We start from the raw sequence: 144,179 nt of genomic DNA on the forward strand, positions 1-144,179 counted from the left end.
ATGAGTTTGAGGGGAGATAATAGACCTGATGCGACTACTTGATCTAGAAGTAACCATAGTAGAATCAGTTAGGACCAGCTATATTTTGTTAAGAGTTTGTTACATAGTTATACAAGGCTAAGCCTCATTGCACCACACAAGAAAATAAATCATAATTCTCACTTTTACCGTTTTGATGATGGCCTGGTATATTAGAATATAAAAATATATCTAGACTAGACATGTTTTTATATTTGATTATATATTAATTTAATTTGTTAACGTATAAAAAAAATTAAAGTAAAATAGAGGGGATACTTGTCAAACCATTTAGATGAAGGCGTGTATATCGTGTTTAGTGATGAATTTAAAAAATTTTAGTAATGGGACAAAATTTATATAACATGATAATAATTTTTATAATAAAAATAATATGTGTATATAAAAAATTAAATATTAAATTATTTATTAATCACTATATATCTATGTACAAATACGTATATTGTTTAACTTATTTTCAATGTGTTTTTTATATTTTAATATATATTTTATACAAATAATTATTTTTTATGTACATATAGCATGATTATTGTTATGATTATATTTTGTTATTGTAAAATACGATTAGCTTTCAAAATATCTAATATACAAATTAAAACACTAAAATAGTAATTTAAATAATAATATATAATTTAAAATTTTATTCTTTTAGGTTTTATATTTTTAAAAAATTAAGTAATTTTTCTGTTAACACTACCATCAAAATTTTTCTCTTTCTATATATATTACTAAACAATTATTTAAAAATTCACTTCCTAACACAATTAGAAGCCGACTCTTATTGATATTCATAGTTAAAAATTTTTTTTCAATTAATATAGTTGTTACGCAAAAATTAAAGCTAATTTAAAAAGAAGATAAATAATATTTTTTTGAGTTGATTTTTAAAAAAGAACATTAATTTCGTTTAAATATGAGAATTAATCATTCTAACGAATATCTAATATAAAATTTTTAAATTGACGATTAAGTACCAAAAATTGAGTAAAAAATTATTGTGAGATCAAATTTAATAATCTAATAGAGACAAATAAATATTATTATCATATACTACTCAAAAAAATTTCAAATTATAGTGGGCGCTTGTTGCCCCACACCAATACACTTGTAACCGTCCCTGATCGTGTTGCCCAAGAAAAATGAGTATACGATACGGTTTATACTTTATAGTATAACATTCCAATCTTATAGCGTTGTAAACTGAATGAATTCATAGCAACCTGTCTTGTTTCTAATTTGGGGCTTGGATTGACCCGTAGTATTTCAAATATGGTTTTTGCTTCATACCAAGGTTGGCAAATTATATACGTAAGCAATATTTAGGTAGTGTTTCAAACCTAAGTGCTTCAAAAATGAATTTCTATTATTAGCTCACTTTTACTCATCAGACAAAATAGTTTTTCATTTGGATTAACCTTATTTCCAAAACTATTTAAAGTAAATATAAGTCTATTTGAATAATAAATAGCCAAAAAAAGAAATAACATATATACAATCGAACTCTACAATTACTATTTTTAGAAATGTGTTTCCATATATATATTAACAAAATATATTAAGATTTTATTTACTTATGTAAAATCTCTGCGTGTATGTATCTAACATATACTTTTAATTTTCCTACAGATTTTAACTACATATATTTTTCATTAGAAAACCCAATGAAATATAGTATAGTATAGTTGTATGTATATGCATGTAGCAAACTAAAGAGAGGAGGCCAATGAGTTATAGTTCAAATGGCATAGTCTTTCCATACTCATTTAAGAGGTTGCGAGTTCGAGTCTCCTATCTTTGGTAAAAAAAAAAAAAAAAAACTAAAGAGAGGAGTATTGTGGAACACGTGGATGGAACGGAAAAAATGAATAGTCAAAGACTCAAAGTAAGGGTGGTGAATAATTCAAAGGGAAATGGGCGTTAAGAAAAAATTCCTTGGATTGAATTCAAAAATTTGAAGGGATATGCATAACAAGGAAGGAAGATAGAAAAAGGATGGAAAAGTATAGGTAGAAATAAAAATACTAAATAATGTGAATAATAAATATATCGGATGTTTATTTTATTAGGTATACAGATGGTTATTTTAATATTAAAATTTAGATGATTAATTTGGAGGTGTAATGTGTTTTTATCTGATTGGTAGTTGTTTATGTTGTTCAAGATGATCATTATTTACCTAGCATTTCCCAAAAAGAATAAACAACTGAGTTCATCATCTTTTTTTCAGAACCGCTTCGTCTTAGCGAAAACTTATTAATAACAAGAGAAAGTATAAAATAATTTTAAATAATTTATTACAAATAGGTACAAGACTTAATATGTGGTTGGATTAAAATTTGTAGATAGTAGTTTGTATAAAATTAAATTTGCAAAAATAATTTCGATTAAAAGTTAGTTGATATTAAAATTTTGCTCGAATTTTATTTTTATATATATTTTTTAAATAGTTATCTAAATATTTTTATAATTATTCAGATAAAATATATAATTTTTTTCTCAAATTTTTTACATGCAGCTTTTAAATAATTATCAAAACGTTTTCACAAATATTCAAGTCAAATACCAAATAGTTTGTTCATTATAAAAGATATAATTATTTTTAAAATCATTTGAGGCCATATTTGTTATTTATATCTTTTAAAATTAATTTTATTGGCAATATAAACTTTTAAATAGTATTTTGATAATTTACCTAGAATACATATTCTACGAATTTTTTACGTGAATCTTGAATAGAAAAAAGTTAAACTATTAAATAAAACTGCAAAAAAAATATTATATAAAGAGAAAACAGAAACACTCTGCTTTTGATATTTTTAATTTTTTCTAAAATTTAAAAAAAAAATATTAAAAATAAAGCCATTAGTCCTAGCCATGTTTTTATTATTTTATTCTCTTATTTTTATTTATATTAATGTTATTCTATAAAACATGCGCACTTTATTGAGTTGTTATATTTTTATATCGGATACATTTTAGATATGATATTCTTACGATATATGTGTTTTTTTATCTAATCATATTTTAATAAAAAAAATAAAAAATATTTTTTCGAATATATTTAAATATTATTACGTGTTAAATTTTATTCTTAACTTATATATTTTTAAAATGAGTTTGTTAACCTATATATTCTTAAAGAAAAATGCTATTTGTACATCAAAATCAACCACTAAAATCAGTCATTAATGTATTTATGTATAAATACATGTGTGGTTTAATTTATTTTCAATGTATATTTATATTTCAACATGTATTTTATACTGATGGCTGACTTTGGTGACTAATTTTAATGTACACATAGCATAACATATTCTTAAACAAATAAAGTTGTACGTAATTAACAGAAGCTCTTTGATGAACATGTTCACGGTAAAATTCCTCAAAATAAATTAATTAAATATCATTTTGCACCTGAAGCTACATGCAATGAAACCTGAATCGACAATCGATCATGATGTAAGAAAAGAAAATCACCAGCCATAATCGTTCAGCTTGACTGCCATGCATGCTTTTCAAATTGAAAAAATATAGATAGACAATGAGAATATTAAACAATGTGAACAATAGATATGTCGAACGTTCAATTCAATAGATATGCACAGTTAACAATGGTTGAATGTTCAATTCATTAAGTGTGTAGATGGTTATCCTAATGTTAAATTTTAGGAAGTAATTTGGGAATAGAGTATTTTTTTATTTTATTGGATTAATTTTAGAACTCATTGTTCACGATTATTTACAAAAATCATTGTCTAGTTAACAAAATAATAACAAAGTAAAAGCTTCACAAAAATATATATTTCTAAAAGTTTATATCACATAAATAGTTTCAAAAAATTTAACAACATAACAAAAGTATTTTCAGAATAACTAAGATTATACTCATTTTACACACGTTTTTTATGTCATAAAATAACTGAATACACTCAGAAAGGTATTGAGAGAGAGAAAAAAAAATCAGAATAATATATAGAGGATAAGATAGTAAAAACCAAAAAGAGAGAAATAAAAGAAGAGAAGAAGGTAAAAAAAAATTGAGAAGCATACTGTATTTTTACAAACAGTATTCGGAAAAACAATTTTCTAAATTTGATTATCTTGTTAAGTCTTTATAATTTCATTAGATTATCAATTAAATTCATATAGATTAAAAATTTGTAATTAAAAATCTGTATTATTGAATTAAAACTTTTAATTAGCTAGGTCTTTCTTAACTAATTTTTGTTAAAAATATCTTTTTTTAAATATTTATTTTTGTATCTGATGTATGAAAATTTATAAAATATTTTAAAGATAAATATTCTAGGATTATTATTCTTTTAAATAATAACCAATAAAATTTTAATTAGAATATATCTAGACATATTTTTATATCTGATTATATATTAATTTAATTTGTTAACGTATAAAAAAAATTAAAGTAAAACAGAGGGGATACTCGTCAAAACATTTAGATGAAAGCGTGTATCGTGTTGCGCAAGAAAAATGAGTATACGATACGGTTTATACTTTATAGTATAACATTCCAATGTTACAGCGTTGTAAACTGCATGAACTGCATATATCAAATAAATGAATTCATAGCTAGGCATAGCAACCTGTCTTGTTTCTACTCTTTAGCGGATTCTCTCGAGTGAAAAAAAAATTGGATGGTGTTTAGTGTTTAATCATACTTTTTATTATTGTTCGCTCTTCTATTTATTTTTGATCCTACTTATAAAATAAAAAATAAAAAATCACACTTTATTTTTTCAAGTGTTAAAAAAAATAGAAAAAAATTTAATAATCGGAGTCTGACTAATAATAAGATAACTTTAGATTATTTTCTTAATAGTACATATAGTAAATGTAAAATTAAGAAGCTTGTACATTCACCACAGCATGCGTGCATAATATTGAAACAATACAGCAGGATAAGGAAACATTTTAAGGGCATTGAAAAGTATCGGTGTACCAATTGTTTTAACCATTAATTTTAATTAATATATATTATATATATTTTTAAAATATATATTATATATTTTTTATAATTCAATAATTAAATTAAAATAACTGGAGCACCCATACTCTTGGTGCACTTGAAATATTTCCATTACTATATATGATCTATAGGATGAAACTAATGATTGAACTAAAAATAAAATAAATAAAATAATATGTAGAGCCTTTGGTGGAGCAGTTGAAGATGGGGTTATTAATTAGCGGCCATGAGTTGGATCTGGGCTGCTTGGTGGAGAAGGACCATTTGGGAGTGACTGGAAAAGCAGAGCCACTTCCCTGGACCCCTGTGACTGCAGCGATAGCGGTCTGCACTCGACTCCTGATTCAGGAGTTGCAACAATAAATATTGCCACCATTATCATCACAATTTGCAGGGCCATCAACACCATCTTCCTGTAAGACAAACCCATATTATTATTATTATAATGCTCAATTAATATATCACTATGTATGTATGTGTATATGTTCTTCTCAGGCTAAGTGCGTTGTGTATGTTGGGGAGATACAAACTGTGTTTATATAGAGGAATTCAAGTTAGTAGTAGTAAAATCTATGTTCAGATTTGGGGCTTGGAATTGACCTCTTAGTATTTTATTTCAAATATGGTTTTTGCTTGACTAGGTTGGCAAATTAGATACGTAATATTTAAGTAGTGTTTCAAAACCTAATAAATAATTAAGTACTTCAAAAAATGAATTTCTATTATTAGCTCACTTTTACTCATTAGATAAAATAGTTTTTCATTTCGATCAATTATATTTCCAAAACTATTTAAAGTAAATATAAGTCTCTTTGGTTAATAAATAGCCAAAAAAAAGGAATAACTTATACAATCAAGTTTTATATACTATTTTCCGAAATTTGTTACCATATATGGATTAACAAAATATATTAAGATTTTATCTATTTATGTAAAATCTATGCGTGTATGTATCTAACATAAATTTTAAATTTCCTACGGATTTTAACTACTTGTATTTCATTAGAAAACCATTGCAAATTTGAAAGATATATAGTATAGTTATACAAGTGTCTTTGTAGATGTGTCTAATAAAAATATTTTGTAGATGTGTCTAATAAAAATATTTTTTTATAACTGTGTTTAATGAAAATGTCTTTATAAAAATATTTTTTAAATGTGTCTTTTCATATATGTATTTAAAATATAATAATTAATTATTATTAACAATAAATTGATAGATAATATGTTAGTATCGTATACTTTTCCATAGTTATATGTATGCATGTAGCAAATTAAAGGGACGGGTATTGTGGAACACGTGGATGGAACGGCAAAAATGAATAGTCAAAGACTCAAAGTAAGGGGTGGTGAATAATTCAAAGGAAAATGGCCGTAAAGAAGAATTTCATTGAATTGAATTCAAAAATTTGAAGGGATATGCATAATAAGGAAAGAGCACAGGAAAGGATAAGCAACTCACTTCATTATCTTTTTTTGGGGCCATTCAACCTTATCAAAAATTTATTTATAATTGTTTTATTTAATTTTTAATTTATTATATATAGATAGTTAATTTATTGAATTTATTATTTTTTTTAGAATTATTTTATCTTAACAAAATTTATTTATAATTTTTTATTTCAACGTCTAATTGACCACAGATAAATAATTAATTTATTCTAATTTTATATATATTTAATAAAATTATAATAAATTTACTAACACCTAATAAATTAATACATAAAAAATTAAAGATGAAACAAATAGATAATTTAAAAGAAAATAAGCATAAAGAAGAAATTCCTTGGATTGCATTAAAAATTTTGAAGATTATGCATCACAAAGAAAGAACAAAAAAATGATAAGAAATGAATTCACCATCTTCTTTTTAGGATCACTTAATTTTATTAAAAATTTATTTATAATTTTTTATTTAATTCGTGATCCGTTACAAATAGATAACCGACTTATTGAGTTTATCCTCTTCTTTTTAAAATTATTTTATCTTTGCAAAATTTATTCATAATTTTTTATTTTAACATATGATTCACTAGAGATAAATAATTAACTTATTCTAATTCTACATATATCTAATAAAATTTTGACAAATCTACTAACACTTAATAAATCAATATTAAAATAATCAATAAAAAATATAAAATAATACTTTGTACTTTCCAATAATCACAGTAATAATAATTATCAACATCAATAATAAAAAATAAAAGAGTATTGATAAACTATAAAAAAAAATAATAAAAAAATGAAACAATAGCAGAGAGTATTACGCTGGCTAACAATTCTTTTTGGACCATCCAGCTTTATCAAAAATTTATTTATAATTTTTATTAATCTTTGATTATTACATATAGATAACTAATTTATTGAGTTTATCATCTTCTTTCTAGAATTATTTTGTTTTAACAAAATTTATTCATAATTTTTTTAATTCAACAACTGATTCACCACAGATAGATAATTAACTTATTCTAATTTTGTATAAATCTAATAAAATTGTGACAAATCTACTACCATCTAATAAACTAATATTAAAATAATCAATAAAAATTAAAAATAAAACAGATAGATAATTCCAAGAAAAATGGACGTAAAGAAGGAATTCTTTTCATTGAATTAAAAATTTTGAAAACATATGCATCACACGAAAAGAGCATAAGAAATGATAAGTAACTGTATTTACCGTCTTATCTTTGGGACTACTTAGCTTTATTACAAATTTATTTATAGTTTTTTATTTAATTCACGATCCATCAAATATACATAACCGATTTTTGTTGAGTTTATCATCTTCTTTTTAAAATTATTTTATCTGGCAAAATTTATTCATAATTTTTTATTTCAACGTCTACTTCACTACGAATAAATAATTAACTTATTCTAACTCTACATATATCTAATAAAATTGTGATAAATCCACTAACACTTAATAAATCAATATTAAAATAATCAATAAAAAAATATAAAACAATACTTTGTACTTCCCAATAATTACAGTAATGGCAATTATCAACATCAATAATAAAAAATGAAAGAGTAGTGATAAACTATAGAAAGAAAATAATATAAAAAAATAAAATAATCCTGTATACTCTAGAGAGTATTATACTAACAATTCATTTTTATTAAAAATTTATTTATAATTTTTTATTTCAACGTCTGATTCACCACAGATAGATAATCAACTTATTCTAATTCGGTATATATTTAATAAAATTGTGACAAATCTTTTAATATCTAGTAAACTAATATTAAAATAATCAATAAAAAATTAAAGATGAAATAGATAGAAAATTAAAAAAAAATGGGCATAAATAAAGGAATTATTTAGATTGAATTAAAAATTTTGAAGGCATATGCATCACAAAAAAAGAGCATAAGAAATGATATGCAAATAAATTCTCCATCTTCTCTTTGAGGCCACTTAACTTTATTAAAAATTTATTTATAGTTTTTTATTTAATTCTTGATCCATCAAAAATAGATAACCGACTTATTGAGTTTATCATCTTTTTTCTGAAATTATTGAATCTTAGCAAAATTTATTCATAAATTTTCATTTTAACATCTGATTCACTATAAATAAATAATTAACTTATTCTAACTCTACATATATCTAATAAAATTTTGACAAATCTACTAACACTTAATAAATCAATATTAAAATAATCAATAAAAATATAAAATAATATTTTGTATTTTCCAATAATTACAGTAATGATAATTATCAACATCAGTAATAAAAAATAAAAGAGTATTGATAAACTATAGAAAGAAAATAATAAAAAAAATGAAACAATAACAGAGAATACTACGCTGGCTAACCATTCTTTTTAGGGCGATTCAGCTTTATCAAAAATTTATTTATAATTTTTTATTTAATCTTTGATTTATTACATATAGATAACTAATTTATTGAGTTTATCATCTTCTTTCTAAAATTATTTTGGCTTAACAAAATTTATTCATAATTTTTTATTTCAACAACTAATTCAACATAGATAAATAATCAACTTATTCTAATTCTGTATATATCTATTAAAATTGTGACAAATCTACTAACACCTAATAAACTAATATTAAAATAATCAATAAAAAAATTAAAAATAAAACAGATAGATAATTCAGAGAAACATAGACGTAAAGAAGAAATTCTTTTCATTGAATTAAAAATTTTGAAGACAGATGCATCACAAGAAAAGAGCATAAGAAATGATAAGTAACTGTATTCACCGTCTTATTTTTGGGACTATTTAGCTTTATTACAAATTTATTTATAGTTTTTTATTTAATTTGTGATCCATCAAATATACATAACCGACTTATGTTGAGTTTATCATCTTCTTTTTAAAATTATTTTATTTAGCAAAATTTATTTATAATTTTTTATTTCAACATCTGGTTCGCTACGAATCAACTTATTCTAACTCTACATATATAATAAAATTGTGATAAATCTACTAACACTTAATAAATCAATATTAAAATAATCAATAAGAAATATAAAACAATACTTTGTACTTCTTAATAATTACAGTAATGACAATTATCAACATCAATAATAAAAAATGAAAGAGTATTGATAAACTATAGAAAGAAAACAATATAAAAAGATAAAATAATACTGTATACTCCATATAGTACTATACTAATAATTCATTTTTTATCAAAAATTTATTTATAATTTTGTATTTAATATTTTATTTATTACATATACATAACTAATTTATTGAGTTTATCATCTTCTTTTTAAAATTATTTTATCTTAACAAAATTTATTCATAATTTTTTATTTCAACGTCTGATTCACCATAAATAGATAATCAACTTATTTTAATTCGGTATATATCTAATAAAATTATGACAAATCTATTAATATCTAGTAAATTAATATTAAAATAATCAATAAAAAATTAAAGATGGAATAGATAGAAAATAAAAAAAAATGGGCATAAGAAAAAGGAATTCTTTGGATTGAATTAAAAATTTTGAAGGCATATGCATCACAAGAAAAGAGTATAAAAAATGATATACAACTGAATTCACCATCTTCTCTTTGGGACCACTTAACTTTATTAAAAATTTATTTATAGTTTTTTATTTAATTCTTGACCCATCAAAAATAGATAACCGACTTATTGAGTTTATCATCTTCTTTCTGAAATTATTTTATCTTAGCAAAATTTATTCATAATTTTTTATTTTAACATCTGATTCACTAGAGATAAATAATTAACTTATTCTAACTCTACATATATCAAATAAAATTTTGACAAATCTACTAACACTTAATAAATCAATTTTAAAATAATCAATAAAAAATATAAAATAATACTTTGTACTTTTCAATAATTACAGTAATGATAATTATCAACATCAATAATAAAAAATAAAAGAGTATTGATAAATCATACAAAAAAATAAAAAAAAAAATGAAACAATAGTAGAGAGTATTATGCTAGCTAACCATTCTTTTTGGGGCCATTCAGCTTTATCAAAAATTTATTTATAATTTTTTATTTAATCTTTGATTTATTACACATAGATAACTAATTTATTGAGTTTATCATTTTTTTTTGTAGAATTATTTTGTCTTAACAAAATTTATTCATATTTTTTTTATTTCAACAATTAATTCACCACAGATAAATAATCAACTTATTCTAATTTTGTATATATCTAATAAAATTGTGACAAATCTACTAACACCTAATAAACTAATATTAAAATAATAAATAAAAAATTAAAAATAAAACAGATAGATAATTCAAAAAAAATGGACGTAAAGAAAGAATTCTTTTCATTGAATTAAAAATTTTGAAGACATATACATCACAAAAAAAGAGCTTAAGAAATGATAAGTAACTGTATTCATCGTCTTATCTTTGGGACCACTTAACTTTATTACAAATTTATTTATAGTTTTTTATTTAATTCGTGATCCATCAAATATACATAACCGACTTATATTGAGTTTATCATCTTCTTTTTAACATTATTTTATCTGACAAAATTTATTCATAATTTTTCATTTCAACGTCTGATTCACTACGAATAAATAATTAACTTATTCTAACTCTACATGTATCTAATAAAATTGTGATAAATCTACTAACACTTAATAAATTAATATTAAAATAATCAATAAGAAAATATAAAACAATACTTTGTACTTTCCAATAATTACAGTAATGACAATTACCAACATCAATAATAAAAAAATGAAAGAGTATTGATAAACTATAAAAAGAAAACAATATAAAAAGATAAAATAATACTTTATACTCCAGAGATTACTATACTAACAATTCATTTTTTATCAAAAATTTATTTATAATTTTGTATTTAATATTTAATATATTACATATAGATAACTAATTTATTGAGTCTATCATCTTCTTTTTAAAATTATTTTATCTTAACAAAATTTATTCATAATTTTTTATTTCAACGTTTGATTCACCACAGATAGATAATCAACTTATTTTAATTCGGTATATATCTAATAAAATTGTGACAAATCTATTAACATCTAGTAAACTAATATTAAAATAATCAATAAAAAATTAAAGATGAAATAGATAGAAAATAAAAAAATAAGCATAAAAAAGGAATTCTTTAAAATGAATTAAAAATTTTGAAGGCATATGCATCACAAGAAAAGAGCATAAGAAATGATATGCAACTGAATTCACCATCTTCTCTTTGGGACCACTTAACCTTATTAAAAATTTATTTATATTTTTTTATTTAATTCTTGATTCATCACAAATAGATAATAGACTTATTGAGTTTATCATCTTCTTTCTGAAATTATTTTATCTTAATAAAATTTATTCATAATTTTTCATTTTAACATCTAATTCACTATAGATAAATAATTAATTCATTCCAACTGTACATATATCTAATAAAATTATGAGAAATCTACAAACATTTAATAAATTAATATTAAATTAAAATAATCAATAAGAAAATATAAAACAACACTTTGTACTTTTTAATGATAGTAATGATAATTATCAACATCAATAATAAAAAATAAAAAAGTGTTGATAAACTTTAGAAAAAAAATAAAAAAAATAAAACAATACTGTATACTCCAGACTCCAGAAAGTATTATACTAACAATTCTTTTTGGGCCATTTAGTTTTATCAAAAATTTATTTATAATTTTTTATTCAATCTTTGATTTATTACATATAAATAACTAATTTATTGAATTTATCATTTCTTTTTAAAACTAGTTTGTCTTGGCAAAATTTATTCAAAATTTTTTATTTCAACGTCTAATTCATAGATAATCAATTTATTCTAATCCTATATATATCGCTAATAAAATTATGACGAATTTACTAATACGTAATAAACTAATAATAAAATAATCAATAAAAAATTAAAGACGAAACAGATAGATAATTCAAAGAGATAATTCAAAGGAACATGGACTTAAAGAATAAATTATTTGGATTAAATTAAAAATTTTGAAGGCATATGCATCACAAGCAAAGAACATAAAAAATGATAAGCAATTGAATTTATCATCTTTTCTTTAAAGACCACTTAGTCTTATTAAAAATTTATTTATAGTTTTTTATTTAATTCGTGATTCATCATAGATAGATAACTGATTTATTGAATTCATCGTCTTCTTTCTAAAATTATTTTATCTTAATAAAATTTATTCATAATTTTTTATTTTAACATCTGATTCACTATAGATAAACAATTAACGTATTCTAACTATACATATATCTAATAAAATTATGACAAATCTATAAATATTTAATAAATCAATATTAAATTAAAATAATCAATAAGAAAATATAAAACAACACTTTGTACTTCCCAGTAATGATAGTAATGACAATTATCAACATCAATAATAAAAAATAAAAAAGTGTTGATAAACTCTAGAAAAAAAATAATAAAAAAAATAAAACAATACTGTATACTCCAGACTCCAAAAAATATTATACTAACAATTCTTTTTGGGCCATTCAGTTTTATCAAAAATTTATTTATACTTTTTTATTTAATTTTTGATTTATTACATATAGATAACTAATTTATTGAATTTATCATTTCTTTTTAAAACTAGTTTGTCTTAGCAAAATTTATTTATAATTTTTTATTTCAACGTCTAATTCACCATTGATAGATAATCAATTTATTCTAATCCTATATATATCTAAAAAAATTATGACGAATTTACTAATACGTAATAAACTAATAATAAAATAATCAATAAAAAATTAAAGATGAAACAAATAGATAATTCAAAGGAACATGGACTTAAAAGAAGAAATTATTTGGACTGAATTAAAAATTTTGAAGGCATATGCATCGCAAGAAAAGAACATAAAAAATAATAAGCAATTGAATTCATCATCTTCTCTTTAAAGACCACTTAGTTTTATCAAAAATTTATTTATAGTTTTTTATTTAATTCGTGATTCATCATAGATAGATAACTGACTTATTGAGTTTATTATCTTCTTTCTGAAATTATTTTATCTTAATAAATTTTATTCATAATTTTTCATTTTAACGTCTGATTCACTATAGATAAATAATTAACTTATTCTAACTCTACATATATCTAATAAAATTGTGATAAATCTATACAAATATTTAATAAATCAATATTATATTAAAATAATCAATAAAAAAATAAAACAACACTTTGTACTTCCAAATAATAATAGTAATGACAATTATCAACATCAATAATAAAAACTAAAGACGTGTTGATAAACCATAGAAAAAAATAATAAAAAAATAAAACAATACTGTATACTCCGGACTCCAGAGAGTATTATACTAACAATTTTTTTTGGGCCATTCAGCTTTATCAAAAATTTATTTATAATTTTTTATTTAATCTTTGATTTATTACATATAGATAACTAATTTATTAAATTTATCATTTTTTTTAGAATTAGTTTGTCTTAGCAAAATTTATTCATAATTTTTTATTTTAATGTCTAATTCACCACAGATAGATAATCAATTTATTCTAATCCTATATATATTTAATAGAATTATGACAAATCTACTAAGACCTAATAAACTACTAATAAAATAATCAATAAAAAATTAAAGATGAAACTGATAGATAATTAAAAAAAATGGAATTAAAGAAAAATTTTTTTGGATTGAATTAAAATTTTGAAGGCATATGCATCATAAGAAAAGAGCATAAAAAATGATAAATAATTGAATTCATCATCTCCTCTCTAGGACCACTTCATTTTATTAAAAATTTATTTATAATTTTTTAATTAATTGGTAATTCATCATAGATAAATAAACAATTTATTGAGTTCATCATTTTCTTTCTGAAATTACTTTATCTTAATAAAATTTATTTATAATTTTTTATTTTAACGTCTGATTCACTATAGATAAATAATTAACTTATTTTAATACTATATATATATAAAATTGTGACAAATCTACAGGTATTTAATAAATTAATATTATATTAAAATAATCAATAAAAAAATATAAAACAACACTTTGTACTTTTCAATAATGATAGTAATGATAATTATCAACATCAATAATAAAAAATGAAAAAGTGTTGATAAATTATAGAAAGAAAATAATAATAAAAAAAGAAACAATATTATATACTTCAGACTCTAAAGAGTATTATACTAACAATTTTTTTTTAAGATCATTCAGCTTTATCAAAAATTTATTTATAATTTTTTATTTAATCTTTGATTTATTACATATAGATAACTAATTTATTAAATTTATCATTTTTTTTAGAATTAGTTTGTCTTAGTAAAATTTATTCATAATTTTTTTATTTTTAACGTCTAATCACCACAGATAGATAATCAATTTATTCTAATCCTATATGTATCTAATAGAATTATGACAAATCTACTAATACCTAATAAACTAATAATAAAATAATCAATAAAAAATTAAAGATGAAACAGATAGATAATTCAAAGGAACATGGACTTAAAGAAGAAATTATTTGGATTGAATTAAAAATTTTGAAGGCATATGCATCACAAGGAAAGAACATAAAAAATGATAAGTAATTGAATTTATCATCTTCTCTTTAAAGACCACTTAGTTTTATTAAAAATTTATTTATAGTTTTTTATTTAATTCGTGATTCATCATAGATAGATAACTGACTTATTGAATTTATCGTCTTCTTTCTGAAATTATTTTATCTTAATAAAATTTATGCATAATTTTTCATTTTAACATCTGATTCACTATAGATAAACAATTAACTTATTCTAACTGTACATATATCTAATAAAATTATGACGAATCTATAAATATTTAATAAATCAATATTAAATTAAAATAATCAATAAGAAAATATAAAACAACACTTTGTACTTCCCAGTAATGATAGTAATGACAATTATCAATATCAATAATAAAAAATAAAAAAGTGTTGATAAACTCTAGAAAGAAAATAAAAAAAAAAGAAATAATACTGTATATTCCAGACTTCAGAGAATATTATACTAACAATTCTTTTTAGGCCATTCAGCTTTATCAAAAATTTATTTATACTTTTTTATTTAATCTTTGATTTATTACATATAGATAACTAATTTATTGAATTTATCATTTCTTTTTAAAACTAGTTTGTCTTAGCAAAATTTATTTATAATTTTTTATTTCAATGTCTAATTCACCATCGATAGATAATTAATTTATTCTAATCCTATATATATCTAAAAAAAATTATGACGAATTTACTAATACGTAATAAACTAATAATAAAATAATCAATAAAAAATAAAAGATGAAACAAATAGATAATTCAAAAGAACATGAACTTAAAGAAAAAATTATTTGGACTGAATTAAAAATTTTGAAGGCATATGCATCACAAGAAAAGAATATAAAAAATAATAAGCAATTGAATTCATCATCTTCTTTTTAAAGATCACTTAGCTTTATTAAAAATTTATTTATAGTTTTTTATTCAATTCGTGATCCATCGTAGATAAATAACTAACCTATTGAGTTCATCATCTTCTTTTTTTAAATTATTTTATCTTAACAAAATTTATTCATAATTTTTCATTTCAACGTCTGATTCACTACAGATAAATAATTAACTTATTCTAACTCTACATATATCTAATAAAATGGTGACAAATCTACTAATACTTAATAAATTAATATTAAAATAATCAATAAAAAAATATAAAACAATACTTTATACTTTCCAATAATTACATTAATGACCACTATCAACATCAATAATAAAAAAATAAAAGAGTATTGATAAACTATAAAAAGAAAACAATAAAAAAAATAATACTGTATACTGCAGAGAATACTACGCTAACAATTCTTTTTGGGACCATTCACCTTTATAAAATATTTATTTATAATTTTTTATTTAATCTTTGATTTATTGTATATAAATAATTAATTTATAGAGTTTATATCTTCTTTCTAGGACTACTTTATCTTGGCAAAATTTATTTATAATTTTTTATTTCAATGTCTGATTCACTACAGATAAATAATCAATTTATTCTAATTCTGTATATATCTAATAAAATTGTGACAAATCTACTAACACCTAATAAACTAATGTTAAAATAATTAATAAAAAATTAAAGATGAAATAGATATATAATTCAAAGAAAAATGGACGTAAAGAATAAATTTTTTTGATTGAATTAAAAATTTTGAAGGCCTATGTATCATAAGAAAAGAGCATAAGAAAGGATAAACAACTGAATTTACCATCTTCTTTTTGGGACCATTTAGCTGTATTATAAATTTATTTATAATTTTTTATTCAATTCATGATCCACCATAGATAGATAATCGAGTTATCGAGTTCATAATCTTCTTTTTAAAATTATTTCATATTAGCAAAATTTATTCATAATTTTTTATTTCAACGTCTGATTCACCACAAATAGATAATCAACTTATTCTAATTCTGTATATATCTAATACAATTGTGACAAATCTACTCACACCTGAAAAACTAATATTAAAATAATGAATAAAAATTAAAAATAATTGAAAGAAAAATGAGCGTAAAAAAAATTCTTTGGATTGAATTAAAAATTTTGAAAGCATATTCATCATAAAAAAAGAACATAAGAAAAAATAAGCAACTGAATTTATCATCTTCTCTTTAGGATCACTTAGCTTTATTAAAAATTTATTTATAGTTTTTTATTTAATTCGTAATCCATTACAGATAGATAACCGATTTATTGAATTCATCATCGGCTTTTTAAAATTATTTTATCTTAGTAAAATTTATTCATAATTTTTCATTTCAACGTCTAATTCACTACAGATAAATAATTAATTTATTCTAACTCTATATATTTAATAAAATTATGAAAAATCTACCAACACTTAATAAATTAATATTAAAATAATCAATAAAAAATATAAAATAATACTTTATACTTCCCCATCATTACAATAATAATAATGATCAACATCAATAATAAAACGTGAAGGAGTATTGATAAATTATAAAAAGAAAACAATAAAAAAAGATAAAATAATACTGTCTACTCCAGAGAATACTACACTAATAATTCTACACTCCTATTTTTTCTTTAACCATGTATTTTCTATTATGTTATAACTAACTCACACTTCCACAATAGCAATAAAAAAAATATAAGTAACTAATAATATTTTTAAACAATATATGAATAATATAAATTAATAGAGTTAAAAGAGTAATTAATCTTAAATTTAATTAATAACATTAAATTAAAATGTAATATATTCTTATTTGATTGGTGGTTATTTATATTGTTCAAAATAGTCATCGTTTACCTAACAATAATAATCTGTGATGCACTACTCTTACACCTCATAATCTTTTATCCACAAGGTACTTTTTCTACCTTTTTACTAAATGAATTACTCTTTTTAATGAGTTCATTCAGTCCACCATCTTCTTTACCATCTTGGGCTTTTATATTGCCATTGTTAGTGTTTGTTTTTTATGTCATTAAATTGATAGAAAACTATAATTTTTTGTGGAGTTAGTGTTTGTGGAATGTTCATTTTTTTTAGAAGGACGAATGTAAAATTTCTCATAGTTAGTGTTTGTGGAATGTTCATTTTTTTTTTTGTGATTATTATTTATCAAAATTATTTTGAAGTGGAGCTGTGGCTTGTTTTGTTTTTGCTCAGTAAATTTTAGAATTTATATTCTGATTCATTAATTGAAAGTGTTAAAATATATATATATATATATATATATATATATATATATAAAAGTATTTATTCAAATTGATCCTCAACGAATTTTAAAGTGAACATTTTAGTTTTTAATAAAAATTAATTATTCAATGAGTAATACTTTAAATAGGTCCCTAAAAATTTGACAGTTCGATAAATTTGTCTCCCAAAAAAATTAATTAGGTTCTAGGTCCCAAGATTACTAGATATATACCATATAAATTTCTAAGTCAGATTGAACCGGTTAACATGACACTATCTCTCCTAAATAGAGGTTGTAAGTATGACGTGTCAGGTAAAGCAACACGTGTCGCAGGACACATTATTTCTGGGACATGTGACTAAAATGACGTCGTTTTGGGACAACGCCAAACGATGCTGTTTTGAGGGGACAGATTCGTCCCCACCTTTGTTTCCTGATTCTCGAAACTTCAATGTTCTAAAGTCAAATAGGTCCCCTAAAATTTTTGTTATAAGTCAAAAAGGTCCCTGAATTTAAGTGGATACCTTGTATAAAAAAAACGCATCCTCTTCCTTTTTCTTTATAAAAATACAAGTATCACAAACCCTCACCTAAGTTTACGACCTAACCCTTCATATTCTTCACCCCATTAACGTTTATCCAAGTTCATAATGGTGCTTTAACAGTGTGTACAGAGACTGTTTGGTGGTGGTGTGTCGTGCATATCGCCATTATTCGATATAAGTAAAGTTAGTTTTTGCTGTATTAAATTAGCAGTAAAAAGTGAAATATGATGAATGTGCATGTGATGTATATTTATAATAGATCAAAGACAGTATGTTGTAAGTGTAACTTAAGTGAGAGTTATGAAGTGGTTACAGATAGATATTTGATAATAAAAAAAAATATAAATATTTAAAATTTTTATTCTATTTTTTTTTTGAATTAAAGGGAGCTCAACACAATAGAGTGGAGCAAGTACAAAGCCACATGGTTCATGAAAACATAAATTAAACAACGCCTTATTAAATTCGATATTGTGTCAACAACCAAAGGGGGCACCGCCAATCCATTCCTCTGCATGCGCAAATGACTTGTTTATAATTTCCCGCATACTGGAACTGTGATTTCGAAACAGCCTGCTATTCCTTTCTAACCAGATTGTCCAGATAACAGCAAAGAACCCAAGGAACCACCTCTTTCTCTCCACCTTCCAGATTGCCATGTTTATCCAGCTTTCGAAGTGTTCCTTGAGATTACCGGGAGGGCACCAACTCCTACCAAACGCCTGCAGCCAAGCACACCACACCTGCCAGGTGATATCACAACCAAGAAACAAATGGAACACAGTTTCCTCAGACTTAGAGCATAGCACACACAGCGTATCATGCTGATCAATAACACGTAGTCTACACAACCGGTCCTTAGTATTCACCCTTCCAATAAGCACAAACCAAGACAAGAGCTCAATCCTTGGAGGGACAAACCCTTTCCAAATGGCCCGCGTGAAACTATAACTTGTAACTTCAGCCGGAAGGGCTTCCGCTTGCATCATCTGAGTGAAAGAGTTCGTTGAATAAGCACCTGTGTTATCAAATTTCCAAGTCACCGTATCCTCTCTTTCATTTGTAGGCTTGGCTGACTGTAGTGTCTCATGAAGCTGTCCTACCAAATCCAACTCCCACTGAAACAATTCCCTCCTCCACTGGAAGCTCCAAATCCAATCCAAGCCGTCCCAAAACCCACAATCTCCTACGCAGGCGCCGGTAAGGGCTGAAACCGAGTAGAGTCTAGGAAACTTATCTTTCAACGTCCCGTTAGGCAGCCAGCTATCCTCCCAAAAGCGGATCGTTCTGCCATTTCCGAGCACCCTGGACAAGCCACTTATCATCTTTTCTCGCAGTCGCGGCTCGCAGACCTGAAGCTGACATATATCCCTCCAAGGACCTCCTCGGGTGGGGACAGGCTGGTCACGTAGCATTACCGCAGGATCCATATTGGTACATGAGCAGACTACCTTCTTCCAAAGTGGGCAGTCTTCTCTTGAGAACCTCCACCACCACTTAAATAGCAGCGCAGAGTTTCGAATAACTGCATCTCCAACCCCCAGTCCTCCTGCTTTCTTTGGAGCCATAATAACTTCCCATTTTACAAGGGGTAACCCTTGCCTCCCCCCATCTGAGCTCCATAAGAACTGTCGTTTGTAAAGAGATCAGCTTCTCAGCCACTGCCTTTGGCATCTTGTATAAACTGAGGTAGTAAACAGGGAGGCTGCTAAGCACCGACTTAATTAGGACCAACTTGCCTGCCTTGTTCAGAGTCTTCGCTTTCCACAAACTCAGCTTCCCCTCAACCTTGTCAATTACTGGTTTCCACGTCTTCAACCTTTTCGGATTTGCACCCAAGGGAATGCCCAGATATCTGATCGGTAGAGACGCCTCTGTACATCCTAGTAACCGACACATCCTGCTGACCCACAGCCTATCACAGTTGACAGGGATAATGTTGGACTTCTCAAAATTTATGCTCAGGCCAGACATCAGTTCAAAACATCGCAGCAGTCGCTGATAATTTCTTATGGTTCCTTCTTCAGGTGGGCAGAATAGGATAGTATCATCTGCAAACTGCAGGTGAGACAACTCAATACGATCCTTCCCAACCAACAACGGAGAGATGCGTCCATTCCTTACTGCCTCGCCAATCATCCTATGCAGGACATCCACGACTAGAACAAACAGGAAAGGTGATAGCGGATCTCCCTGTCTCAACCCCCTCTCCATTTTAAATGGCTTCGACGGTGATCCATTGATAAGAACCGACATAGAGGCAGAGCAAACACATTCCCTGACCCAGCCCCTCCATCTCTGACCAAATCCCATCTTCTGTAACACAATATCCACAAAGACCCACTTGACCCTATCGTAAGCCTTTTGGAAATCTAGCTTAATTATCGCGGAACTCCTTTTCCTTGAAATAAAAAGACTATATTATTCGATGCCAAAAAATGTTGAAGATCAATTGAATAATTAATTTTTGTTAAAGACCAAAACATTTATTTTAAAATTTGTTGGGTACCAATTTAAATAAATACTCTATATATAAATATCCAGATAATAGAGGGCAATGATTTTTGCTCGAGTTGGAAGTTGTTTAATGTCTTACTAACCCCACACTCATTGTTTTTGTGATATAAAAAAAATTAAAACGGAAAAAATTAATATTTAAATAATTTTATTTATTTTAATTTTTATATTTTTTTAAAATTAAATATAATATTTAAATATAACTCAATTTTATATATTTTATGTTAAATATAATACAAAAATTTAATATAATTTCTATTTTTTTATCTTTATTTTTCGATCTCAATCTTTTTTTGAATTGCAATCATTAATGTCGTCGTTTTTGGTAATGGTGGTAGTGTTGTTGCTTTGCAAAACAGACCAATATTAATTACATCCTACATAATTGTTTTATTTTTATTTTTAAAATTCGCTAATAAATATCCACCTGTTACGGATTAAAAACTTTTAACTAGCTAAGCTAGTGCATTGACAAACTCAGATTTGTTCCATCAATCTTTCAAATTGCACTAAAAATACGAGGCTCCTTACTAATCTTGGGTCGTCGTTGAGTGGCAGGCGGCAGCCACAGCCGCAGCCGCAGCCATGAGGCGGCCGGTTCCACTAATATCCTTCATCAATGATGTCATGAAATGAATTGTCCTTCTCAACTCTCAACCAGCCACTATCCTCCTCATTAAATGAATTGCCTTCCCATCTAACATTTCACTATCATAAAAATGCTATATGTCATAAAGATTATTGTCATATATCGATTTAGGATTTGGATCCTCTAAAATTTGAATTTTACTTTAGAAAGTAAAGTATAATTTCTCACTATTAATTTCATAATAAGTGAGACTAATAATAAATATAAAAGAGAAACTATTCAAGGATAGAAGATCACACTTTATTTTTTAAAATGAAATTCAAATTTTAAAGAATCTAAATCCATCCATTTAGAAATGTCATGTGTTATCTATATAACTACGTATCTCCGATCCACCAGGTCTTGGAGATTCCAATTTTGATGTGTTTCTTCTTTCTGTGCGTATAAAACATGGTATATTTTTATTTTTAATAAAACTTGTTAAATTTACATAGGCCAATAAAAAAATAAAGAAATTTGTGCCACAAATTAACACAAGTTAAAAGAGAGATTTTTGCACGAAAAAAATTATTAAAGATATAATTATTTGTGTATTTTTTAATATTAATTTAAATTTTTAAGATAAATAATTTCATAACATAAATATTATTCATGTATTTTTTAATATCAATTTAATTTTTTAAGATAAATAATTTTATAACATAGATATTAAATTTTTATATATAAGTTTCAAATAGTTATCTAGATTTTTTTATAATTATTCAAATCAAATGCATAAATTTTTGCTCAAATTTTTTACATGTAGCTTTTAGATAATTATCATATATTTTTACAAATATTTAGATCAAATACAAAAATTATTTGTCAAATATAAAATATTGTCAATTATAAAAAAATCTAATTATCTTTAATCTTTGTCAATTTTAAAATTATTTAAGGATATATTTATTATTTATATCTTTTAAAATTAATTTGATCGGTAATATAAACTTTCAAATGATATTTTGATAATTTACCTAAAATATATATTGCACGAGTTTTTGCCGTGAATCTCAAGTAAAAAAAATTAAATTATTAAATAAAACTGCAAAAAAAATAAAAATAAAATTCTGCTTTTAATATTTTTAATTTTTTTTAAATATTAAAAATAAAAAATAAAGCCATCGTCCCTAGCCATGTTTTCATTATTTTATTCTCTTACCCTTTGTTTATCTCAATTTTATTCTATAAAAGTACGAATATTTTGTTAAATTGTCGTATTTATATATTGAATACATTTTAGATATAACACTCGTTTAACATGTATTTTTCGTATCCAACTGTATCTCAATAAAAAATAATTTTATAGATATATTTAAACACATTTAAATATATCATCACATATCAACCTTATTCTTAATCCGTATATTTTTAAGATGAATTTAAAAATACTACATATTATTTATTAACACGAAATATACTTGAATAAAATACTATTTTAGTCTCTAACGTCTTGGTCAAATTCTAATTTGATTTCTAAAATTTTAAACATCTTATTTCAGTCCTAAAAAATGTTAAACGGATTAAATGTTATCCACAGTTAAATTTGACACAAATAATTAATATATTTAAACATCAATATAATGTTTAATTTTTGTACGTAAATAATATCGATCCACTAATAATCACTAATATAACAAATTTTTCACTAATTATTTTAGTCAAATTTAATGGTAAAATATTGAATCCCAAAATTCTTAAAACTAAAATAAAACATCTAAATTGTTAAAGATCAAATTATAATTTTACCTAAATATATTTTATAACTAAAAAATACATTAAAAATGGTTAAAATATTTTTCTTCCTTCTTCATCATCATTAAATTAACATTAACATATTAATAATAGGAAAGATAAACTACGAATTCAAGTTATATATATTTCTAATAGGAGCCACTAAGATAAAAACGTTTAAAATGTATTTTTTTTTAAATATATTTTTTAGTAATTAAAATTCAATACATATAATTGATTAAATTATGTTATTTTTGTCAAAATTAGATCAAATAAATTAATTTAATCGAAAAATCGGTAAACCAAATCTTAAAACGATCTAAATTAATATTTTTTTAATAAAAAATGACTACAATAACGTAACCTTATTATAGAAAATGACTAAAATATTTTTATTATATATATATATATATATTTTTTTTTTTTTTTTAATTTTAAAAATCTTAAACCCTAACTCTACGATGGTACAAAAAAAAGAGAAAAGTTAGGATTTAAAATTCTCAAATAATAATAATAATAATAATAATAATAATAATAATAATAATAATAATAATAATAATAATAATAATATTTTAGTTATTTTTTATAATAAAAATATTATAGTTATTTTTATAAAAAATATTAATTTAGATCGATTCAAAGTGTAATTTACTTTTTTTAGCCAAATTAATTTATCTAATTTAATTTTAACAAAAATAACATAATTTAATTTATTATATATATTTTAATTATTAAAAAATATTTTTAAAAATATTTTAAATATCTTTATTTGAATAGCTTCTATTTCTAACTTAACTATGGGAGGAGTTGAAGACCACGATTTGACCCCCTGTGTGTGAACTTGATGATGGTAATGGCATCATTCTTCACGCTAATTGCCCAATTGAGTCAGCACCATGCATGGACTTATTTTTCAAAGTATATCATTCAAATTCAAAGCAAAGGGATACTTCTCCCAGAAACTTCCTACACACTGACATTGGATTTCTTTTTTTCATTATATTAAGAACTAAATACTAAAAGACCTTTAATTGTTTTCATTAAAAAACCTGCATCCAATTTTCTCACCGAAATTATTTATCAAAATAACGTGGCATTTATATTGAACACTAGTAAGTGTCTATTTTATATATATATATATATATATATATATATATATATATATATATATATATATATATATATATATATATAAAGCTCAATTCGATATTATTTTTCACATAATATCACTTCAAAAAAATATTTTATTTTCTAAACACTCAACCGATTCAAATTACTTTTTCATGTTTTAACAATAAATAAAATACTTCCTTTTTTGGAAAGCAACATCAAAGTTTTATTCATTACTATAATTTCATAATATTTTTTGTTATTTGAGTTGGACAACTTTAAACTCTAGATATCATAACCTCATAAACTCACATACATTATACATTCACATACATGTACACATACACAACAACCTTTTAGGAGTTTCTTTCTACTATTTGGTTTTAACCAAATTTTAAATCCAGATATAATTGCTCACGAGACAAATAAATTACTAATACGTCAACAGTTCGACCACTCAATTTCATAAATATTTATGTGTAGGTTTTTTTTTTTTGTTCAGGTGGACTGAATAACCTTAATTTTAGGCATCATGCACAAATTTACATACATATTTAAAAGTTTTATCCATGATTCGGCCATTGCTAAAATTCAAATTCAAATACAATATACTAAAAGGAAAAAAGTTTGGTAACCAAAAAATTTTGACCATAATTAGCCAAAATTTTTTATAATATACTTCATTTACATCATTTAACATCAGTTTTATCTTTTAGCCCACTCTTTTTTTTTTTTTGGTCGGTGGATTGGACAACCCCCAATTTTAGGTACAAAACACACCTACACACTCCTCACATATTTTAACACATATTTTCTCAATTGTATTGTAAGACTTCAGTTATTTTTGTTCTTGGGCTTCAGATTATTGACAGCCCTAACCCAAAACAAAAAATAAACTAACTAACTAACTGTGCCTAAAAAATTTGTAGATTGACAAGCGTTTCCAAAGGGAACTTATTTTGTTTCTGTGCTGCACGTGAAACTATTATTGTTTAGACTGGGTAATTATGTTAACATGTTGATGGACCTTAATGTGCTCAATGTTTTTATTTTTGGACAAAAGTAGGTACTTTGGGTTTGGACCAATTTTATTTGGTTTTGGTCCACAAACCTTAGAAAAAAAGTTCTGTTTTTGTTGGCCTTTATCAAATCCAAATGCCTAAGTGAATAAAATAAAAAAAAGTACCATATTCTTATGACATATTGAATGTTTGTTCAGGAAGCATAGACCATTCAAATACCAAAAGAAAAAAAAAAGAAGCATAGACCTTTAAGAACTACTGTTTGATGTTGTAGACTTGTAGTCTCTTTAATGAAATGTCTAGATTTATTTATTGATTACACTCTTGGTCTTGGCAATAAGAAAATGATGATACTTCATACCCAAAAAAATAAAAATAAAAATAATGATGATACTTTCATTCACTTACAAAGATTATGACATTTATGTTGAGAGTTTAATTTTAATGTACTGACAGTGTAAAATATTTTACACAGTCGTATAATTATATTTGTTTTTTTGAATGACCATTTACGTAATCAATGTAAAAGGTAATTATTTTTACTGATGTGGTGTTACATAATAATTGAATATATATGTAAAACTACTTTATACTAACAGTACATTAAAAATTAATTTTTATATTAATTTTTTCATTTATTTCTTCACGCTATTGATTTTGTGTTGATGCAATTATTTTTTACTGTCATTTTTGGCCTTTCTTTTTCTTTTTTTGGACCATTAATGTTGATATTGACGATTTTATTATTATTTTTAAAATTGTTCTTCTTTTTCTTCTTTTTCTTTAAACAAATGATTCCGGATGGATGAACTGTATTGAAAAAGATAACCTTATTAGTTCTTTGTAATTTATATTATTTGGTAGTCGAAAATAAAAGTTTGGTCAGATTGAATATTGATTAATTTGTTAATTGTCCCCAATTAAAAGTAGTTAGTGATAGTCTATTATTTGTATCTTTGCTTTCAAGATTTGTAGTGTCATACAATAGTATTGTTATGTTTATATTTATCCTGCAAGGCTTTATTCTCGATTATTTCACAGTAGAAATTGCTTTACTTTTGGCTTCATATGAAAGTTTTTTCTACCTTTGATAGGCTCAACATTATATAGGAAGTTGGAAGTTGGGTATAAATTGGTGTGTTCCTTCAGATAAGTTTATTGTTCACAATAATCATTTGTGTGTATGTCTTATAATTTCTGATAGACTCTGATAGAAAAAATATATAGGGATAATATTTATACTAAACAACTTAAATAATAGATTAAAAAATATAGAAAGATAATATTTATACTAAACAACGTAAATAATCATAATCAAAACTTAACCTAATTCTATTTTCATTCTCACTCATTCTACAAACATTAATTTTTCTCAACGCCGTTTGTTGCGTCTGCAATCTAATTTCTTCTTCTTCTTTTTCTTTCCTCCTCAGTGCCAGCGTCGCTTCTTCTTCCCTCGCGTCGCCGTCCTCCATTACACTGCGTCTCCGCCCTCGCGTCGCCCTCTTCAAGAAAACATCATTTTTAAAAGAAAGAATATTCCACCTAAAATCAAATAAACATTCATCTAAAACAAAATAACATCTACCTAAAATAAAAGAAACATCCAATCCATCATTAAAGAAACATTCGAAAACATGAAAAGAAACATTCTTTAACACCACGGAACAGACGAGTGGTTGCGTTGATTCTTTAAAAATGGTGTGATGCAGGGAGGGTTCAGGACGATCGGTGGCGTTGTTTCTAGGGAAGCCAGACGTGACCGAATGCAACGGAGAAGAGGACCAGCATCTTTGTCCGGAACGCACGGTGCGATGCAGGATAGAAGAGGACGAACGGCGGCGTTGCTTGGGGGAGCACGGTCGCAGTGCGACGCAGGGGGGAAGAAGGCGCATAGTAGCAGCGTCGCTTGAGGGGAATACAGGAGCAGCGTGACTCATGGGAGAAGAAGGTGCAGCGGCAGGGACGGCGCGACACAGGGAAGAAGAAGGTGCAGTGGCAACATCGGTTGCAAGGAGCACAGGGACGGCACGACGCATGGAAGAAAAAGGTGTAACGACTGCAGCGCGTTGCTTCTTCAGACGGCGACGGTGGTGATGAGGTGCGTTTTTGACAGCACGATAGAAAAAGAAAAATGAAGCAGCTGTACTAAAAGGAGAGAAAGATAAAACCGTTGAAGGTGAAAGATTAAGGTTGTAATAAGTGTAAATAAAGTGAGATATTTTTTATTTTAATAAACTTAAAGTATAGCTCATTATTTACGTTGTTTATACTTTCATTGTTTACCTAACATAATCTTAATTCCACTTTTATACATGGAACCAAGGTTTTTAAAGCTTCACAGCAAATTAAAAAGGACAAGATTCTCCTTCCAAAAGAAGTGTGTTACAACTTACAACCCAAGTTGGCAATGAGCATACAGCATAGTAATGCTACTCACATTACTTGACCTTTTTTTTTTATCATTTTATTTGTAATAAAAAAGCAGATAGATGAATGTACCATACAAGTAACTCAGATTTGATCGTACAAATTAAAATGGTAAACGATGTGAATTTAAAAGGCCACTTTAAGAATGAAATAAATATAGAATAAAAAATTCCCAATTAAAAACCAATAAAAAATAGAAAGAGTATAGAGAATCCCAATTAGAAAAAAAAAAAATCTATCAATAAAATTATTCATTAAATCAATTAGATCGTGGACTATGTTTTTTACTCCTTACATTTAATCCCCTACTTGGATACAGAAGAATCTAGCCTTTACAACAAATATAGGAAAGATACTGCATAATAATTAATAACTAAACAAAAACCTTTTATTGAGTATATACTATACGAAAAAATTTTAAGATATCGTGAAATATAGGTATTTCAGTTGTTTTAATAATTAATTTCAATTAATATATATTATATATATTTTTTATAATTTAGATCAACGATTAAAACAACTGAAACATCAATATTTTGAGTCACCAAAAAAAAGAAATATCAATATTTTTGATATACTTATATAGAGTAAATTTAACCATAAACAAAAAAAAATATAAATGAATAAAAAGTCTAGGAAAAATTTAGAGATCAGTAATTATATTAAATTTTGGCCAAGATGTAATCAATAAAAAAAAAGTGAGTTATTAAATAAAATTTCACGTCAATCTCACGCCATTAAAATTATCATTAATAATTATTTAATGGTACAAATCACAAAAATTAATGATGCTTAGTACTCCTCAAAAGTCTAAGGATGCAAGCACGTGGCCGCCGTGAGTGAGAAAGTGATCCGTGAATCAAACTTTTCTTTGAAGAATCTTAACAGGAAAACCACCTTTCATCTGAGAGGTCAAGAACGAAATGAACTCCGGTTCAACACCGTCGGCCGCCGTGGGAACCACCCTAAAGCTCCTCAGAACTCCAGCCACCACCCTCTTCATCTGCAAAAATGCCATTTCCTTCCCCAAGCAAATCCTGGGACCCGCTTGAAACACCGGATAGCTGAAAGAATCCCTCGCCACGAACCGCCACTTGTCGCCTTCAACTCTCTCCAACCACCTCTCCGGCCTAAACTCCGCCCAGTCACCACCCCAAAGGCTTTCCATCCTGCCCATGGCGTAAACATGATACGTCACCACCGTTCCCTTCTTCACCGCCGTCCCGTCCGGCAAAACGTCGTCGTTCACCGCCTCCTTGCTGTCCGTCGGAACCGGAGGGTACAGCCTCATGCTCTCACACAAGGCAGCGTGCGTGTACACCATCTCCTTCACTTCATCGTAAACCGGAGCTTCTGATTTCTCGTTTATCTCTTTCAGAATCTCCTTCTCAACGCGAGGGTTCTTCGATAACAGCCAGAAGAACCACGTCAGCGCCGCAGAGGTAGTGTCCTTTCCGGCGAGTATGAAGCTTATCACTATGTCCGTCACGAAGTCCTCGTCGGAGTGACCGGAACTCAAGAACCGCGAGAGCATGTCGACGGATCCAAGCGATGAGTTGTCCTGGAGCTCCTTTTTCTTCTCTCTGACGAGTTTATTGGCAGAGTCGCGCACTTTAGATACAGAAATTCGCAATCGCTTCTCAGATCCGATGTTGAGGGCTCTCTTAAGCTTCCATACGAAGTGTAAGGGTTCGCGAAACCGTAAACTGCTGATCTCGGTTGCTTCTTGGAATGCCTCGGCGAAGTCGCTTCTCTCAAATGATAAGTTCAAGTACTGAGGATCGTACCCGAACGCGATTCTGCAGATGTTGTCAAACGCGAATCTCTGAAGGATATCTTGCAAATCCAGGGTTTCTTCCTGCCTTGCGGCGGCGCCGGACAGGATGGGGACCAGCCGATCGGAGAGTTCGCTGTCGACTACGTTCTCCACGAAATTGCGGAGCGATTTGGTGTTGAACTCGTGGCTGGCAACTTGTCTCTGGAACTTCCAGTCCTCGCCGTTGGTGTTGAAGATTCCGTTTCCGAGGAGATCGGAGAGGGTTCCGACGACGATATCGCCTTTTCGGTAATTGGGGAAGTTGTTCTTCAGGATATGCTGCACGGTGGCGGGGTTGGCGGTGAAGATGGATTGGATGCCGAAAAGGCGGCGGAGGGTGAAGGTGGCAGCAGGGGAGGCAAGGACGATGTCGGAGAGCCACTGGATGCGGCGGTGGGAGTTGGCCTTGAGTGCTAAGTAACTGCCAATGATTGGGTATGATTTTGGGATGACACTGGTTTTGCTCTTTTTTGAATATGGTTTGATTAAGAAGAAAACGAGAAAGGGAAGGAACATTAACAGGAACAAGATGATGTTTTGAATCATTTTCGTTGTTTTGGTTTATTGCTGAATGGATATTGAGTCTTCTGCTTTTTATAATGTCTTTTCACTCTTTTGGATTTTGAACTGCTGCTGTTCATGACGTATGTAAACTCGTCGCTCACAACAATTTATGGCCAAAACTTTCAATCTAATTTTTTATGTTCATACTTTAAATTATTATCTTTATATAAGAATATCTTTGAGGTCACAATAATCTTTTATGTTCATAAACAGAATCTATCTAATAATTTTAAATTATTTTCTTTATATAAGAATATCTTCATGTCAATAGTTGTCGGAGTTAAATCTCAATTTGTCCCCTGAAATTTGGCCTGATACACAAAATGACCCTCACAATTTCGTTGGTCCCAATTAAAACCCTCAAATTTGTAATTGTGGCTCTAGCTTATCCTTGCGATCATTTCCGTCACCAGAATGCTGATCTAGCGCAATTGCATGACATGGTGGACACTACTTAAACGACGGCGCATTGGTTTCGCGCCCAAACCCTTTGGAAACCACATAGTGTAAGGGTTTTTCTTGATGTTTTGCAAATTATGATTGTCCTATTAACCCACAAAAAACTGAAATGACGTGGTTTTCAAATGGTTTGGGCGTGAAATCAATACGCCGTCGTTTAAGTAGTGTCCACCATGTTATGTAATTACATCAGATCAACATTCTGCTGACGAAAATGATCGCAGGAGCAAGCCAGAGTCACAATTGTAAATTTGGGGGTTTTAATTGGAGCCAACAAAATTATGAAGGTCATTTTAAATATCAGACTAAATTTCAAGGGCCAAATTGAAATTTAACTCTAGTTGTCGATTCAAATATTCCACCATACTTTAAATTGGTGATTTCCCAACAATAGCACTTCAATTCAATAATAATAATAATAATAACATACGCAGAAAATATTAGATAATTAATATTTTTATGAGAAATATTAGAAGTTCGTGAGATTTAATAATTAAAAATAATAAATTTTAATAGAATTTAATTTTTTTATTTTATTTTGAGCCAAATGACCTAATATACTTAGTCCACGGCATATGACGCCTCCCAAAAGACACATGTTTTTCTTTAAGGACCGCAATTGTCACTGTTATTATTTATGACGCAATAATACCCTATTAGTGTAAAAGACTAAAAGTCCATTTTGACCACGCATTAAAAAATAATCAGCTTTAATGTTATCATCATTATCATTAGTATATTTAATCTAGAAGGAAGAAGATTCAATAACTGAAGGCCTGAAGCTATCTTAGCTTATGTACATTCGTTAGTTGTCGCACGAGAAAAATTTCCTTGTGCGTGTTCTACGAAAGTGCTGAGGTTTAGGGGTTTAATTATTCGAGACACTGTTGGATAAACGCACCTGTGCTCAGCTTTCTCAATTTGTCACTCTAGTGTGAAAGAAGGCTTTGTCTTAGGTGGGAAAAGATATATTAAGAATTTTGGTAGTCCAAATAAAAAAAAATTAAAAAATAATATGGTAAATTACTTAAGTACCATCATCTTCTTTCTCTTGTTTTTCTTCGTAATAATAACTACCATCATCCACTTGCTGTATTTTTGTCTTTCTTTTTAACAATAGCAATCACCACAATACTTACAAGTTACAACCAACATTATTAACAATATTATTACTAACTAATTATTGTTTTTTCTTTTTTATATTGTTAGGACAAGGTTTCTTCGCTCAATTCCAACGCTCCACAATCATAGATTTCATAAACTGGTTTGAGATAAAAATACTGGTAAAAAGTAATAATTAAATTTTATGCAATTTTTAACACCAAACTGAACTCATCCTTGATGACTGGGTTGTGCCTTGTTAAATGGTAACTAATATACAATTTTAATGCCTTGTCAGTTGCCACTTCACAGATCCAATATGTTGTGTACTTGTGTTCTAGACTAATTTCAATAAACGACGAGTTCATTTGGTCAAAAGTACTATGGATGTTTCATACCCATGATAAGTAGGTGATGCGTGATGTTTTTTATAGGAGCTTTTATTTTTGCTTCAAAGCTCACATTAACTGATTAACTAGAAAAAAATATTCATAATTAAATCTAATTTTCTATCAAAAGAGAAAGATAACAAAATGGATGATAGGACAAAGAAAGAACAAATTGAGAACCACGATAGAATCAGAACCAGCCGTGAAAGAAGCATGGGTACATAGTTATTACATGTGGCAATTTATGATGGGGAAAGTTATGATGATTATATTCAACCCTCTTCTATAGGTTTGTGTATTGTTTTTTTTTTTTTTGGTAGTAGGTTTGTGTATTGTTATTACAAAAAGCTTAGCTCATTCTCTTTACGCCTTGTTATTCATTGATTTTTCCTTTTAAGAGTTCTGTCCATTCTCATTGCTTATGTTCAAGGAGTCAAAAAGAAAAACAAAATAGCAAAACTTGTGAAACATTGATCCCGTGGAATCTTCGATAAAATACTTCTGATTCAGAATATGAGAATAATATTCTAAGCAGTTCCATACGAACATGATCATGATATCAATAACGGAAACACGATAAAAACTGACATTAGTAGCGTGTGGTTGTCTGGATACTCTCTATTTTTTTTAACAATTGAGAGAATAAAATGTGATCTCTCATCATTAGTTTTGTAAGTGGGACCAATAATAAATGAGAAAGAGAGAGCAATGAAGAGTTAAAGATCACACTTTACGCTCTCAATTTTTTTTAACAATTGAAAAGATCCATTCCCGTCATTTGCGTATTCAAATTGAGTTCTGTAGAGCATAGGTAGGAACATTCAATTTAACATGCTAATGACCCAATATAACATAAGTAGTTGGGTCAAGAAAACATGCAATAATCAGAATTTGTGAAATTTTTCTTTATTAAGATACTCAATCATTGAATAGCCCGGTAGCAAGAAAATCATGTTGATCATTCATTATATGAACCTTGAAAGCCCAAAATTATATAATTGACAATTAAGTAAAACTGTAGAACCATAATCCATAGCAGAAAATTCTGAACCGAAAAAAAAAAGCAAAAAATTCTCCTTGCTAGGAAGGAAAACTAGATTTCTAGAAATATTACAGGGGAATATAGCATAATGCAATTGGGGAGAAAATGCATAAAGCGGATTTCGGATCCAAGTAATCGAGAGAAAGAACAAATGCAAGTTTTATACCATATGAATGTTTAAATGGGCATTATTCCAGCCAGAAAACCATGACAAGACCAACAATGCCACCACCTACGAAGAAAGAAGAAAATAAAAGAAATCCTAGCCCACCATAAAACCATAAAATACACCCCAACAAGAACTACACAAAAATTGAATATAGCTTCTTAATAACCATAATTGGTACCATACATGGGGCCATACTCGGAAGAAGGCACATGGCCAGCAGTGCTAGAGGGCGGAGAAGCATATGCTGGAGCATTAGTTGGATAGGAACCGTAACCTTGGCTAATTGCTCCTGCCACTTGATCCTGGGCAGCACTTGCAGCTTCAGCGACGAAGTTCTGCATCAGATAGAATGTGGTTTTTCGGATAAATAAATTAAACCAAAATAAGGCAGAATTTGAGAAACTGCTACTTGCCATATCACATTCTGAACTCCCCGCAGAAATGCTCTGATAAATTCTATGTTTTTTATTGTTTTATATGATTATTTGAAAATCGACAGGCAAATGAAAGAAAACAATAGCATGAACTCACAGGACAATGATAATTACAATATACTCCAGCACATGTTTCAAAATACTTCTGAACTTGTATTAGAGCAATCATGTTTTGAGCTGGTCTTTGTCCAATGAAGCCACTATTCAAGGCTTTGTGCAAAGTAAATCTTATGCAGTATAAATCAACACATCTCATTATGATCTACCCAAACTCACGGGGTGCATAATAGACTGGAACTTTGCCAAAAACAATACCAGTAGCAAACATGGTACACCTTTAAAATCAAATACCTGAACCAGCTGTTGGGCTGCCTGTATCTCTGATGTAGTCCCACTTATTTCAACAGTCATCTCCCCTGGCACTCCCCTTGTCTCCTGAACCGTAACACTTGCTCCACTAGCACGACGAATGTAACTGATATTTGCACCTGATGCTCCAATAACAGCATCTGCATATGATAGAGGAATTTGCATGTGCTGTGTAACCTATGCAGTAGAAACGAAATTACATAAAATCAAGATACGATGCCTCATCAAATGAATATCACTCTCCACAAAAATTCTCAAGTTAGGCAAAAGAAGACACCTTAGTTGCAGCAGACTGTTGTGGTTGTGCACTTGGTGGATGAATTCCAGCGGATGGATCCCTGCCATAAGCAGATAGTGGAGCCTGATGGAATTGTTTGTCCATAGGAGGCATGTCGGCTGTTGGGTAATAATTATCATAGGGATGTGATGGTGGCATATATTGCTGACTAGGGGGTGCAAAAGCAGGCCCACCACCACCAGGAGCTGGAAACCCTTGAGGAGGAGGAACCCAAGGTTGGCGTGGGGGTGCATTGTGGTTGACTCGAACATCTGGCATTTGCATCTGACAGTTAAAAAAAAAGACAACAGAATTGTTAGCAAAGATTGTTGTTGCATGTGTAACTTCGAAACAACATATAAAATTGCTGCATCACAAACAATATACATTTAGAAAAGGTCCAAGACATTGTAAAATTGTAAAAGAAACTTCATAGCCACTTTTTGATCTTCGCATTCGCACCTTTTAGCTTCGTGGAAAGAAAAGGAGGGGGAGGTAAAAGGACTTGCCTTTGTTTCAAATACTCCGACTATGCTGCGGTCAACCAAGAACTTACGCAAATGAACTGCAATAAGTTCAACTGCCTTATGAACTCCAGCAGGTTCACCTTGTACTTCAACAACACTATCGTCTCTCAAAGCAAACACAGGTAGGTTTTCTGTTTTAAATAGTACATTATTCAAGAAAATTAAAACTCAGTAACCAAAATCTTTTAAGATTAAATATCATAAATAGTTCTTCTTGCATATTTTTTCATCAAGTGAAGGTAACATATAATTGCCATTTCTAACAAGAAATTAATGAACTCTCTAAACAATTATATTACAGCAGTCTGATCACTAATGCAGCAGAGAAAGGGGGGGGGGGGGGAGGAAAGGGGAAAAAAACTGAATGTAAATTGGGAGAATATGCCATATAAGATCAACTAAAAGACCACTTGATAAATAATTCTGAAAAAGTAAAGTGTACTGGTTTCCAAATATAAGCAAGGTATCCTAATATAATCGAAAATAGATGGGAACAAACCTAGCAAGGTATCCTAACATAATCGAAAATAGCTGTGAACAAACCTGATCCAAGAACACGTATAATGCAACCAGAGCCATCTTGAATGGATTTTATGGTGGAACCCTGCTTCCCAATCAGACTTCCTGCTTGAGTATCTGCGACTAGAAGCCTAGTGATAATTGAGGGCCCAGCACCTGATGTGTCTGCCGAGTCATGGTCAAGATTGATGACTTGTTTATGAACCCTTAACAAACCCTCAACTGCAGGTGGTATGGTCCGATCTGGCTCTTCTTTTGCCGAAACCATTACCTTTTAAAATCACCAAGAAAGAGAATTCATAAACACTAAGTACCAAAAAGTACAATAGATCATTTCCAAACTTTAAAGCAAATAATTTTATCTATCTTACCCATTAATTGTTTCATCTTCTTGTTCATCGATATTGTGGCATTAACAAGGAAAATATGGGAATAATCTTATTCATTATATTTTATTACCAATTCTTAGAACCTTGTGTTGTGAATCTCTGATTAAATTGATTAGCATTTATTCTTGCTATGACAAATTTCTTTTAGAATAATTAATTAATACTTCTTAATATTAGAAGAAATCTGTTCATGCTAGCAAGGTTCCACCCAACGAATTACAGGGATCAAGGTAAATATTAGACTTGTAAAATTTCCTGACATGTTTCATGACTTCATTATCATTTCTGATTTCTTTTATTTGTTGTTATCATTTTTATTTATTTTAAGTGCTTTCAAGGAAATACTTTCAGGGAGTGTGGCAAGACTCCAATCGACCAAGTTTTGAAGTTACCAGGTACATTGAAAGCTTCTTGCAACCAAAGTCTCCACAAACTATTTCTGGTTGCTAACACAAAAACAGCATCTCAGCACTTGCATATGCTTGTTGCTGTTTCGCTGCTTTGGTTCTTCTGTTTGAAGCCACTTTGGTCATTCATATTTGTTGAACCTGCACATATCCACTCGGTCATCGTGACAAAAATACATCTCTTTTTATGTATATTTAAACTGTTTGATCAATTATCTTTCCTTTGTGTGTTTATTAGTTTTGTATTATTTTTATGCTTTTACTTCCTTGTCTACAGTAACTTTTAACTACATTCCTTCACAACATGTTTTCTAATGGACCAATCACTAATTTCAATTTCAGATTAATGGTATAAGAACTTTGTTTGATCAAAAAGGAATTCCATATCAAATTAATAGGCAGTTCCCCCAATAATATAGATCAGCAGGTTCTAAGTAACTATGAAGATATTCAAAGGAATGCAAAGATCAATATCCACAAATACGTATAATATGCTTAAAACAAACAGTTAAGTTATTCCAAGATTATCTGTCACTGCACAAATTAACAACCAGCAAACTGAAAAGTACACTCACAGCTCTTTCCATGGTTCCAGGAGGACCATCAAGAATTTTGATTCGCGCCTTAGTTTCTTCTGTGATTTTCTTAATAAACTCACCCTTCCGGCCAATAATACTGCCAACCTTTTGCACCGGGACCAACATCCTGAAGACATTCTCTCCAGGCCACCCAGGCCACTTCTTAATTTCATGTCCTTGGGAATCATTCTCATGCCCTTCTTGTGGCACAGAAGGACCAAAATTCTCAGTTACATCTCCTACATCATGATTTTCTTCAATGACATGCTCCTCTTGTGGAGAACTGGGGTCTTCCGGAAAATCTCCAACATCATAGCCAGCAAAATCATTCACAGGAGGATTGGCATCCTCAGCAAAATTTCCTGGATCATGGTGTTCATCAAGTTGATGCAGCTGAGGAAAACCAGAGCTATCAAACACATTCCCCTCATCAAGTTCAACAGAATGATCTTGTTGAAAACCAGGGTCCTCAGGCACATACCCTCCCATATCATCATGCCCATCAAATTCTTCCCCAGACATCACAATATTATATTCTTAATTTTTCTGCAAAACCACTCAGTTAAAACAACAACAATTCAGCACCAATTCAAACAGAATTTGAAACTAAAACACAATCCCCAAACAATTTCACTAATGCAACATACAATTCCTTAATTCCTTCTAGACTTCTTCCTGTAGATTGGAGTAGTGGAAACTAAACACAATCACTTAAAAGTTGCTAAAGCACAAACGTCCAAAGTTTCAAAAAAGAAAATTTTGAATAAATAAATTCAATTAGTTAGATGAAAAGCTCAAAACGAAGAAATAATAATAGCCATCAAAGATAAGGTGGAAAGTGTAGTGTGTAAAATTAGGGTTTAAGAAGAAGACGAAGAAGAAGAAGAATATCTTTTGAGGGCATTAATCTAGAGGAACTTACATGGATCTACAAGAACTTCAACAAGTAACGAAGCGAATGGATTCAGAGGCCGTGCAGAATGTTAGGTTTAACGATGAGGGTATTTATAAGATATTTTCGTTCTTGTCTTTTATTTTTTTTTATTTTGTTTTCACGCCTCTCTAATTTTGCCTTTTCAATTTAATCGAATAATAATTTTAACGACCATATTATTTATACATTGTACATCAAAATTAATTATTAAAATTAGATATTAATATAAATTAATATAAATATATATCAAAAATAAATTAAAAAAATTATATGAATATTTATATTTAAATATATTAAAAATTAATATTAATAATTAAATTTTAATATATAAATAATATTCTTATAATTTAAAGAGCTTTTCGCAATTTGATCTCATATAGGGCCCTACGCATCTTACATCTTCACTAAAAAATGTCATTTCAAGGGTTTTAAAACATATTCTAAATGGCAATACGATGTTTAAATATCATTCAATGTAAGAAATTGGAATTTGTGTTATACTTTTATTTGTGTATGTTTATGTTTTTTTGGGGGACTTACTTTAGGTTCTCCCGAAAAAAATAAAAAATAAAAAAGCATGAATATATACTCAATGATAGCGCAAATTATTTTTAATATAAAAGTTGGAATACTGGTAGGGTGTTCACAGTACGAATCCATTTTAAGTTAAAAATTCATTCGATCTAAATACTAATTTTAATTGTAATACAGTTTGGATTAGATACTTTTTTAAAAAACATTCGATCCAATTTCAAGCGGTTTAAATTAGATTGGATTTATAGTTTTATAAATTAAAAAAATTAAATACGTATAATAAATCTCAACATTAAATTTTAAATAATCAACAATGACATAATAAGTCTCAACAATATCTTAAAAAATTAATAATAACATAATAATAGAAATAAAAATATAAGTTAGTTAAAATAAATAAATAAATAACATTTTGAACATAAAATATTTATTAAATAATAATAATATTTGAATAATATATAAATGTATATAAAATTAAACATGTTATAAGTATAATTGTAAATATAATAATAAAATAATAATATTAGTACGATTTTAATTAATTTTTTATTTAGATTGAATTAAATGTGCGGTTTAATTTCAATCAATTTAGATTTAAACACCCTTATACTGATACATTATAATAGAATAGTACAATACCTTGTTATGATATTAGAATTTACCTCAATTAAAAAATATGACTAACGATCACTGAAATTTAAATCATTTAAAAAAATCGTTATTAACGATTCTTATAGAATTGAATATGTGGCTAATAATTTACTTTTCAAAAATTATTTTCTACAAAAATAATTAGTGAATATTTTTTTAAGAAAAAATCCTCTGGAAATCATCATCTACAATTTTTATTTGATTTTTTGTCTTTTTTAAAATTGATATTCACGATTTGTATTTATATTAACTATCCCTTATATTCATCTATTACATAAAAACATGATACTATTAACGTAGATCATAGCTCATTTTTCAATATAAAAAAAAAATAGTCCAATGATAGCAAGTGCAAATGCAAATGCTAAAAAAAACACTATATAAAATTAAGAGATCAAGCTAGTTTAAAGTAAAAAAATAAATATTGATTATTTTTAAATTAGATAGTAAAATTGAAAGTTACAAATATAATGATAATTAACCTATCACTTTATCAATCTTTTTATTTTATAATTCTTTTTTATAATTAAAGTAGAACGCAGGATCACAAAATAATGTTTCTTAATTGGAATAAACCAGCTGCAAATTTTGTTATAATTAATATCGATTGTACTACTTCTTTTTCAAAATAACTATCACTTTCATTCTTATTATATTATAGTTCCATTTTATAGATGTTTTAGATTTGGTTGTACAGGTTCTTCAGATCTAAGAAAAAGTTGATAATAAAAAGGTTATTTGTTTATAAAAAATTTTAGGTGAATTCTATGGTGCTTATAATTTGGTGCTTAACTTTTGTCTAACTTATTTTTTATGCCAATTTTTGAATATTTAATAATTTTTTACTTTTATATTTTTAAAATTAAATATTAATTTTTAACCTCTTTTGATAACTTAAGCAAACACTTTTAGACATTATAACAATCACCAAATTTTTATAGACCAAGAAACTGTTCAGATCTATTTCGTGAAAAAAAGAGAAAAGTATTTTATTATGTTACAACATAGATGTGTAGATTTAGAAAAAGGAAAAAAATTCAGTTTTATTATTTTTGCTTGATAAAATTTTTTGTAATCAAATATTATACATCCTGTTAATTTATTGTTTAACATAAAAAAATATTTATCTTCTTTCTTAGCATGACTAATGTTTTTATTGTTATTTGTAAGTGTCAATTAAAGAGTTCGGTTAATAAAATATTATTTTTTCCGTCGAAATAAAAGAACTTGGATTATCTAAATTTTAGATTTTTATTTTAGAGGATAAAGTGAGATTTTTTATTATTGAATATTTTTTTTATATTTTTTTTATCCTATCTATAAAATAAATTGTAATAGATTATATTTTACTTTCTAAAGTTAAATTTAAAATTTAAAAGATTCAAATCCAAAATAAAATAACATATCCTATTTGAAATCTTTGGACTTTATAATTACATTAAAAGCATATAATCAATTAATTGAATGTGTGAATTCATGAGAGAGAGGGGGTTCAAAAGTAATATCTTACGTTATAATTTATTTATTTTTGTCTTTAAAATTAATATCTTGCGTTAATTTGTATCACTTCGAGTGGAGCAATTTTTGTGAATTTAGAAATTTTTTTGGGCTAATATTGCTCTTTTTAAAAAGTTAATTTGACAATTTTTTACCATCTAAATAAGTTATGAATTTAATTATTGACGAAAAATATTATTTTTCTAAGAATAATTGTTTTTGTCGGTCTTGAGTCAGATGATCTTATTTTTGGAAGAATATATGTTGAGTTTGGAATATCTTAAATGAATGTTTTATTTGGTGCATTGGGAATTTGAAACAAAACTTTTGGTTTTTTAAATAGAGAAAAAAGGGGCTACTGTGTCATGAGATGAATTATGTTAACATTTTTGAATCGGATCTTCGGATCTTCGGATTATGGACCTTTGGTCATCTGCACAGTAAAACCTTGAGAATATCTATTCTCCTAACTCCTACAACCCGGATGTTCAAGCTGGTTCAGAGGTCAATTGGTGTTGGACTAGTGCGGCTTCAAAGGTTTATGATGCTTGTAGTGATTATTTGTGACTTAATAAGATGTTTAGTTGAGAAGATAGGGAAAATCGGCTTTGGCTTTGGCGTCAACATGTTCCGAAAAAGCACAAATTCTTGGTCTGACTATGTCTTCGAGAGGCTTTTCCTACTGCTGTATTTCTTTAAGAGGGACATTTCGCACACGAATAGCTATCTACGATGTTTCTTAGGTTAGGAATTGATTTTACATTGCATTCGAGATTGTCCAAAAGCCCAGCTAGTTTGGCAAGGTTTGGGGATCTCCGGTCAACCACTTAATTTGATAAGTTAGTTCTTATATAATAGCAAACAACGCCCCCTTTAGATTCTTTTCTGGTCTCTGGTGGATTTGACGTTTGGGGAATAACGAAATCTTTCATCCCCACGAGCCTTGAACCACGGACAAGGTGATTGGTGATGGAAAATTATTGTCGACCTAGAATTTCTCAAAGGGATTTCGTTGCAAGCATAGTCTAAACCAACAGTTAATCCTCAATCAAGTTTAAATTTTGTTTGTCACAAGTACAAATCTCAATAAAAATAAACCGAAGTATTCAAACCTCGGGTCGTCTCTCAAAAGAATTGCAATCAAGTGCTCAATTATTGGCTATGAAGGGAAGTATATTTTGGAGGTTTTGAATGATAGACAAGAAAGTAAAAATAGCAAGAAAATAAAGTTAACAACTAAAAAAAGTCTTGGCAAGAGGTAAGAATTGAAATTCCTATCCTCGTTATCATCCTCAATTGTGATGGTAAATGTTAATTGCCTTCACTTAATTAACATCTAACAAATTATAGAAAGTCAAGTGCATACAATCAACTTGAGTTTACAAGTCCTAGTCAATTTATAGTGAAAGACTAGATTTAGTGAAGTTCAAACTAACCGACAATCTTCAATTACCAATCAACAAGAGACTTTGACAATTCAAGAGTCTCCAAATTACTCAATCCAAGTCAAGAATAAAAAAATTTACTCTAAAATCCAACCAAGTATTTTATCAAACACTTGGAAGACATAAAAGGAAAGCAAGATAAAATAGCAAGAAATATAAAATCTACAACTACCCAATGCAAGAAAATAACAATAACAACTCATTAAATAATAAGAGACATAAAAACATAAATTGCATTAAATAAAACTAAAATTAACAAAGTGCTCATAACATAAAAATAACACAATAAAGAAAATAATAAATAAAACTAAGAGAGCAAAGATGTAATAACAAGAAATAGTGAAGAAAACTAAATCAAAACAATAATTGAAACATAAATCTATGGAGAGAAGTGATCTAAAACCCTAATTTCTAGAGAGAAGAGAAAGCTTCTTTTTCTAGAAATCTAACCTAAAACATTATGAAAAACTAAATTATGACTACTTCGTTCATTCCCTCTCAATTCTTAGGTTCAATAGCATTAGAAAATGAGTTGGATCTGGGCCTGGATGGCTCAGAAATCACCCCAGTGTATTGCCTTTAAGTTGGTCACGTGCTGCTTGTCACGCGTACGCATATGTCACGCGTACACGTCGTCTGGCAAATTTCCTTTCCACGCGCACGCGTAGGCTACGTACACGCGTCGCCATGAATTCTGTAAATATTCATTTCTTTATGAATTCTCCACTTTGCATGCTTTTCTTTTCACTTCTTCCACCCAATCCTTGTCTTTATAAACCTGAAATCACTCAACAAACATATCAAGGCATCAAATAGAATTAAAGTGAATTAAAATTAACAATTTAAATGTCTAAAAAACATGTTTTCACTCTTAAGCACAAATTAGGAGAAATTCACAAAATCATGTTATTTCATTGAATAAATGTGAGATAAGTTGATAAAATTCACTAAATTCAACACAAGATAAACCCTAAAAATGGGGTTTATCAACTGGTATGGCTTTGTCTTTAAAAAGAGTTCCGAAATATTTTTAAATTGCAACGAGTGTCGGTCTCCTCCACCATTAGTGGCTCTTGGATTCCTCATTCGATAAGTACTTTTAAGATTAATTGTGATACTAGTTATCATGACAATGGTACTCGGGCTGATTTTGCTTATGTTAGCAGAGATTAGAAAGGAAGGTGACCACGAGATTGTCTGCAAACAATTGAGAGTCATAGTATTCTACATGAGACTCAGAGCAAAGAAATATTATATGTGAGACAAACTGTGTGGAGGCCTTTACTGTTGTCAATAATTTACAGAATTGCTCTGGATTTATTGATCCTTTGATGTTAAAAATCCGAGATATTATGTCTTGGAAATGGAGTGCTGATCTCCAATTGATCTTGAGAGATACAAATACAATAACAAACACCATGGCAAAAACCGTAATGAAGACACTTTCCCCCAAATAGAACTTCCATTGCCTTGAAAGGAATTTGAGAGTAATATTCAACGAGACTGCCTTTCTTAAACAATTTCTTGTTTATTTTTTCTCTTCTTTTCAATTACCAAAAAGTTCGAGTGGAGCAAATGATTTCACAGACGGGGTAATGCCTTTTTCATGTCATAAGTGATAACCTACCCACTCTTCTACTATCTATGAAGCAAAATTCTAAGTTTTGGTAAGAAGCAAATTTATTATTCATGTTTTACTAAAGGAAGTTCATAAACGTTCTGTTTCCTTGTTCTATCAACATTTAAGCTACCTAGAATTTTCGTTAACAAGTCTCATTATCAAATCCTCAAATAAACAGCAAGAAATCTAATAGTATACTAATATTGCATCTGCATGAATGAAACTTACGGATACCTTTCTAAGCAAGAACTACAGGTAGATAAAAAAATGCCTTCAAAGAATCAGATGTATGTCATCTACAATGCCCTTAGCTCAAGACTCTTCTTTAGTCTTTACTTTGTATTTTGTTCTGTTTGTGTACATAGGCACCGAGAATATTTTGAACCATACATGCTTTTGGTTACTACATGACAAATTCATCTTTCCAAACGAGTCCACAAATCATCCACAGATGCAGCCTCATCCCTCCTATCTCCTGATACTAGCTAGCACTACACGAGAGGCGCAATGTAATATGGATGGCACACCCTCCTGGATAACACTTTACAGTGAAACCAATAACAGTAGCTAGAAATATTCACCGTCACAGCCACCACTACTGCATGAGACCTAGCAGTTGTCATAGGCATAAGCCAAAATTCATTTATCTTTCTATTTGATGATCTTACTAATCACAATTTATTTTGTATCAGACAAATGATAGTCAATAATAAAATTTGGATCCCACAATACTGTCAATGCTATCAACTTTCAGTCTTTCACCTCAGTGTAACAATAATATCAATACTATTGTCTTTATAAAAACAATCTACCACTGACATAATACCTGTTAAAAGGATAGAAAGATAGCCAAGACAGGCTTGTTGATCCAGAAGAAATCGACTGTCTGAAGTGGGATGAAGATGCCAACACCATCCCAGTTTGTGAAGCTGGACCAGTATGGAAAGACATTTTCTTATGTACTTCAAGGATTGAACATATAACAGCTTAAGTATTCGATTTAAATGAATGGAATGCATGAAATAATAACTTCATGGGAGCACAATTGAAAATATTCCATCTTCAGCATCTAAGGTTAACGGTATGTTTGTTACAAATAGAAGAAAGCTTTCATGTAATCAATTGAACATTTGTCTTAGTAATCAATTGAATGCCTTAGATTTTACTTTTACTGTGCAACATCTTCTATCAAATAGAAGAAAGCTTTCATCGATATGCTTAACTAGTTCATTTAGTTGATTACTTGTTTTCTTATGCAATGTTTTGGTTTAGATCTTGTGGATAAAACAGCTAACACTAGGAAAGCTCTCCGGCCAAATCAGTTAGGATCCATTAAACTCCTAATACTAGTAATATAGACCAAGAGGGAAAACAAGGCTTTGGAAACCATAGACCATATTAAACATGCATACCAAAATGAATAAATGATGATAATTAGATAAGAAAGTCATTATGCAACACTGACCAAGATAATTCTCTTATAGAAAATATTCTGTTATATCAATCAACTATAATATAGAAGTCCAACATTTACTGCCACTTATTGACCTCTAGAAAAACCTTCCACTTAATGGAATTCAGAGTCATTAACCAAAATTCCACAATCATCTCATTTTCCCAAAACTTTAAAAGTTATATCATAACAACAAACCGATAAAGTTACATATGCCAATTATGCCAAACAGATCTATATTTTTATAATCTTACCATACCGATAAGGTGCAGTAACTAATGCAATTTACTTATGCATCTTACGACAAGAAGATACCTCAAGTGGGGACTAATTCTGCACATGTACTGCTGTAGTTAAGACTCGGGATTAACACCAAAATAAGAATATTATTTAAAAACACAGACAATTTTTTTCTTTTGGAGGTCTTTCCCGCCAATCAGGCCTTATTATTAGAAATCCAACTAATCCAGCTCCAATAAGTATGACTATCATACCTGATTTTTCCATCCGCAAAGATCGAACTCATCACTATAAAGCGAACAAGCTTGTCTATCAGACCACCAGAAATAACAACACAAAACATAAGTTTAGCAACCAATAAAAGGAAAACTGAACACAATAGAAAAACAAATTAGAGAATGAAGATGTTGTACAATCAAGCATAACACATTGTCCAAGCACGCAAAGGCCACTTCAACATCAACCAATCTTTAAGACTATTCATGGATCACTTGATTGTTGGATTAAGCATTTACCAACAGGGACAGATCAAGAAATATTATCATGGGAGGCCAATAATATATATAATATTAAAAATTTATGCAAAAAATTATATAATATAAAATATATTACAAAATATACCATAGAGAATATATTTTAAAGTATAAAAAATATGTATGTACTTTTTATTAACGAAGTAGTCGATTCTTCGTATCATAAAATTCATCGATAATAGAATCTGTGTGAAACTTTTCAGTAATTTTCTTTTCAATATAATTAAAAGAAAATTAGCAAGAAATTCAGCTTTTATTTTATTTCTGAGTTATTCTTCACAATATTCATAGCTGAAAAAGATCTCTTAGTTGTAGTAGTCAAAATAGAGAGAATTAATACCAAATGAATCAAGAAGGACGCTCACCAGAAGAAAAAAAATCCACTTTATAAAATTTAAAAAATTTTATTTAATTAAAAAATATTAGTAATAATATCTTTTCAGATTTTTTAAATATTATTACTTACTTTTTAGATATTACAAATCATTAATATTTAGGTTAGACTGGACTTTTATTTATATTAGACTAAATATTAAATAAACTTTTTAAAAAATTAAATCGTACTTAATAACTTATTACTATTAATCTTTTTTTAAAAAAGTTGGGAACTTATTACTATTAATCTTTTTTTAAAAAAGTTGGGAGGGCCGAGGCCCCCCTTTGTCCGTCCCTGATTACCAATATATCAGAAGCTTATCGTGCAAGACTACTACAAGTATCACAAACTCCAGAAACAACAAATTCAACAATTGAGATCTTGCACAATCAAGGACAACACATTACCTAATACCTAAGCACCCTCAAGACTACAACCACCAGGAAACATGTTTCTGCTATACATGGATAACTTGAATGGAGGGTTAAGAACTTAAGAATGGGACAAAAACTATAACTATTGATATAACTATTATCAAGACTACAACTATATATTCTTATAATTGTTCAAAGCCGCATCTACCATAAGAGATTGTGCCAATTACAAATAGCATGAAACAGAGAGCAATGCAGAAAATGAGCACCTGAGCAGGAATATAAACTACACACTATGCAAATATTAGGTGTCAAAGGCATTAGAAGCCTACATTTCTCGGGCATTTCATTAGTGTTAATCCAACTTAGAACTACATTCTAAGTCCAAACAAAACTTTGACTTTAGATTTCCATATAAATTTACACAATGTTTAGGAAGGGAAGTCAAAAATCGAAAATAAGAGTTACATGAGAAAATAGGAAAAGAGTCAAGAATCATATTGTGTTGGATAGGTGGATAAGGATTAAGCAAAGGAAAGAAGGACTCTAATTCAACAACCTCTGTCAGATAAGTTTCAAGTAAAATCAAAGTTCCAAAAGGCTACAATGGGAAAGAAAAAAATTCAAACCAAAGAATTGTGTAGGGAGGATAGACAAGAATACTGAGTAATAACAGATAAAGGGACATTACCAACCCAGATATCTTACGGAAATTTATATCATTATAGTTTCTCATAACCGCATCTAACGATTGACATGAGGTTATACCCACAACAAACAGCATGGAACAAAATACTAAGCCCCTTAGCATAAAAGTAGCAATCCTCAAATAAAACAATTTCCTCTCCGATGTCAGTTGAGGGTTTCAAAAATCAAAATTCAAACCCACGACATTTCTCTTATGCCAATTGTGATATCAAGCACTTCATCAATGTTGATAAAAGTTTCAACATTATTTCCTTACATTTCGTCAAAATCACGTCCTCCAGAAGAAATTGCACCAATTTCAGGAACTAGGGACCAACATCTAAAGCCTATTAAAATCCTAAAAACAAATATAAAAGTTGGACTATGAATCCATCAACGTTGGTCTAGTAAATGGAATCAGCAATATAGATCGGAAGTCAAAATATCAGTTCATCCTACCGTAATCATATTAAGCAAAAACTCCATACGCGTTCAAAGATGTTTCAGATTAATACATTGCAAAAATAGATTAAAAACAAAAACAAGAAAGGAATCTATCAATCAATGGAATTATTTCTTCAACGCAAATGACATGAGAAACAATCATTCATATTTCATAGGAATTCCATGAATAAGAACGAATAACGATACTTACAATTATCAGCGAGAGCTTTAGATGTAATCACGACCATTGATCCCAGATATCGCATCCAAAAACACGTGGTACAAGGATTTCTCATCTTCGAGAATTCAACCTTACATATGAATGAGAAAGCCCCTTTGAACATAAGAACATAAACACATAATTGAATACAAGAAAGAAAACATGGAGAAAGGAACAGAAATAAACCATTTAGAGATCCGACAAAGCCAATGACCACAACCGCAATTCCGTTCCACTATAAAATAAAAAACACCACAATGTAAAAGACCTCCAACTCTAAGCTTCATCAATAATGATTAACTCATAACTCAATCAGACTCAACATACAATCTAGGTAATGTCTCAAATTCGAATCCCAAAAAGAAATTTCAGATATCTAGAATAAAAAAGTTTGATAAAATCAGATTTCATAATTTTTTTTTTCAGCGATAACTTTAAATCGAACTACACCGCATGGGACAAAGAACTTTACATGACTAAACCTACAACACTAGGCTCCGGTGCCGTCTACCGTCTTCACTTTCTCCCCCTTCTCGCCGTCGTCGCCTTCTTCGCAGGAGATTTCACGGTCTTCGCCTTTGCACCCTTTGCAGGGGCCTTCTTCGCGGGAGCTGCCTTCTTCGCCGCAGGTTTAGCTGCAGGGGCTTTCTTCCCCGGTGAAGTTCTCGTCGACGTTCTAGAAGCCTTGGAGGGCCTCTCTTTGGGCTTGGGCTTGGGCTTAGCAGCCGGTTTAGGCTTCGCAGCTGCCTTCGGCTTTGCAGCTGGCGCCGTCTTAGCCTTGGCCTTAGACTTGGCCGGAGCTGCCTTGGTCTTAGCAGCAACCGCCTTGGGTTTAGCAGCTGGCTTGGGCTTGGGCTTGGGCTTTGCAGCGGCCTTGGCCTTGGCAGGTGCTTTGGCTGCTGCTGACTTAGTAGTTTTGGTGTCCTTGGCCTTAGAGGCAGGCTTAGCTTTGGGCTTGGGCTTTGGTTTGGGCTTAGCAGCTGCAGCCTTCTTCTTGGCGGGGGCAGCAGAAGCGGGTTTGGGAGCTGAAGACCTGACCGGAGGAAGCTTGAAGGAGCTTTTGACCTTAACGAGCTTTCCAGAAGCAACGAGCTTCTTCAAATGATACAACAAGAGCTTCCTGAAGTTGGAAGGTAGCTGCTTCTGTTTCTCTTCTACGAACTTCTGAATCGCGTATTGACTGGAACCGTTTTTCTCCTTCAACGTCACAATCGCGTCCTTAACCATCTGCAACGAACAGAATAATTCAGATTGGGTAAAATTCAGATCGAAGCTAAGCAATAAGAAAGCCAGAATTATAGAACCGGGAGCTGGAATTGCTAACCTCTTCGTAGGGAGGGTGAGAGGGGTTTCGAGATCTAGGAGCCGCGGGTTTTTTGGGCTTGGGCTCCTTAGCGGCCTTCTTGGGCTTGGGAGTTGGGTTCTCGGGCTCTGCCTCCGGAGGTGGCTCGGCGGTTGCTTCGGGCTCAGCTGCAGGTTGCTCTACGGCCACGGTTGGCTCTTCCGACGACATGGCTGGAAAGAGAAGGAGGCGAGGGGCAAAATGGGAATTGAGATTGGAAAATAGAAACTCCAATGAGGAGGGTGGTAGAGGTGGATCTGCGAAGGACGTAGCTTACTGAGGAAATTTTTTGGGTGTGAGAGAAGAAGACGGAAATTACGTGGTTTAAATAATAAAGTATGTGTAGGATTATATCCAAATACTCGATTCTCATTGGTCCACACACCCTCCGCATGGATCGCTCCTCGCTTCAAGTTTGAATTTCGGCCCTCCGATTCATCTCTATCAACGGCTCCCGTTCCCTTTTCGGGAGGCATAGATGGGAACGTTTTGGGACAATTTACCTTGCTTTTCCCTTGTGCTTGGTGTGCTTTTAAGCTCGATTCTTTTCTCCATAGCTCCTTAATCTCTTGCTTAAACTCAATTCGGTTTTTACTACTTTGTAGCCCATTATGTAAGCTTTCTAATGAGTCTTTCACCGACTAAATTGGTTTAGTATTTTGGGAGAAATTTCAGTTTGAAGCCACAATGGTTCTGACTAGGGTTTTTTGTGACGTTGTCTAGGTTTTTGCACAATTCAGAAGAATGCTTTGACATTTGATGAGATTGGTTAATACCATTTGGTAATAGGTTAACTAATGATTCCATTGCATCAAGAATTTCTAAAATCCATTCAGATTTGACTAGGGAACCATTGATTAGAATGTCACCAAGGTTGAACAAGACCTAACAAAATGCATGGCTTCACATGTATAGTGTGTATTACATAGCAATATCACATATTATGTTGAATTTTCATTTTGCACAAATCTAATCTTATAACAATCCAATTGTAACAGCATACACCTATTTCTAAGGCTAATTAGTCATAATAATGTGTTTTTATAGTTCATTACAAGTTTAAGTAATAACTTGTTAGGTACATTTTGTAGATTGAATTGTTAAGTTGCATTAGTCTATGGTACAATCCCACTCATTCAATCAAATTCATATTTAAAGTTTAGCATATTACTTTTGCATTAGATTTATACATATCACATCTTATTGTGCTTGATTACGTTAATTTATTGACTAATTGTATGTGAATGTAAGCAAAACTAATTATCCTTGAATAAGAGTTCTAGAATATCTGAAATGGAACTTGTGTTTATAATTTCATTTGTATATGAATATGTTTTAAAGTACACACATCTTACTGTTTTCTAGAGGCATGAAAGGCCGTATTTGTTACATATGAGAATACTACAAGCACATTCACAAGGAAAGCATGAATACAATAAGTATACTAGCTAAACTTGCAAGACATATATACTAGTACCATATTTGTTATATTCTTAATCATGCAATGGATGCTCTAGATTTTAAATTAGCCATGTTCAAGGCATATTTATCACTTTAAGGTATTAGATTTTGGTCTTCTAGCTTATATATTATATGCATCTTAAATTTTTTTTTTTTTTGAAACAAAGGAAGCTCAACACATGAAAGTGGAGCATAAAACAGATAAACAAAAAAAAAAGCTAAAAACAAAAGGTAATAATCCTATGTCATCTCCAGCATTATCATCAACAATCAGTATAATCAATACCAGTCCACTCCTTATAACTCAAAAACGTCCTGTTTTGTATGACACCAACATTAACCTCTTGATTGTTGAAGATTTGGTTATTGCGTTCTAACCAGACGTTCTAAATAACCGCAAAAAATCCAGTTAGCCACCTCTTCTGCTCCTCTTTTCTACTTGTTGTTCCATTCCAACTCTCAAACAAATCTTTAATGCTTCCTGGGACAGCACAATCTCTATGAAAACATCTCAACCAGACGTACCACACCTGCCATGTAAACTCACAAAAGGCTACCAAAACTATATCTCCAACTTTCATGAGATTAAGGATTATTGCTTTGGATTTGAATGATGAAGACTTCTTGTTTAGTTGAACTACGCTAAAATTTGAGTCTTAATACTATTATATGTAGAAGCTATACATGTTATAAGGGTATACCTATTAATCTATAGCCACTAAGGATCAATTGATCAAAGCAACACAACAAGTCTCACATTATGAGTAAGTATAATGTATGAAGCTCAACTTCCATATTGCACTAATGCACAAGTGTCTGAAAAATGAAATAGCATAGTCAATAGCAAAAGTTTGGTGGTAGAAAATAGAAATCATTTGATCTTCACTTAACATAACATACTTTACAGCAAAGAAGTCTAATATAAGTTATTAACTTCTATCTTAATTGTCCATGATGATTCAGTCTAGGTTACAACATCATTCTAATTCTAGTTCTGTTTCTTAAACCCAAACATAAAATTTGGTTACCAGTCTATGCAGCTCCCATCTTTTAAATGATCTAATTAACTACAGATATGTATCCAAAGCATCAATATTACATATGTAAAAAGAAATGGTTAATCTTATAACACTTTAAACATTTCAACAAAGGAATGAACTTTTCTGCTTTATGTTCAACATGAAGTTATAATAACCAAAGCTTTTTAAAATCATGAATTATCTCTAAGTGATGACTAATGAGCATGAGTGATAATTAATTAGTACTAGCATGATACATGCTGCAAAAACCAGTGCACTTAACTATTCAATAAATGAGTCATGAACTTGGATAAAAGGATTCACATTTTAATTTGTTTGCATAACAAGTTTTGAGTTGGTATATGCAACTTTGTCATCATGGAATGAGAATGAAAATTCAAGTTCTTAATAAAATTAAAGCAACTTTTATAGGAAGAACAATATAACTTGTATATGCTTTTAGTAAACATTATTCAACAACTCATGTATTGATGTATAGCATATTGGAGAAGGAATATTATGCAATCTACCGCTATATTTATATGAGTCAAGAATAGAGTCTTACATTTAAAAATAAAAAAAAAAACATCATCATAACATCATGAATCATGATCCTTGTATACCATATGTTGTTTCATTTAACTTGTGGTTAATATTAAAATAATATATATAAATTTTGAACCCAAAATTTATTAGCTATCTGAGGTTTATACAATTGCCTTCTAACACTGGATTAGCATCACTCATGTGCTACAAGTCTATAATTAGGGTGGAAACAAATCAGGTCAGACTAAGCTTTGCTCTTAATAGGTCTGATTTATTATGTAGTTAATTGGTCTAAATTTGATCTACAATCTGTTAAGCTGCGTTTGTTTCTGAAAACAGATAAGACAAGACACTGAGAACAAGACATAAAAGACAGAAACACAAAAGTTTGTGTTCATGTATCCTGTTTGGTGATAAACTAGAACAAATTATGAAAATCTAATTTATTCTCATTTTTTTCATTCAAAAAATTTGAGACGAAAAATATAATAATAAAAAATATAATTAGAAAAAAATTAACAAGAATAATAAAAGAAAAAATGAAAAATAAGTTGTGTCCCTTGTTAGTGTCTCCGTGTATTTCCTGTCAAGATGGACACAAAATACATTAATTCAGTGTCCCTGGACATATTGTCTCTGTCCATGTCTCATTTGTCAAACACGATTTTGTGTCTCTGTCTCTGTTTCAATGTTCTGTCTCTATAAACAAACGCAGCCTTATAGACTTTTTTCTAAAGTATTAAGTCTGGTATGTTATTCAACCTGGCCTAACCTGAAACCTATTAAAATGCCTAATAATTTTTTTTTACAAAAATAAAATTATTATTTAAAAAAATATTTTTTAATAAAAATATTTATATGTAATATGTCATATTTAATATTTATAAGAATTTTTAAATTTTTAAAATATTTAAAATATACAAAAGTATTTATAATAAAATATAATAAATTTAAAATATCTTATAATTTTGTTAATAATAAAAAATTATTTATATATTTAATTATGTGTTAATAGGCTCAGACAGATTTAACAGACTAATAAGGCTAATTAGTGAGTTTAGACCTGATCTATTAACCTATTAAGACTTTTATAAGAATCTAAACTTGTGCCTATTTTATAACAATCAAAACAGATTAAACTAAACACAAGCCAAACTATAAATTCCTTCAAGATCGTCTGACCTTTTTTCGCCCCACCTACAACCTACAAAAGAGTTAAAGCATTCTTGTTGCCACATTCTTTAATTTTCTCATACAAGGCCGTGTAGAAAATTAAAGCAACATTTGACACCGTAAATGGATACTCTATGATGCTCATGATAGCTAGCTTATACATGTATAATTTTTTTTTATACTATTTGTTCACACTTTATCTCAAAATAAAAGTCAAGTCCAATAAGAACAAAAGATCCACCTAAAAAGATGGCTTCTACTGCATACCCACTTATTTAAAGAGATTGGACAGGTCGAAAAAGAGTAGTTTATACTTATCTAAGAAAATAAACTCTCTCCCGAAATCTCTCTAATTATCTCTATCTTTTTTAAAAGATAGATCCTAACAAACTCTTAAGAAAAAAAAAAAACGATTATCCATCACTTAAGTATCGGAGTCTCTTGCAGACATAAAGAGCTCGGACTTCGACACAAAAAAAGTCGGACGCTGTCATATCAAGAGATTTAAACTTCACATTTAGACACAAATCAAACTCTTGAAAAACTGCTAATAATTATATTACAATCAAATAAAAACAAAAATTTGAGATTATAGTCAAGATTTTCTACTTAAACATTAGCATCCTAAAATGAGTAAATGACATTAGTCTTCCTTAGAGGCAAGAATAGGTCGGCTCGCCTGAAGTTCATTGCTTCACCAATCACCATGACACCATATTATGTTAAGGTTTTTGGTTTGTGTTTTAAATTTTTGCTTTTAAAATTTTGTAAAAATAAATAAAAATAAAAAATAAGAAATAAAAACGAAAACTACAAGTCCTAACAGTTTAACCGAAATTTTTTCTCATTAGAAATCGGACCAAAGAGCCTATGATTACGGTGTAAATCTACATTATCTCAAATTGTCATTTCCCTTTATAAGCATATAGAGAAATTCTTTAGAACCCTTCAAGTTTTTTAAGTTTCAACAACTGATTGAAAAAATAAAAATTGCCCCTTAAACTTTGTCTCGTGCATTTTATTTTAACCCCTTAAAAATTAAAATGTTGAAATGTAGTAATGTACAATATGATTTTCTAAAAGTTATTAAATGGTGGGAAAAAAAAGTCATTTGTTTTTTTCCTTTCAAAATTACCGTCACACAATTCACATCACCTCTATATGGCAGCAGGCAATAGGCAATTCGTTGTTGAACACTTGAACTAAACAAAATTCTTCATTTTGGTTTTCAAGTTAAAAATTATGGTTAGTGATTAAAGTAATAATAATTGATGTCATATAAAAATTTTAATTTGGTTAATCATGATTGTTAAATATATATATAGCTTGATAAGTTTAGAAGAAATAGATTGATAAGGTGATGATTTAGCTAATTAAGTTAGTTAAGTTATAATTTTTAATTTGGTCAAAATTCAATAAGCTAGTTTTGAAAAGACAAAAAAAAGGATAAATAAGAATACACTATATATTGAAATTGAATAAAAAAATATTGAAATTGAAATTAAAAAAATAATTAAAATTGAATGCAAAAAAAAAATCACTTAATTTTTTATTCAAATTTTTTATGTAACAAGAAAAAGATTTATCAACTTAACTTGTTCACACCATAGTTTAAAAATTGAATCAAAGGGACTCACTCAATCTTCTTCCTAATTATTCAATGCAACAAAAAAGAGAAGCTCACTTAATTTCACTTGTCCACACCATAGTTTTATTACGAAATCCAAAAAAAAGATTACACTTCTAATAACTAAATATGACGACTATAATAATTTACAAAGTATTTATAACCTCTTATTATGTTAAAATAAAATAAAAGAAAGATCCTAAACCCACAAACATATAGTCCACTTTAGTAATTAAGTAAACAAAATTAAAATACATCAAATTAAATTGAACATTCTAAAAATATAAAATAATAATTTTTAAATAATATTTAAACTCTTAATATCATGAATATTTAAAGCACGTATTATTTATGTTATTGCCTAAATTAGTTAGTTTAATTCTGTTATGAGAGATGTTACATGAAATCAAGGTGGATTTATCCTTAAGTAGATATAAGGTTCGAACATCTTTGGGTGAGAGTTCTAACTTGTTCGTCGAAACAGTGGTTTATGAGAAGTTTTTACTTAGACAATGGTGGGAGTCTGGGAGATATCTGCAAGGGACTCTGATCAGGGACAGTTCTAAGTATAATGTTGTGGGGGTAAGTGTCCCAATACAATTTGAAATTTTTTTTAGTAATACATGATAATAATATTTATTGTCCCCATTAAATTATTAAATTTGACTATACAATAATTTTTTACTCAACTTTCGATACTTAACAGTTAATTTAAGAACTTCATATTAGATATTTATTAGAATGATCAATTCTCAAATTTAAACGAGATTGGTGTTCTTTCTTAAAAATTGACTTGAAAGAGTATTATTTATCTTTTTAAAATTAATTTTAATTTTTTGTAACAACTGTATTAATTAAAAGAACTTTTCTAATTATGAATATCAATAAGAGTTTACTTCTAATTATATTGGGAGGTGAATTTCTAAATAAATGTTTAGTAATATATATATATAAAAAGAGAAAATTTTTTATTGAACTGTCAAGGAAAAAATTACTTAATTTTTTTAAAAGAAATAAAATTTTAAATTATGTGTTATTATTTAAATTACTATTTTAGTGTTTTAATTTATAAATTAGATATTTTAAAAATTAATCATATTTTACAATAACAAAATATAATTATTGTTATAATTATGTTATATATTCATAAAAAAAAAAACTATCCATATAAAATATATTTTAAAATATAAAATATACATTAAAAATAAATTAAATATTATATATTTATACATAGATACATAATAATTAATAGATAATTTGATAATTAATTTTTTATATATACATAATATTTTTATTATAAAAATTATTATCATATTATATAAATTTTCCCTCCACTATAAAATTTTTTTGAATTTGTCACTACTCACAGGACAGAATCTCATTTCTCTTATGGAGATCTACCAAGCTAGCAACCCTAATTTTCAAGTGTGGTAAAAGAAGATAATGAGATGGGGGTGGTGGTGTTGATATTGAGAAGACAAAAATTAATGTATGATAGTAATAGTTATAGTAGTAGCGATAATAGAGATAACATTGGAAAAAAAATTGATTATTTACAATGGTAGAAAGTTAAGAATAAAAATAAAATTAAAAAATATTTTAAACTTTTAAAAATAAAATTACATCAAATTAAACCTACCAAGAATTTTAAATTAAAGAAAACAAAAAAAAAGTATCTTTTACTTTTTTGAGGAGAATTTTGAGTGAGAGATTATTAATGATTTTATATCATCATATATAGATAAATGAGTAACGTATTATTTTTATTCATAAATGTTTAGAATATAAAAAAATTACTAATAAAATAATAAAACTAATATTATATTTATAAGACTGTATTTGTTTATAAAAATGAGACACTGAGTCAAGAATACAGAGATATAAAATCATATTTGACAGATGAGATATGGACAGAAATATTATGTTCAAATACACTGAGTTAGTGTATTTTGTGTCTATCTTAATAGGAATGACACAAAAATAGTAATAAGAAACATAACTTATTTTTTTTATTATTATATTTTTCTTTTCAAAATTTTTAAACAAAAAAATAAAAATAAATTAGTTTTTCATAATTTGTTCTACTTTATCACTAAATAGAATAGAAAGTCCAATTGTATTTGTGATGTGTGTGTGAATGATTGTAGGTCTAAGTCACTCTTTAATATGAAGAAAAGCAAGTAATCTGACCAAAACAATGAAGAAAGAAAAAATCAAGTTTAGCCCAAATACAAATCATATTCTCAAGCCCACATGTACCAATATGCTTCAAGAAATAAATGGCTAAATATAATTCGTACTACCTTTATAAGTCCAATTGGTAATCCAAGTCCACTCACTTATATTGGTGGCTAACTAAGCAATGGAACTCAAATTCCATCTGAACCAAAACAGAACCACCGAATCCATCATCTCTCCTCTCTTCTCTTTCACCCATGTGAAAAACCAAAGAGAAAGGAAAACAAACTCTAAGATGGAATGCTATGTTGCTTCGAGTAATATCCAGAGAAGAAAGAAGAACTTACTTTCTCATTCTATCACCATACATCTAAGAAGAAAAAGTTGTCCTACCTCTCATTAGACACCAAATCAGAAGAAAGAAAAGCAAATGTCTAATCAAAACACAATCAGAAGAAAAAGGTCATTTGTTTTCACTTACATGCAAGAAAATCGTTTGATGATATCTTTTTTCCTCTTTACTACCATTTCAAAAAATGTGGAGAAAAATGGAGGCAACTTTTCTCTACTGTAAATCAATGGGTAAAATTATTTCTTGGAATAAAAGCAAAAGATTAAGGGTTTGGATTTATCAAGTCCATTAAGGATCTGTTCTCAAAGAAGTTACATTACTTGTCTCTGATTTCAAATCCCTAATTTTTGGGGCTGATGGAAAAAAGACCTCAGTTAGCCCTAGATTCAAGAAGTTGACTTTGGTGAAAGGAACCCTAGCCGTGGCTCAGAACAAGGTGCAAAAAGGAAATTGATTCTCATTTGAGAACAAGGAGAGAGAACTCGAGAGAGAGTAAAGTGTGTAACCTCGAGTTTGAAATCTTGGAAGCATTGCACCTACACTAAAGGGAGTACTCCGCCAAGATGAAGGACAATGTTTTGAGTCCAGAAGTTGGGTTCAGCATATAGAATCAAGGCTGTCATTCATCATCTCCTTCATAGTTTACTGTTTGTATTTCTGTTTCAATGTCATATCTTTCTTTGTATTCATTATGTAGTAAAAGGCAAAAGAGAGAGGCATTGATAAAAGCCATTGTGAGAAAAGGCTGAGAGAAGAGTCAAGAGTGATTTCAGATTTTTTTTGTTGTATTTCTATTTTGTGTTATGTACCTGAGAGGTATCCCTTGCTAAGTTGGGTAAGTACTTACTGTGTGAAGTTTAGATAGATACATAACCAAATCAAGTTTATGTTGAAACTTGATGTGTCTCAGATAGGATTATGTTGAGTTCTAAAAAATTGGTATATGTGATACTTGAAAGATAGTGAAAATTCCAACAACATTGTGGTGGAGACTGGATGTAGGTTGCATTGCACTAGGCAACTGAACCAAGATATATGGCTGTGTCACCTTCTTCCTTTCTACTCTGATTTTGTTTTTCTAGTTTTATGAGACAAAACAATTTTGTCTCCTACATAATCCGTTGCGCAGACTAAACAGAAGCCACGTTACAATTTCTGTCTTTAAGACTTTATTAATCAAAGTTAAAAAAGGTCATAGATTCAACCCCCTTTCTTTAAGCTATCAAAAACTTTTAGAGTTAATCACTTTAACCAACACAAATTGATTAATCAGAAATAGTATTTTTTTTAGATAGATAGTATTTTTTTTATTCAAACTCGAGTGCACCATATTAAAAGGTCACTTGATCTAAGCCTCGTGAAATCATGATAGTACTATAGTTTTTTTTATCTTATATAACACATACTCAGTCACACACACTACTACAATTACTACTAGTATGAGTTCTATATTCCTTATCGAAAATTCGAATCTAGATATAGCTCTTAGTGAGGCAGAACTACCATTTATCCAAGGCCTCAGTTGCGGTACTATAGTTTTTTTTTTTTTGGTCTTAGTCTAAGCCCTTCAACTCTACCCAAACCCAACAATTCACCCGCCCCAAACCTAGATCCCCTCTTTTATTTAGACTACCTTAATTCATGTGAAAGTTGAAAGCAGTGAAACTTGAACACAATGCATCCATGGCTTCTTTTTCAGACATAATGTCCTTTTCTCTTCAACACATTCTTTCATTTTTTTTATCTGAATTGTAACACCATACCACACTAAACTTTACATTTAAGCCGTAAAACAAAGGTGGTGTGGTATTACGACCTCTAAAATAAAATGAGTACATATAATAGCAGAAGAATTATAATATGTTAGGAGCCTTGAAGAAAGAGGAAACAAAAATCGCGAAATAAAAGCGCAACGCTCATGGTACGAGTTAACTTACGTGCTAAGAAAATCATAATTATTAAACATAAGATAACAGAAGTAGGAATAGAGTACCAAAGAAACAAAATAACAAGCTCCTAGCTCAGCCTGCAAAGTCAAGACTGACCAGAGAATATTTACACATATATACATACATAACCAAAACCCAAAAGTACATATACACAATCATGCCTCTCCATAAACCTCTAGGAGGATCAAAAGAACAAGTTATGCGGAGAGAAAACCATGTACATATATATATATATATACATCATAACATAACAGAATAACCCTGTAACCACTCCGCTTCAAGAGTCCAGACGCCTAACGAGATGCCTCTCGACCTGCATCTGAAAAATAACAACATAGTATGGAATGAGAATCGGAGGTTCTCAGTATGGTAAAGGTGCCACACACATAATATATAAGGTCCTGGGAATGCCAGAGGCAATCCTAGAACGCCGACACTCAGGTTATAGAGCTTAAAGTATTAAACAGAAGCCATAAAAGGTGGTTTACTAAGGATATTTAAACCTAACCTAACTTAACCTTAAATCTAAATCCTATTCTACCATTCCTCCATACCTCCAACTCCATCATGCATTTTCACAGACAACTAAACAGACAAAGGCAAGCACAAGAAAGTTACAAGTACTGCAGGTAACAAATATACATTTAACGTGGCAAGTACATTTAGGCACACCCAGTTAATACACAAGCAAGTAATTCAAGTAATATGCATATGATCCATGCCTGTCCTATGGCTGATGAGGCTCATCTGTCGGTTATCCAGCCAACCCGACAAGTCTGAATTGTCCTTAGACTGTCCCCCGACGTGCATCCCCAAGAGTCTATGCATAGCTTTTTCTCAAATAATCAATATTGCTCAATGGGGGTAACATTCCCGGAAATTTATATAGTGCCCGGTCACACTTACGTCGTAGGGTCAACAGAGTATCAAGTTTTCAACCTGGTACACGTGGTGGCAAGCCACGGCACTTGATCCAGGGAATCTCGTATCTCAGATTATTCAAATTCATAAGCCATATAAATAATTCAATTATAATTCATCAACATCCACATCATTCTCAATCGCATCTCATTCATCATTATACGTCAATCATATTCAATCCTTATCCTTCATTATCACACCTCCCATTCCGTCCATCAATAGTTCCAATTCAAAACATAATTCATTCTTTTCTAAATAAATCAAACTTAAAACATGCTCATTTTCTTAATAACTCTAAATTAAACCATATAACCTTTGAATCTAAATCTTTTTAAATAATCATATAAACAAAATCTCTAATTTTTATAAAATTTCGGCAGCATCTCCTCTAAACCTCGGACTTTGCCACCCTTTTCGGGTCCAAACCTGCTTTCTTTTCAATTCAACATACCATTCCTCAACAATCACCACAATAAATCTACCTCAGATCAACAATTATAATAATATTCAAATCCAACAACCAAAATTCAACTAAAAATTATAGTTCACAAATCCTAGGCTTCTAACACAAAATACCTCATTATCACAACAACCTCCACAATAGTTATACCTCAAATCAATAATTCACCAAATCATTAGTTAATCAACAAGTACCAAACCAACCATGTTCATCAACAATAACATTCAACCATAATTCTCTCCAATTAACATAACAACATTCACCATCCAAAATTAATAACTAATTATCCAATAAATTTCAACCAAATATATATTCATCAACAAATTACTAAACATTAAACATTCACCTGCATTCCAACTTATCCTATGGTCATCTAGCATAAGTTTTCACAGAACATTATATATTAAATGCAAGAAACCTAAATCATACCTTAGCCGATTCCCAAGTATTATTCCAAGACAATTTTCCTAAAAGAACACAGCCCTCAAAACCTCAACTAATCCGCTTCCTCCAAGTTCCAGTATTCACAATTTCAAGCTCCAATTATTTATTCACAACCTAATACACATTCATAACACATATATATCCAATTTAATACTCAAAGCTCAAATTCAATGAAAATAAAATAGAATTATCGTATCCTCACCTTACCAAGCTTCACATAAGTAAGAGTGAACGTTTTTCTCAAGCTAATTGGATCCTAAAATATCAAAAATCAAAGGAATTCAATATCTCTTCCAATTATTTGAAAATTGGGGAAAAAGAATGGCTGGAAGTGATTAATGGTTTACCAAAGAAATTGTTCCAGTAGAAACATAGAGCTCGACGCGGTGGTCGTGTGGCCGCAAACGGTGCAGCGATCGGAGCTCGGACAGAGGAGATACGTGGATTGAAAGTTGACGTAAGGGTTAGGGGAATTTTCGTTTCTCCTTCCCCTGTTGGCTTTCAGCAGAAGCAGCATCAAATTGGGGAAGAATAGAGGGTTTGGGTTCACTTAAATGCTTGCCGGTTGGGCCCATGGGCCGGATTTGGACCCGGTTCAATCGGTTCAGCCCATTTGGTCCAATCTTGAACCGATTTTTTTGAAATTAGTGTCAAAATTCTCGTTTCGATGAGCTCTATCCTAATTTGATATAATATTCACATTTCTAATCGTCCTTATTAAAAACTAATTTATTGACTAATTACCTACTAATCTAACGGGGTTTACATGAATTCGATACATGGTATGATTGTGAGGTTTGCTCAGGTCTCCTCCGCTGGTAGTGCCCCTAATGGAAGCTCTGTTGTAAAGGGTGAAGGAACCCACATTTTTTCACTAGGAGTTCCTCTCTATTAAATTGCTCGATTCGGATGTAAAATCCTTGTTTCGGATTAAGCTTGAAAGGTATATATGTTGATTGTCTTTCTCGCTTTCCTTCCCGTATTTCTATCATTTTTAATTTTGTATCTGTTTGAGACTATCTTCTAGTTCAAACGCAGCTTGCTCCTCTGTTCACTGTCCCCTCCGGTTCCTTCCTTGACTTCAATGACCACCTGATTGGATACTGTTAAAATCCGATCTCCATTATACTCGATTGCACTTTCGTGATATATAGACCTTCCTCTAATTCTTTTAACGTTCTCTGCTTCTCTTCTCAATTGGATTTCAGTTGTCATCAGTAATCTCATTGACCAATTGCTTGAAAGTGTACTTGCTGCTCTTTGTGTTGCTATGAGATGCGTTAAATGATTTTTCTTCCTTGGAGTCTAGGTTATCCCGACATCTGGTAAATCTTTCAAAAGGTGTGCTATGTCCTTTAAATAAACTAGTATTTTGCCTATCTGAAATCCTGACTTTATTGATTGTATCAATTGTAAATTATTTGATTCTATTAAAAACTTTTTCCAACTGCTGATTTTTTGCTATTATCAATGCTTCCCTGAGTGCTAATGCTTCAACTTTAAGACTAGAGAAAGCCCTGATTTCTGTTGTTAATCCTGTGGTAAATTTTTCTTGCCAATCTCTAAGAACCGTTACAGTTGCTCTCTTTCTGTTAGTTTTTCTAAAGTTTGCATCCACATTGATTTTCAACCAATCCCTTGGTGGAGCCCTCCAGGTAACATTTCTCATCCTCCTATTTTCTGCTCCTTTGTGTTTCACTTTTATCTGTTCAATTGTCGATAAAAATTCAGTTTGCATTATCTTTGCTGCTTGAATTGTTCTGTCTGGATTGATTTCTTTACCTTGAAAAATATGATTATTCCTTTGTTTCCAAATAGCCCAGCACATGAATCCTAAAGTTTCTATTCGTTGTTCCTCATTTCTCTACCTTCTTGTTTTATTTTGTTAATTGTTTTCAGCAACCATTGAACAAATGTTCGAATTGAATTATCCGTCAGTATTGTCTTAATTTGTGCTCTGAATCAAGTAGGTCTTATCCATGGACATAATAGGATAGCATGTTCCACTGATTCTTCACCGTCCTTGCATATTCTGCATATTAGACTGTTAATAATTTTATTTTTTCAAAGATTATTATTAACTGCAATAATATTGTGTGAGGCTTCCACAAAAAGAGCTTTATTTTATTTGGTATTTGCATCTTCTATATCTTACTCCACACTTCCTTTATATTATCACTAGAAGATATTCAATTATCCTCACCAACTCTCTCTTCATATTTAGCAATGTAGTATTCTGATTTTATAGTATAATTTTTATCTAATCTTTGTGGCCAAAAGAAGCAGTCTTCCTTATTGATGAGACTTATAGGTGTGCTTAGGATCTTTTCTTTTATATTAGGGGAAAATACATGCCGTAATAACTTTTTATTCCATCCTCTCCCTTCCACCAATAAGTCTTTAACAATTGATATTCTACTGTCGTGGTATTTCTTTAAACTCCCACCTTCAACAATTCAATTGTCTTTCTATACATCAATATTACTTCCATTTCCAATGCTCTATCTTCCATTCCTTCTAATAAAGTCTTTTCCTTCTACTAAATTTCTTCAAATCCAAGAGTCTCCATTTTTTTCCTTTGCCTCCTAAAAATTTTATCCGAAAAATACATTTCTTTTAAATTTTTTGTTCATATTGTCTCATGATTCTTTACAAGTCTCCAATGACAGATCTAGAAAATTTTATGAGTGGGGACAAAATATATATAATATGATAATAATTTTTATAATTATACTTTATTATTATAAAATATAATTTATCTTTAAATTATCGAACCAACAAATTAAAATAATAAAATAATAATTTAAATAATAATATATAAATTAAAATTTTATTTTTTAGGTTTTATATTTTAAAAAGATTAAATACAATCAAATCTAAAATTTCATTGTCAATACAATCAAATATCTCTCTTTTTATGTATGTCATTAATAATCATTTAAAAATTCATCTCTCAAACGATTATGAAATCGATTCTTTATAATATTCATATTTAAAAAAAATTTTTCAACTGACGTTGTCTCAAAAAAAACTAAAGTTAACTTCAAAAAAAAAACCAATGATAAACAGTATTATTTTGATTTTGTTATTTTATCATTATTATTATTATTATTATTATTATTATTATTATTTATTTAACCATTTTTTATTTAAAATCAATAATATAATATTAATATTTTTATTAGGTATTTTTAATTTAATATTAAAATTAGTTTAATAAGATAATCGATTTCATTTGAAATTAATTTAACAGAATAATTTTATATATTTACAATCAAATCTAATAAAATATTGAGCTGAATTTTATTGACTATCAAATATTTTTATTGTTTTAAAATTAATATGCTAATCTAGCGGTAATTTATAGAAGAGAGAATAATGTTTTGAAATATATTATTTTAAACAAGTAAACAATCAAAATAGTATCGAAAAATTTGCATTGCTAATAAAAAAATAACTCTAAAAGGTGTTAACAGCAAATAAGTCTCGAAAAATTAGATATACATTAAATATATATTCCAAAAAAAGACTTTAGATGTCATATTTTGATGCAATTTTTTATAAGTAATATTAAAAAATAAGATCTTTTCATTTTCAAAAATTTATAATTTTATGTCAACTGAATTTTTTAAAAATTTTTTAATTGTGAATGATTAAATTTTTTTGAAAAATAAAAAAAAAATCTAGAGATCAAATTTTACTCTGAATATTTTTATGCATATTCTAAATATTTATTCAAACATTGACAAAATAATTTAAATTAAATAGATATATCATTTATTAAATGCGAAAGTTTTTTTTTGTCACTTTTAATAAATATAATATTTATTATTTATTTTTATCGCAATTTTCAAATCATTCAAGGATTATTTTGTTTGAATTTTTTAGATATCAAATTGGTAGTTACTTCTATTTTGAACAAATAATCAAATATATATAATATATACACGGGCAATAGTAATATTCACTAAGTATATAAACAGATTTTTTCAAATTTTAAGTTTATTTATTAGTTACAATTATAAAATAACAAATTTATAATTATTTTACTCCTTCTTTTTAAAGGTTATTGTAATAAATTCATTTGAATCTTGGATTATATTATCATTTGTTTTTACATAATTAAAGTTGACGAGTGAAGTTCAATTATAGTGGGGACAAATAAATTTTGTTACTATATTAGTTAAAAAAATTTTAAATTCCACTGGGAGCACTTACCCCCACTTTCTTAAACATACATCCGTCCCTGCAAGTCTCCATACTTAACCAAATATGTCATATTTTGATTCTCTAATTTTTTGAATCACAACCTTCCATCCTTCTTACTATTAGTTATTCTTTTTCAATTTATCCAATGTGTTTCTCTCTCCTTCCATGATCTAGCCCATCAAAATTTTGCTATTTTGCCTTCAAATTTCTTGCAAAATTTTTTCGGCAATTTCACCGATGTATGAAGGTATAGCCTGAATCACTGTTTTAATTAGAATTTCTTTCTCAACTTGATTAAAGAGTTTCTTTTTTCATCCCTCAATTTTCTTATTAACTTTACCCTCTATCCATTCCAGCGCTTTTATCTTAGATCTTCTCTATTTTGCAGGTAGGCCCAAATACTTTCCTGCATTATCATAAGTAGATATTTCAATAATTTTTTTAATTTATACTTTTGTATTTATAGAAACCTGATTCCCAAATATTATTCTGGATTTATCTAAATTTATTTTTTGACCGGAGGCTTTCTCGTAAGTATTTAAGATTTGAATAAGTTGATATATATCATCTTCTCTAGCTTTTCGAGAAAATGATACAATTATTAGCAAACAAAAGATGGGATAAATTTGGAGCATTTAAATCTAATTTCATACTAATAATATCCCCTTCTCTTTGTGCTTTATTCATCAAAGTAGTAAATACTTCAGCCGCAATAATGAACAAATAGGGTGAAAGCGGATCCCGTTATCTTAAACCTCTCCGTAGTTTGATTTTTGTTATTAGTTTTTCATTCACTTTAAATTTATAATTTGCTCCTATAACACAACTCATCATCATCTTCACCCATTTTTGACAAAATCCAAAGGCCTTTAATACCTCTTCTAAAAAGTCCCATTCAAATTTATCATATGCCATATTCATATCCAATTTTATTGCTAAATCCTCCATCCTCTTTCTTTCTTTCTTTTTTTTTTTTAATTTTATGAAACGCTTCCTGGACAATAGCGATATTATCCTGTATCATTCTCCCTAGTTCCCACAAAAGTACTTTGTATCGAGGACATAATAATATCCAAAATCTTTTTCGGCCTGATTACTAAAATTCTAGATATTATCTTATAAATGAAATTGCAACAACTTATCGGTCTAAAATGATTCAAATTTTTTGGATTATCCACCTTAGGTATAAGAATCATTGTGGTTTCATTAATATCTTCTAGAATAGTCCAATCTTTAAAAAAAAATTTGTACTACTACTAAAACATCCTCTTGAATAATGTGCTAATATTTTTGATAAAATAAACCATTTAGATCATCAGATTCCAGGGCCATTAAACTCCCCATGCTAAACACAACATCCTTAACCTCTTGCAAATTTATCTCTTTATAGCTCTTCATTTATATCATCTGTAACCATCCTTGGTATTTTTTTAATGCACTTCTCAAATTTTCTTCACCCCACTGTAGTGAATAGCTTTCTAAAGTAATTTTCGATTGAATTTAAAATATTTGTTTCTCCTTGAATTCATTCCCTAGAACTGTTCTTTAATCTTTCAACTCTATTTCTATCCTTCTAGATGGTTGTAGTCAGTGATGGATCCAGAAAATTTTAATAGTGAGAGCAAAATATATATAATATAATAATAATTTTATAATAAAAATATTATGTATATATAAAAATTAACTATCAAAATACTCATTAATCATTATATATTTGTATATAAGTATATGTATTGTTTAATTTATTTTTAATGTGTATTTTTTATTTCAATATGTATACAAGTAGTTATTTTCTATGTACATATAACATGATTAGTCTTTAAAATATCTAATTTACAAATTAGAACTCTAAAATAGTAATTTAAATAATATATAATTTAGAATTTTATTATTTAAGTTTCATATTTTTAAAAAATTGAGTAATCTTTTTCTTAACAATACAATCGAAATATCTCTCTTTTTATATAGAATAATGCTACATATTTAAGTTTTTTTGTTAACCAAATTAGTCTGAGATGACAAAAACCAGTTATGACTAATATTATTCTAAGTCTTATTGTTTAACTTGGTTAGACTTAGTTCATAAAAAGACTTGAATGTATAGTATTACTCTTTATATATAAAGAGTAATACTATACATTCAAGTCTTTTTATGAACTAAGTCTAACCAAGTTAAACAATAAGACTTAGAATAATATTAGTCAATACTTATTTAAAAATTTATTTCTCATACAATTAGAAGTCAATTCTTATTGAGATTCATAGTTAAAAAAGTTCTTTCAATTAATGCAGTTGTTACGAAAAAAATTAAAACTAATATAAAAAAAGATAAATAATACTCTTTTAAGTCGATGTCTATAAAAAAATACAAATTTTATTGAAATTGAGAATTTATCATTCTAATGATATCTAATATGGAATTCTTAAATTGACTATGAAGTACCAAAAATTAAATAAAAAATTATTGTGGGGTCAAATTCAATAATTTAGTGGGGCAAATAAATATTATTATCATATATTGCTCAAAAAAATTTCAAATTGTAGTGGAGGCGTTTACTCCCATAATTTTACACGTACATCCGTCCCTGGTTGTAGCATGGAAAAATGCCATGTTCTTCTTATCTCCCTATCTCAACCATTTAAGCTTGGATCTTTGTCCTCAATATTTATCCTCTTGTCTCCATAGCTGAAATTTTTTTTTTTTAATCTCCTTTTCTTATTGTTGTTGATTTCTTTTAAGATCAGAATTTTGGAATTGTAAGATGCTCCTTTAATTTGCTAAGCTTACTACAATTCTTCTTCTTATGCCCTATTATCCTACATTTGAAATAGTACAATCAAATAGTCTCTCATATATAAAAAACACCTATGTCTTGGGCATTTCCTCTCTGGATAACCAAAAATCAGTTGGCAGTGCCTTTGTTATATTAATATCCACTTTAATCCATAAAAATGACCTTCTAAATATGCCATCTACTATGAAATTTTCAACCTCAGCAACAATTCCTATCATATCTCCCATCAAAGACCGATTCTCTTTTAGACTATAGCTACAAATTGATTAAATTGCTTTTGATGTTCTATGGATCATTCCAAACATTTTACAACCCTTTTTTTATATCCTTAAAACTGCACAATAATTTCTTTTTTCTTATATCTTAGACTGCAATTCTTTGTGAATTTTTCCACATTCTCAAGAGAACATTTTTGCACATTTTGAAACTTATCTCTTTATGATGACTTTTTCTATCAGATTTAAGCAATTAATTTTATATTTTAACTCTCCTTTTTTATTGAAGTTGATCACTTTTTCTTTTATAGACTCGAATTTATAGATAATAATTTTTAATATCTTCTTGTTGTTTTACAAATGTACTCTGGAAATAAGAATTTTAATCAAAATATTTTGTGAATGTGATCTGGTATAGAACGATTATAGAAATGATTGTACAAGAATAAATGATTGAAGATTTTCTGTTGAATAAGAACCAAACGTTACAGTGAGACTCTCCTATGTGAGAGAAGTGGTCTCTCCTACTGAGAGAAAAAAACTCCTCAACGGTACTATGTATTTTTTTTTTTTGGTCAGAACTCAATGTTACTATATAACTTTATACTCGTCAATAAATATGGGTTATTAGAAACATTGAAGCCCAATTTCGAATAGCGGTAACCCGCCCCACGAAAACACCCAAACCCGTTCCCGAACCAAAAGAACTCAACCCGATATAAATCCATAAAATACAAAATCCAAAAACCCTAATCAGAGCTGGTTGAGTAGTGTCGAGCTCCGTCTTAGTTGCAGCAATGGTGAAACTCTCCTTCCTCTTGTGAACGCCGCTTTCTTTTTATTTATCGATTTCACGGCAACCAAACAGTTCTTGCGATTGTTGAGCTTGCTTTTTTTTTTTTTTTTTTTACTTTTTTTTTACAGGCTGATGTTGAAGCAGAAGTTGCGACGGCACAACCGAAGAAGAGGACGTTCAAGAAGTTCAGCTTCAGAGGCGTCGATCTCGATGCTCTCTTGGACATGTCCACCGATGAACTTGTCAAGCTCTTCACTGCACGCGCCCGCAGAAGGTGGCTCTCTCGCTGTTTCATTATTCGCATTTTGTGTTTGCGGTTCTGATTGATGTTTTTGATATTCAGATTTCAACGCGGTTTGACGCGGAAGCCTATGGCGCTAATCAAGAAACTCCGTAAGGCGGTGAGTGTTTTAGATTAGATTTTAATTCATTTTTATTTGATTTTGATTAAGGTAATTACCGCCATCGTGATTTAGGTTCGATATTGTCGATGGATTTCTTGTCCGAGTTTATTTTCCTGAGTTAGTAGATTGAATCGTTTACTTGATTCAACAGAAATGTAAACTTCGGTTCATGTCATTAACTGTTGTTATTTTGTCGCAAAAAGCCACGGTATCAATAGTTTAATACTACTTACACGAGTAATTCTATTTCACTCAGGCCGTGTTGATTGTCTAGTTCCCATTCATTATAGTGTATATGCCAATGACCATTGGAAACGAATGCACATTCTATAGCTTCCTTAATTTGTTTATTCACCGAAAATATATTTTTACAATTTAGTGTGATGTATACATATGCTGATAATAAATCTTTTGTTATGGAGAAGTAAAGTTTTATAGCATTATGCATAAAGAAGTCCAGAGGATGTTGAAGAGAGGAAAATATGTCAGACTAAGACCCACTGCACTAGTGTTATACAGTTTGTTTAAGCTGTAATTGTTGAGCATTATTCTTTACATTCTAACTATCCAGTTCTCAAATTGAAGCCATGTTGATATGTTAACCCAATATCTTAATTTAGCATAGTTTTTGTACGCATAAAATTGGCTAATTCGAGATTTCAATAGTGAGATAAGTAATTGTACCCAAGATATGTCATAGTTTTAAAATGGCAGTAGTAATGACTGGTTGACTTACTAGGTCTAACATGTTTCTGCAATATTGTTGTTATCTATAATAAACCAAATACTTGATCCATGTTAATAATTGGGAATTCTTTGATGGAAACTGAAAACGTTTATCAAGCACATTCTTAAGTGGTTTGTTCCTATCCTGTTATCAGCATTCAGCCCATTTAAGCCTATGTTTTGTTACTTGCATTTTAATTTGGAGTAGTTACTGAACAGCTAATAATCTCAGTAGATTGACAGTTTATTAGAGCGTCTCCCTTTATCCTTATGTTGAATAAAATTAAATCTTCTTTCATGGATCAATAATAATTATTGGCAGTTTTAATGTTTCATGTATGATTTGAAATAGAAAAGGGAGGCTCCAGCCGGTGAAAAGCCAGAGCCCGTCAGGACTCACCTACGCAACATGATCATTGTGCCTGAAATGATTGGTAGCATCATTGGTGTCTACAATGGTAAGACCTTCAATCAAGTTGAAATCAAACCAGAAATGATAGGCCACTATCTAGCTGAATTCTCAATCTCTTACAAGCCTGTTAAGCATGGAAGGCCTGGTATTGGTGCAACTCACTCCTCGAGGTTCATTCCTCTCAAGTGAAGGCATCAATGTTATTTTTGTTTTTTTCCTTTCTGGTTCAATTTCTTTACCCTTAGCTTTTACCTGGATTATTTATCTATTTTCTAGTTTATGTTACTTCGCCTTTTTCCGAAATCAGTGAATGTTAGCATTGATTTTGTTAACTATTAATATATGAGCTTTGTAAAATTCTTGGATTTGGCATTGTGCACTGGAGAATTGTCATTTTTCAAGTATTAAATGGGCAAGTACTTAGTTGAATCTGAGTATATGTTGCTGAGTGTAGAAATACCAAATCAACACCGTAACGGCTGCTCAAGAATTCAATTTTACAATGTGCCCTTGTATTATTGTGTCACAATGCACAATGTTAACAGGTAATTGGCAGTGATATCCATACAATTCCAAATTTCGAATGATGATCATACGAGAAGTTAGCAATATCTGGTTGGGTTTTGAAGCTATATTTACTTTCGGCATTCCTTAGTTTTTTGGTCGTACAATTTGAGTCACTTCATCATGAGGTGTGATCTAAAACTCGACGAGCCAGCTCAAGAGTCAACTTGATTCTTTGTTTAGCCCAAAAACCCGTAAATATCTATACTCTTCTAGCTTCAATTCATTTCATCTTCTTGCTCCTTAACGTTAATATCTCATTAACATGGAATTGAATAATTGCGGTATATTAATCTTTTCTATATATACTATTTAACAAATCTTGTACCCCTTATCATGGTGTCCTTGCACAGCCTTCCCATATATCTATTAGTAGCCAAAAGATTATGTAAATCATTAATTATACAAAAATAAGATACATTAATATTATGTTCTTTACATTAATTATTTTGTGATGATACATGGCACCACGGGAAAACAAAAAATTAGATAAGATTTTGAGAATGTTAAATAAATTGGGTTGATAGAGGGGTTAGTTTACTAGTTTGTTTAAGTAAGTGTCAGGATTTTGAATTTCGTATTATGCATGTAATAATCTATTGGTTAGCGACAAGCATTTAAATGAAGTTTTGATTTGTAACAATTTAGGCTTAGTTTGGTAAAGCTTTTACTTTTCAAAAGTAGCTTATAAAAGCTAACTTTTAAAAGATGGCTTTATAAAAGTTGTAGCATTTATGTTTGGTAAATCAAATTAAAAATAGCTTTCAATAAACACAAGCAACAACAATTGTATTTGGTAAAATAGCTTTTAAAATTTAAAAATACTATAATAGACATAAATGCAAGCATTAAATTTGAAAATTAGTTAACATATGAGGTTATATTAGACTTTTAAATTTTAAAAAGCACAAGCCAACTTTGAAAAGCTCTTTGTTAGGTGCTTTCAAAAGCACCCCTAACTTTTAAAAGCTGCAAGCACAAGCACTTGGGCTTTTTAATTTACCAAACGCAAAATGAGGTGCTTGTACTTTTTAAAAGCACAAGCACCTCTCCAAAAAGCTTTACCAAACCAAGCCTTAGTCTTTGATTTGTTAGGTTGAGACATACTGTAAAAAAAGTTTTTGAAAAAAATTTGTAATAAATTTATTATTTTTTTTAAAAGAAGTATCGAGTAGAATTTTTAAAAAATGCAATAATGGAAATAAATTCTGTCAAAATAGGATGAAAAAGTAAGAAGAATAATTATGTCAAGCATTTTAATCTTTTATGTCCATGTAAGCATTGCAATTTATGGATTGAATGATTGAAAGACTAAGAAAAATGAATTGTGTCCAATGTTATAATTTTACGATATTTAAATCTATATTGCAATTTTTAGGAATTAATTTGATATTTTTTCTTCAACCATTTATAAATTTATCATAAACATTTTTTAAAGACTTAATATTTATTCTTCTAGAAATGATAGATTTGTCATAAAATTTTGAGTAAAATTATACCGCGGTTCCTAACCACTGCTTAAAATAACAACCCATCCTAAATGATAATACGCCATTTAATCTCTAATTTTATTGAATTTTAAATTTTTTGATCTTTCTGTTAAACTCTTTGTTCAAAGTTAATGAATTTTGTCTTTGAGTAACGTTAACTAATTACATGTCAAAAAATCATTCTAAAAAACAAAACACTTCCTGTCATATTAACAATATGCTATAGTAAATTACGATATGAAAACCTCTAAAAAAAATTTTATATGACATTTAAATTCTTAACTAATTATAAGTATCGATACATAAATCTATAATGAGTTATAAAATAGGACAAGTAACCAAAATTTTTAACAATATATTGTATTTGCTGCATTGGTTGTTGGTCTTAGTTAGTGGTAGCTTCAGTTCTTTGCTTTTTCTTCTCCATCTTTTTCTCAAAGTCTTTATATGAGCGTAGTAAATGCTACCTCATCAAGTTCAATCCAACTTTCAATCTATCATTCTCTTTTTGATTTCTATTGCAGATTTCATGTCTCCATCTTTGTAATATCCATCTATTAGTGTTGTGAACATGATCTTGTAAGGTTTTAAATTTTTCTCACTCATTCCATTCACAAGCTTCCTTCAAATTGTGGATCTTACAAAGGCCATTGAACAGTGTATTGTACGTGATCAAGTTTGGTCTAATGCCCTCATTGATCATTACCTAAAAATTTTTCAAGACCAAATCAATTTTTCATATTTATATTGTCCAATGTCCATCAATTAAAGTGGTGAAAGTATACTTGCAACCTAAGAAGAAGAAAAAACGAGGAACCGAGGTTACTACCAACTAAGACTAACAACTAGAGAAGTAGTAAGTATAATGACGAGTGAATACCCGATTCGGTCCCGGACAATTTTTGCGAAAGACAACGAGGCCCATGGGAAAAAAAAAAAACCACTTTCTGGTCCCTGATTTTTTTTCCGTGAGACAAATTAGCCCCTACGTCAATAATCTATTTTTGGGGTTAACGAAATGTGAATACGTGGCAAGTTAAGATGGTGATGTGTCCGTTAAGTGCCAGCTTAGATTGGCATATTAATGAATCACCCAATCTAGTCCCTGACAATTTTTTGAAAATATAATTTTGTGTTTTATCTGCACTTCACAGAACATGATCAACCCTAAACGCTTCTTCCTCATTCCTTCTTGTATAGAACCCTAACTGTCTACCGCTATGAGCCATGAAGATCATTCTTCGGAAACTAGGAGTCGCACTCTGCGTGGTTATAGTGTTGGCGAAGAGAGTAAGTGCTGCACCTTTTCTTCTGGAAGAGTTGGGCAGCCAAGAAAGAAGAAATTCATGTCTCCAAAATGTCACTGTGGGTCCTATGCAATTCTCTTCCAATCTTGCACAAAACTTAATTCGGATAGGTTCTTCTTGGGATGCCCTAATTACAATGTAAGTATTATTGATTTTTTTTGTATATTTCTTAAATTTGAAAAATTTATGTAATTTTTTTTTTTTTACAATCAAATCTTTTTATTTTCAGGCACCCATCCTACATTGCAAGTATTTCAAGTGGCTAGATGTATTAGTTCACGAAAATATTGATGAGGACATTACTTCTAAGAATGCTATTTTAATGGAAAGGAGATTTAAAGAAGTAGAACATAGAATGAAGAAGTTAGAGATGGAATTGAATTTGAAAAATCAAAACAAAATTGGGTCTCAAGGTGGTAGATCTTATTTCAGATGTTTTAGGCTTATAATTTTGGGTATAATTAGTATCATAATTTCGATAGAAGCTTTCATCCTCCTAAGTTTTGGCTAGCTAGCTGGACGTACGATTGGGGGAGGGAGGATTCCTTGACAATCTGTGGGGATCCAATATTCCTCACTGTTTATTGGTTGGATCACATAGGAGTATGCTGCTCGGACAGCATCCATTGTCAGTGACTTATCGATAAAGTCTTCTAATTTGTATCGCATATTTTTCAATCTAAAAATTGCAGCAACTGCATCTTGCATGGAAGCCCTACATACAATTTTAATAAATCAAAGACCATAATGGCAGAGCAGATAAACTTGATATATTTAATGATAGCATAGTATACATTAATTACCTGTGAGCTGCCACACATTGCATGTGCAAGTGTGCTCTTTGAGATTTACACCAACCTTGTGGAAATTTTTTTGGCTTTGTCATTATCTCCATTCCATACTGCATTCCACTTGTTGCTTTCAGGCATAACAATTTGTTCCAGTTTAATCTGTTGTATAGGAGCCAATTTACTATTGTATTTAACTAGTTTTCTCTTGTGATTGGCCATTTTTCACATAATATAGCATCTCAACTCCTCACACATGGTTAATATTAGTTTTCCCCTATATCCAACAATCTTAGCATTCTATATTTCACACATATTGTTGGTTATGTTGTTCACTTTTGGTCCATGACTGAAGTATGATTTTGACCAACATGATGGAGTAAATATCATCATATGCTCCCATGCATGACAATTTATCTGCTTCAACTTCTCCATGTTATTCTTGAACTGTATCTTAGTAGTTAACTTTGCACACCTCCATACCATGCTTTTGGATTCTTTGTCTTTAAATTTTTTTGTGAAATTCTTCCAGAAGTGAAGTACACAGTTTTGATGATTTGCATTAAGCATAACATTATTAAGGGCAGCTGCCAACCCATGATTCAGTCCATAAACAAAATTCACAAACAAAGTTCACTAATAAAATAAACTAACAAATAGCACTACAAATTAAATTAACTAAAGTTGGGCCAAGCATGTTTCTTTCTTTTCCCGCATATTTTCTTGAATTAGCCTTCTTCATGTCCGTATTCATATTTCTAGCAGCCTTCCCGTCAGCACAACCCTTCCCATTATTACAATCATCTTTCTCATCAGCAGCCTTTTTATTAGTATGTGTCCTCAGCTTCATTCTGTCTTCGTCACTATCAGTGTCACTACTCTCATCATATGCATCTGAAGGAGGATTGTATGTCTCATCCTCTGAACTTCCATCATCTTCATCAGATGAGGATGAGGAGGAAGAATCCTTAACTTGGGCGGCAGCCTGACCTAAATCCTCGTTAATATAACAAGGCTCACCAACTGGGTGTTCAAAGTATAAATTAAATTATAAACAGTCATTCGCCAATAAATTGTTTCTCAAATCATTTATCTCAGAATCTCCTTTAATCACATGCAGACCAAATTCTAAATTTCGAGCTGTGGGTTCTAACCAGTACATTAAGCATAATCAGCATATCCTAAACTCTTTAGTAGTTCTTTTAGATAAAAAAAGTTCACTAAATCTAAGTCCATTGGAGAAAATTTATGTACCTTTCCATCCAAATACTTCAACACCTCATTACTATCCTTCCAAAGTCTCCCACCATGGTAAAACACGGGTACTACAAAGTTAGACATCTACAGCACCAATAAAAGACAAATTCAACAACAATAACAATAGGTAATAGATAGATATATTTGAAAGTAATTTTAATGATTAATATATCAAATTTTAATGTAGATTATATATCAATTTATCAAATTTTAATACATAGACAAATTTTAATGTAGATTATTCACTAAATAGGACAATGTGAATTATATATCAATTTATCTAAAATTCAGATAGAGTAGTTCATACCAATGGAACATTTTTTTGTGTGCGTATATGTGGTGGAGCAAAAAAAAATATCATTTTCAAGAAGAATATGTAAGATTCAGAAAGACACAATATTGCATTGCAGTAGACTAAAATGCAAACTTATGAATAAAAAGGAATTGAAGCATCAACCTCAACAAAACACATAAGCTTTTCGGTCAAAATATATAGAGCATATTTGTTGTTATTGATTCCTAAGTCATGTTCTAATTCAACCATTCATGCAAAATTTGAATATAGACAATACTCCAAATCATAGATTTCAAAGCATGTTCAATAGCAGACAGTGTGAATAAAACTAGCTTCAACTTGATCATACACATGCAATGGCAGAGAGAGTGAGTAACGAAGCTTACCTCTAACAAATAGTTCCTCTATCACAGCGCCGTTAAAACGCCGTCAATAGTTTCGTCGGGACCAACGTCTTCCTCCAAGTGAAGCGTCTTCAACGAATTTTGAAAGGGAGAGATTGAGGGCTTTTTGTAATTCTAGAGAGTAAAAGAGGGGTTCTGTATCATTACATATAAAACTTGTTTATTTTTAATGGAATTGTTAAGGACCGGATTGAATGGCCCATTAATCTGCTCATCTAAGTTGGCATTTAACTGACACATCGTTAACTTAACGTGCCACGTAGGCATGGTTAGTCAGCTTTAAAGACAAATTATTAATGGAAGGGCTAACTTGTCTAACGGAGTTAAAAAATAGGGGCAGAATAGGAGTTTTTTTTTTTCTAGAGGCCTCGTTGTCTTTTGATATTATTGTCATGGCCGTTTTGGATTTTTTTTCTATAATAATTTGTTAAAATTTAGGATACTTATTCTATTTTATGGTTCATTATGAATTTATATATCTATGTTTATAATTTTTTTTTTTACTAAAAATATGAGACTCGAACCCGTAACCTCTTAATTGAGTATGGGAAAATTATGCCATTTGAACTATTACTCATTGACATCTATGTTTATAGTTAGTTAGAGGATAAAATGTCTTATAAATTTTTTTACAGTCCTATTTCACTGCTATGTATTGTTAACACAACAAAGAATGTTTTATTTTTTAAAATGGTTTCTTGATGTGTAAATAGGTAGACAAAATTTGTTAACTTTAAACGAAGAGTTTGATAAAGGAGTCAGAAAATCTGATGAAATTAATGATTAAAGGTGGCAATCATTTTTCAATGGATGAAAGACGAATTATTATTTTGAACCATGGACAAGTGCCTAGGTGGGTTTTTCCCTAAAATTTTTGATAACCTATTTTTTTTTCTTATTGTTGGCAACTAGGACATGCCACTTATCAGTCACCTGTTTGGGGTTAGCATGATGACTGTGAGAGACTAAAGAGGCATTTAATAACTCACACATTTAAAAATATAGAAAAGAAACAGATTTATTTCTGAAATTTTGTATTTGCTGTAAGAAAAGAAGGGAAGGAACAAGTAATCATGGGTTTGGGTCACTTTGGAAGAAATGGCAGCGGCGAAGCTGGTCCTAGTGGCACCATCCCCCCAACCTCTGGCTGCTCAGCCGGAGATGATGCGCGACGCCGAGAAGAACGAGCAGTATGCCTCTTTCGTCTATGAAGCCTGCCGCGACGCCTTGCGCCACCTCGTTGGTCCTCCTCTCTCTCTCTCTCTCATATATATATATATATATATATATATATATATATATATATATATAATTTTTTTTTGGTTTTCCACTGTATCCCCGAACCCGACAGGTCAATGACTAATCCGTCGCAGATCTTAACTTCATTTAAAGGTCTGCCGCGGGCTAATGGGTTGCTGCATGCACAAGGTAGGATTCGAACCACCGACACTTGCTTAAGCTGACGAGTGAGCTGACCACTCGAACAACCCAAGTTGGTTTATATATATATAGAATTTGCAATTTGCAATTGTAATGAAGTTTTACTTAATATATCATAGTATAGGTACAAGGGTTGCTGTTGCTTATCAAAATGAGGTTTGTTAATTTCTATATTTCTGTAAAGGTTTTGTGATTTTTGAGAGTATTTGCTGATCAAAACTGCATAATGTAAGAAGTACTCTTATGTTCAAAGTATGACAAACAAATACACTTCAATTTGCATAATGTGGTGTGATGCTTTTGTGGAGGGTACTGCACTGAGTTCATGGCCATTTTCTATGTGGATCATTAAAGAAGGGGATGCATGCAACTCTTTTTACACTGAAGATATTGGATGTGGAAATTTATTGTGGCAACACTTAATTGGATGTCGGTTTTAAAAGTTCTTTTACATTGACAGTGCGGAGAAGCAGGACTTGATTGAGTAGTGCTTATTAGGGTCTGTTGTTTTGCAGACAAAATCTTTTTGGGGGCAAATGTTGTACTATGTTCTCACAACAGGTTCAGGGCAGCAGACGCTTGGGGAGGAGTATTGTGACACCACTCAGGTTTCACTATATTTCATCTTCATTTTTTATGCTTACTTTTAATATATTTTTTCCCCCTTAATGTGACTTTTTCCACCAAGTATGTGGCTCTCTAATTGTCTTACATACAGATCACAATAGTTTTATTTTATAAATTCTATTTGGATGCAATGTCGCTCTAATACTTTCATATCCTAATAATAAGTGATAGTCATATCATCAGAAAATAATTTAGTCTTTTAAGAACTACATTAATTAAGTCATATACAATGGAAATATGATTTATTTATAGTGTAAATTACTTTAACAGTGGATTGAAATTAAACACTTTTTGTATTCTATTTTATTATTATAACATCTATATTTGGTTCAGATTGGAAGAGAATTTAGAATATCATCATGTGTTGGAGGACCATGACTTTAGGCATAGGCAGACACCTAGTTCGAAATTGGAAATGTCTTTGTGCTGCATTCTTTTTATGCTAATGTTTTATTGGGTTAGAAGTAATATTTCTTCCCCTTCTTTTTGTTTGTTGATTGTTTTTCTTTTTACGGTTGCTGGCCCTTATGGGCTGCCTCCTACCCCTGCAAGGTGCACTATTTTCATTGTATACCAGACAGCTATTCCTTATATAGCAGATCATATTAGGTCGGTTATTGCCTGTTTCTCCTAAATTTGGATTAACTCATCGAGTTCTTTGATTATTCACCATCAAAGAGCCATCTGTGTGTCAAGTTTTGTGATGACTTGATTGTTTATTTGACAGTTCATGAATTGCTTCCGTGGCATTGCCTTGCTGATCAGAGTTGCTGAGAGTTATGGTGAAAGTGCTATCAGGAGCCGTAGTTCACAGGACTCTGCGGTTAGTCCTTCAACATCAGGACAAAATAGTACAACTCTTTCAAGATTGAAGCAAAAACTGAGTGGTTTTTGGTTGCACGTGGTTCAGCAATGGCTTGTGGTATATTTATCCTCAAACAATAATTTTTGTAAAACTGTTACAGTTATATACTGTTCTACTATTTATTCTCCCTTCAAAATTGTATGAGAAGTCAGAACTCACAATTTAAATTGTACTTGGCTGATCCTTGTATGAAACCCGATTATTCTCTTCTTTTGTTGGAGCTGTATGTTTACTTAAGCTTACAAAGTTTGAACTGGCTTTGTCTAAAAGAATATTTTGCTTTTACTGAATAAAGTTTTTATACCCTGCCACCAGATGCTCCCTTTTGTGCGTGAGTTGATACACTGGTTCTTTGTGCTAATCTAATGCTGTTCTACTTTGAAGGTGATCCTTTTGCTCGATAGGCTCATTGAGGTGATAAAATTTCCAGAAGTAACTTCTGTACATGCATTCCATTTTCTCCCATTTTTTGCAGGCCTTTATTATCATATATCTAAGCATGCTGCAGGCATTCGTTATCTCTTCATTGGAAAACCATCAAATCAAAGACCCAGGTATTAGCATTTTGAAAGTTCAAATTTTGTAAAAATGTGTTGGCAATGGAGGATTTGCTCTCAAAATTCTCCATAATATCTTTTCCTACTGTTTTAGCTTTTTATTTAGACCCTTTTTTTTTTGGATTGATGGAAAGTGATGCAATGGTATTGTATTGGATGAAGTCCATTCCATCCATACTCCCCCCCCCCCCCCTTCTCTCTCTCTCCCTAAGAATTTTTAACAGCAATGAGATTGGATGCAACGGACTGAGGGCATATAATGTAAAATCTAATGTTCCTTTTAATTCCATTGAATTTCTAAGCAATAGGATGAAAGTTCCATGTTGATCTTTAGACAGTGGACCAGAACATTTGTTTTATATTTTTACATTCCACTCCATATCATTCAATCAATAATTCTTGGGTTAGGTGACCTCCTGAAATTGCTTTGTAAAAGGTCTGTATGCACATTATAATTATTATTGTTCTTCCTGATATGCTTCCTTACGAAGAATAAATATGGCCTTTAGTACAGTCTGTGATGACCTTTGTCTCGTTCCACAATCCCAAGTTTATCTATTATTTCCTATCAATCATTGTAGTAAGCAAAGTATGTTTCTTCCATAGACGATTTATTTTGAGCACCTGTCTTTTCTTTGATTTCACTTTGGTGCAGATACCAAATACTAGGAGTATTTCTACTGATTCAACTTTGTGTAATAGCTGCGGAAGGGCTGTGCCGAAGAAGTTTATCTTCAGTTGCTCAGTTCATCAGGCATCTTTTGCATCCCAACAGAGATCAGCAGGTCATAGTTTTTTTCTTGATTAATTTTTTCCTTCGATTTTTCATTCATTTTTTTCTTCTCTTCTTAATTTCCATTTCTACTGATGTTCTTATGCGTTACAACAATTTTTTGCTATTTCAATTTATTGCAATTTCTGTCCAAAAATTAAAAGAACGTTTGTTATTTGTTCTTATCATAAGTTGACCCCTTTATTGTATAATAGGACATGGTTTGCCTGTTCTGAATGAAGAAGGTAATCTGGCATCTCTGGATACTGATGAAGGAGGTTGGGTCTACGATTCTTCATCTTCTGAGGTAAAAATGTCACATCAAGTCATCCTATATTCCTTGCATCTACTGGTTTTGTTCAAACCTTGAATATGTACAATAAGATTAGCGTGGTTGTAATGCAGGCAATGATGGTTTGTTACTTTTGTGCATCCTATTTTGGTTTAATATTGTTAATAAGCAGAAAGCCTATTTTCTATTAGGAAAGATATGATCTACCACAGTGAACTTAATAAGAAATAGAGCAGATTATATTGACCTTCTGTGATTTGGAAATAAAAAATTCTATATGTACATAAAAATTCAGTAACCAAATCAACCACCATGTATTTGTGTATAAATGCATGTGTTGTTTCACACACTTTTAATGTGTATTTTATGTTCCAATATGTATTTCAAGTGGCTGATTTTTGGCGTACACATAACATGATTGGAGTGAAATTCATCATGATTTGCCTCTATATTCACATTACATTTATCTCTAAATCCTTTTATGGGAGATCAGCATTATGTTCACATTTTGACAGAACAGAAGGGTACCTACCATTACCTAAATCTTAGTGGAGGTCAATGTATTTTTAGATATAGTAGAGTGGGGTTGAATTTGACCAAATTTCAAGTGAGGTGAGGGTAATTTGTCCTAATCAGTATCAATTGTATTTTGATAAATCCTCATCTGTTTTGCAGTATGGGACTAGCAAATGCACTCTTTGCCTAAGTAATCATCAACATCCAACAGCTACATCCTGTGGCCATGTATTTTGCATTATTTATTCTTGTGTCGTCTTGCATTATTTATTCTCCTCACATGCTCCCATTTCTGTTCGTTGAACCTCTTCTTTGTTTTGATGTGATCTCATGTAGGAACTGTATCACAGAATGGTGCAAAGAAAAGCCAGAATGTCCTCTTTGCCGCACCCCAATAACACACATTCAGGTCTAGTTTGTGTGTGTCATTCAGACTTCTAAAGTATCCATTTCTTCATCTGCAATCTCTTGTATAAAAGAGAGGATATATCATGAAAGGTAACATTTTCCTTGTCTTGGATCTTGCAAGGATTTTATTTATTTATATGTTTATAATGATGTCATTACAAGGGATATTTGGATGTTCGTAGAGTATGTTTATGTTTGATTAAGTGAAACATTTACAACCACTAAATTTATGTGGTTTTTGTATAATTATTAAACATTAAATGAAAATATATGGTGGTTTATTATTATTATCTCCTGTGAAACTTAAGTATAACCTCATTCTTCCTAGGATAGACTCAAATCATGATAGATATTGCTTTCGTTTGAACTAGAGCGTTAATTTAAACTAGTGGATAATTATAACAAGCATATATAGAATTAACATGTTAAGTTTTTAAGATGAGTGTGAAACGTTAGAAAACATCCTCTCCCAGTTTTGTTCCACATTACCACAAGAGAATTAGATGATAGATTATAGAAGAAGAATAATAATGGCACGCAAGGTAGGGAAGAGACAGAATTTGTTCTACTCCAATAATAATGAGGGTTAGAAAGAAAGTATGATTGCTCAAATGCCCATATTGATTCCCTTGTGGTTCACATGGTTTGTATAAGAAACAACAAAATTGGAATAGGCTTTGCATGGAGCCATTGCAATCCAAAATGATCATTGTGTTGTGCTTTTAGATAATCTTGTTATAAAACAAAAAGAAACCCGAGTTTTAATGAATGATCATATCTTTCAAATTTCAATCAAGGATTGATTCTCAATTTAGGAATTTTTCCCTTTAACCTACAAAGTAGCTACCATGAAACGACATCATTGTTGTCAGCATTCATTATTATCAAAGTTTCAAACACAAAAAGGGTCCTTTAATAGCTCTTAGAAAACTTGATCCTTAAAGTGTGGTCAACAAAGAATAATATTTACCATTTTCAAAGACAATTCAATCATTCATTTCTATCCCAAAAAAAAAAAGCATTCATTAAAAAATAAAAAACGCTTACATGTTCATAACATGATCAAGAAAGTCAAGAGTTCTTAAGAATTGACAATGCCAATTTTACAGACGACTTTAAATTTCATCATTGACCCTCATTCTCATTCTAACTAAACGGCTAATTAACCAACTATCCCAAAGTTGGAGAAAGAAAAAAAGAAGAAAAATCCCTGCTTATCCCCACTTAAGATATGTACATTACAGCAGAATCTAAAATCAATAATAGGTTTTGATAAATTGAATGATAGAGTTCATGCGTTTGCAGATTGTGTTGATAATTTAGGGTGGTTGTGCTCCCCTTCATAGGTAACTATTAGCATTGAAGGCTCTTCCAAGCACCTCTCAACATGCTTCCTAGCAGGGCACCCTCTCATGCTGCTGCACTTATAATAACCCCTGAAATAAACATAAATTACAATCAATTTCCTGTAACATAACAACTTTCATTTCACAGGAAGGAGTTTATGTTGCACTTTCGAAAAAGTTCACAAGGTTAATCTATGTATTGTGAGTAACCAGATACAAGAATGGTTCAAAAAAGTTGACAGTAAAGAACACCAGGACTATTTGAATCACTCAAGTCTGTAATATTCTGATTTACCTGTCCTGAGTAGTTCTAAGAACAAATTACAAAAGGTAGAGGTATGCAGGGCCCAATGGAATTGAAGTACAACTACCACTGAATATTCAAAAACACTATAGGCCGGTATGTCATACTAATTGGTACTTAACTAGTAGCATAGAATGCAAATCAAATTTCACAAGAATAATTAAGACTAATTAAAGAATGCAGAAAGTTTCAATATTTGAATCAATCAAATGAATCAAATATTTGAAGAAACCTGGGGTGTGGAGACCCCTTGATGGGCTTCTGCCCGTACTTCCTCCACGAATAATCATCAGGAGGGATATCTGCAAGTTTGTTGCTGATAGCAGGCACCTTGATTGATCTCTTCACTCTATGTTTCCTGTGGAGAATGATGCAAATGGTAATGTCAAAATGAAACTTAAATCTTTGGAGGGACATATTCAAAAATGCTGAATAAGGGAATCTAAACCTCTTCTTTGAGCAATGGCATTTGCCACCGCTCGCCTCGTCGCCTCTAGCAGAACATTTTCTCTTGTGCTGTTGGGAATTCTGATCAGAAGAGCGCGCAGCTCCGATTAGATGGAAGGCGCTTCCTTCCACGTTCGCCACGCTCCCGTCTATGCTAAGGGAAGAAATAAAAGACCTAGTAGACGACATTGTTGGTGTGCAGCTAGAGCTATTATCAAAATTCAGATTTATGACACTGTTGTTGTTGCTGCTGCAGTTATTGCTATTGTTAATGTTGTTCCTTCTGTACATAATTTCGGCTTGATGTTTCATTTGTTGCTGCTGCTGCTGATGATGCAGCAGCAATGCCCTTTGTTGTTGCTGCTGCTGCTGAAGAATATGATAGTGTGTTGATGAGAGTTGTTGAGCAAGTTGAAGAGGACTCTTCCCATTCCCATTGCCATTGGAGCTCAATTCCAAGGCCGGTTTCGCAACCAGACTTAGCGATTTCCCTACTGTTAAACCCAGTTCCTGAGCTGAATTATCATGAAAATCAGCCTGAGGAAATTTCAAGTACTTAGATTGATGCTTTTTTCTTGTGCAAATTGGGCTATCCAAGAGGATGCTTTGAGAAAATGGTACTTGAAGCTTCTTATGCTTCCTAACTCTTGCATGACCCAAACTATTACTAAGCAAGGAAACAACTTTCTTGAACCTCACCACAGCTTCACCAGTTTCTACCATTAAATTCCTATAATGAACTTGATCCTGAGGCTGAGACAACACTGTTAAAACTCTATGGCAGCTCTCAACAGCAGCTCTGTTAGCTTCTTCAACTTCCTCCATCTTTAGCCTCTATCTAAAAGGTGAACAACAACAGCAACAGAAGAAGAAGAGAAGAAAAAGAAGACCTAACCTAACCCCTCAAAGTTCCTCTGAGGGGAAGAAAAACTAAGGCAAGACACAACAGAATACTAAAACAGCCTCATTTATCTACACACTTGCCCACATGTGGCAGATTAAGATTGAGGTAACTCATTCGAGAAGAGGCTACTCATGATTAAAGTTTCAAAATTTCAGAATCAAAAGGGACCTTGAGTCAGAGTGAGAGCCAATATGGATAAAAGGAAAAAAAGACTTTACTGGGAAGAGAAAATGAGCAGCCCAATTTTCCAGAGAGACTGAAGAGGAGAAAAAGGGCCACAAAGCACGGACCTTGATGGACTTGGTGCTGTCAAACCCTAGATTCCTCTACCATGAAGTGAAGGGGTTTCTGTTCTGAGATTGAAAGGTGTGAAAGAAAGAAAGGACTTTGGCTCATTTCTGAGAATTCACCATAAGAGAACAAAGCTTCCAACTTCAAAAACTATTATTAAACTACTTAGCAACAAGGAACATAAAATATTATTTATTATCGAGTTCTAGAAAAAAAAATGTAAAAAAAACAGTATTTTGAGAAAGAGGGGAAAGAGGAATTTAAATAAGCAAAGAAAGACAGAAGAGGAGGGGGAGGAGGAGAGGGAGAAGAAGCAGAGCAATGGTTGAGAAATGAAAGTGCAGTCTCTATCACAGATTTGAAGTGTGGGACCCACAGGAAGACCTTTGTTAGCAGTATTCTTTCTTTCTTTTTTTTTTTTTTTTCTTTTGCTTCTCCCAATTAATTTCAGCTTTAATAATGTTTTTTTCTTTCTTTTTCTTATGAGTCGCCGTTAATACTAGCATGCCAAATAGTATTATTTGGAGCTTCAGTTTTACTCTTGTTCCACTTAGACTAAAGTGTGTCCCCACATGACATCTCAAATCTCAATTTGCTTATAATGCCTTTTTGTAGTTTTTGTAATTATAGTTTTCAGTTTTGGACTTATCTTCTATGCCAACTTGCTCAGTTGCTCCTCACTGCTTTTTACCCTCACATTCACTTCTCACTCCAAACCCAAAAATAGTATTAACAATCTCGCTACTTTATCAATTAGACTTCTATCGACTTCTGCCAATTCTTGTTTATAATTGTATTTAATAGAAGTGTCTTTACAGATGTGTTTAATAAAAATATTTTTTTTATAACTGTATTTAATAAAAATATTTTTATAAATATATTTTTTAGATATATCTCTTTATATATGTATTTAAAATATAATAATTAATTATTATTAACAATAAATTAGTAGATAGTATATTGGTATCCTATATTTTTTTTAGTATTAATTATTTAGAATTGGTTAGAATAATTTTACATATCTATCTAATTATATAATATCACATTAATAAAAATAAATATTTTTTATATTAATTATGTAAATAATTATTCAAAAAACAGATATAATTATACAATTAAACTCAATTAAATTATTTAGCTTAACTAATTATTTAGTCTAGGTGTCTAGGGAAACAACCCTTTTTTATACAATCATTATACAATGAGTTAATGACCCAAATGTATATCTATTATATAAATAAGATCTGTCAAAACTTTCACTATTGTACAATGATTATATAAAATGTATTATTATTATCATCATTGTAATTTTACTAATTAATTTATAAACATGTATTTTTTGAAAAAAAAAATTGTTTGGAAAATAGAAAAGATAAAAGTAAAAATAAAATGAAATTGGTAATGCACTTCATGGGAGTTAAGTTTGGATAAAAAAATGACATACACATAGACATTTTAATTTCTTTTTTAATAGAGAAGTGAGATACAACTAGAGTAAAAATTGAATATTAAAAACAATCTTTTTTTCCTATATTAATTTATAATAAAAGAGAATGGTGTTTGCAAAAACTCAATATCTAAGATTATTATTAAGGTTGATGATTTAATGGGCTCTTTTTTAAGAGAGAAAAGTTCAAGAGTTAATAATTTTAATTTATATTAGTATTTTCAGTTATTAGTTTAATATTATATTTTTAGTCAATATTTTAAATATTGTTAGTTAATTGCAAGTCAAAAGAATAATTGTGTTGATTTTATAGTATTGCTATTTTTAAAATATCTTATACTAATTCATCATTTTTCATATTATGTGAGATATTTTAATTGCATAATTAATTAGGAATCAATTATTTTTAGTAGGGTTACGGTATAGGCTTAATTCTTGGCTAAGAGGATAAAATACATGTCATTAATATACAATGATCAAGTTAATGAAACTCCCGTCCTTTTATTTTTTTTCATTAATTTGAGGTTGAAATTCTTATGAGGTTTGGGTCTTAATTTTCTGCATGTACTATAGAGACATTTTATTTTGTCATTGTCATTAATTGTAGTGTATGGGTCACCCTTTTGGTTTGGCTTATTACTTATAATGTCTCGCTAATTGATAGAGTTTGATAGTTGATGATAATTTCCTTACCAAATTAAGTCTCGCACCACTCCTATATACATTAAGGCTTTTGCTTACTTTCTTGGGAACTAGCTACTTACATTACTCATCATCATACACATGTACTTAGAGCTATCATTTTCTTTCTTAAGTAAAACTTTGGACATTATCTTGTGTTTAAGAATAATGTAACAGTCAAATCGCAATTAGAATCCATCTTTAGGGCTTCACGCGCATTGGATCGGATCGGATACGATATTTGCAATTTTTCAGGTCGAATTCGATCCGATTCGATCTGCAAGTATGCCGATTGGATCGGATTGAATATCGGGTATATTCGCATAATTCAAAAAAAAAAGTTTTCAAATTTCATTTGGCTATTTTTATAAAAAAAAAAATCATTTTTTACCCGTTTAAGCATATTTAATTCTAAAATATTATCAATAAAAGTTTTTTTGAATAACAAAAAAAAATAATAACATAAGATTTAAGTTTAATTATTCTAAGTCGAAGTATAATATAAAAAATAAAAAACAAGATATCATAAAATAACACACTAAAATTCATATCACATTAGGGTTTATTTTCTTAAACTATGCTATTTATATGTGATGTGCGGATATGTGAATTTGCGGATCGGATCCGCGAATATCACTGCCAAATCCACAATCCGATCTTATTATAGTGCGGATCTGATCCGATTCGATTTGATGGCTCTGCGGATCGGATAATATCCGCAAAATTCAGATCGGATGCAAATAATTATTGCGAATATGCGGATGTTATCCGATCTATGTGCAGCCCTATCCATCTTAGTTCCATATCCATTCTCACGATAAGAATATATACAAGACAAGTAATTTAAACAAAAAAAAAAAAAAAAAACATTATTCAACCGTACGTTGAATTGAAGTGAGTCACATAATGTTAATTTTTTTTCCATTATATTAACACCTTTGTTATTAGCAATAATGTATTATCATGCATTATGTAAGTCTATAATATATTAATGAATGCAATTGGTATTTACAATTATGATTATGAAGCATCTTTTAGGGTTGTCAATCGTCCCTGCATGTTCACTCCAATCCAATAGCATAACTTTGTAGCTGCCATCCATCCTTTCACTCTGCCAACACAAGGGACTACTCTAAGATTTGGTTCATTGGAAATGATGTTAACGTAATTGACATCGACATTGATGTGAATGTACTATCATTGCGCGCATATATATGGCAATGCCAAATGTATTATTAACACTGATATTATATTTATAGTTTAGTTAAAATGTAATAACGATAAAGATTTTCTAAAAATTTCATCTATCTAATTTATTAAATGATTGAGTATATTGCAGTAAATAATAGGTGGATTAGTGCAAGGAGACGTTGGATCCTATATATAAGAAGTGGTAGTAAGTAGTGTTGTGTAATAAGTGAGACCAAAAGGTAGCCGTTGAATAAAGGATCATGAAATGCGTTGGCGCCACGTGTAATAACCAAATCTGATGGATGGATGGATCAATTAATGCGCTATCTTGCGCCACAGGGACCACTTGAGGGCCCCACATCGTTGACTTCATTCTCCAATGGAATCCACTCTTCATTAAAAAATCTCCATGTAATTCACAAGTGTCAAGTCTATAAAATTCACGTAACTAAATGGATCCGATAACTCATCTCTTACACTTTGTTTGGTTTAGAAGAATTTAGAAGAAAAAAAAAAATAAAGAAGAAAAAAATGGATGAAAAAAATTAGTTTTTCATTGTTTGGATTAAGAAGGAAAATGAATAGAAAATATAAAAGTATATGTGAGATTCATATTAAAAATTTTTTTCTAAAATTGAGAAAAAAACTTAAATTGGAGTGAAAAATAGGTAAAATTACAAATTTGTCCTTATAACATTAGTATATTATAATTTATAAAGAGTATTAATATAATTTTATTTTGGTATAATTTTCTCTCTTCTTATTTTTCTTTCCATCCAAACAAAAAAAAAATTTCTTCTACTTTCTTTCTTTTCATTTTCTCTTCATCCAAACAACACAAAAAAAAATTAACTTTTCTTTCTATTTTCTTTCCTCTCATTTTCTTTCCACCTATTTTCTTTCCACCCATTTTTCACTTTACATCCAAACAATGTCTTAATTTCTTGTACTAAAGTAGGAAAGAAAATAAGAGAAAAAAAAAAAAGAGGAGAGAAAATAGAAGAAAAAAATTATGTGTTATTTGAATGAAGAGAAAATAGATGAAAAAAATAATAAAAAATTGTTTAAATGAAAAGAAAAGTAAAAAAAAAAATTATAATGATAAAAAATTACATTAATATCCTTATAATAAAATAAAATATAAATATTTTTATTTATTTTTGTTTTATTACATTTTATAAATATTATAAAATATTATAATTTTATAAATTATTTATCTAATACATATATAATATTTAAATGTAAATCTCTATTATAATAATGTATATAAAATATTAAAATTAAATTTATATTAATAATTATTAATAATAATAGAATTAAGGATAATATTGTAAATACACCAAAGATAATATTTTTCTTTTTATTTTCTTGCTTGTAATGAATGAAAATTTTTTTTGGTGGGACCCACACCAAAAATTTTTTTTTCTTTCCAATTTTTTTTGGCATCCAAACAAAGAAAAATGAAATTTTTTACTCATTTTTCTTCCATCATTCTTCTTTCCTCTAATTTTCTCCTCAACCAAACATAGTGTAAAAGATAACAAGTTTAAATCCTACTTGGATATGAAAAATATTTAAACTCACTGTTAATTTTTAAGTAAATGATCCTTAACAAAGGAATTAATCACTATATTGATGACTGAGATACGGAATAGATCCTGTAGTTCATCAAACTCGTAAAATCTCCATGCAATTCTCAAGTGCCAAGGCTTCAAAATTGAAGTAACTAAATGGATCTGGTGACTTATTACTTAGTTTTTTGTACTAAAATTAAAGATAGAAAGCTTGAATTTTACTTAACTTGGATATGAAATATATTTAAACCAAAGGTTAATTTTTAAGTGAATGATCCGTGACAAAGAAATTAATCACTATATTATTATCACTTTCAAGCCAGGATAATTATACCGGAATAATAGCATAGTCCAAGATTCAATATGATTGACTTTAGTATAAGGGAAAATTTATTGAAAAATAGTAGTATAATCAAAATTTTATTTATTATTATATGTATTATTCAATTAAAAATTAATGCAATAAATGTCCTAGTTAAATTTAAAAAATTATTATGATAAGAATCATATTATTGAAAAATATTTTTTTTTTATAATTTAATAAAATTATTCTTAACCACAAAATTATTAAAAATAACACTAATAATTCACAGATAAAGCGATATATATATATATGATCATTTTTATTGGATAAAAATTAATAAGTTTTATTTATTAAATAAAATATAGAAAATATAATTACTGAACTAACTAATAATAAAAACACTTAATAATTATAATTGTTATGTATTTGTCAAACTAATTTTTTCCCAAGAAATATAATATTAGAATTTCGTGACTAATGCTCAATACATGCATTATTTCTGTTTTGTTGGTCTAGCACGTAAGTAGAATCCAAATATTATTGATTTATTTCTCAAATTGTAATATAGAAAAGTAATATTCTGATTCACAATTCATTTGATGTTTTACTCACTTTCAAACACTTGTTTGTAACAATAACTAATAAATGGGGTCAAATAATTGCATAAATAAATAAAATAAATTTTAAAATTATCTAATTATAATATATTTTTATCCTAGTTTTATTCTATATAAATCTAACAAAAATACATAGTTAAAGTCAACTAAGTATCTATATGGTTGTTTATAATTTTATGTATGGTTGTAATAAGAAAGGAGGTTGATTAGGAGGAAGATGGGGTTATTATTAGGATTACTATATATGTAGTGTTATGGTGTTCGAAATAAGTATGATCTATGTCTATAGTTTAGTTTCCAACGCTTTATAGAATGAAAATATGAAATAATGAATGTGAATAAATTCATTAAATTGTGACACCTTTCAACGTTTTTTGCTTTTTTTTTTCATGTAAATCTTTTCAGCTTTTATTGGTTTATTCACAATTCAATTTAAGTATAAATCGCGATATTCTGTAATAATTTATGTATAAATTTTAAAATCTCTACATCCTATTTTATAACCGTTTATATAGAGTAAGTTCAGTACTAAAATATAACTATTATCTAAATGTAGGGGCGTACATGGTCCGACCCGACTCAAAGGTTTGGTCTGGCTCTGAACATTTTAGGGGCTAATTTAGTGTGATTTCATCGGATTTAGGGTCAGGTAAGGGTCTCAAAAAAAGATCCGGTCATTATTTTGGATCGGATCCGGGCCATAGCTCGGGCCACCCGAAGTCGGCCAGGTGGCCCGGTCATCATAACAATTAATATTTTGTATTATTAATGATAGATCATGACTATTCTTATGTGGAATTTAAGTATTGTAAACCTTAATATTTTGTGTTATTAGTCATTATAAGACTATATGTTAATGTTTTATGTTTAGAATGCATAAGACTTTAGACTAATGCATAATATTGTATTATTTGTATTAATTTAAATATTTGGTATTATTAGACAATATTAATATTGATTGTGGTTATGCTTTAGTATTGATTGTGATTATGCTTTAATTTTGAAGAATGGTTTGGTTCTTGTTATATTTTTTTAAATGAATTTTACCATGTTAAATAATGGTTGGAATATTGGAAATTTAGATATTTTTACATGCTAGCTTACAAGAAGGTATCAACGTAATGTAATGTTAACGGCACGGTTTTCACCCGGTATAATTGTGGCCCGAAAGTGTATTGGTTTCATCGGGTCTAGGGTCGGGTTCAGGTCTAATAAATAGACCCAATGTATATTTTAAGTCGGGTCTATGTCACATCAAATTCGGCTTCACCCAACCCATGTGCATCCCTGTCTAAATGTTGTAATTGGATAATTTTAAACTTTATTTAGATATGAAAATAAAGTGGATGAAATTGTTGGCTAAAAATTTAGATATGAAAATAGTACGAGTGATATATCTTAACATGATAATTTTTAGCATTTTTTAAAATTGTGTAAAATACACAAATCGAACGATTTCTATTTTTTTTAATTAAACTATTCTACATTTGAAAATAACACTTTAACCGTCTATATTTCAAAAAATACTACTACTATTCTAATATCAAAAACAAAAAAGTGGAGATTGTTCACTCAGAAGTGAAATTCAGTTAAAAAAAACAAATCAAACCCTTTGGAATTGGAAGAAAGAAGCAAAATAGTTCAGCCTAGTGTTCGTCGGAGAAGAGTCAGATACAAACAAACCAAATTAGATTAAAGCCAAACAACACAGTGCACATTGTCATGCACGACCACATTACCCGCTAAAAGAACATTGTGGGAGAGGGGAAAAGGGTACAACACAAGTTCACAAATCACAAGTTTTTTGGTTCATGTTAATGCCACATGCCACGTGGATGGATAGCGCCTTTAACTTTTGAAATGGGCCAATCAAGCAAGACTAAAAGCAAATAGGTAGGTCACCCTACCTGGGGATTATTAAACTTTTTTAAAATTAAAAAATATATAAAAAATTAATTACTTTTAAATCAAAATAATAACATTTTTGGAGCAATTTACGGAAATAAAACATTTGGTTTCTAAAATTGTGAAAATACAACTTTTGCAGTTTGGATACGAAAATGTAATTTTACTTGTGCTTATTAAAAGTCATTTTTAATTTAATTTTACCAAACGCAAGTACTGCAACTTTTTATGTCTTCTAAAAGACAACTTTTATAAGCTACTTACAAAAAATAAAAACTTTACCAAATCAAGCCTAAATGATTGTTGACATGGCTAGACCTTCGAAATGCTTGTCCCTGGTGATGTTGGAAGTAGGGATGGCAAAACTCCCCGAGACGCGGGAATCCCTGCGGGGACTGTCCCAAATGGGGATCCGATTGTGGAGAATTTTTTTCGCGAGGATGGGAATGAGGGACAAAATTTCCCCGAAGCAGGCGTGGGACCCGAGCGGGGATCCCCGCCCCGTCCCGCTATTCCCCGAAATTTACAAATTTCCTAAATTATCTTTAATAGTTTATTTCTCATATATATTTTTTAGTCATTTCTCACACACATATATATAGAAACCCAAAATTCCTGATCTTTATTTGCATAACCCTTCTTCAATTCAGAGATCCCTAACACTGTCCATACGCCATCCAACCTCCCTACAACCACCCCCTCTCCACCCTTCTCACCACATCGTCACACCTCACCGTGCCATCACCCTTACCGCATCGTAATTTCTATTTGCGGTGTTCCTTTTCGTAACTCCGCCGTCATATCCATTCTCCTCTCTGTTGCCGCGTCTCCCACCTCGTCCACTGCTTTATCCTTTGGCTCGTCGTTGCGTCTCCCCATTGCGTCATTTCGAAAGAAGTCACCATCGTGTCATTTAGACTTTTTGTATAAAATCTTACAGTTTTTGTATAAGATAGATACTTGCAGCTCTATTTATATGGAAATTAATAATTAGTTAGAACAATTATGTAGATGGGGAATGGAGTCCCCGCGGGGAATGGGGCCCGTGAAGAATGGGGATGGAGAACAATATTCTCCCATGACGGGGAATGGAGATGGGATGGGGAGCAAATCTGAGAGCGGGGATGGGGAGCAGGGAGGCATCCCCCGCCCCCGCCCTCGCCCTGTCCCATTGACATCCCTAATTGCAGGCTTGCAACTTCTCTTGAGGCTTATTTTTTTTTCTTTTATTTTGAATTTATCGTTTTTAAGTCATCGAACAAGATTATTAGCAAATATATGAAAATATATATCATTCAAATAATAAGATTTAAAATTTTAAAAATTTAAATTATATTTATTTAAATTTTATTTAAATTTTAAATATTTTGGAGTAAAATATATTATTATTAATAAAAATTTGAGAGTATTATTTAAATAAATATATATAAATATACGTATTAAAAATTTAAAATATTATTTGAATATATGTACTAAAAATTTGAATGAGTTACTTAAATTAAAAAATTAAAATTTAAATAGAATATAATTCTATTTAATTCAAATTATATTAGATTAAATCAAAATAGTTTAAAAAATAAATTTAAATTAGTACTGTACAAATTAATCATTTGCATAAAATTGAATTAGATTGAAAAGTATAACTCAAATCAATATTATCCAAATCGTTTAAGATTATATCATTTTTACCATTTGAATAAATTTAAAATGTACTATAAAATATAGTCTTACTTCGTTGACAATACAAATGATAGATGTAAATTTATCTCACTCACTCTAGGTTGATATATATAATGAAATTCATGTATAAACGGTTGGACCTCTTCTACGGTTTATGCATGTTTTGCATCCTTACTGGACCCCTACCACGGTTTCTTCCCAAATGCTTCATCAACGTAAACCGTGTAATCCCTCCAACGATTTACGTGTATTTCAAATCCGTGGGATCCCTTCCACGGTTTACATAAATTTATAGAAAGTTGCATTTTCGTAATTTTAAAAGCCAAATATTTTATTTTTGTAAATTGTCCTAAAATTTATATGAATTTAATTTTAATATACCGTGAATCTAAAACATTTTTATACTATATCCAATTATGTAATATTATATTAACAAAAATAATTATTTTTAACATTAATCAATATCTCATTTTTTTATTTTATCAATTTCTTTATTTTAGATGTTTTTTATATATAAAGTAATGTTATCATTAAATATTAAAATTGTAGCAACAGTTATAAATATTTGTAATTTCTATTTCGATATGTTATCATCATTTTTATATATTTATACAAGAATCTAATGTAAAATATATATATATATATATATATATATATATATCACATTATAAAAAATAGAAGTGACAATATTATCATCCAATATATAATCGGGATTCACTGGTTAATGAATTAAGACCTTATTATGAGAGAAAAATATTTCATCAGAATATTATTTAGAATCAATTATTCATCGCTAATTTTGTTACTTTTTCTTTTAAAACCTCAACTATACATCATTATATCAAATAATAATTGTATAAACTAAAAAATAGATAATAAAAAGAAAAGAAAAGCAGATGAAGCAAGCTGGGAAAAATAACAATAAAATAATTAAAAATAAATAAATTTCTACATATCTTACATGATCCTTTTTTTGTTTTTGTTTTTGGTGGAATGGTTAGGTTAAACTCTCACATGCTCTGAAATTGGGCCATTGTTCATCTTCCTAGCCCAGATATGAAGATTGGGTCAAACAATCGAATTTCTTTTTAACTATTGTCGGCTTCTTGCTCCCAATTATAATTTTTTTTCTTGTATAAAAGGCAACAACAAATCCCCAAACCAAAAGCTTAGTTTTAAATCATGCAAAGAGGAAAAAAGAAGTTGTGAAGTTGGAAAAGGTTTAGTTCGAATATTAAATGCGCTAAGAAAATAAGCTTTATTTAGTATGTAGAACGAATTATAATTCAAATGACATAATTTTTTTATACTCACTTAGAGATTATGGTTTAAATCTCACTCCTAATTTAAAAAAAAAAAAAATAGCATGCAGATGCAGTGTTCATCCTCAGCACTTGATATCCTCGTTGTGTATCTAACACAATATAATATTGGTGAACAAAATCTGAGATACCGAAAATGCACTCCGTTATTTTCCCCTAAAAGAATCTTCTACTAATAATCATATATTTTATTATCCTCATGTCGGTAAGGAAAATGTGAATCCAAACCCAACTAACTTTGCCACCCTGGTCAACCACTTGGAACTTGGAAGTCTTCAACACAAGATATCCTCTCGTAAAAGATTGATGACGAATTCATATAATTAATTCTAAAAAGAAAAAAGAAAAAATTATAGACGCAATTATGTAAAGTTGCAAACGATGCAAAAATAAAAAACGAGGTGGACACTTGTGACTTGTGAGGTTTGCTTGAAAGTGGGACCCAGCAAAACCTTGGGTGGTGTACAGGATCCCCATGCACTCGCTGGCACCCCTTAATCATACAGAGAAGACTCTTCACACCAAAACACATAAAACGACACCGTTTCACCATTTCAGTTTTCACTCTTGTTCAACTACAACTCCAAAATTGCCGCTTTAGGGTTCAACAATCGGATCCGCAACTCATCAATTTCGTTCTAATTCCCCTTCAAAGTTTCCGAGTCTCTGATGTGATGTCTTCCGCAGCACCCAATTACACCTCACTTCCATCGCCATCTTCATCCAACTCCGCCGCTCCTTATTTCGTCTCACGCGCCGCGACCTCACCGCGACGTACCTTCCCCACGCGCCGCCCATGGGAGGAGGTGTTCGCGCTCTACTCCTTCACGCGCCCCATTTCCGTGGGCGAGGCCACACTGCGCGTGAAGCGCAACGTCGACCACTTCCGCCTCAACTACGCCATGATCATTCTCTTCATCCTCTTCCTCAGCCTCCTATGGCACCCTTTCTCCATAATCGTGTTCCTCGTGGCCCTCGCCGCGTGGTTCTTCCTCTACTTCTTCAGGGACAGGCCGGTGGAGCTTTTTGGCCGCGTGATCGACGATAGGGCGTTGGCGGCGGTGCTCGCGGTGGTTACCGTGGTGGCGGTGTCACTCACAGGGGTGTGGCTGAACGTGCTTGTGTCCGTACTGGTTGGGGTTGCGGTGGTTGTGTTGCACGCGGCGTTCAGGAGCACCGAGGATTTGTATGTTGATGAAACCGACGGCTACGACGGTGGAGGCTTGCTTTCGTTTGTTGGAAGCCCAACTAAGAGAACAACCACAACCACCACAGGCTACAATGTAATTTAGCTGAATCATCCTTGCTTGGAATATGATTTTGATTTTCTTCTTGTTTTGTTTTTTTGTTTTTCCTTACAATGCACATTTTTTTATTGGAGCAAAATTGGTTGTAATGGGTTCATGCATTCTTCATAGTTAGTAGAAAAAACCAAAAAAAGAACGGTGTATAGTGGCTTGTTTTATGAACGGTGTAAATTTTCTTGGGTAAAAATTGAAGGGTTCTTCTACTTGTGTGTTTTGAGTCCAAATTTCAGAGTGTAATTATTTTATTTTAGAGAAAAGGACAAATAGATCCCTGATCTTTTGTTCTGCAGATATTTTTGTATCTCACCATTGAAAAATACTTTTAAGTTCCTAACCTTCACAAAACTTGGACGGATCAGTCCTTGACGAAGGCATTTGGACGGATCAGTTCCTGACGGAAGTATTTGGATGGAGGGACTGATCCGTCCAAGTTTTGTGAAGGTGAGGGAATTAAAAGTATTTTTCAATAGTCAAAGACGAAAATATCCACAGAACAAAAAGTTAGGGACTTATTTATCATTTTCTCTTTATTTTATTTATACTTTTATACGGCTGGCTAATTGCCAGAATATGGCTGTGATGTTGTTCCTCGATTGATGTAACCAATTCCACAGCTGATGTGATTAGGACTTGATTTTGCATTGTAATGGGTAGAAAATTGGTCATGCTATGTATGTTTCCCAAATGTAGGTAGGTTTTAGACTTTTAGTTTAGTGTTGTGTTTTAGTTAGATTAATTGAATTCGTTCTAATTGTAATGGTTCAATGCTTTTTGGTTTGCCATACAGCACACTCAAAATATTGTTTTGGAGTAAATACTCTTTTCTGAACGAGACATGAAATTTGTACTTCGTGTTCAAACATTCGAATTTTCAATGCCAATCAACAATCTTTGAACATGAGATATTCTGTCAATATTTTAAATTTTAGTTTAATTTCAATTATAATTAAAAAATGTTATATTATATATTTTAGTTATAAATTAATAATTAGTCAATAATAACATATAAGAAAAACGGAATAAATAAGAGAGAAAAAAAATAGAGAATAAAAGGAGAGAATATTTTAATTTAAAAAAAAAACAGTTTAATTATAATAAAAAAATAACATGTGACATATTTTAATTATAAAATTAGTAATATACAATAAATAATAAGATATATAGAAGTTATCTACACAAATAACATTTTAATTGTACCCTGTAAGACTGGTGCATGCTGTAAAGATTAGGGGTGTGCATAGGCCCGGTGAAACCGGGTTTGATGTGACACAGACCCGACCCGAAATATATATCGGGCCTATTTATTAGACCCGAATCCGACACTAGACCCGATTAAACCTATACACTTTTGGGCCGCGATTATACCGGGTAAAAACCGAACATTACATTACCTTGATACCTTCTTATAAGCTATCATGTGAAAATATCCAAATTTTCAAGACACCAACCATTATTTGACGTGGTAAAATTCACTTAGAAAAATATAACAAGAACCAAATATTCTCTAAAATTAAAGCATAACCATAATCAATACTAATATTATCTAATAACACCAAATATTTAAATCAATATAAATAACACAATATTATGCATTAGTCTAAAATCTTATGCATTTTAAACATAAAACATTAACTTATAGTCTTATAATAACTAATAACACAAAATATTAAGGTTTACAATACTTAAATTCCACATAAGAATAACCATCATCCATCACTAATAACATAAAATATTAATTGTGTATGATAACTGGGCCACCGGGCCGACTTCGAGTGACCCGAGTCATGGTCCGAACCCGACCCAAAATAATAATCAGGTCTATTTTTGAGACCCTTACCCGACCCTAGACCCGATGAAATCACACCAAAATAGCCCCTATTAGAGATATGCAATGCAAGGAAGCTTTGTAATGTTTAATGGAATAGTTTTGTGGGAACACAAAAGTGCATGCCCCACACCCCACAGTATTTGGAGTATGCAGTGGTCAGTGGAAGTAAATCCTTGGCTTTTTATGGTGGCCCGGCTTCCTTTGTTTTGAATTAGACTTGCATATTTTGTTCTCTCATGGCACATAGCCCTTTTTAATCTTGGATGGTCACAATTTGGATGTAAAATGTAAAGCACGTGGTAAGTGGTAAGTAACTATTTTGAGGAAGAATTCAACCTTAACCTTTGCTTTAAGTGTGAATGCAAATACAAATGTCCCGGTTTTTCGCCACCTGGGGCTGTAGTATGTTTTAAGGGTTGGGCTGCTCGCCCATTAAAGTGGTACGTGAGCTGGGTTCAGAACGTCGTGAGACAGTTCGGTCCATATCCGATGTGAGCGTTAGAGCATTGAGATGACCTTTCCCTAATACGAGAGGACCGGAAAAGACGCACTTCTGGTATGCCAGTTATCGTGCCTACGGTAAACGCTGGGTAGCCAAGTGCGAAGTAGACTGCTAAAAGTATCTAAGTAGTAAGCCCACTCCAAAATGAGTGCTCTCCTATTCCGACTCCTCCAGAGCCTCCGGTAGCACAACCGAGATAGCGATGGGTTCTCTGTCCCTGCGGGGATGGAGCGAAAGAAGCTTTGAGTCTTTAAGAATTCAAGAGAAGGTCACGGCTCGAAGTACCTTAAGATTTTAATGTGCGATAGTTTTAGAATAAAGTATATATTTTGTTAATTGATCAAGTGGCCAGTTCATTTGTCATTATCACTTTTTTTTTCTTTTTATCCGTTTTTAACCCTAACATTAAATCAGTCACGATTTATTATCGTTATTGTCGTCATTATCATCACCATTTTTTTCTCTTTTTCCACCTATCTTTAACCCTAACGCTAAACTAATCACGATTCTACCTAATCCCAACAGCCACCACCCCTCACTGTTGTAGTCGTCCAACCTCAATGCTACCACTTTTTAGTATGTTATCTATCGTCTATCAATCTAAAATCCCTCACCATGGTCCACTCCGACCTTAACCCTTTTAACTTGGGGTTGAGATTGGGACTAGAAAATAGAGATGGATAGTGAAAAAAAAAGGTGTTACGATTAAGAATAAATAAAGAAAAACTTAGAGATAAAATTGTTAAAAAAATTTAACTGATTGTTGATTAAAAAACAAAACAATAGTAAAAATAAAATTAGCATTTATTTCAAATATTATCCATTTAAAATTTTAGAGAAAAAAAATATATTTTACTTGTTAGCTTTATTTATGAGAACTCTCTTGGAGTTATTTGATATATTTGCTTCAACTATATTAACTTGACTTCCTTAGAAGAAAAGTAAGTGTGATTTTTTCAGTAACACCAGTGTTTAAATATGAAAATATGCAGTATTATATATACTAAATTTTGAAGAAGGTTAAGGCCTAAGGTCATCGATTAATTGCAACATATGTAATATGGTTAATTTGAAAAGAAGTCAATGTAATTTAGCTAAATCTGGTGACATTTTCCTTAGAATAATACCATGATATCTTTTTTCTTTTGATATATGTTCTGTTTGGTTATACTGTTACTGGGACAACAACTTTTCTTAGATTTTTTATTTTAATATGGAAGAGTGAATAAAGTTTTACGTTAATGTTACAAAAAATAGAGTTTTACAGTGTTCTGAAGACACTGTTCTGTGCAAGCACAATACGCAGAACACGTATTGCATTGAGAATGAGTCAATATCCAAAAAAATTAACCACTTTTCTTTCCTGAATTAGAATCCAATGAGTCAATAAGTCTTCGCCAAAAATTTTTTCTTACCTTTTTCTTGGATACTTCGTGGAAATCAATCCAGATTCCAGCACAAAAAATAAATTAAATTAAAGTAGCAAAGTGGAGTGAGTGATATTGAAAGTAACCAATCTTCACCACACTTTCCTCAAAGACTAAACAAGCCAGGCTCAAGAAATAAGAAACAAAAAAGCAAACTTGCATTATAGCAGCAATAAGTTTCAGAATCAGAAGCAGTACTATCACACCATTGCAAGGATCACAGGATGGCAATCAGCACAAGATGGACCAACCATGTTTTCTTGAGTTTCAGAGGTGATGACACCAGAAAAGGCTTCACAGACCACCTTTTTGCTTCCCTTGAAAGAAGGGGTATCAAGACTTTTAAGGATGATCATGACCTTGATAAGGGAGGATCCATATCTGTGGAGCTCTTCAAGGCCATTGAAGAGTCCATGTTTGCACTCATCATCCTCTCACCAAACTATGCTTCCTCAACTTGGTGCTTAGATGAGCTCCAAAAGATTCTTCACTGCAGGAGCAATCTTGGCCAAGCTGTTTTTCCCATCTTCTATGGTGTTGATCCCTCTGATGTGAGGTATCAAAGAGAAACCTTTGGTGAAGCCTTCAGAAAACATGAAGAGAGATTCAGAGAAGACAAGGACAAAGTGAAGAGATGGAGAGATGCCTTGAAAGAAGTTGCAAGTTTCTCTGGTTGGGACTCTAAGGATCAGTAAGTAGACCCATCATTCTGATTAAATTGTTATATATTCTGATGAGTTTAATTTCTATGCATTGATTGAGTAAACGAATTTCCCAGTGTCATTATATCAAATGGTTATGTTTGTTAAAGACTTTTTAAATAGTAAGTAGCAGAGTCAAACATTTACTATAACCAACTTGTGATCAATTTCATACCTGTTTAGTATACTGAAAGTGAACCTTTAAGAAGTCAGAAGTCTGTTTTACATTACATGATGATAAGTTAATGGTAGGTAGCTTTTGTAACTATTGTTATCATTAAGGGGAGTATAAATTACTCTGTGACTGTGATGTTTGTCATATTGATGTTGTTATGTAAACTGGCTGTGTTGAGATAAAAGATCAGACTTAGTCATGGTTTTAAACTGCGGTTATGGTCGCGTAGAAAATTTTGGAAAAATGTATATGAAACAGCATAGCAACAATAATATTGTGGTTGCAAACTGCAATTTAAAGTCATCTCATTGATTCACCAATTACCATCTCAATGCTTACTTTTTTGTTCCATTCCCTCTCTGTACAGACATGAAGCAGGACTAGTTGAAACAATTGTTGATCACATACAGAAATTGCTGATTCCGAAGCTGCCAACTTGCACAGATAACCTTGTTGGGGTTGATTCAAGGATAAAGAGGGTGATTTCACTCATAGGCATGAGGTTGGATGATGTTCGCTTTGTTGGCATATGGGGCATGGGTGGCATAGGTAAGACTACAACTGCTAGATTAGTCTATGAATCAATTAAAGAGGAATTCCAAGTTAGTTGCTTTCTTCAGAACATTAGAGAGATGCATGAGAAAAATGGCTTAGTTCAAATCCAAAAGGAACTTCTTTCTCATCTTAATGTAAGAAGCAGCAATTTTCATAATTTTTTTGATGGGAAAAAAATAATAGCAAACTCTTTGTGCAATAAAAAGGTTCTTCTTGTTCTTGATGATGTAAGTGAATTAAGTCAATTGGAGAATTTAGCAGAGAAGCAAGAGTGGTTTGGTTCAGGTAGTAAAGTGATAATCACAACCAGAGACAAACACATTCTGGCAACACATGGAGTGCTAAAAACTTGTGAGATTGGAGGCTTATTCTCAAATGAAGCTCTTCATCTCCTCTCTTTGAAAGCCTTCAAACAAGATCAGCCTAAAGAAGGGTATTTGGATTTGTGCAAAGAAGTGGTTGAATACACTAAAGGCCTTCCACTAGCAATTGAAGTGCTAGGTTCCCATCTTCATGGAAGAACTATAGAAGTTTGGCATAGTGCTTTGAAGCAAATAAGAAGTTTTCCGCTTCCTGAGATCCAAAATACACTGAAAGTAAGTTATGATGGTTTAAATAGCCCCGAGCAAGATATGTTTCTAGATATTGCCTGTTTTTTCAAGGGCATGGATAAAGAAGAAGTTACAGATATGTTAGAAACTTGTGGTGGTTGTCCTAAAATTGGAATTGAAATTTTGATTGAAAGAAATTTGATAACTATTGGTGCAACCAATAAGTTGCAGATGCATGATTTGATTCAAGAAATGGGAAGAAATATTGTATTCCTAGAATCTCCAAATGATCCAGGCAAACGTAGCAGGTTATGGTCTCAAGATGACATTGATCATGTATTGACAAATAATAAGGTAAGTGCCTCTTTTTCTAATACTGGATGTTTGATTTAAGATGCATCATGCATGCAACATTTACATTCTGGTTTTCTAGGGGACTGAAGCCATTCAAGCTATAGTTCTAAACATAGTTCAACCATATGAAGCATGCTGGAGCACTGAAGCCTTCTCCAACAGCAATCAAGTAAGATTACTCAAGTTATGTCAGATGCAACTTCCTCTTGGCCTCAATTGCCTTCCTTGTTCACTCAAAGTTCTTCATTGGGAAGGATCTCCTTTGAAAGCTCTACCATTTAGTAATCAACTGAATGAGCTTGTTGACCTCAATTTGTCTCATAGCAAAATTGAACAACTTTGGCATGGAAAAAAGGTCAATTTCCTCAACTAGAACTTGTGTACAAGATATGCTTCTTTATATCTTTTTTTTCTTCTCATAATCACAATATCTCCAAAAACTAATAATTTTTTTTCTGTCATATTTATAACTTTGACAGATTCTTAAAAAGCTAAGGTTTATCAATTTGAGTTTCTCCAAGAACCTAAAGAAAACCCTTGACTTTGATGGGGTTCCAAATCTTGAATCATTGGTTCTTGAAGGTTGTACAAGTTTAACGGAAATTCATACGTCCCTTGTACATCACAAGAAACTTGTTCTATTGAATTTGAAAGACTGCAAAAGGCTCAAAGCTTTTCCAAGTAAATTGGAGATGTGTTCATTGAAAGATTTAAATCTCTCTGGTTGCTCAGAACTGAAAATACTTCCCGAGTTTGGCGAAAACATGGAACTTCTATCAATGCTTTCTTTAGAGGGAACTGCTATAACAAAGCTACCATCATCAATTGGAAGTCTAGTTGGCCTTACTCAATTGAAGTTAAACAATTGCAAGAATCTTGTTTGCCTTCCAGACACCATTCATAAACTGAAGTCTCTCAAGATTTTGAATGTTTCCGGATGCTCAAAAATTCGCAGCTTGCCGGAGTGCCTTAAGGAAATAAAGTGTTTGGAGGAACTATGTGCAAGTGAAACAGCAATAGAAGAACTCCCTTCATGTGTCTTTTATCTAGAAAGCCTCAGAGTAATCTCATTTGCTGGTTGCAAGGGGCAAGTATCAAATTCAATGGACATGTTTCTCCCTTTTAAGTGGTTGTTTGGAAGTCAACAAGCTCCAACCGGATTTCGCTTGCCACCTTCAGTCTCCCGCTTATGCCTTTTGAGCAGTGTAGATTTAAGTTACTGCAATTTATCTGATGAATCAATACCAGATGACTTTTGCCATTTATCTTCCTTGAGGATTCTAGATCTCTCTGGGAATGACTTTGTTAGCATGCCTAGGAGCATATCGAAACTTCCAAAGCTTGAGTATCTTGATATAAATTGGTGCAAAAAGCTTGAATCTTTGCCAGAGCTTCCATCAAGCATAAAAGAATTGGATGCAAGCAATTGTGCCTCACTTGAAGCTTCCAAATTGAATCTATCCAAGCCATGCAACCTCTTTGCATCACCTATACAATGCCACCTTCCTATACAAGAAATTATCAATCGCCTTTTTGAGGTTTGGTACCCTACTTCTAAAAGTCTTTATATTATTGTGTTTGGTAGTTGGGACATGATAGAAATATAGACACTGCAAACTTAACAAACATTTTGTGCATTACAGGGACTTAGCATCCCAAAAGCAAGATTTGACATGCTTATAACTGGGAGTGAAATTCCATCATGGTTTGTCCCTCAAAGATGTATTTCCTTTGCAAAGATAGCAATCCCTCAAAATTGTCCTGTAAATGATTGGGTGGGATTTGCTCTGTGTTTCATGTTGGTAAGTTATGCAGATCCACCTCAAGTGTGCAATCATGAAGTTGAATGTTATTTGTTTGGGCCTAAGGGTAAGATGTTCATCAACTCCAGGAATTTACCTCTTATGGAGCCATATTGCCCTCACCTTTATATTCTTTATCTGTCCATTGATAAATTTCGTCACACAATTTATGAAGGTGGTCACTTCAAAGAAATTGAATTTGTATTGAAAAGTTATTGCTGCCATTCATTACAAATAGTGAGGTGTGGGTCTCGATTGGTGTGCAAGCAAGATGTTGAAGATATTTTTGGAAATCATTCCTAGCTTCACTTTCTTGCTTGGTTCTTGTTTTTGTTGATAGACATATTTCCACTTATTTATTTCTATTTTTGTAAAACAAGACAACATCCAATATGCTCTCAGTTTCAACAGTTAAATGATTGTATAAGAACTTGCACCAAAATAAAACTTTTACACTCCACAGCTCATGTATGAATTAGTGAATATAGTTAAGCCACAAGCCACAAGTCACAATGGATTATTTGTACAATGTGTACAATGGGTTATTGAGTTACAAAATGAACATCTTCTATACTATCTAAAATAACCATCCGAGTAGTAGGGATAATAAACATCCTCCCAAAAATTTAAATTGATTTTGAGGTTCACCAAAGATCGAACTCTTGACTTTTCGGATCTAGAACTCTAATACTAGGTCATGATACCACTCATCCCAAAAGCTTCAGCTGATAAAAAAAGGTAACACTAATGGTTATATCTCTAATACTCTCTAAACCTCCATTATTCGCATTGTACAAATATTCCATTGGCTCCTCATACTTTCCCAAACAAATTTTATCCTGATGATATTGTCTACATGATCAAACAAGCTGCGAATCTCACATCCATTTAAAGATATGCTGCAATTCAATAGTCTTAAGCACAAAGCACACGAATAAACTAACCACTCATCCATCCATTCCAAATTTGTTGACAACACACTAATATCTTGTCATAAAGCATATATGTTAATATGTATTTAGCCAATTTATCTATACTTAAATACCTTTTGATGGTATTTTTCAGTAATTCTTTTTCACTCTCTCTAATGCATTTATTTCTAGTTGTGGAGTATAGTAGGATCATTCATCCATTAAAACATCTATCAAAATTAAAAAGAAATTAAAAAATATCCTCTCGATTTAAATGTCAAAATCACAATAAATAATCTCTCCTAACTACACATGGTGGCCTATACATACTTTATATCTCTATGTCACATGCGCATTTCAAATTATTGGACCAAAGGAATGGGGGAGAACATTGAAAAATCATGTTGTAATGATCATTACAATGACCAACCTCATCATGCTACAGTAATGGCAGAAGGATTATGCTTCGTATGGAGGAGAGTTCCTTATAATTAATTTATTTGGCCCTTCTTATCCTCCAAGATATAACTGCTTTTGGCAACAATGGTGCCAGAAGAAGAAGCCATGTTCAGTATCCATGCAGGTGGGGAAATTATGCTGTGGTCAACATTTTCAAGGTGCATTAAAAATTGTGAATTTTGGGGGGAACCATGATCAAGGATGTGGGACCTTCCGAGCATAGGCCAGGACCATCACAAAATCCTTTGCTGATGACCCAATGGTTGCTGGAATCCGCTGTGACGTGGCGGCTGAATCCAGCCACAACTCAACCAAATTTTGTAGCCGCAGTGTAGGGAGCACTGGTTGCCCCATACATTTAATCTCAATCTGTAAAAAAGAATCAACTCAAGAATGAGTAACATGTGTAAACTATTACCATTGCTCTATTTTGAATTGTAAGAAGGAATGACCAGAACATATAAGCCTTATTCCAATAGGGCAACCAGTACGTTGGAGGCCACATGTATCAGATGATGTTCTAAGAATACTCTAAGAACATGTATCAGAACAGTAAAGAGTGGTGATTCAAGATTGTCTTTGACTGATCAAACATGTCAGGAGCTTAAAAAAGACAAGTAGAATACTCTAAGAACAATCGAATTGTGAATAATTCATTGAAAGAGATAAGTTACTCCTTCACAAAACCCCAATACATCAATCAACACTATTCCTTTTTACCCTCCTTTTTTAATCAATCATTTTTCTTCATCAAAATCGGTGGCCCACCTCAACTTATGCGTTATGTGAATTGCACAATTGTGTGCAAATTTGATGTCTTGTAGATACACTAGAAAAGGAGAGAGAGTTACCTCTGCTTCACTGGTCAGCTCTAGTTTCTTCACTAAGTATTTTTGGATAAATGAGACAGGTATGCTTCCATCCCTGTTATAAACAAAAGAAACATTCTGGTTCAGTTACACCCTACAGTTTTGGATCACTAAGCTAGTTAGAGTGAAAATGATTTCTCGAGCGAATTTAGTACCATGTATAGGTGTAGTGTGTGATCAATAATTCACTTAAAGATCATTACCAAAGGCTCACCTTGGTAAATTATTCTTACAACAGTTTAAATGCTATTGTATACACAATCAATCAATATAGTTGATGTTTAATGCAAGAAATCTCATATTTCTTCCTAAGGCAATTTTAGATATGTAATTGACTCCATGAATACTTTCTTTCTAAAAATGGAAAAGATGAGTTATAGCTGTTTTCATTTTTCTTCCTTCATTTCTTTTTTTTTTTTCTTTTTTTGGAAGAGAAAAATTGCAACATTTATATTTGGCAGAGTTTATATGAAATCTGTTTAGATAATATTCACACAAAAAATTTCACTTGACCACCTAGGAAAAATTGAAAATAAGATCATCAAAATGCATCTATGTATTTCTGCAGATTTCTAGAGAGCATATTGAGTTTAAAATCCACAATTATGGCCCATTTTCTTTTCGAGGTAATTGAAATTCAGTTTTATTTTTTATTTTTCGTGTATTATACTAATTTTCTTTGATATGCTCATCTTCTGACAAATATACAACTGGTAGGAACAATCATGTTATTCATGTACCAACCACAAGGATAAAGGACAAATGAAGGAACAAGGCGAAAAGGAATGGCTAAAGAGGAAGTTAGCCTGTCCTAAGACCCAATTATGGTCCCCAATCTGAAGAATGACAAATAATTGAGGATAACATGGAATGGGATAAAATAAAGAAAAGAAAATACAATCTGAGTGATAGTAAATGCTGCAATCTTAATAGCTGACAACAAAGGTGAAAATTCCCTTACTGTGAAAGACTTTCTTACAACTACATCGAGATAGTTGTCTTTTGAGTTACAACCATTTTATCTTAAAATAGACAAAATGAGAGGCCCAACTAGAGTCCGTGAAATACATCTTGCTTATTCAGCTTGCATTGATATTCTCCATGATATAATTAATGGACTGCTAAATCATTTACATTATACTGAAGCACAACTTCTGAAGGTCAAAGCCATTGACTTTTTCTATCACTCAAGATGCTATGTAAAATTTACTATAAGGAGAGGGTTAATTTAGAGAAAAATTAGATGTCCAACACTGCTCCAAGCACAATACTCCTATTTCAAAATCATGCAATAAATCAAAACTAAAGTAATAAAAGGCGGCAATACAGGTAAGAATGCCAGAAGGAACTTACTTTATTCTCACATAACTTGAAGGAATTTGAGGCAAGGGTGCGTCTCCTTCCCTGATACATTAGTATGAAATAAGTAAATATAGAAATGTTCCCTAAAATATGTATATGATTTAAAGATATAAGTTGTTAATTTAAATTTCAAGGATATATAATCTCACTGGTTCTCAGAAGCTACTAAGGAGAACCAAATTGGACAACTCCTTAAGTGTTTACTGCTGTTAGAATCCAGCACAGCTTGGGGTAATATGCCTGATTCCCCAAAAGGGGGTTCCTTTCTACGCCGAACTCTACGCGATTTATTGGGTTTCACTGTATCAGAAGAGACAGGACAACTGCTAGTCTTTTCATCCTCAGTCTTCCCCTTGCGTTTATTTTCCTTATTTTTTATTTTTAGCACTTGAGAATCAGTCTCATTTACTTGAATGGTTTCTGGTTTAGCATCAGACCCTTGTGCATTAGACTTGAAAGATTTGCTCCTACTTGCAACTTCTACTAAACAATTCAAGGGTTTCCAAAGATCCAATTTTGCATCCCATGATTCGGCACCATTCTCTGTTCCTTTATTTGGTAAGGGTTGACTGCCTTCACGAGGGGATGAACTCTGCAACAAGAAAAATTAAAAATAAAAGTTAAGTATACTATTATAAGAACTAATGCCAATACAATGTGGAAAATCAAATGAAGTAATGAACTGAAATGATAAATAAATAAGCACTAGATAGTGAGTTGAAGGATAAAAGCCGGCTCATCTCTCCTACAACCTGTCGAGTATCTTCAGCAAACTTATTTGAAGTGTCCGGTGAACTTGAACTCCCAGGATGATCTTCTAGTACTTCTTCCTCCTTTTTAATGGACTTTTCGATGGAAAAACTAGAGGATCGCAGACTACCAGCCTTTCTTGTAGGTTTTGTTCTTCTTCCTGTCATGGTTGCTTGTGCAGATACCCTTGGAGTGCTGACCACCAAAGATGAAAGAGATCTCTCCTTTCTTCTAGCTGGTAACGGTACCGAGGGGGCAGCAGGTTCAGGTGTCTTTGTCACCTTTCTTCCCTTTAAGGGGAAAACTTTGGCCCTTACATCTTGCAAACTGTGGTCTGGCCTGGTAATCAGAAGACAAGGTCTACAACTCAGCATGCAACAATCGAAAAGAGAACACCACAATCATTAGTTGTGTGTGTCTTTTTTGTTTTTCTTCCTTAAATACTGCTCTCTCTGCTTCATTACCAACGGCTGTTATTCATAACAGTACAATTTCGTTCAAAGAAAATTCAGAACAATATCTTTTCCTTTTCCATCTTGAAGATTCATCAATTCCATGACGATTTCCCTACTCTTTGATCCAACTTAATCAATATTCACTCTTAAGTCACATTTTTTGCTGTCATTTTTTAAGATAATTGAGAAATACTAAAATTGAACATTCTCAAATAATAACATATCTACCAGTTGTGGTCAACAATGTCATTAATTTGATCTGTAGATTGAATAACCACCCTTTTACACTGTTCATCTTACTCTGTCGCTGTTTCCAACTAATAATTCAAATGAAACTTTATTAAATGCAATCATGTTACCTTATCCATAGTTCTTACTATTTATATTTTTTAATAGACAGATGAAATCTATGTCGCGAAAACTTCTCGATAGAAGTTAAAACATATCAGCATCAATGTATATAAATTATTGAAAGATGTCAAACTAAATGCATATAATTTCCAGTTAATGACAAATTGCTCTGAAGAGAGCCGATCAATCAAGTTAGTTTTCACAAAGTAACAAAATGAATATAATTTTATCTTATCCTGATAGGATATCTTAGCAACAGAAATCCTCATTCTCTTGCAGGTCATTGTTGTATGATCTTGACACCCTCTTTTACCCGTATTCCTTCCCTTGATGGTGTTTCAATATAAATGTTGAAGGATCAACATTATTCAACAGTTTTACAGACAAATCAAACATATAATTTGTTTTCAAAGGAAGCTTTAAAGCATGCATAGTTGTATCTCAATTTTTAGCAGACTTATAACAATGATATAGCAGCTTGTATTTTTCTTTCTTTCCAAAGGAAAAAAGTAGTAGAAGGGGTAATTTGGGAAAGTGGCAGAAAGAAGAGGGTGTGACCTTAGTTTTTCGAGTGGAACACAACCCAAGTCAATGTTGCATATTGGACAGCACTCTAATTCCTCATCTGTGATTTTATCATAAATGCACTTCCTGCAAACTAGTAAACGAAATCCACAAAGAAACAAAAAGAAGAAAAAAAAATATCTATTAGTGGCGTGGCTCACATATATTGATATATCCTTTCCTTAAAGCTCTAGCCAATGAGTGATGAAACGTTCAGAAATAAAATTTCACACAGAAGATAGCTAACCAACTAGAACACCAATTAATTAACCTTAAACTGAGAATAATAATAACAACAAAATAATTACATAGAGAAATATTTCCAAGCTCCAAAATGTAATAAAGTTAGTTGCATTGCATATATTAATAGTAATGTGGGTGGTGGTGCCACGAGACCAGTGTTGCATGAACTGAAAAAACTAGTCTAAGTGATTTTACAATTTTACCATAAATGAAAATAATTGAGGTTAGTTGTAGTCAAAAGTTTAAACACCCTCTTTAATTGTATATATAGGATAGAAGTATGTAATTACAAAAGTAACCCCTCCATGAGGATGAGGGGGGTGAAGAAAGAAAGAAGAAGAGTCAAACTCAAAGCAATTGAATGAAGGCAGAAGATGAAGAAGAGGCATGAGAAAGAAAAGATTGAAAATTTGAGGAAATTAAGATTGGATTGAGGGAAATGGGAGAGGGGATTTGGAAAGGGGGTTAAGTAAAATGAAAAGTGAAAACTCACACGTGTGAAGGCATTCGGATATGGTGGTGGCTTCTCTGAAGAGCTTGTTGCAGAGGGGGCAAGTCATGCATGCCGCAATCGTCTCCCTCTTCACCTTCACCACCCGATTCGCCATTCTTCGCCGCTTGTTTTGGTTTCACTCACGTGCATCCACCCTCACTCGGTGCATGCTTGTTCCCACCACCCACAAATATTTACGTCCGTTTTGGTAACAATCACATCCTGCATTATTATTACACAAACATGGCTAGCGTAAGAAAATGGAACAAGAATATTAATCGCGATAATAATATATGCAAGATATATGTATATTTCAAATATATATGGACCTATATATGCATAATAATAATAGCGATCGGAGAATTAAGAATGTGAAGATGGATGAAAATTTGGGATTCAGAGAGATGAATATGAAAAGGGAGATTGGACGTGGATTTGGGAGAAGGAGTTGTTGTGGATGATCTGAATCCAGCTGAGAAGGGAGTCTTCGTCGAAAAGAGCATGAACCAAAGCCAAAACAACCGAGTCTGTTTTTTTCTTCTCTCTCTTTCTTATGTCTTCTTCCTTTTTTTTATTTTTATTTTTTATTTTATTAAAGACATGTTTCACACTTGAACCAACGACAGCTAGAGGAGTAGGAGGGTGTGATACCATGCGCCGCGGGGTTAACGTGCGCGCTAGGTGATGGACGGCGTGTCATGCGGGGGGAAAAGAGCGTGCATTAACATGCGCCAAGGTCTACCATACCCTCCTCTGTGCTATCCTAATTAATTACTAATAATTACTTTACTACTACTATTAATTTATTCATATTTCACATTCAAATATTATAGGGGCCTACTCCTACTATACCAGCTGCTTCTCATCAACATATATTAGTATACATCCACAATTATGATAAACTTCTTGAATTATCCGTTAGCTGAACTTTAAAATTTTCAGATTATTTTGTTTATTACAAAGGAGAACTTGTCTATTATTTTGAAGGTGTTGAATCCATTCAACTTTGTTTCGAGAAGCTTCCTTTACTGGGTCTAAAATGTGTTGCTAGGACTAACTAATGCTACATTACTAAACACATCGTTATTAATTTATTATGAGAAAGTCGCTAGCACTTTTAAAATCTTATCTAATAAAACGGAAAGAGTACATACACAAAGATAATAAAATTGTGAAAGAATAATAAAAGAAAATAAAAGATGAAAAAATTTTATTAATTGTTGATTGATTGAAAATTGTAAACTATAAAAGTAAAATTAAGTATATATAGAGTATTGGCTTATGAAAAATAAAAACAAATAAAGATAAAATAAAGATAAAAATAAGATAAGATAAAGACTAAAACTATAACTGAATTTGTGTATTCTACTGGGTTGAATTTGTGGGTCGTGAGACGTTTTATTATTATCATGAGCTAAAGTGGAAGAGTGGTTTGATATTATTAGTATTTAACCAATAAAAAAATTGAATAATTCCACATTATTAGATGTAATCTCACACTATTAAAAATACTAATGATAACTAATTAATTGTTATAAATTACAAAACTTGCTAAAATATTATTATATTACTAAAATATAACAAACTAATAAAGTTGTTCAACAAAAATATGGAACTTGGTCAAAATAGTTGAGAGATGAAATTAAGTGAAATAATCCTAAGTTTATGATCAAAATTGTCACTCTGCCACGAGTTTGGACGTAAAATAATCTAACACCACTTCTAAAAGAAAATAAAAAATAAAAAAATATATACGTTAAATAATTTGACAGTAAAAATCAATTTTGAGCTTTCTAAATAAATTATTTATTTATGCATGTTCTTATATATATGTGTGTACTTTTGCAATCTAATATGCATGTATCCCTATTTGCACTTTCTATATTTTTTCAACTGACTTAACGAATACATTTTATTATGATTTGGAAACATCATTGATTTATGTTTTCCTTCTACAATTACTGGTTGCACGCAGTTAGATCTTTTCTATGGGAGGTTGCAGCAACAATTTATACATTCGGTACGACATTATGTATCAATTTTTTTCTTTTGGCATATAGAAATAATAAAATAATAAATATACAAAATATTTCTTGTCTATTTCAAACTGGCAGTGGGAATGTTTTAATTTGCTTGTGGTTCAAGTTTGGTGACGGTAGATTTATCTTCTTCGTCCTCCTAATAGGGCGAACAAATAGAAATCAAAGAATAATAGCAAAAGAATATGTATTAGACACTATTGGTAGTTGGGTTTAGATGTTGAGGGAAAAGTCAAAAAGCTAATTCGATTGGCTTTGTTGAAAAATGGGAGAATCAGGGTAACATGTGATCTTCGTGATTTGTTTATTAACTGAAAAAGGGTCCCTCCTCCCTCTTTACAAATCTCTATCTGTCTGACACTGTCGACTTTCACACTTACTAGTTTCTAGTATAACTTGATCCTTTTAACTTGCTATTCAAATTTTAAATTTGAAGTATTATGAATAGAGAATAGAGAATTGGGAGCTTGAAACAATAGAATTGTATATATTAACAATGAAAAACAATACTCATATTATTCAATTTTCATTTTTGGGAACATATATATATCATATGGTTATCAAACTGGTAATTCTTCGTCTCTTTTTTGTTTAGCTTGATGCCAATTTGGTGCATTTTTGGCTAGTCATGAATCTGATGCTTGGAATTTAAATAAGGTCCTTATGCTCATTGCATTTCTTTCGAGTGATATTATCTCTTTGAGTCGGTTCCAATTTGAGGAGGAATCTATTATGTTTCTGGACCCTTATTAGGAGTAGTTGCGTCTGCTATCTCGGTGTTTTTTATATTCTAAAAAAAAAAAGAGTGAATACCTCACCTGACCCCCTGATAATTATCTCGAAAAGATGATGAGATTCTCAAGAAAAAAAAATACTCAATCCAGTTCTTAATTTTTTTTTTTGGGATTGATTAGTCCCTGTATAAAAAAAAAAACATTTTTTTTGTACAAAAACCTCATTGTCCTTTCGAAGTAATTGTCAAGAATCAGATTAGATATTTTTTTTGTCAAGGGCCTCGTCGAGATAATTGTCAGGGGCGTTTCGGGTTTTTTTCAAAAAAGAAAAAAGGTTCTTCTCAAGAGTCAAGATGTAATGTGAGTACGTGAGTGGCGACTCTACCGCTGCACCAACACTTTTCCATAGTGGTGTAATTTTTAATTGTATTTTCCATTCTACCAAGCGTTCATGTTTCAAGGTTTGCTAAATGGCCTAGCAGTTGGAATAAATTCTATGTCTAATTGCACCTGTCACAATTCATATTTGTTTTATTATTTTTGAAATATAATTATGATTATGATGATGATATACAGAAGCAGCAGAATATATAATGATTAGACCAAAAGGAGTGGAAGTCAGCGAGAAAGTCAGAACATGTGATGGACATTGTAATAATATGATTATTGTAGTACTAATTGACATAACCGCATGCGCATCCTGCATCCAAGGGAAACGGAATAGGCCCATAATCTATCACTCGCATCGGTTTGACCAAATACAGACTTAAACATGAAAACGGTCATAAGAGAGGATAATGCTGCACTAAAATGTAGGTAAAATATATACTCTTAGATTATTGGACTGCACTTTATCTAATTTAATTGCTAATTCATCAACAATCATATACAACTTGTCAATTGCTCCAATCAAAAAAATAAAATAAAATAAGTCCCCACTTGCTAGATAGATAGCAGCTTTTGAGAGAGAGAAAAGATTGAACAATTACTTGGATGACATGATACAAAAAATTGTTTGGGTGCACGCATGGATTTCAGCTTCCAACATGAACGAATCTCTATGCGTTTCAAGACCCCACAAGTCCTTTGCGTCGGGCATAAGTTACTATGCTTAAAAACAAAGATGCACTAACCATTCCCCCAAGCATCACCACCTATAGTTACCAAATTTTCAACTCAGAAAAGTTATAAAAAAGAAAAGAAAAGTTATATATGGCAGTATTAGAAAAAAATAACGTAGAATTTTTGCCAAAGGCTATAAAAGTATAAACAATGCTGCGTAAATTCCAATGGTCTGGCAAAGGATTTTCTAGAAATTTTTATGAGGGATATGGTATGTACCTACCCATTTAAACATGTATCCGTGACCATCTTTCCATGTATATGGAATGTTCATACCAAATATTGCTCCTACCAATGAATATATGGACAGACACACAGTCCCCGAGCTAAGGAACAACTCTAGCTGTCAAGAAATAATAAGCATAAACAATACCCTTGGTATTTAGACACATTAAGAAGATAATCATGGCCTTCATATAGCAACAAGTTTTTCAGTGTGTGTATAAAGAACTTAGTGTAAGGCTCCCAGATATAACAGAAAGTGGAACAGAATCAAGATAGAAGCTAAGCAGTACAGAAATGCAGTAGAAATTAGAAGAAGAAGAATGGAAATAGTTTGAAATTTCATTTTACCTGAATCAGTTGATTTCTGTGACTGTCAAGCTGCATGAACAAATTACATATATTATGAACAGTGTCAATTATCTAGGCAGCAAAAGTTATCTTTCATATACATGACCAAATGAATATCGTATATACCTGTATGTTGATATAATCTTCTGTGTCATCAATATATTCACGCAACTGCATTTGCAGAAGTATCGAACATCAAAGTTTATCATCACTCTAGTAGTGTTAATAGAAATCATATTGGAACTTAGTATGAAGGAAAGAAAGAAAATGCAGTAGTACTAGCTAGTTCATACTGTGTTCAATTTATTCAATGTGCCGTCGATTTGGGTGAAATATGCCTGCAGGTTGCACCATAGAACAATTCACTAATCACTAGAACAAACAGTATCATGATCAAAATTAATATTGAATACTTGTATATATAACCTCAAGTAACATTTCAAGATCCTCAACATCATTCTCCACTTGAACTGAGGTTGCTGTACTCGCTTTGCTTGATCTGTGAATCTTTGAATCTGGATTTGGAGAGCTAAGAAGCCAGTTTGGAGCACCAAAACTACTTGCAGGAGAAGATAAATTAGCCAACTTTTTTGATAAGTAAAGATCAGCCATGTCATCATCATCATCAAGTAGGTTTTCTAGTTCATCTCTTATCTACATGCAATAAGCTCGCAAAATTCAGTGCAAAAAACAGGATAACTCTGGATTCTATATGAGATACCTAAAAACAACTTTGTTTTAATCTCTAGATGTTATTTTAACATATATATATATACCTTCTGAACTCGATTAGTCAACCTTGTCATTGCACTCTTCAGTTTCCGCACTCTATCCAAATTACGACTGCTAATCTGGATATAAATTTCATTCAACCAAAACCATGAATTATTAATCAGACGACAAATCAGAAATGCATAAGCAATACTTTTCAACTTTACTTTCTTAATCGAGCTCTGATAACATTCATTAGCATATTACAAGTTTTTTTACAACAAATATAAGCACATCACTAATTAATAATAGTATATGAAAAATAAAGAAAGAAAAAAAAAATCTAATCCAACTAGGAAAAAGACAAAATTTTCCGACAAAACAATGTTGTCGTGTCTGGAAATTTCAAAGTAAGTCTCGTGTTTAATTGGGCATATAACAGGGGAAAGCAAGGCATGCATGTGCTAGAAAACAGAGATGATAGTATCCAAGTTCTTCTGTCCTACGTAGCCATTTGGATAAGGAGGCATGTTATGTGAAAAATCTATGAACCCCTAAAAAAATGGATCTTTATTCTTTAGGCAGTGGTTTTCTCGTTACCTGAGATGTGAGTTCATCCAAAGCTGGATAAGCAGCAGTCTCTAACTCGATTGTTCTTGCATCAAGGAAACTGCAAATTGCTTCCAATGCAACTTCCAATGCTCGGAACTCAAACGGAAATTCTACAAAGAAAATAAATAAAATGATTTAAACATATTTTTCCGGAAACTATTATTATCGTTTATTTATTTGGATAAAGCTGACCGTTATCTTGCCCTTCTCCACCTCCTTCACGGTCTTGAGCAGATGGTTCTTCATCCCCGGTTGATTTGGGTAACCGCCTTCGAAATTCTTCAACAATCGGCAGAATATCATCGTCCATTGGATCCCTAAGAAGCACCTAAATTAAAAAAGATAGATGCGGAAATTAAAACGAAATTGGAATGCTGCTGCGCTAATTCGAAGAGCAAGCTAAGGAACATACCTCTTGTGCAGTGATAATCGCCTTTATGTGCTGCAACAACAAGAAGTCGAATAAGTGATTAATTGAAGAGATAGAGAAAGAGAAAGAGAGAGAATTAAGTTGAAAATTGAAGGGGAATGAATTGCCTCTAAATTGAGAACAATGACTTTCTCTCTGCCGAGAATGGCTGAAGGATATGAGAGGAGAGGGTCGAGAATTCGAAGGTCCCTAGCGTGAATCTCAACCATGCGCATGATAGCATACTTGTCCACATCCAGTATGGTGCCTGTGCCATCCTTGTCGAGCAAAATCCAGCTTCTTGAAAGGGCGGTTTTCTTCAATTGCAGCTCCATTGGAAGAGAAAGAAGAAAAGTGATGGCATTCGGAGGAGTTATGGAGAAGAGAGTGTTGCATGAATTGATATTTCTGACACATAGTGGGGTTCTCACTTCTCACTCGCAGTATAAATAATGCATGATTAACACGCTTACATACATGCCTGCAAACTTTTCTCTCTCTTCATTTTTATTTTACTTGTAGAAAGCATGTGTGGACTTTAACATTTGGACCCCATCCAATTTACCATAGGTGTAGATAACATGTGTTACTAATTACTATGATGCATGCACCACATACACCAATAACCAATTACATATGTTTTTCTGACCTACCCTACCCTACCCTACCCTTGTGTCGTTCTTTGCTTCCTGTTACTTCAATCGTTGCTTATGAGACCGTCGTGTCCAGTGGTTGCAGTTGCACCGGGCCACTATGTGTGTTGGAAGTCATGGTAATCATCATAGAATAGCCTGACCCTGACAGCATAGAATTGCCAATTTTGTTAATAGGCCAAGAGTCGTGCATGGCTAGCTAGCCACACCCCCAGCCATTCCTCGCATCACTATCCACACGGGCCTACGCTCACACACGTATATATACATTCACTTTTCTACTTGTTTACAAATTTTTATTTTAAAAAATTATTCTAAAATATCGTTAGAAAAATTTAATTATTAAAAAGAATTTTTAATATTAAAATTATTTAAAAAAAATAAATTTTTTTATAAACAAATAAATATATTTTTAGTTAATTTTTTATAATCTTTAATATATATTATTTAATTCTTAACGCTATATAGATATGTATGAATATTTACTTATAATTAATTAGTTAATTAATTTAAAAAAATTATTCTAAAAAATCGTTAAAAATTTTTAATTATTAAAATATTAATTCTTAACTATTTATTTATTTTTTTATAATTTGTATATTAACAATTTTTTTTCTAAAATTTTAGTAATTTTTATTATTTATTTATTTTTTATTTTTATGATCTTTTATCTTTTTTTTCGTTAGATAAAAATCACAAAAATAAATAAATAAATAAAATATATAAATAATTAATAAAAATTACTAAAATCTTAAGAGAAATAAAATTTATCAACATAAAAATTATTAAAAAATAAATAAATAAATAAATAAATAATGAAATATTTATCTCTTTATAAAAATATTTGATTCGTTTTCTTAAATATTATAAAAAAAAATTATTCTTTTTAATAATTTTAGTATTAAAAGTCATTTTTAATAATTAAATCTTTCTAACGGTTTTTTAGAATAATTTTTTTCAGTTTATTTTAATCACTCCGTAATTACTAATTAATAATTTACCTAATAATTTTGCATTTTTGAACACATGGCATATGTGAAACAGTGACTTTAGATTATAAGTTAGCGGGCGGGAGAGTTACATTCCTAACACTCAAGTCAAGTGTTTAAATTAAAAAGTATAATAATTTTATAAAATATATAAATGTTAGAGATAAAACGATAAAATTTATTAAACTTTTTTATGTGACATTTTTCTTGTTGAAATAGATAGATTATTTTTTATAGACATAAAATTGACAATAATATTAAAATAAATTTAAATCTTTTAAATTTTAGATTTTTACTTTAGAGGATAAAGTGAGATCTCTCACTATTAAATATTTTTTCTCTTATATTTTTTTTCATTTATAAAATAAATAATGATAGATCATACTTTACTCTCTAAAGTAAAATCCAAAATTTAGAGGATCCAAATCCTATTAAAATTATGGTTATTAAGTTGATAACAATAGTTATTAAATTTATCAGTTGAGAATTCAAAATTAATAACATTTAAGTTGAGAATTCAAAATTAATAACATTTAAGATTGAGTTATTATTCGTTACGTAAAATAAATAAAGTTAAGAAATTAGAATTTAGCATTTAGTGATATATTGATCATAAAAGAATAAAATATTAAAATTGATCATAAAAAAATAAAATACTGATATATTTGATCAATAATTAAAACTAATCTGTAATTATAAAAAATGAATTCTGATAGATTAAATTAAGGTTAAGTATGATTTTGGTCTTTAAAGTAGAGGTTGAAAATTTTTTTCGTCCTAAACCCCTTTTTTTTACTTACAAAATCGTCCCTAAGATTTAACTTAATTTTAAAATTATTTTTCAGACGAAAATACCCTTCCCCTTTCTTTCCCAAAATCAACCAGAAACAGAAGCAGAACCAAAAGATAAAAAACAGAAGTAGAAGCAACAACAATAAAACAACAACTAGACGCAAAAGAACAACAACAATAGATCATGTATACAGTTAACCATTTCTTAAAATCTACTAACAGAAAATCAAAATCCAGCTAAACTAATCCAGAATCAAATCAAAGAACTAAGACTAACCAAAAACAAAAACTAAAAACAAAATGGTAATCTGGATTATGAAGATAGAAAACAGAAAAGAGGGAACAGGGGAGGCAGTGGTGTCGCAGCAACAGTGACAAAGAAGCAAGGGTAGTGCAGCAGCTGGTGGAGCACCAGCGGTCTAAGCATGACGGGAAGGGGCTGGACCTGCCGTCAGTTCTGGTGTTTTGGTAGCTCTAGTTCCTTCTACGACAGGGATTGAAGGATGCAGGGGCGAGATGGCGCGAATGGTGCTGGGTGGAGATGGTGGTTCGCGGAGTTGAATGAAGAAGAAGAAAGAACCACGGTGTTGCTAGGGTTAGCGCGAAGGGGAGAAGAGGGAAGATGGTCGTGGTGGAGATGAGGCTACAGATAGTGAGAAAGAAGGGCTCCACGTTGTTGCGCGGTGGTGAAGCAGGGAAAGTTCGTCGGCGGTAAGTTCTGGTTCGAGGAGGTCCGAGATAGGGAAGAAAAGAATGATAGGGGAAGGTCACTGTGGCTCGGGGTTAGCGCGAAGGGGAGAGGAGCGACGGCGGCGAAGAGCAGCGGCGGTGGCCCTTCCCCTTCTCTTCCCACTCTTCGTCCCTGAACCAACTTCCCCCCCCCTCCCTAACCAACTCCTCCTAGCTTGATTCCCTTCCCCCTTTTTTCCTTTTTCTGTTTTTTTTAGTTAGGAGTATTTTCGCAATAAAGATTAAAAATTTGGTAAAAAAAAAAACGATTTTAAAACTAAGTTAAACCTTAGAAACGATTTTAAACAATAAAATATTTGGGATAAAAAAAATTTTCAACTCCAACCTTAGATACCAAAATCATACTTAACCCATAAAACTATCTAAATCTTAAGGAATTATAAAATTTTTTGAATTTACCTCTCTAATCTAACATAACTAATTTCAAGCTCTAACCCATGTCCTACCCTGAATCTTGAACTTCATCGCAAAATTCCTATATGCATTCAAAATCTTGACAAATTCAGATTCCATTACAGCTGCTCTCAATAAAAATCAACACAATTCAGAGTCATCCGAATATGACTTATCCAAGAAAAGAATTTTCATTGAAGATTTGAAGCCCTCTAGATATAAAAACAGAAACCATCATGGCTCCGCTACAATGATAGTTAAGAGTTGCGATATAATCATCGAATTGACAACAGAAAGAATAGGAACATTTTTCAACTTTGAACTTTGATTCGGAGAAGAACATGGAACATGCAAAACTGTAAACTCATATTTTACTATAATTTTTATTTATTATTTATAAATAATAAAGTACGCATGTATACTATTTAACTAGCTTACCATATACTAAGTTGAATATAGTAAAATTCAAACTCGATTTATTTAAAAAATAAGCTCTTTTATCATCTTATTGATGTATAAGGTATTAACTAACCAAGTTCAAGTTGATTCAAGTAGTTTTGTGCCTCAGAGGGGACTAAGGCAGGGAGACCCCCTATCGCCATACCTGTTTATCATAGCAGCTGAAGTTTTTACCATCCTTATGAATAAGGCTCAAGAAGAAGGTAGAATCTCTAGTGTCAGAATTGCCCCTACTGCTCCACCCATTTCTCATCTCCTTTTTGCGGATGATTGCATTATTTTCTCGAAGGATAGTGAGGAGGAGATTTATCAACTCATTACTATTTTAAATATGTATACGGAAGCCTCGGGGCAGCGAATAAATGTTGACAAGTCTGGGATTACGTTCGGCAACCAGATACCGATCAGAAATAGAGTAGAAATAGAGGAGATCTTAGGGTTGCCTGCCTGGGATAAACCAGGTAAGTATCTTGGTCTTCCGGCTCAGTGGGGTAGATCTAAGAATAAAGCTCTGAGCTGGATTGAAGAGCGAGTGTTTGATAAGCTTCGAGGTTGGAAAGAAAAACTCCTTAGTCAGTCTGGGCGGGAGGTTCTCATCAAATCGGTTATTCAAGCGATACCTGCCTATGCTATGAACGTTGTTCTCTTTCCTAAAGGTTTTTGTCGTCGTCTTAGTCAGAAAGTGGCTAAGTTTTGGTGGGCCTCCACTGGTAAGGATAGGGGTATCTATTGGAAGAGTTGGGATAAAATCTGTGCTAGCAAAAGGGATGGAGGAATTGGTTTTAAGGATTTTTATAGTCAAAATATAGCACACTTGGCAAAACAGGCATGGAGAATTTTTGAATGCCCGAATGCGGTGTGGGTTCAGGTGCTTAAGGCTGTGTATTTTCCAAATGAGGATTTTAAGGGAACCAAGGCAGGAAGGGGGGCTTCTTGGATCTGGAAAAGTATTGTATATGGTAAGGATTTCCTTTTGAGGAATGGGAGATGGTCGATTGGGAATGGAGAGAAAGTGAGAATCCTGGAGGATAACTGGATTTTGAACATTCAGAGGAGTCCTCAGGTTACGAATCATGACGTCACTTTTGTAAAGGAGCTAATTACTCAGGGACAGGGGTGGAATATGAACGAGTTGAGAAAACGTTTTGATGGAGATACCATAGGGAAGATCATTAGAACCCCGGTAAGTATTATTGGTAGAGAAGACAAGTTTTGTTGGCCTTTTAAAACAGATGGGAAATATACTATAAAGACGGGATACTATGTTGCCAGGAAAGAGATGAGTATTGATAATAACAATAGCCCTTCAACTAGTGATGACTTCAGGGACTTGTGGACGGATATTTGGAAATTAAAAGTGCCTCAAAAGATAAGATCGTTTCTATGGCGGGCCTCACATAACATATTACCGGTCTTTCAAAATCTTTATAATAAAAAAATTTCTAACACTCCTATCTGTGCTATTTGTTCGCAGGAACCCGAGTCCACTGAGCATGCGTTGCTGCTTTGCCCTTGGACAAGGGCTGCGTGGTTTGGAGCTCAAATTCAGTGTTGTCCTACGCCTCATACAGTCTCATCTTTTGGAAAATGGATAATGGAGCTTTTTAAAAATATGAAGGTGTGTACAGGAACTGATTATGAACTGTGTATCAGCAGAGTTGGTTTTTTGGCTTGGGAGGTGTGGAAAGAAAGAAATCAAGCAGTACATCAGAGGTCTAAACCTAGTCCTTCATTGGTAATCTACAGGGCTAAACAGATGGAAACAGATTTTGCAGAAATGGCAGAAGAACCAGCTATTTGTTCCGTTATTGATAGAAAGACAGTTAGAAAGGTTACCTGGAGACCGCCTCCGCCAGGATGGGTTAAGTGTAATGTTGATGCAGCGTTCCTTGAAGTGCTTCATGGAGGTGCAACAGCAGCTGTTTTCAGAGACCACGTTGGTAACCTTCTCACAGCCTCTAACTCTAAAATAGCGGCTACCTCGCCTTTAGCTGCGGAAGCATTAGCAGTTAGGGAAGGTCTAATAATAGCAAAGAACTTTCAACTGGAAAGAGTTATCTTTGAATCTGACAGTTTAATTCTCATCCAAGCTCTAAAATCAAAGGCAACAATTGCAGAGTTTCAAGTTATTTTGGATGATATTTTGGATTTAGCACGAAATATTTCAAATTGTGGGTTTACCTGGGCTCCTAGAGAAGGGAATGCCTTAGCGCATGAAGTAGCCAAGCTTACAGCCAACGGTTCTCTGCATCAGAATTGGCTCAGCTGCAAGCCACAAATCATCACGTCCATTTTGCAAAAAGAGAAGTACACGTCACTGCAATTGACAAACAGATCATGAGCATGTAATTTGTTTTGAACTGGTTATGAATTAATTAATTCAGGAGAAAACTTACTTCCTTTACAGGTTGAGAGTTCGAGGGTAATTTAGAAATGGATTTTGGCACCTCCACTATGGGGAGATTGTGGAATAGCAACTTTATTGTTCTAATGCTTTCCTTGTTTGGATCTGGGTTATTTTGGTGTCCCTAGGGGAGGAGGGGCGGCACTTAAAAGAGTGTGGGAAGGCATGTTGGATCTGCAGTTGTTTAAAGAAAGGAAGGGTGAATTTCTTGTTGGGCAATAGTTTGGAGTTTCTCAATGATGACTTTGAAGCCTGCTGTAGGTTTCAGGTTGGGTTGTCCAGATCTTCTAGAGGAGGCTATTTTCAGCCCAAAGTCTGTCTGTCCTAAGGCAATGAGTCTGCTTGCATCCTGAGGGTGGTTGCATTGTGTGCTGCTCAATGTTGCGGAGTGTTGATGAAGACGTCCTTCTTGCTGGCTAGCTCAAGATCTTTGATGACAAGCACAGCGTCTCTCCTCGGATTGGTGCAGTTAGGAGGAAGCTCTCCTCTTGACTAACATTTGGAGCAGTTGCAAGGTTGTTTCTGCAAGGACTGCACCGTCGGAGAGGATGATAGCAACAACAACAACAATTCCTAATGCTACAAGCCTTGCTTCAACAATAGCAGATGTACCGCCCTAGCATGCTTGCCGCTGCAATGTTGTTTCAGCAGGGAGCTAATAAGAAAAGAAAAGCCATCTTTTGCTTTTTTGGACTATCATGACCAAGCATGTGCAATGCACTTGTGATAATGACATTGCTTGGAAGGCAACTATATGACCAAGCTCTCAATGTGATTTGGCCATATTGTCTTGCAGTGATACCTCACCAATGTGAGATTGTTGACCTATGCTCTCCATGGTAGCAGCAGAGTGGGTTTGGGCGTCATTGGCAATCTTAGCAGGATCGGCGCATAAGGGAGCTGATGGATTTGTTTCCGGATCGGGTGGGTCTGGGATGGTCCACCTGGTTTTTGTTTTTTTGGCCCTTTGTAGGCCTGACACTGTCCAAAAAAAAAAAATATATATATATATATATATATATATATATATTATACGTATAGACAGAATTTTTTTTTATTATTTAATTATTTACATTCGTCAAAACCTTGGAACTTCGAAGTATAACTATAACCAACCCTCTTGTACGAGTCAAACTGTCAAAGAATCATAGGCGTATTTGCTGGTACAGTAGACTCGGAGTAATATTTCCACATTCCACACTCCACTGACTCCGATCCACTGCTTCAGTCACATCAGTTTCTCTGGTGTTATGTTCTCTGCTATAGTTCTTACGAGTATTACAGTACTAATTATTAAATAAAGAGTTTAAGATATTAATTAATGTTGTTATGTGGCAGAATCGAACTCTAAAAATCATTAAATCCAGTCAATGCAAGTTTCGAAAAACTAGGTGTCACTACCCCATTGGCTAAGATAAAAATAAATGTGTAACCGACCAACTCGCTTCTGAAAATGAGGAAATAAAAACAAAATGGTTTGGTGCGGTAGAGTTCACGGTTGTTCTGGTAGTCCCTAGAAATCTGTCTACCTTATTAGTGCGGGGGAGTGAATCCTCCCTAGTAAAAAAAAACTAGATAGTATCCAATATGGGTGGTAAAACGGGTCGAGCCCGTCGGACCGATTCGCTAAACCCGCTAAAAAAGGCGGGTCGAATTAGGATTTAGAGCCGCCAAATTTAAAAAACCTGTCAAACCCGCACCGCCAAATTGGCGGGTTTTGGCGGCGCGAGGCGGGCCGGTCCGCCGGGCCGAAGATTTTTATTTTTATTTTTCTTTTTTATTAAATAAAAGAGTGATTACTATTATAAAATTAATAATTATAGAATTTTTAAACACTTTTTTTTTCATTTTTTGTTTTTATTTTTCTTTTAGTTATTAACTTTATTTATTTTATTTTACAATTTCGTATATATGCTCAAATTATGTGACTTATTTTTTAAAATAAAGATGATTCTATTGACAAATATTATTTTGAACAATTTTATTGAAGTTAAAAATTAAAAAAATAATAAAAAAATTATATTATAATTTGACTATTTTTTATTTGTATTTGATTTTTTAATTATTATTTTTTTGTTAATTTTAATGAATTTTATTTTTCAAAAAAAAAAAAGAAGCAGGCTAGCCCGCCAATCCGCTGTAAAGCGGGGCGGGCTAGCATTTTGAACCCATTTTAGTTGGCAGGGCGGGCCGGTCCGCCCCGTTTACAGGGCAGGGCGGGTTGGGGCGGGTCAGCCTACTTTGCCACCCCTAGTATCCAGTGTAGGATCTTACTTTTTATTGTTCTCTTTTATTTAATTTTGGTCCCATTTATAGAATTAAAGATGAAAGATCACACTTTATTCTCTCGTTAAAAAAAATGAAGAGGATGTATTTCCACTGGTGCGTACTGCGCACGGTATGCCATTCATGAAATTGCGATAATGCCATCAGGTCATAGTTTGTTTCAACTCAAGACAACTCACCGTTCCATTAAAGGCCCCAACAAAGGATGGCCCAACATATAAGCTTAGTACACACTAGCTATTCTCAACACTCAACTCATTCTTGTCGTTATTTGTAAATTGCCACAAATCCTTATTATAATTGCCATTATTTTTTCTTGTAAATTTTAACTATTTTTATATGGTGAATAAAGGCTGGAATAGATATGATTAATTGATTACACCTGTATTTAAATAATTGTAAGAAGTAAGAACAATTCATTTTAAAGGTATTTTAGTTATCCGCGAAATCCAACTGCAAAATACAAACGGAAATTTACCATGTTTGGAATCGTAACATTCACTGAAACAAAAAAAAAAAAAAGAAAGAAAGAAAAGATATATGAAATTAAAAACAAAAATTCGAAGTTAGGTTTGATTTTAATTACCGCAAGCAAGGCAAGGGATTCTCATGACATTGTGAACTTTTTCTTGGTTGGTTGACCATTCAGGCTTGATTGGTGGCATCATAGCTGCAAAAGTGATATTGTACAGCTAGGCAACAAGCACAAAATTTATGACCTGTATTCTACACATTCAATGAGAACACGGTACTATTTGGTATTATAATTTATAAATACGTTTTATCAACTTATCACCTTACACTAATACATCAAATCATTATCTTATTCGGCTTTAACTTTAATAAATATAATTTTTTATAGAAAATATAAAACTTTAGATATTTCAATCTTTTTATGTGTAGTGAAAGTTTAATATTTATGCATAAAATCATAATTTAAAGTCATAATATAAGAAATAAAAAATTTATCCCTTTAAAAAAAACCAATAACAAATTCCCTCCATTCTAACATAAATATCTAAAAACAGAATCATACATATTAAAAGACTAGTAAATAAATGTTGATAATGATTACAATTGTATACATAGAAACAATAGTCTTAAGTAAGTAAATATATATAATCCATATTTATTTATTATTATAATTACTTAATAATTTTATTATTATAGTATTAATTTTAAAGAAAGAATGAATATTTTTATTCCCAATTTAGAAAATATTACTTTCAATACAAATTATTTATAACAAGATTTTAGCAATATTCAGTGTCTTAAAATATACATTTATTTTAAAACATTATTGCAAGTATTTTAAAACTAGAAGAGAAAACAATTTGAATAGTTGGTTAATCAAAAAAATAATAATAAAATTAAGTGTTTGTTTGGATATCATTATTTTGTTAAAAAAAAAAATTTTTTTTAATGAAAAAAAAGAATTTTTTTTTTAATTTTTTAACGTGTTTGGCAAATTTCTAGTAGTAAAAGTAAAAGCACTAAAAAAATAAAAATGTTTTTTGAGAAGCTGTAATTTACATATTTTTTTAAAAGATCTTTTTTTCTTAGAAGAAAGATATTTTTCATGTAATAAATAAACAAAAAGTACTTCTATATTATTATACCCAAACATAATTGATAGATAAAAAGATATTTTTGCATGAGATATCCAAATATAAAATTACTTTTACTTTTCCATAAGATCTTTAAAAAAAGAGATAACTCGAAAAAAAATATTTTCTTAGAAACTCACCCAAACAAACCCTAAAATTCATAATTACTTGACCAAAAATATCACTAAAATAAAGAGTTATTAAAATTAATAATAAAAAATATTTATATAATAATAAAATTAATAATTAAAATTAATAAAATTCATAGTTATCTATAATTATTTTTACGTAAAATTAATAATAAAAAATATTTATATAATTTAATAAATTAAATTAAAATATTATTTAATAATTTTTAACTATCAATTTTAATTCAATAGCAGCCAAGAAGCAATAGCTCAAATGACATAATCTCTCTATACTCAATTAAAATGTGCGACTTCGAATCTCCATATCTTGGGTAAAAAAAAAAATTTTGACTCAATAGCAACAAATAAAAAGTGAAGAGCAGGGTAGTAGTAGTATCACATCAAGAAGTACCAATCGTCCGCATCATCCACCATACATGCTCAAAGCACTGGTTATAATATTCGTCCCGTGTGAAACTGGCGGCACAAATCTCAAGGCATTCCCCAAAACTATATAATGCCAGCACACAAAAAACAAAATAAACATAAGGAAAAAAAGAAAAAAGGAAAGAGTTAAAAAATAGTGTGAGCGAAATTAAACAAAGGCAATTCTCAGAGTGGGGAGAGAAGAGAACATGGATGGCGCTTGCTACCTCTCCCTCTCTCTCTTTCTCTCTCTATCTCTAAAAAGAGCAAAGGCCAATAGCTGGAAACCCTAGGGTCTCTGTGGATTCCTTTCTTTTTTTCTTGAACCACCGAATCGAATTGAATTTGCATTGGATTTCTCTGTAAATGTGCTTGTTGACAACGATTAGGCTTGTCCACCACCGGTAACCAATGCCACCGCCGCCGACGATGAAGAAGATTCGCCGGTGGCAGAGGACTTTGATCCTCGCTCTTCTCTCCCTCTCCGTTGTCGCTCCTCTAATCTTTGTCTCGCACAGGCTCAATTTTCTTACACCCGATGGTACGAGAAAAAAAAACTCGCAATTCCGTCTCCCGCAAGCATCTTTGCGTTTCCGACTGCTCATTTCCATTTCCACGTTTTAAGTGACTTGTTGCGTTTCTGTGAATTTCGTTTTCAGGAAGAAGAGATTTTCTCGATGATTTGTCAAGCTTCGTAAGAATCCTTCTCCCCAAGCTGATCAGTGTTATTTCATATTTTAAAATTCTTTTTTATTTTGATGATTGCGTCTCTACTTCATCCTGTTTGGTTTGTCTGTAAATAAATCGAGGAAAAGGAGAAACAGTCAAAGAATTTGTTTATTGAATTTAGATTGAAACTGTTCTTGTTTTTCTTTTTTCTTTGTTTTCTGTTTTTTTTTTTCCGGTGTGATTTAGACTATTCAGTGCCGGTAAGTTGAAAATTTTTTTGCAGACCGACAGCTCAACGGAATTTCTTGGATGTTAATCTGATATATGCGATTAAGTATTTTGACTATAAGTGTGTGTTGCAGGCATACAGGCCAGATCCTTTGAAGTTGAATGCTATAGAACAGGTAGTGAAAGATTTGCTTAAAAATTTCCCCGTGCTAAGTCTTTCATCTTTTTCCCCCGTGGATTATAGAATGTACATATAACATTTATGCTTGCGATTTTGACCTTTTTTGACCAATTCAGGAAGGTGCTGAAGAGTTAGAAGAACCGAAGCAAGTTGTTTATAAAGAAAATGACTTTGGTGTAGCAATCAGTAACAATTCAGAAAGAACCAATGATTCTGAGGATTCTTTAACTGATGGGAGCAGAAGTAACCTTTTGGAAGTTAATGGTTAGTGTTTTTTGGTGCTCTCTATAATTCTTAAGTCTTTTAGGGCTTCCATGTTATGCCACTCAAGCATTCACCAGTGATGTCACTATTTTCACTGTTTTCAAGTTTCAGAAGTAGATCACCATGAAAGACAAGTAGAGGAAACTCAGCAGAAAGGATTATCCCTCACTGATGGAGAAAAGGTATAATGTTTTATATTAAATATAATTTTAAAAAGGGTTTAATAACTAACTAGAGAAGTAGTTTTTGATAGTCAATTTCAATCAAGTTCACTTTTTACTAATTCTTTTGGATTGCTTACTTGAAAAATTGAAGGCCACATGCTTTTAATTTTTTTTTTCTTGGACATGTGAGGAAAAGTAACAACAGAAAATATAGATTAAGTGTCAATATAAAATGTTATATAAGCTCATCCATTCTTATTCCCTGCTTCTATGAATTTTGAGGTAATTATTATAACGGCCAAATACTTTCAATGATATGGCAACACGTGATTGGATGCCTATGTGAAAAACTTATGCATGCCTGCCATGCATCAAAATCAAATTATCGAAAATAACTTATCTATATGCATGCTTGGGATTTTTATTTACATCATTCGATTTCCACCGAGTGTAAACGCTGATTATGATAATTAATCAGATGTGCTACTTTTTGATCAATTGGAAATGGTTACTTAGTTCTATGCTTTCTGTGCTCACTAATCTAATATGAATATACAGATTTACTCGACTCATTGACTGGTCAATTTTGTAATCACTAGATGTAGAGTGCTTAATTAATTGCTGATCTAGAAATTTGGGTGTAGAAGTTATCAAAAAGCATAGCGGTTTATTTTCAGTCTGAAATTGTAGTTAGATGTTTAGGTTTTGCTTCAACCCTATCAGTTCTTCCATAAATGGTTAACTCTATCCACTATTTCGGAGGGGAAGTCTTCATGATTTTGAAAATTTAGTTACTCATGAGTTTACTATGTACCTAGTTAACATATATTATTTATACAAAGAAATGGGAAATATTTAAAGTTTTCTGTAGGAGCTGGCTTTTATAAATGTAGCTAATTGCAATCATGTTTTTAGTAATAGCAAGACCACTTTGGTTTTTTTTTTGCTTCAATATCCATGGCCTGATAGGAGCTAATTTTCCAGTGGATAAAAAAAAAAAAACACAAGAAACTAGTTATAAAGACGATATGTATTGTTGTCTGCTTACTGGGAAAGAAAATAACAGTTTAGTTTTTTTTATTTGTATGAAGTATAAGCAAACTGAAAGCCTTCTATTGCTTTGGAAAAACTAGGACCTAACTTTGTCAACTTTACAATCAACAGGTAAACACATTATGCTTCTATTTCTAACTGTGAGACGATCTCACGATCCTAGTCTATTTTAGAAAAGAGACTTGCCTGTCAGATGTCTGAATATAATTATGTCATTTTTGGCTACTCCGTACTTTTAACTAGATGTCCAAATCTTCGCTGGAGAGGCAAATGATTTATAAGACAAAGAAATAGCATTCGTTCTTGGTGACAATTATGTGTCTACATGTATTTGCTGAATACATAAATGCAATTGAATTTTGTAGAGATATTTATCTTAACAATCTTATATTAATTTATTGATTTATTATTTTATTTACAGAGGAATTTAAACGAGACAGTTATGCACAATCTGGATATATCCACCAACTCCCAAAGTACAAGAAGTGAGAATATTGAAGTGGGAGATAAGCAATCTGATCGGAAAGCAACTCGTCGCCATCAGAATTCGCGATCTCAATACCGTAAAGTGACAAATCACAAGGTTGAGGAAATAAAGGATCAAATAGTTAGAGCTCGAGCATACTTGAGCTTTGCTCCCCCAGGCAGCAACTCTCACTTGGTCAAGGAGTTGAAACTGCGAATTAAAGATATGGAACGCATAGCTGGAGAAGCTACCCATGATTCAGATCTGCCAAGGAGGTAAAGACTTCTCTACAACTGCATTTATTTGATGTCAGTTTATGGTGTGTGAAAACTTGGTGATTTCATGTTCTCTAGTACAAAATTAATGAAGCAGAATGTATTCAGTAAATTTATGTGATATGAACTGTGAAAAGAAAATTGAGTTGTTTTTCAATCTGAAAACAAGTGAAGTTCACAGTGCTTTGCAGAAAATGAGGCACATGGAGGCTTCACTATCTAAAGCCAACCGAGCTTTCCCAGATTGCTCTTCTATGGCTTCTAAGCTCCGTGCGATGAATCATAATGTTGAAGAGCAACTTCGTTCTCAGCAACGTCAAGCAACATATCTTGTTCATCTTGCTGCAAGGACCACCCCAAAAGGTCTTCACTGTCTTTCTATGCGGCTAACTGCCGACTACTTTGCACTCGGACCCGAGCAGAGGAAGTTCCCAAATGAAAACAAGATTAATGATCCAAAACTTTATCACTACGCTGTGTTCTCTGACAATGTTTTGGCATCTGCAGTGGTTGTTAACTCTACTGTCTCTGCTGCTAAGGTAAACCTCTTTTCTTTTTATATAGAATATTGACTGACTATTATCATTTTGTTTTTAATTTGGATTCTCTTTGATTTAACTTCGGCTATTATTAATCCTCATACAATTTATGGAAAGGGGAAAATAACCAAAATATAACTAGCAAATTCAAAGTAGGGAAAATTATGCTTCTCTCGTATCTCTTCCATGTCAGGCTAAAGTGCTTCTCTTTATTGTAATTAATGTATAAGATATAAAACCTTTTATGTTTGACCATTATCTAACTGTGAAGTTGGTGATTGTAAGATCAAGAAATAAGAATCCACATTTGTGCATGGCACCACTTGTTCTTATTGTCATCCTTCTTGAACCTATGATACATTTTACTTGGCATTTAATTCTCAACTATGTTTTATCCAATTTGAAGTTTGACTTTTTGGTGTCATTACCTCAAAGCATTACTTAGTTGTGGGTGCCACAGAATTTTTGAACTTATTGCAGATTCAAGAATCCAAACCAGTGAAAGAACCAAATAGTAGTAGATACATATGCTCTTTCACAATGGAATGCAACTACTATATCAAATTTCTTTTAAAATACCTACCTAATATTTTGATAGTCAACACCTATATCTGTTCTTCTTCTGCTCTTAAAAGTTGATTGATCTATTTTAGAAAGTTTATAGCTAGTAACATCAAGAGACCATTACCCTTAAAAGTGAAGTCTTTTTTCCCCTAGAAAATTAATTTCCAGCTTCTGTCCCTGGTTGAAACCCGTCTCTTAACTTGAGAGCATTCTTTCTAATTCCTATTCAGCATAATAATAATGTCATCTATCAATTTATGTAGTTGATTCCCGGATATGGGTATTGTTATTGTTAACCTATATATAATGGCGACAGTGATTGACAATAATAACTTTTAAATGCAGGAGGAGGAGAAAATTGTTTTCCATGTAGTGACCAATTCACTCTACTTTCCTGCAATCTCAATGTGGTTCTTGTTAAACCCTCCTGGCAGTGCCACAGTCCACATACAGAACATGGACAACTTTAAATGGTTGTCGAAGTACAGCACCTCCAAGAAATATGATTCTAACGATCCAAGATATACTTCTGAATTGAACTACCTACGTTTCTATCTGCCAGAAATCTTCCCTGCTCTACATAAGATTGTGCTTTTTGATCATGATGTGGTGGTGCAACAAGATCTGAGTGGATTATGGAATGCCAATATGGAAGGAAAAGTAATTGGAGCAGTTCAGACTTGTGAGGAAAGCGAATCTTCATTTCATAGAATGAATATGCTCATAAACTTTTCAGATCCATTCATTGCAAAGAGGTTTGATGTCAATGCTTGCACATGGGCATTTGGGATGAATTTGTTAGATTTACAGCAGTGGAGGAGACATAATTTAACTGCTGTCTATCACAAATATCTGCAAATGGTATGATTTAGAAAATGTCTTTGTTTTGAAGTTGGCTTTTAGTTTATTCTATTATTATATTTTATTCTCACAGTAACTATTTATATGACCCCCCAACAAATTAAATTTCCTTTCATCAAATTTTCAGGCCTCTAGCATTCCTGCATTTAAAGTTTTGCACGTATAAAGTAATTGGGTGTTAAAATGTCATCATTAGCATCTATTCCTTTGAAATTTGATTGTATCAATCTCCTTAAAATGTCATCATTAGAATGCTCATTAAGATTGTTTACCTGAAAGTTAGACTAATATTAGGGGGTCAAGAATTTGATATTCGCATGACATTAAAACAATGATTTGTTGGTGGTTTGAGGTAGACTAGATGAAGAACCAAATTAAATTTCTATTGGTTATGACGCGATGATAGTCTGACGTAATGTGTTTGTCTTGGTGATTGGTTGCAGGGTTCTAAGAGGCCATTGTTTAACACCGGAAGTCTGCCTTTAGGCTGGCTCACCTTCTATAACAAGACAATGGTTTTGGACAGACGGTGGCAAGTTCTTGGCCTTGGTTCTGATTCTGCTGTTGACGGAAATGAGATTGAGCAGTCTGCTGTTATACATTATGATGGAGTTAGAAAGCCATGGCTGGATATTGCAATGAGAAGATACAAGAACTATTGGACCAAATTTGTGAATTTTGACTGCCCTCTTCTGCAAAGATGCAATCTCCAGGCGTAACCCGAAATCCACAACCGTTGCTTTTACATGGCTTTTGTTAACAAGTTAGTACTTAGTAGGCACATTCTTTGCCTGCTTCGGTTAATTCTTTGTTCTTGGCAATTCTTCTTGTAAAGCCCCTCACTGCTGATTCAAATTTTCCTCACGTATCTCTAGGAGTTTAGCTTTTTTGATAGTGACAATGAAGATAAAATAAGCATTACATAGGTATTTCAGTTGCTTGCAGATGCTGTTGGTTTGTGTACATAATTTATCTCGACCCTCTATTGGGTTTTGCCTATGTTCTTTGATTTCCATTAATTCAAGCGCATACTGTGGGCCTAAGTTATATTTTATTTTGAGGATCAAATTTACATAATTATTGAAAATGAACAACGGTCATTTGGATTGTTCCAACATTGTGTCCAAGTGTTATTCATGTTCGCCAGGTGTTTATGGCTTTACATATTATCTTATGTTATTTATTCGGGTTAGACTTGCAGGGGCGTCAGGAACATTTCTTTTTTCTTATTTTCTTTAATAATTTTACTTGCTTGTTTTAAAGTTTTTAACTTTTAACAAGTCCGGGAAAAGCTTCGATTGAAGTTGCGATTATGAGAGTGAAATATAGTTCATGACTCATCTATCAGATTACGTGACACGTGGGAAAAAGTTATTGGGTTTTTGCAGATAAGGATATCGAACGAGGGGCTTTCAGTCTATCCAATATCCATGGTGTGTGGTGCAGGGACTGAGTATTACCCGATACTAAATAAATTTTGACAGATTTGGCAATTCATATGAAATAAACTTCCAACGCATAGTGGAACATCACAGAAGTTAATAGGCATACTCGGTAATCATCATCATAATTGAAGAAAAATGGCATCCATCTTTGCTAGCACCACAACTCCATCGATCACCCGCGCAGGTCTCTTGCCCAAGCGAGCTCTCGGGGTTTCATCCTCAACCGTTCTTGGTAAGTTTTTACTTAACCGTCCTTGGAAGATTAGAGTGAGAAACATGCATGTGGAAGTGGTAGATGATTTTTGAAATAATTGTACAGGGTTGCCAGCAATGGGGAAGATGGGAAGAGTGAGGTGCTCCATGGAGGAGGGAAAGGCTTGTTCACATGAAAGCAAGTCGAAGATGGGGATGGGGATGGGGGCATCCTTGATGGCAGCTGCTATGGCTGCAAGCATGTCGAGCCCAGCCATGGCTCTTGTGGATGAGAGGCTGAGCACCGAAGGAACAGGGCTTCCATTTGGTCTGAGCAACAACCTCCTTGGTTGGATCCTGTTTGCTGTGTTCGGTCTCATATGGGCTCTCTACTTTGTCTACACCTCCGATCTTGAAGAGGACGAAGAGTCCGGATTGTCTCTCTAAAATAAAATGTTTAAATTCATTATATGCTGCTATTGTTGTGTATTGCTAAACAACCACTTCTGTATCGCTTCCAACTTCTAATATCTTCATTTACTCTTCCTCTCAAACTTTCACATCCCTCTTCATTTTTATTTGCCTGATTTGTTACACTGTTGAATTCCGGGGCAAAATAGAGTCGGCTACTATATTCACGACTGCACTTTCTTCCCTTCCTTACAACTCAAATTGTACTAGTAAGCTGTAAGGCAGGTGCAAATTACTCATTAGCACATTCACGATCATTCACCTTATAACATTATAATAATGACGATGATGACGGTATACATTACATACATAATACAAAATGCACACTAAATATTTTTGGACCAAGTAATAAAAGTTGTACACTGATCCTTCAATCAAGATATCAGACAAGAAGAAAATTATTATCTCTCTATTTTAAATTTGAGTACTGCTAGGAAGCCAATGGTTTAAACGTACAATGTGTCCATGAATAAAATGAACATTATCCATACTACCTAGAATAACCATCCCAAAAGCTTAAGCTGATTTTGGGGTTCATCAAGGATCACTAAGGATCGAATTCTTGACCTTTCGGATCTAGAATTTTAATACCATATTATGAAATCACTCATTCCAAAAGCGTAACCTGACAAAATAATGAAACACTAATGGTCATATCTCTAATACTTTTTAAACCTCTATTGTATACATTGTATGCTTAGGCTATTAGCTCCTTATACTTTCTCTTTAAATTTTACTTAATAAAAAATTCAAATTAATAATTATAATTTCACTAACAATTTAGACTAACTTGAAAATAGATAATTAATTAAAGAGTTTACTTTTGCAAAACATAAATTACTACTCATTTAGTCGTAAAATTTGCAAACTTGACCTTTTGGACTTGGGAGAGTTGATAACCAAGTAACTTACTTCCAGATTTTAAAAAGGAATAAAAGAAAGAATACGAGTCCAAATTAGATTTTGTAGAACGCAAACCTCTAAAAAGGAAGAAGAAGGCGAAGGGGAATCAGTAACGAAAAAGATGGCAGTGGCTACGTCTCTGACAGTCACAACTCCAAAGAAGCTCTCTTCTCTCTCTTCTCTCTCTTCCCCAACCCTTCACTCCCTCTTCTTCTCTAAAGCACTTTCCTTCTCTCCCTCATCCTCCTCTTTCCTCTCTCTCCGCAAAACCCTACTCCTCTCTCCCTCTCACCACACCCGCACCCGCCGCCGTTCCTTCACCCTCTCCGCCTCCGCCAACCCCCATAACTACGACTTCGACCTCTTCACCATTGGCGCCGGAAGCGGCGGCGTCCGCGCCTCCCGCTTCGCTGCCAATTATGGCGCCTCCGTCGCCATCTGCGAGCTCCCCTTCTCCACCATCTCCTCCGACGTCACCGGTGGCGTCGGCGGAACGTGAGTTCTCATTACACTGTAGCCTCGTCAATGATTGAATTTCAGACTTCTCATGCATTAGTAATCGTTGCTTACTTGCTTATGCGACTTCGTGCTGGTTTTTTCTTTTTTTTCTTTTTTTTTTTGTTCAATGTAGATGTGTGTTGAGGGGATGCGTGCCGAAGAAGCTGCTTGTGTACTCTTCAAAGTACTCTCACGAGTTTGAGGAAAGTAATGGTTTTGGATGGAAGTATGAGAGTGAGCCAAAGCATGATTGGAGTACTCTGATAGCTAATAAGAATGCTGAGTTGCAGCGACTCACTGGTATCTACAAGAACATTCTGAAAAATTCCAATGTCCAATTGATTGAAGGCCGTGGAAAGGTAAAGGCTTTTCTTTTTCGAAGAAAAAAAAAGCTGAAAAGCTGAGGTTTTGATTGAAAGAGAATGCGAATTATGATATCTTAATGCATACACACACTAAAATATGGTATAGGTTTCGGTTTGGAATGGATGAAAGTATGAAACACTAGTTTGTTGTAATGTATGGTGTTAATGGTTTTGTAAATCACTCCCAGATTGTAGATCCTCATACAGTTGATGTTGATGGGAAGCTATATACTGCCAGACACATTCTAGTTTCGGTAGGGGGACGCCCATTTATTCCTGATATCCCTGGAAGTGAACACGCCATAGATTCTGATGCTGCTCTTGACTTGCCTTCTAAACCTGAGAAAATAGCTATTGTTGGTGGTGGTTACATTGCATTGGAGTTTGCTGGCATATTCAATGGTTTGAAGAGTGACGTTCACGTCTTTATTCGGCAAAAGAAAGTTTTGCGGGGATTTGATGAAGAGGTAAACAGCATTCCTGGTACTATGCAATTGAGTGAATACTAGGTGGTACTATTTTAATCTTCTCATTCAAATTATGATCCGTGTCTCCAGATTAGAGATTTTGTTGGGGAACAGATGGCTTTAAGAGGTATCGAGTTCCATACCGAGGAGTCGCCCCAAGCTGTTGTGAAGTCAGCCGATGGTTCATTGTCTTTGAAGACGAACAAGGGTACTGTGGAAGGTTTCTCACACATTATGTTTGCAACTGGTCGCAAACCTAATACTAAGGTATGAATTATATGTTCCTGTTTTTTTCTGTGCAGTATGTTTGATCACACAATTCAGTGCGGAAAATGAAAATTTACTGTGTTTAATGGATGGCTCTATTCCCTTTAATAAGCATTCAGGATTTAAAACATAATTCTTTTTCAAAACATTACAAATTGATCAGAATTTTTTCTTTCTCCAATAAATTTCAAGTGAGAATGAACATAAAAAGTTTGAAACTTGCGTTCAAATACATTATGCACACTTTTAGCTGGATTTTTTTTCTTAAGTGTTGCATGCCCTTGAGGTTTATATTTTTGATTCATCTGTGAAACTGTTTTCTCTTTTTCATGCATGGAACAATAAGAGAGTTGTGCTTATGACATACAATTTCATTGCAGAATATAGGACTGGAGTCTGTTGGCGTGAAAATAGATAAAAAGGGTGCAATAGAGGTAGTTTACAGTTTTCATCAGTTTTCTGTAGAATACTTATTCATGAGATCAGCCATTTTCATCATATTATTTCTCTGCATTCACATTCATCCAGGTTAATGAATATTCTCAATCATCAGTTCCTTCAATATGGGCAGTCGGCGATGTTACAGATAGGATAAATCTGACTCCAGTTGCTTTGATGGAGGGAGTGGCATTAGCAAAAACGCTGTTTCTGAATGAGCCAACAAAACCTGAATATAGGTATCTGTTGCATAAGGCATCATGCCATAATTATATTTTACCTGTTGAGTAATTAGTGTGTGCATTGTAAATTAAGTACACAGCATTAAGCTGAAATAGATAAACTATTGGTATGGGATTCTTATACAGAAATTCATTAATATTCTTTGGTAGAACGGTCGAGATGGGAAAGGGGAATTATTGGATATGTGTAGCTCTTGTCTTGCTGGATTTTTTTCCCTACTTAAATTAACTGGAACATTTAGAAATATGCGTCTTGGCCCCCCCTTGAACTGTTGAACTTTTGCACTTTCACTTAGAATTTAGAAAGCATGCAATTCGAACTCTACAAACAGGTGGATTTCACCTGCCACTCTATCGAGCTAACCAGAGCACTACTCAAATTAACTGGACCTTAGAAAAATGCATCTTGCCCCCCTTGAACTATATGGTTTAGGGACTAAAGTTAAATAAGTAGAAGTTCAAGGGAGTAAAATGTACTTGCTTTCTATTAAAAGAATGTCAAACTTATAATAAGGAAATAAAGTTTTGGGGGTTTAAAGTTGTACACTTTCTGAATTCTGGGGTTAGATTGCATTTTTCCCACTGCTCGTTAATTCTGTTTATTTAATTTTCTGTTAAAAGAAAAACAGAAAAGGGGGGGGGGGGTGGTGGAATCCACAATACTATAACAAAGCTGTATTGCTTCTATAATGTGAGCTTTGGACCAAGAATTAGGTTGCTACTTTTTTCCCTGTAGGCTATATGTTCAAAGATTAGAAACAGTCACTTTGTTTGTGGGGATAAGGCTACATACATCTACCAAGTGGGAGCCTCATGCATTGGCTGCCCCAGGATAAGTGTGAGTGTGTGACATTACACACTTATATCATCAAATGACTTATAATTCTTATAATTGGTGTCATGTTGATAATGAATCCCCTTTTTGTGACTAGTGGATCCCAAATTTTAAAATCTATAAACTATAAATATCTATCTTTTTAATTTCTTAAAGTCAATTTATGATAATCATGAAATGAGTCTAATTTAAAATTTTATGAGGATGCCACACATGATAACCAATGGTAGATTAATTTTGAGAGATTCAATTGTATAAAATTGACTTTGATTCACACGGATATTGATGGCTCTCACTCATATTATTATATTGGAGTTCATGAAACCATTTTCTTGTATCTTAGGACTATATTTTTAATCTAGAATTCCTAATCATATTTGAAGAAGATTTTGAACTGCGTTTGATATTCCATTCATTAGTGCATATTTAATGTATTTTCCCTGTTTTCACTGTTTCTATTAATGCTAATTTGATTTCTAAGTTCCTGGTTGCTGCTAAGATTTGTTTATTTCTTTTTTGTGGTTCATGGCTTCCTAACTGTTAGTTTATGTTCTTCTTTTTCAAGTTATGTTCCTTCTGCTGTGTTCTCCCAACCACCAATTGGACAAGTTGGTCTTACTGAGGAACAGGTGACAGAAGTCTTAACCGGTTGAAATTAATTATTTTCTATAGTTTTGTTGACTTTTGCAGATCCACAGATGCATAACAGTGTTGATAATTTGTGCAGGCTGTTGAACAATATGGTGATGTTGACATCTTCACATCAAATTTCAGGCCACTAAAGGCTACGCTGTCTGGTTTACCAGACCGGACTTTCATGAAATTGATAGTGTGTGCAAAAACCAATAAAGTTCTGGGTTTACACATGTGTGGAGAAGATTCTCCTGAAATTACACAGGTCCTTGCAATTGTTGCTACAACTGTTTCTAAATTTCTTTTGGTAATGATCTGTGGGTCTTCAATTCACTTAGTCTTACAATTGCTTAAACCAGGGGTTTGCGGTCGCCATTAAAGCTGGCTTGACTAAGGCAGACTTTGATGCTACTGTGGGGATTCACCCAACTGCAGCTGAAGAATTTGTTACCATGCGGACTCCTACTAGGAAGATTCGAAAGACTAATCCTTCTGAGGTCAGTGAAGGACTCTAATCTGCTAGAATATTTGATTCTCATCTTGGGACACATGATGCCGTGTATTTTGGACAACAAAATGAACACTTTACAGTAACATATAATAAATTAACTCCTTTGTTTTGAAGTTGGGAATTCAAAGCCTCTAAATATTCTGCCATCCTCCTCCCTCAACTTACAGAGAGTCCTATGCACCTAATTAGATGCTTGTCTCTATCATATCAACAGTTTTTGCTGTCTTTTCTTTTAATGTATGTGATTAATTATTCATGATGCCAGTAAGTTCTTATTTGCTGGTGAAGAAAATCTATTAATAAACTTCTAGGGGAGTAATGATTATGATATTTAATTTATTCCAGGGAAGGAGTGAGTCTGAAGTCAAAGCTGTAGCTGGAACTTAACATCAATACCCTGCTTCTATTGTCATTCTTAAAGGAAACCTGCTGGTGCTTTAAAGGTCAAGATTAATATACTTTTTGAAAAGTACTTCTGCCATATGCCCCAAAACGCTGTGCTTGTTCTTATACTGCAAGCATAATAGGGCAGAAGAACCAAGTTTTGTAGTTCTGTGAAGCTGTTAGAAATCTTCAATTTGTATGTTTGCAACGTTTTAATAAATATTACCACATGAAATTATAAGGTGATATGTAATTTCAATAAGTTGTCTTGTGTATAACGTTGAACCAAGCAGATTGTCATTATGTGAAATTTTAATAGTAATCAAAATATAGAAAAGAAAAGGAATTCAGAATGATATGTGGCAGCTGAGCATTTCACGAGAACAACACGATGTATCCTGTTGTGGTTCGTTTGGATGGATTCTTTGATTTTATGATGTAATTATGCCATGCTGTTGAGGCCAGAAAGTAGGCAAATGCGCCTCTTGTAATTTAACCTGTTTCTCTTTCATTCCCAGGCCCCTTTCCTTGGAATAAGTTAGTGGTATTTATGATTTGACCGATCTCTACTCTGGATCTATTTTTATTTTTTGGGCTTGCTATGGATCCATTTCAATTACAATGGTTGAACTTGTTTTGGGCCTGGTCGCTTTTGGAAAAAGGAAAAAGAAAAAAGAAAACAAAAACGAACAAACAAATGTCCTTTCCCTCTTGTTAGTAATTTCTTCTATATTTACACTACTATTGATTGACTAGATATGTTTTAATATGAATTCCACAAGATGATTCAGTTGAGCGAATCCACTTCTTATGGTATGGTTGTTTTAAGAAGTGCTATACTTTTATATCGCAGCATCATTTTTTGTAACGTTCTCATGTTTAGTCTTGAGAACAAAAAAAAAAAGATTTAGCATCGAACTTTGGATTTCTATAAATATCACATCATGTAATAATTGTTTTCTCAAATATTACAACTAAACAGCTGTCTGTAGCATTATGGAGGAGTACTACTTGTAATTTTGTGTTTATTAGTTTGTATAACACTTATTCATTCATAAAATGAAGTCCATGCGCTAATTAAGCGAAGAGTTTGACTCAAGATTGGGATTGAAGGAGGCCTAGTTGGTTGAGATGGTGATCAATATCTTCCGGGTGGTCGACGTGCCTTGGGCGCTCCGGCTGCCTCCAGAGACCATCCGAACTCCTGACCAAGCCCTTGTTCATGTCCTGCCACCACACCGGTGGCACTGAGTGTTTGTCTTTTACAAAATCACAGCTCTTGTTCACCAATGCAACGTCCCTCCCAGTCGCTGACTTAAATCCAAGGTTGCTTCCTTGGTATCTGCACTTACATTCACCTTAATGAAAGCTAATAAAGTTTTGATTTAAGAGTAGTTAATTAACAATGTAGTTATCTATCCAAAATTTATAATAATTACATAACTGCATCACTCTTAGTATGCCTTTCGCTTAAAATACATATAAATATATGACACAGACTTTATCCCTTGTAAAAAGCCCTAAGAAACTAGTTTTATTTAGGTAAATCAAGAATGACTAATATAAGGCCATCAAAATAAAAAGCATCAAACTTAAAACCAGAGGTATATGTTGCTAATGTTA

At 31.4% G+C, this 144,179-nt stretch overlaps 13 protein-coding genes, 1 long non-coding RNA gene and 1 pseudogene across 23 annotated transcripts in view; 7 read left to right on the forward strand and 8 right to left on the reverse strand.

The window, feature by feature from the left end:
• Positions 1-28,903: 28,903 nt before the first annotated feature.
• On the reverse strand, positions 28,904-30,788 carry LOC112754367 (cytochrome P450 94A1-like). The gene has a single exon (XM_025801991.2). It carries the CDS (start codon positions 30,582-30,584, stop codon positions 29,082-29,084), a length of 1,503 nt encoding a protein of 500 aa, XP_025657776.1. The 5' UTR covers positions 30,585-30,788; the 3' UTR covers positions 28,904-29,081.
• Positions 30,789-33,728: 2,940 nt separating this feature from the next.
• Positions 33,729-38,318, reverse strand: LOC112754368 (flowering locus K homology domain). The gene is made up of 7 exons (XM_025801992.3): positions 38,185-38,318; positions 37,260-37,808; positions 35,913-36,159; positions 35,352-35,500; positions 34,843-35,127; positions 34,548-34,742; positions 33,729-34,097 (listed from the first exon to the last, which is right to left on the reverse strand). The coding sequence occupies exons 2-7, from the start codon at positions 37,782-37,784 to the stop codon at positions 33,921-33,923; spliced, it is 1,578 nt and encodes a 525-aa protein (XP_025657777.1). The 5' UTR covers positions 37,785-37,808; positions 38,185-38,318; the 3' UTR covers positions 33,729-33,920.
• Positions 38,319-44,200: 5,882 nt separating this feature from the next.
• On the reverse strand, positions 44,201-49,934 carry LOC112754371 (uncharacterized). 6 transcript variants are annotated; one of them, XR_003178519.3, is made up of 7 exons: positions 49,596-49,934; positions 48,744-49,498; positions 48,458-48,506; positions 48,263-48,362; positions 45,892-45,946; positions 44,771-44,873; positions 44,201-44,553 (listed from the first exon to the last, which is right to left on the reverse strand). XR_003178519.3 is itself a non-coding variant. In XM_072219196.1 (3 exons), the coding sequence occupies exons 1-2, from the start codon at positions 49,782-49,784 to the stop codon at positions 48,788-48,790; spliced, it is 900 nt and encodes a 299-aa protein (XP_072075297.1). In that variant the 5' UTR covers positions 49,785-49,934; the 3' UTR covers positions 48,449-48,506; positions 48,744-48,787. The 6 variants fall into 6 exon arrangements, 2 of the variants coding, with proteins under 2 accessions (XP_072075297.1, XP_025657780.1); XR_011873426.1 differs by having other exon boundaries at positions 44,771-44,906; XR_011873427.1 differs by lacking the exon at positions 45,892-45,946.
• Positions 49,935-59,906: 9,972 nt separating this feature from the next.
• Positions 59,907-62,266, reverse strand: LOC140179688 (uncharacterized). The gene is made up of 4 exons (XR_011873482.1): positions 62,091-62,266; positions 61,946-61,999; positions 61,729-61,857; positions 59,907-60,237 (listed from the first exon to the last, which is right to left on the reverse strand). It is a non-coding gene; the product is annotated as an uncharacterized lncRNA (long non-coding RNA).
• A 7,353-nt stretch (positions 62,267-69,619) lies between these two features.
• LOC112757110 (small ribosomal subunit protein uS19x) lies at positions 69,620-71,657 on the forward strand. The gene is made up of 4 exons (XM_025805714.3): positions 69,620-69,762; positions 69,887-70,032; positions 70,102-70,159; positions 71,241-71,657. Exons 1-4 carry the CDS (start codon positions 69,760-69,762, stop codon positions 71,487-71,489), a joined length of 456 nt encoding a protein of 151 aa, XP_025661499.1. The 5' UTR covers positions 69,620-69,759; the 3' UTR covers positions 71,490-71,657.
• Positions 71,658-78,260: 6,603 nt separating this feature from the next.
• On the forward strand, positions 78,261-83,172 carry LOC112754876 (peroxisome biogenesis factor 10-like; annotated as a pseudogene).
• A 707-nt stretch (positions 83,173-83,879) lies between these two features.
• LOC112754875 (probable WRKY transcription factor 21) lies at positions 83,880-86,539 on the reverse strand. Its single transcript, XM_025802677.3, has 3 exons — positions 84,981-86,539; positions 84,765-84,890; positions 83,880-84,318 (listed from the first exon to the last, which is right to left on the reverse strand). The coding sequence occupies exons 1-3, from the start codon at positions 85,802-85,804 to the stop codon at positions 84,174-84,176; spliced, it is 1,095 nt and encodes a 364-aa protein (XP_025658462.1). The 5' UTR covers positions 85,805-86,539; the 3' UTR covers positions 83,880-84,173.
• A 10,244-nt stretch (positions 86,540-96,783) lies between these two features.
• On the forward strand, positions 96,784-98,405 carry LOC112758183 (PRA1 family protein F3). The gene has a single exon (XM_025806786.3). The coding sequence runs from the start codon at positions 97,570-97,572 to the stop codon at positions 98,185-98,187; it is 618 nt and encodes a 205-aa protein (XP_025662571.1). The 5' UTR covers positions 96,784-97,569; the 3' UTR covers positions 98,188-98,405.
• A 3,492-nt stretch (positions 98,406-101,897) lies between these two features.
• On the forward strand, positions 101,898-106,564 carry LOC112758234 (TMV resistance protein N). 2 transcript variants are annotated; one of them, XM_029294087.2, is made up of 6 exons: positions 101,932-102,650; positions 103,203-104,295; positions 104,375-104,650; positions 104,775-105,833; positions 105,939-106,164; positions 106,273-106,564. In XM_029294087.2, the coding sequence occupies exons 1-6, from the start codon at positions 102,184-102,186 to the stop codon at positions 106,398-106,400; spliced, it is 3,249 nt and encodes a 1,082-aa protein (XP_029149920.1). In that variant the 5' UTR covers positions 101,932-102,183; the 3' UTR covers positions 106,401-106,564. The 2 variants fall into 2 exon arrangements, with proteins under 2 accessions (XP_025662632.1, XP_029149920.1); XM_025806847.3 differs by having other exon boundaries at positions 101,898-102,650; positions 105,939-106,564.
• A 661-nt stretch (positions 106,565-107,225) lies between these two features.
• Positions 107,226-113,168, reverse strand: LOC112756327 (E3 ubiquitin protein ligase DRIP2). 2 transcript variants are annotated; one of them, XM_025804864.3, is made up of 8 exons: positions 112,884-113,168; positions 112,555-112,776; positions 111,813-111,912; positions 110,451-110,787; positions 109,848-110,290; positions 109,690-109,740; positions 108,319-108,391; positions 107,226-107,836 (listed from the first exon to the last, which is right to left on the reverse strand). In XM_025804864.3, exons 2-8 carry the CDS (start codon positions 112,667-112,669, stop codon positions 107,663-107,665), a joined length of 1,293 nt encoding a protein of 430 aa, XP_025660649.1. In that variant the 5' UTR covers positions 112,670-112,776; positions 112,884-113,168; the 3' UTR covers positions 107,226-107,662. The 2 variants fall into 2 exon arrangements, with proteins under 2 accessions (XP_025660649.1, XP_025660650.1); XM_025804865.3 differs by having other exon boundaries at positions 112,984-113,161.
• A 2,972-nt stretch (positions 113,169-116,140) lies between these two features.
• LOC112754379 (magnesium transporter MRS2-I) lies at positions 116,141-124,769 on the reverse strand. 2 transcript variants are annotated; one of them, XM_025801999.3, is made up of 12 exons: positions 124,627-124,769; positions 118,883-119,551; positions 118,758-118,787; positions 118,538-118,673; positions 118,334-118,455; positions 117,799-117,873; positions 117,449-117,676; positions 117,316-117,360; positions 117,149-117,193; positions 117,023-117,052; positions 116,673-116,792; positions 116,141-116,481 (listed from the first exon to the last, which is right to left on the reverse strand). In XM_025801999.3, exons 2-12 carry the CDS (start codon positions 119,087-119,089, stop codon positions 116,395-116,397), a joined length of 1,125 nt encoding a protein of 374 aa, XP_025657784.1. In that variant the 5' UTR covers positions 119,090-119,551; positions 124,627-124,769; the 3' UTR covers positions 116,141-116,394. The 2 variants fall into 2 exon arrangements, with proteins under 2 accessions (XP_025657784.1, XP_025657785.1); XM_025802000.3 differs by lacking the exon at positions 116,673-116,792.
• A 4,883-nt stretch (positions 124,770-129,652) lies between these two features.
• Positions 129,653-136,020, forward strand: LOC112754377 (probable galacturonosyltransferase 6). 2 transcript variants are annotated; one of them, XM_025801997.3, is made up of 9 exons: positions 129,653-130,182; positions 130,301-130,335; positions 130,673-130,714; positions 130,836-130,983; positions 131,089-131,165; positions 132,622-132,941; positions 133,123-133,480; positions 134,390-134,905; positions 135,349-136,020. In XM_025801997.3, the coding sequence occupies exons 1-9, from the start codon at positions 130,053-130,055 to the stop codon at positions 135,622-135,624; spliced, it is 1,902 nt and encodes a 633-aa protein (XP_025657782.1). In that variant the 5' UTR covers positions 129,653-130,052; the 3' UTR covers positions 135,625-136,020. The 2 variants fall into 2 exon arrangements, with proteins under 2 accessions (XP_025657782.1, XP_025657783.1); XM_025801998.3 differs by having other exon boundaries at positions 129,701-130,182; positions 131,095-131,165.
• LOC112754380 (photosystem II reaction center W protein, chloroplastic) lies at positions 135,433-137,096 on the forward strand. The gene is made up of 2 exons (XM_025802002.2): positions 135,433-136,582; positions 136,670-137,096. The coding sequence occupies exons 1-2, from the start codon at positions 136,486-136,488 to the stop codon at positions 136,987-136,989; spliced, it is 417 nt and encodes a 138-aa protein (XP_025657787.1). The 5' UTR covers positions 135,433-136,485; the 3' UTR covers positions 136,990-137,096.
• Positions 137,097-137,674: 578 nt separating this feature from the next.
• LOC112754514 (glutathione reductase, chloroplastic) lies at positions 137,675-142,912 on the forward strand. The gene is made up of 10 exons (XM_025802178.3): positions 137,675-138,411; positions 138,548-138,773; positions 138,968-139,246; positions 139,337-139,513; positions 139,894-139,947; positions 140,042-140,190; positions 141,594-141,657; positions 141,756-141,926; positions 142,021-142,158; positions 142,518-142,912. The coding sequence occupies exons 1-10, from the start codon at positions 138,038-138,040 to the stop codon at positions 142,557-142,559; spliced, it is 1,674 nt and encodes a 557-aa protein (XP_025657963.1). The 5' UTR covers positions 137,675-138,037; the 3' UTR covers positions 142,560-142,912.
• A 550-nt stretch (positions 142,913-143,462) lies between these two features.
• Positions 143,463-144,179, reverse strand: part of LOC112754515 (phospholipase A1-Igamma2, chloroplastic) — a 4,273-nt gene continuing 3,556 nt past the window's right edge. Inside the window, exon 3 of the mRNA XM_025802179.2 lies at positions 143,463-143,898. Coding sequence (XP_025657964.1) covers positions 143,652-143,898 — 247 coding nt within the window. The 3' untranslated portion in view covers positions 143,463-143,651. The remainder of the gene's footprint in view (positions 143,899-144,179) is intronic.

Source organism: Arachis hypogaea, chromosome 16, assembly GCF_003086295.3.
Source record: "Arachis hypogaea cultivar Tifrunner chromosome 16, arahy.Tifrunner.gnm2.J5K5, whole genome shotgun sequence".
Classification (NCBI taxonomy): Eukaryota; Viridiplantae; Streptophyta; class Magnoliopsida; order Fabales; family Fabaceae; genus Arachis; species Arachis hypogaea.

Bases quoted from the DNA above. Each gene is read 5' to 3' on its own strand.
- LOC112754367 (XM_025801991.2), bottom strand. From the start codon at position 30,584: ATGATTCAAAACATCATCTTGTTCCTGTTAATGTTCCTTCCCTTTCTC.
- LOC112754377 (XM_025801997.3), top strand. From the start codon at position 130,053: ATGCCACCGCCGCCGACGATGAAGAAGATTCGCCGGTGGCAGAGGACT. The intron at 131,166-132,621 runs GTATAATGTTTT...TTTTATTTACAG, and splicing joins CCCTCACTGATGGAGAAAAG to AGGAATTTAAACGAGACAGT. The intron at 133,481-134,389 runs GTAAACCTCTTT...TTTTAAATGCAG, and splicing joins CTACTGTCTCTGCTGCTAAG to GAGGAGGAGAAAATTGTTTT.
- LOC112754514 (XM_025802178.3), top strand. From the start codon at position 138,038: ATGGCAGTGGCTACGTCTCTGACAGTCACAACTCCAAAGAAGCTCTCT. The intron at 139,514-139,893 runs GTATGAATTATA...ATTTCATTGCAG, and splicing joins GTCGCAAACCTAATACTAAG to AATATAGGACTGGAGTCTGT. The intron at 139,948-140,041 runs GTAGTTTACAGT...ACATTCATCCAG, and splicing joins ATAAAAAGGGTGCAATAGAG to GTTAATGAATATTCTCAATC.
- LOC112757110 (XM_025805714.3), top strand. The intron at 70,033-70,101 runs GTGGCTCTCTCG...TTTGATATTCAG, and splicing joins ACTGCACGCGCCCGCAGAAG to ATTTCAACGCGGTTTGACGC. The intron at 70,160-71,240 runs GTGAGTGTTTTA...GATTTGAAATAG, and splicing joins TCAAGAAACTCCGTAAGGCG to AAAAGGGAGGCTCCAGCCGG.
- LOC112758183 (XM_025806786.3), top strand. From the start codon at position 97,570: ATGTCTTCCGCAGCACCCAATTACACCTCACTTCCATCGCCATCTTCA.
- LOC112754371 (XM_072219196.1), bottom strand. From the start codon at position 49,784: ATGTCGTCGGAAGAGCCAACCGTGGCCGTAGAGCAACCTGCAGCTGAG. The intron at 49,499-49,595 runs GTTAGCAATTCC...TGTTCGTTGCAG, and splicing joins CTCACCCTCCCTACGAAGAG to ATGGTTAAGGACGCGATTGT.
- LOC112758234 (XM_025806847.3), top strand. From the start codon at position 102,184: ATGGCAATCAGCACAAGATGGACCAACCATGTTTTCTTGAGTTTCAGA. The intron at 102,651-103,202 runs GTAAGTAGACCC...CTCTCTGTACAG, and splicing joins GGTTGGGACTCTAAGGATCA to ACATGAAGCAGGACTAGTTG. The intron at 105,834-105,938 runs GTTTGGTACCCT...TGTGCATTACAG, and splicing joins TTATCAATCGCCTTTTTGAG to GGACTTAGCATCCCAAAAGC.
- LOC112754379 (XM_025801999.3), bottom strand. From the start codon at position 119,089: ATGGAGCTGCAATTGAAGAAAACCGCCCTTTCAAGAAGCTGGATTTTG. The intron at 118,788-118,882 runs GCAATTCATTCC...TTGTTGTTGCAG, and splicing joins TCATTGTTCTCAATTTAGAG to CACATAAAGGCGATTATCAC. The intron at 117,361-117,448 runs GTTATATATACA...TGCAACCTGCAG, and splicing joins ATCTTGAAATGTTACTTGAG to GCATATTTCACCCAAATCGA.
- LOC112754875 (XM_025802677.3), bottom strand. From the start codon at position 85,804: ATGGAGGAAGTTGAAGAAGCTAACAGAGCTGCTGTTGAGAGCTGCCAT. The intron at 84,891-84,980 runs GTTTAGATTCCC...CATTCTCCACAG, and splicing joins TGCCATTGCTCAAAGAAGAG to GAAACATAGAGTGAAGAGAT. The intron at 84,319-84,764 runs GTTTCTTCAAAT...TGTTTATTTCAG, and splicing joins AAGGGGTCTCCACACCCCAG to GGGTTATTATAAGTGCAGCA.
- LOC112754380 (XM_025802002.2), top strand. From the start codon at position 136,486: ATGGCATCCATCTTTGCTAGCACCACAACTCCATCGATCACCCGCGCA. The intron at 136,583-136,669 runs GTAAGTTTTTAC...ATAATTGTACAG, and splicing joins TTCATCCTCAACCGTTCTTG to GGTTGCCAGCAATGGGGAAG.
- LOC112756327 (XM_025804864.3), bottom strand. From the start codon at position 112,669: ATGGCGAATCGGGTGGTGAAGGTGAAGAGGGAGACGATTGCGGCATGC. The intron at 110,788-111,812 runs GTCACACCCTCT...TCTGATTACCAG, and splicing joins GTTCCACTCGAAAAACTAAG to GCCAGACCACAGTTTGCAAG. The intron at 109,741-109,847 runs GTGAGATTATAT...CTAATGTATCAG, and splicing joins TTAGTAGCTTCTGAGAACCA to GGAAGGAGACGCACCCTTGC.
- LOC112754368 (XM_025801992.3), bottom strand. From the start codon at position 37,784: ATGTCTGGGGAAGAATTTGATGGGCATGATGATATGGGAGGGTATGTG. The intron at 36,160-37,259 runs GTGAGTGTACTT...TGATTTTAAAAG, and splicing joins CTGGAACCATGGAAAGAGCT to GTAATGGTTTCGGCAAAAGA. The intron at 35,501-35,912 runs GTTTGTTCACAG...TATTTAAAACAG, and splicing joins TATACGTGTTCTTGGATCAG to AAAACCTACCTGTGTTTGCT.